Source organism: Melitaea cinxia, chromosome 11, assembly GCF_905220565.1.
Source record: "Melitaea cinxia chromosome 11, ilMelCinx1.1, whole genome shotgun sequence".
Classification (NCBI taxonomy): Eukaryota; Metazoa; Arthropoda; class Insecta; order Lepidoptera; family Nymphalidae; genus Melitaea; species Melitaea cinxia.
In genome coordinates this window covers 17,578,117-17,722,295 of record NC_059404.1, presented here as the reverse complement: position 1 = coordinate 17,722,295, position 144,179 = coordinate 17,578,117, and the positions used below count along the sequence as shown (strand labels likewise).

The window sequence follows — 144,179 nt, the reverse complement described above, 5'->3', positions numbered from 1 at the left end:
CGGTGGTATAGGGCGCCGAGTACTTCGCCTATACCCTTGGCGGACTCATTCAGAGCTTTCTTGCTCGTCCCCTTCAAGTTCTTAGAGATCTTTGTCACGGTGAGAATGGCCTCGACGTATTCCTGGGCCTTCCGATGCAGATCTGTTATCGAGCATTCTTCCGAAATCGTCCCACCTTCCGGATTTATATTAGAGCGCGAAGCTCTCACTCTCCTTGAGATCTCAATGGCCTCGCTTTCGGCCTCAAGCTCGAGCTCCCTCTCGCACTGCTTGAGGTAGTCGGCCTTGGCCTTGGCGAGGCCAACATATTGCCCTGTCGTGGGCGGTCGGCCACGACCCCTGCGCGCCGTGTGACACTTTCCTGCCGTGGACTTATCATCAGTGTCATCTGACGTGTCTTCTTCCCTATCGCGCTTCCGCTTCCAGAGCCGAGCGCGAGACGAGTCGGAGTCGCACGGTGATCGCGACCTCATGCCGACGTCAGACAACTCTCCATCCGAAACAACTGCACCCTTCTCGGGCCTCTCCTCTACTCCGCCCTTCTCGGGCCTCTCGTCAATCTCCACACCATCATCGTTTAAAAGTTTTTTGTTTTCAAGTTCCATAACTGTTCCCACGAGTAAGGGGGAAAAGGTGGTCAGCCCGAGGTAACACCCCCTGTACCTGGGCAAGCCTCGCGTAACCCCACTCTGGCCTCGGCGGGGCTGCAGAGCAGGGGATCGCAGTAGTGACTGAACTACCCATCAGCCATGCATCCCCTCGCGCTGCGTCGCCGCTTGGGATTCGGGGTAATTTTTTATAGAGGTTTTCTTCCTCGCGGTCCGGCCGATTAAGGCAAGACCCTCGGTCCCGTTCGTGGCCGCGAGACATGACCACGACACCACAAACGGGATTACGATAATAGGACGGTGAGCGAACAGGACTCCTGCCCACTCTGTCCGACGGCGGGGTAAGCGCACGCCGAACCCATCCACCCCCCCGTGGTGACACAGTGCGCGAGCGCTGTGCCACCTGATGCGCTCACGGGACAACTCTAATGTAGAGCGCCGGAATGCATCCCCACACGCGTCGGTCGTCAGCCGCGACGGGCAGCAGTGCCGCGATTGTGGTACTGCTGCCCGTCCCGTTGCCCAGGGTGCACCACGAGGAGGTCACCGACAAGCACCCCAACCTAACCTAACCTAACCTAACCTAACCTAACCTAACCTAACCTAACCTAACCTAACCTAACCTAACCTAACCTAACCTAACCTAACCTTTTTTTTTTTTTTTTTTTTTTTTTTTTTTTACGTTGGAAAATGCATTTACGCACTGACCCCGCCACCGAAAGCTCGGCAGCGGGAGTGTGGGGCTCCCGGCGGTAGGTGCAATGCCGGACTACCCACTAAAAACCAACGGTGTCCACCTTCGTCGCCCGTGCCGGGGTCGCAGGAGTCCGAATTCTTCTGCAAACCCCGGCGGCGTGCCTCGTCAGGCCCTGTCCCGTCCTCGTGGAGGAGGTGGCGCGCGGGGGACACCGCGCGCGCCTACCCGGCAGATTTTGGTCTGCCTAGCGTCTAGGGAGGGAGGCGGTTATCGTGCGCCAGCCTCCGACGCCCGGTCCTTTTGCGGCGGAGGGGGAGGTCGGTGGTGTCCTCCCTCACCCGCTCCGCCGCCTCCTTCTGCGCCATCACCCGCTCACAGTACGCGAGGACGGCGTCCCAGCACCTCTCGCTGCCGGTCATGGCAGAAATCACGGCCGGCAGCGAAAGGTCCGGCCCAACTACGCTTCGGAGCTCTTCCCGCTCCTCCGCCCACGCCGGACACTCCTCCAACACGTGTTGCGCCGACTCGTCGTCACAATCCTGGCAGTGGTGGCAGCGAGGAGAGGGCTCCCTCCCGGCGACCCGACACAGGTACCCCCCGAAGCAACCGTGCCCCGAGAGGACCTGCGTGGCGCGGAAGGTTAGGACGCCATGTCGTCTGTCCAACCACTGCCGAAGAACCGGCCGAACCGCATCGATCGTCCGGTGCCCCGCACTCGGACGCTCGAGCCTCACAACCCACTCCGCGATCGCGGCATCCCGCTCTCGCCTCAGATGTTCTGCCAGCCGTGGTGCCGGACTGAGGGTCCCGGACGCCAGACTCCGACGCCGCCGGTATGACGACGCCAGAGAGGCCGCGTCCAGGTCCCAGGGCTGGACTCCAGCCAGCACGCACGCTGCCTCGCCCGAGATCGTACGGTACCCGCGTACGACCCTGATCGCCATCACCCTCTGCGCGCGCCGCAGCAGGGCGATGTTTTCGCGGTCCAGGGCGTCGGCCCAGACGGGGGCACCGTACATCGCCATCGCTCTCACGACGCCGGTGTAGAGCCGGCGGCAGCTCACACCGGGACCGCCGATGTTCGGCAAAAGCCACGAGAGCGAGGCTCCCACCTTCAGCAAGCGCGGGACGAGCCGCGCGAAGTGCGCCCGGAACTTCCACCGGCCGTCGAGCACGAGACCCAGGTACGTCATCGTGCCCGACAGGCCGATGCGAGTGCCTCCCACGATAATATGGGCGTCGTGGGGAGGCGCCCTCCTCGGGCCATGAAAAACGATGCCTTGCGCCTTATCCAGCGCGACGACGAGGCCGAGACGCCGGATTCGCGCCACGACCTGCGCGACGCCAGCGGTCGCCAGCACTGTCGCCTCCCGATACGTCGGTCGGCGGGCCAGCACCAGCGTGTCGTCGGCGTAGCAGACGACGCTGACGCCGCGCAGCAACGAGCCACGCAACACCCAATCGTACCCGATGTTCCACAGGAGTGGCCCAAGCACCGACCCCTGCGGAACACCGCACACGACTTCCCTTCTCACAACCCGACCATCCCTTCCGGGGAAGACCACCCACCTGTCGGAGAGGTAGGCACCGACCACGCGACGCAAGTAGGTCGGCACCCCGTGGTAGCGGAGCGCCTCCCTGATGCAGCCCCAGGGCAACGTATTGAAGGCGTTGGCGATGTCGATAGACACCGCCACGACGACGTCGCCCCGGGCCACCGCTTCCTGCACCTGGGCACGGACGCACAGCACGGCATCCACGGTAGAACGGCCACTGCGAAAGCCGAACTGTACGTCCGAGAGGTCGGGTCCTCGACGCCCGAGGTGCGCCACCAGACGCGCGGCCACGACGCGCTCGAACAGCTTGGCGAGCTCGTCGAGGAGGACGATGGGGCGGTACGCCGACGGTGACTCCGCCGGCCGGCCTTCCTTCCTGAGGAGGACTAACCTGCCTGTCTTCCACCGCTGTGGAATTGTGGCTTGAGCCAGACAGGCAGAGAATAGCCCTCGAACTTGCGGCGCCAGGTGGTTCAGCGCCACCGCCCACGCCCTCCCCGGAATCCCATCCGGGCCTGGAGCGACGTTCTTCCGTCGCAGCCGCGCGACTGCTTCCTCAAATTCGGACTCTCCGACCTCCGGTGCCTCCTCTCCGACGTCTCGATCCTCTCCACGCGGTGCCATCGACGGCGGCTCGTGCTCGGCCGGCGCCGTCGGAAACAGGGCCGCGACCACCTCACGGACCACTTCGGCGTCCAGGGTCTCCGTGAGTGGAGGAGCCCAGGGACGGACCTTGTTGCGTACCCGCTTGTAGGGCATCCCCCACGGGTCGCTGTTCAGTCCGTCCAGCATTTCCTCCCTGGCCGCGGCCTGCGACTCGCCGATGGCACGACGGAGGCTGGCTTTGGCTGCCGTGTAAAGGGCGTACAGCCGCTCGCCCTCCTCCTCGTGCCGTGTCCTGTCCTGCGAAGCGGGGGGCGTCCTGAAGATGCGCCTCCTGCAGCGCGTGTACTGGCGTCGGACGGCCACGCACTCCCTGCGCAGTTGCGCTATCGCCTCCGACCACCAGTACACCTGAGCCCGCCCGGGGCGACCCCTCGACCGCGGCATGGCCGCGTCGCACGCGTCGGTCATTCTGGCCACCAGCCAGTCTGCCACCCTGTCCGGTGAACCGTCGACGCGCGGCTGACACGACGCCACTATCGCCGCTTCGTCGAGTCGCTCCCGGTCGAGACGCTTCAGCTGCCACCGAGGACCCTCCTCCGCCGGGGCGCGGCTGGAGCTTGGCGGCACCGCCGGACGAGCGGAGATCTCGAAGCGGATGTAACGATGATCCGAGAGAGTCTCCACGTCGTCCAGCACTCGCCAGTCCCGAACGCGGCGCGCGAGGCCGGGGCTCGCAAACGACACGTCCACGATCGAGCCGCCTGACCTGCGCACGCACGTGTTGGCCGTCCCGCGATTGAGGACGGTCAGGCCGGTGGCAACGAGCCACTCCTCCAGAATCGCCCCCCGCGCATCTGTGGCAGGACACCCCCACAGACGTGACTTCGCATTGAAGTCGCCCAGCACGAGCACTTCCGCCGGATAAAACCTACGCATGATCGACTCGGTCCCGTCGAGGAACGCCTCGAACTCGGCGACCGACTTGTTCGGGGAAAAATACGCCCCGACGATGGCCACCTCCCCCAGCAGTGCCGCGACGCAACCCGAGCCCCTCACAATATTCGTAAAGGGCGGGGCGCCCGCGGCGACCTGGGTCACGATGGCCACCACGCCGTCGTTATCGCCGATCCAATTATCCCTCGGCGGGACCGAGTACGGCTCGGCCACCACCGCCGCCCGCACGGACCACTGTACCAGGCTCTGGACGAGGAGGTCCTGGGCCCTGGCACAGTGGTTCAGGTTGGCTTGGAGCACCTTAAGCGCCATAACGCAGTTAGGTGTCCATTGCTACCTCCCCGGCTCGGTTGGCGGGCGGTGCGCGGGTTTTATCCCTGGGCGCCGCCTTTTTCCTCCTATGACTTGCTTTATTGCGAGGGCACGCAACTAGGCTGTGCCCAGCCGGTTTTTTCTCCGCCTGGCATATGGGACAGCAAGCTTCGGCAGTACACTGCCGGCGAATGTGCCCCTCCTTGCCGCAGCGGTAGCACTGGCCGCTGCGGTCCACCCCCTTGTCGCACTTCGCTGCCACGTGCCCAACCTCGTGGCAGCGATAACATTGCTGAGGTCTCGCCTTCAGCAGGGACACACTCGCCGACACGAATCCAACGAGTAGGCGGCGCCCGTCGACCACTTTCTTCGCCGCCTCTACCGGCAGGCGAACCCACGCTGTCCCGATGCCGGCGAAGTTTTGCCGTACTTCGCCCACTTTTATCGATTCTTCGGCGCATCCTCCCGCCTTGGCGATCACGCCGGCCAGCTCCTGGGGAGTGACCGAGTCGTCTAACCCGGCCACCCGCAGGTCGGCGCACTTCTCCGGGCGGGTGACCGCCACGTCCTCGCCGACGACCGCCTTGATGCGCCGGGCTAGCTCCTCGGCCTTCTCCTTATTGCCGGTGCCGGGCAGCTCGAACCTTCGCGCGCCGGTCTGAGAGACCCTATAGCGAGTCTCGACGCCCATGCTCGCTATAAGGCCGTCAGCCTTTATGGCACCGAGGACCTCCGCGTAGGTCCTCGTGCTGCCCGGCAGCAGCGTCAGCTGCACCGCCGCCGATCGCGGCAGTCGCAGCTTCGGCGTCTTTGGCTTTTTAGCCGGCACACCTTTGTTCTGGGGCTGGGGCTGGTTTTTGGGCGGCCCCACCTTCCTGCCTTTCCTCGCCACCACATTCCACCCCTCCGTCAGAGCGGCCGGAGCAGGTGGTAGGGGGCGAGGCTCGTTGGGCGCAGCGACTTGGGTAGCCGCACCCGCCTTCTTCTTCTTTTTCTTCTTCTTGGCAGACTGACTTGCAGACTTTGGGGCCGGGTTCGCTGGCGGAGTCAGCGTTGTGACCCCTGTCTGCGGCGGCGACGTTGCGATCTTCTTCGAAGCCGCCGGTGGTCCTTTTCGCGCTTCAGGCGCTTCAGGCAGGAGTCTGCCAGACTCCTCCAGCTTCGCCAGGCGGGAGTCGAGCATGGCGCCCACCCCTGCCATTATGCGGTCGATCAGTCCGTTTTCATTCGCGGGAGGGGCTGGAGTGGACGTCGAGCCCAGCTCACGCCTAATGTCGGCTACACTCTGTCGCAGCTCGGAGATCTCCGAGCGGAGCTGTACGTTCTCCGCTTCTAGGCGCTCGTTGGCCTCCCGCAGCTGCCTGACCTCATCATTCGTCGTTCGGTGGTATAGGGCGCCGAGTACTTCGCCTATACCCTCGGCGGACTCATTCAGAGCTTTCTTGCTCGTCCCCTTCAAGTTCTTAGAGATCTTTGTCACGGTGAGAATGGCCTCGACGTATTCCTGGGCCTTCCGATGCAGATCTGTTATCGAGCATTCTTCCGAAATCGTCCCACCTTCCGGATTTATATTAGAGCGCGAAGCTCTCACTCTCCTTGAGATCTCAATGGCCTCGCTTTCGGCCTCAAGCTCGAGCTCCCTCTCGCACTGCTTGAGGTAGTCGGCCTTGGCCTTGGCGAGGCCAACATATTGCCCTGTCGTGGGCGGTCGGCCACGACCCCTGCGCGCCGTGTGACACTTTCCTGCCGTGGACTTATCATCAGTGTCATCTGACGTGTCTTCTTCCCTATCGCGCTTCCGCTTCCAGAGCCGAGCGCGAGACGAGTCGGAGTCGCACGGTGATCGCGACCTCATGCCGACGTCAGACAACTCTCCATCCGAAACAACTGCACCCTTCTCGGGCCTCTCCTCTACTCCGCCCTTCTCGGGCCTCTCGTCAATCTCCACACCATCATCGTTTAAAAGTTTTTTGTTTTCAAGTTCCATAACTGTTCCCACGAGTAAGGGGGAAAAGGTGGTCAGCCCGAGGTAACACCCCCTGTACCTGGGCAAGCCTCGCGTAACCCCACTCTGGCCTCGGCGGGGCTGCAGAGCAGGGGATCGCAGTAGTGACTGAACTACCCATCAGCCATGCATCCCCTCGCGCTGCGTCGCCGCTTGGGATTCGGGGTAATTTTTTATAGAGGTTTTCTTCCTCGCGGTCCGGCCGATTAAGGCAAGACCCTCGGTCCCGTTCGTGGCCGCGAGACATGACCACGACACCACAAACGGGATTACGATAATAGGACGGTGAGCGAACAGGACTCCTGCCCACTCTGTCCGACGGCGGGGTAAGCGCACGCCGAACCCATCCACCCCCCCGTGGTGACACAGTGCGCGAGCGCTGTGCCACCTGATGCGCTCACGGGACAACTCTAATGTAGAGCGCCGGAATGCATCCCCACACGCGTCGGTCGTCAGCCGCGACGGGCAGCAGTGCCGCGATTGTGGTACTGCTGCCCGTCCCGTTGCCCAGGGTGCACCACGAGGAGGTCACCGACAAGCACCCCAACCTAACCTAACCTAACCTTTTTTTTTTTTTTTTTTTTTTTTTTTTTTTAACGTGGGGAAAATCCGTCATGGACACCCTCCGGTAGGGGGGGCTCGGAGGGGATTCAGACTCTTACTGAATAAAAACCGCCACGTGTGTTCTGCCGTGCGCCTATGTGGCGGGGTCACAAGGACGCTGTCAGCTCTTTCGCAACCCCGCCGGCGCTTGCCCTTTCGGGCCCACCACGGTGCAAGCACCTCGGAGGACGCACTCGAACACGAAGCGCGCCCTCCCCTCCTTGGGGGACCGTGCAAGTCGGACGACGAATCCCCCGACCCATCGCCCGCGTGGCCTCCCCCGCGGGCAGGGGGACACCCCCCGCCCGCATCGCGCCTGTGGGTACAATCCCGCGCCACCCCGGCGCCCCAGGCCTAGCCCGGCGACTCGGCTCGCCAGGCACCTAGCCCGGGGCGGACAATGTCAGCCCGACGAAGCCGACAAAGGCCAGGGTGGCCGCAGTCAAGGCCTCTAGCCGACCGCAGCCTCGGCGCGAGAGAGCGCCCCCGCACGCCTTAGGGCGGGCGAGCGAACCCGCCCACCCCACTCCCCGCACCGCGTCGCAGTGCCATACCCTCACCGACGGCAACCTACGTGCCACCCCGCACCGCGCACGACCTCCGAACTGAAAGACGGGCTTTCCGGGCCCCCTTCTCAGAGCGAGGAACGAGTCGGCAAGACCGTCAGTCCGCAAGACCCGCCCCCGGTGATCCAAGTCCGAGACCCGTCCCGTCCCGGGCCGAAAGACGAGCCGCAGACCCCCATAAGTCCGCAAACCCACCCCCGGTGATCCGGGACCGAGACCCGACCCCGGCCCCGGAGTTAATCCAGGACCGAGACCCGCCCCTGGAGCGGAAGACAACGTTTCCGGTGATCCAGGACCAGCACAGAGGACCTTCCCTTCCTTAGGGGCGCGCCCAACGGCCTCGACACCCCTATGCGCTTTCGCGCCTCCCGGAGCGCGACCCAAAGGCCCCGGCACTCCAAACGCGCCTACGCACGTCCTCCTCGCGCCGCGTCGCAGCGCCAAACCCTCACCGACGGCAACCTACGTGCCACCCCGCACCGCGCACGACCTCTGAACCGAAAGACGGGCTTACCGAGTCCCATTCTCGGAGCGAGGAACGAGTCGGCAAGACCGTCAGTCCGCAAGACCCGCCCCCGGTGATCCGAGTCCGAGACCCGTCCCGTCCCGGGCCGAAAGACGAGTCGCGGACCCCCATAAGTCCGCAAACCCGCCCCCGGTGATCCGGGACCGAGACCCGACCCCGGCCCCGGAGTAAATCCAGGACCGAAACCCGCCCCTGGAGCGAAAGACAACGCTTCCGGTGATCCAGGACCAGCCCAGAGGACCTTCCCTTCCCTAGGAGCGCGCCACACGGCCTCGACACCCCTATGCGCTTTCGCGCCTCCCGAAGCGCGACCCAAAGGCCCCGGCACTTCAATGCGCTTTCGCGCCCTCCTCCCTGGTTTTGGTCCGCGGGGGTCCGAGGACCCCTACCGCCCGCGTCTCGCTAGTAACGCAGGCGGCACTCCCCTATCCGCCACCCGGGGGACGCGCCCAGGTAGAAGACCAGGAACTCCTCCCAGACCTAGGTCTGGGGCCTGGGAACCTAACCTAACCTAACCTAACCTAACCTTTTTTTTTTTTTTTTTTTTTTTACGTTGGAAAATGCATTTACGCACTGACCCCGCCACCGAAAGCTCGGCAGCGGGAGTGTGGGGCTCCCGGCGGTAGGTGCAATGCCAGACTACCCACTAAAAACCAACGGTGTCCACCTTCGTCGCCCGTGCCGGGGTCGCAGGAAACCGAATTCTTCTGCAAACCCCGGCGGCGTGCCTCGTCAGGCCCTTTCCCGTCCTCGTGGAGGAGGTGGCGCGCGGGGGACACCGCGCGCGCCTACCCGGCAGATTTTGGTCTGCCTAGCGTCTAGGGAGGGAGGCGGTTATCGTGCGCCAGCCTCCGACGCCCGGTCCTTTTGCGGCGGAGGGGGAGGTCGGTGGTGTCCTCCCTCACCCGCTCCGCCGCCTCCTTCTGCGCCATCACCCGCTCACAGTACGCGAGGACGGCGTCCCAGCACCTCTCGCTGCCGGTCATGGCAGAAATCACGGCCGGCAGCGAAAGGTCCGGCCCAACTACGCTTCGGAGCTCTTCCCGCTCCTCCGCCCACGCCGGACACTCCGCCAACATGTGTTGCGCCGACTCGTCGTCACAATCCTGGCAGTGGTGGCAGCGAGGAGAGGGCTCCCTCCCGGCGACCCGACACAGGTACCCCCCGAAGCAACCGTGCCCCGAGAGGACCTGCGTGGCGCGGAAGGTTAGGACGCCATGTCGTCTGTCCAACCACTGCCGAAGAACCGGCCGAACCGCATCGATCGTCCGGTGCCCCGCACTCGGACGCTCGAGCCTCACAACCCACTCCGCGATCGCGGCATCCCGCTCTCGCCTCAGGTGTTCTGCAAGCCGTGGTGCCGGACTGAGGGTCCCGGACGCCAGACTCCGACGCCGCCGGTATGACGACGCCAGAAAGACCGCGTCCAGGTCCCAGGGCAGGACTCCAGCCAGCACGCACGCTGCCTCGCCCGAGATCGTACGGTACCCGCGTACGACCCTGATCGCCATCACCCTCTGCGCGCGCCGCAGCAGGGCGATGTTCTCGCGGTCCAGGGCGTCGGACCAGACGGGGGCACCGTACATCGCCATCGCTCTCACGACGCCGGTGTAGAGCCGGCGGCAGCTCACACCGGGACCGCCGATGTTCGGCAAAAGCCACGAGAGCGAGGCTCCCACCTTCAGCAAGCGCGGGACGAGCCGCGCGAAGTGCGCCCGGAACTTCCACCGGCCGTCGAGCACGAGACCCAGGTACGTCATCGTGCCCGACAGGCCGATGCGAGTGCCTCCCACGATAAGATGGGCGTCGTGGGGAGGCACCCTCCTCGGGCCGTGGAAGACTATTCCTTGCGCCTTGTCCAGCGCGACGACGAGGCCGAGACGCCGGATTCGCGCCACGACCTGCGCGACGCCAGCGGTCGCCAGCACTGCCGCCTCCCGATACGTCGGTCGGCGGGCCAGCACCAGAGTGCTGACGCCGCGCAGCAGCGAGCCACGCAACACCCAGTCGTACCCGATGTTCCACAGGAGTGGGCCGAGCACCGACCCCTGCGGAACACCGCACACGACTTCCTTTCTCACAAGCCGACCATCCCTTCCGGGGAAGACCACCCACCTGTCGGAGAGGTAGGCACCGACCACGCGACGCAAGTAGGTCGGCACCCCGTGATAGCGGAGCGCCTCCCTGATGCAACCCCAGGGCAACGTGTTAAAGGCGTTGGCGATGTCGATAGACACCGCCACGACGACGTCGCCCCGGGCCACCGCTTCCTGCACCTGGGCACGGACGCACAGCACGGCATCCACGGTAGAACGGCCACTGCGGAAGCCGAACTGCACGTCCGAGAGGTCGGGTCCTCGACGCTCGAGGTGCGCCACCAGACGCGCGGCCACGACGCGCTCGAATAGCTTAGCGAGCTCGTCGAGGAGGACGATGGGGCGGTACGCCGACGGTGACTCCGCCGGCCGGCCTTCCTTCCTGAGGAGGACTAACCTGCCTGTCTTCCACCGCTGTGGAATTATGGCTTGAGCCAGACAGGCAGAGAATAGCCCTCGAACTCGCGGTGCCAGGTGGTTCAGCGCCACCGCCCACGCCCTCCCCGGAATCCCATCCGGGCCTGGAGCGACGTTCTTCCGTCGCAGCCGCGCGACTGCTTCCTCGAATTCCAACTCTCCGACCTCCGGTGCCTCCTCTCCGACGTCTCGATCTTCTCCCCGCGGTGCCATCGACGGCGGCTCGTGCTCGGCCGGCGCCGTCGGGAACAGGGCCGCGACCACCTCACGGACCACTTCGGCGTCCAGGGTCTCCGTGAGTGGAGGAGCCCAGGGACGGACCTTGTTGCGTACCCGCTTGTAGGGCATCCCCCACGGGTCGCTGTTCAGTCCGTCCAGCATTTCCTCCCTGGCCGCGGCCTGTGACTCGCCGATGGCACGACGGAGGCTGGCTTTGGCTGCCGTGTAAAGGGCGTACAGCCGCTCGCCCTCCTCCTCGTGCCGTGTCCTGTCCTGCGAAGCGGGGGGCGTCCTGAAGATGCGCCTCCTGCAGCGCGTGTACTGGCGTCGGACGGCCACGCACTCCCTGCGCAGCTGCGCTATCGCCTCCGACCACCAGTACACCTGAGCCCGCCCGGGGCGACCCCTCGACCGCGGCATGGCCGCGTCGCACACGTCGGTCATTCTGGCCACCAGCCAGTCTGCCACCCTTTCCGGTGGACCGTCGACGCGCGGCTGACACGACGCCACTATCGCCGCTTCGTCGAGTCGCTCCCGGTCGAGACGCTTCAGCTGCCACCGAGGACCCTCCTCCGCCGAGGCGCGGCTGGAGCTTGGCGGCACCGCTGGACGAGCGGAGATCTCGAAGCGGATATAGCAATGATCCGAGAGAGTCTCCACGTCGTCCAGCACTCGCCAGTCCCGAACGCGGCGCGCGAGGCCGGGGCTCGCAAACGACACATCCACGATCGAGCCGCCCGACCTGCGCACGCACGTGTTGGCCGTCCCGCGATTGAGGACGGTCAGGCCGGTGGCAACTAGCCACTCCTCCAGAATCGCCCCCCGCGCATCTGTGGCAGGACACCCCCACAGACGTGACTTTGCGTTGAAGTCACCGAGCACGAGCACCTCCGCCGGATAAAATCTACGCAGAATCGACTCGGTCCCGTCGAGAAACGCTTCGAACTCAGCGACCGACTTGTTCGGGGAAAAATACGCCCCGACGATGGCCACCTCCCCCAGCAGTGCCGCAACGCAACCCGAGCCCCTCACAATGTTCGTAAGGGGCGGGGCGCCCGCGGCGACCTGGGTCACGATGGCCACCACCCCGTCGCGATCGCCGATCCAACTATCCCTCGGCGGGACCGAGTACGGCTCGGCCACCACCGCCGCCCGCACGGACCACTGTACCAGGCTCTGGACGAGGAGGTCCTGGGCCCTGGCACAGTGGTTCAGGTTGGCTTGGAGCACCTTAAGCGCCATTACTATGATTGGGTGTCCATTGTCACCTCCCCAGCTCTGTTGGCAGGCGACGCGCGGGTTTTATTTTTGGTCGCCGCCTTCTTCCTCCTTCCCGCTTTATTGCGAGGGCACGCAACTAGGCTGTGCCCAGCCGGTTTTTTCTCCGCCTGGCATATGGGACAGCAAGCTTCGGCAGTACATTGCCGGCGAATGTGCCCCTCCTTGCCGCAGCGGTAGCACTGGCCGCTGCGGTCCACTCCCTTGTCACACTTCGCTGCCACGTGCCCAACCTCGTGGCAGCGATAGCATTGTTGCGGTCTCGTCTTCAACAGGGTCACACTCGCCGACACGAACCCGACGAGTAGGCGGCGCCCGTCGACCACTTTCTTCGCCGCCTCTACTGGCAGGCGAACCCACGCTGTCCCGATGCCGGCGAAGTTTTGCCGTACTTCGCCCACTTTTATCGATTCCTCGGCGCATCCTCCCGCCTTGGCGATCACGCCGGCCAGCTCCTGGGGAGTGACCGAGTCGTCTAACCCGGCCACCCGCAGGTCGGCGCACTTCTCCGGGCGGGTGACCGCCACGTCCTCGCCGACGACCGCCTTGATGCGCCGGGCTAGCTCCTCGGCCTTCTCCTTATTGCCGGTGCCGGGCAGCTCGAACCTTCGCGCGCCGGTCTGAGAGACCCTATAGCGAGTCTCGACGCCCATGCTCGCTATAAGGCCGTCAGCCTTTATGGCACCGAGGACCTCCGCGTAGGTCCTCGTGCTGCCCGGCAACAGCGTCAGCTGCACCGCCGCCGATCGCGGCAATCGCAGCTTCGGCGTTTTTGGCTTTTTAGCCGGCCCACCTTTGTTCTGGGGCTGGGGCTGGTTTTTGGGCGGCCCCGCCTTTCTTCCTTTCCTCGCCACCACATTCCACCCCTCCGTCAGAGCGGCCGGAGCAGGTGGTAGGGGGCGAGGCTCGTTGGGCGCGGCGACTTGGGTAGCCGCACCCGCCTTCTTCTTCTTTTTCTTCTTCTTGGCAGACTGACTTGCAGACTTTGGGGCCGGGTTCGCTGGCGGAGTCAGCGTTGTGACCCCTGTCTGCGGCGGCGACGTTGCGATCTTCTTCGAAGCCGCCGGTGGTCCTTTTCGCACTTCAGACGCTTCAGGCAGGAGTCTGCCAGACTCCTCCAGCTTCGCCAGGCGGGAGTCGAGCATGGCGCCCACCCCCGCCATTATGCGGTCGATCAGTCCGTTTTCATTCGCGGGAGGGGCTGGAGTGGACGTCGAGCCCAGCTCACGCCTGATGTCGGCTACACTCTGTCGCAGCTCGGAGATCTCCGAGCGGAGCTGTACGTTCTCCGCTTCTAGGCGCTCGTTGGCCTCCCGCAGCTGCCTGACCTCGTCATTCGTCGTTCGGTGGTATAGGGCGCCGAGTACTTCACCTATACCCTCGGCGGACTCATTCAGAGCTTTCTTGCTCGTCCCTTTGAGGTTCTTTGATATCTTAGTGACAGTAAGAATGGCCTCGACGTATTCTTGGGCCTTCCTGTGTAGATCAATGATCGAGCATTCCCCCGACACCGTCCCACCTTCCGAAATTATGTTGGATCGCGAAGCTCTCACTCTCTTTGAGATCTCAATGGCCTCGCTTTCGGCCTCAAGCTCGAGCTCCCTCTCGCACTGCTTGAGGTAGTCGGCCTTGGCCTTGGCGAGGCCAACATATTGCCCTGTCGTGGGCGGTCGACCACGACCCCTGCGCGCCGTGTGACACTTTCCTGCCGTGGACTTATCATCAGTGTCATCTGACGTGTCTTCTTCCCTATCGCGCTTCCGCTTCCAGAGCCGAGCGCGAGACGAGTCGGAGTCGCACGGTGATCGCGACCTCATGCCGACGTCAGTCAACTCTCCATCCGAAACAACTGCACCCTTCTCGGGCCTCTCCTCTACTCCGCCCTTCTCGGGCCTCTCGTCAATCTCCACACCATCATCATTTAAAATTGTTGATTTTTGAAATTCCATAACTGTTCCCACGAGTATGGGGGAAAGGGTGGTCAGCCCGAGGTAACACCCCCTGTACCTGGGCAAGCCTCGCGTAACCCCACTCTGGCCTCGGCGGGGCTACAGAGCAGGGGATCGCAGTAGTGACTGAACTACCCATCAGCCATGCATCCCCTCACGCTGCGTCGCCGCTTGGGATTCGGGGTAATTTTTTATAGAGGTTTTCTTCCTCGCGGTCCGGCCGGTTAAGGCAAGACCCTCGGTCCCGTTCGTGGCCGCGAGACATGACCACGACACCACAAACGGGATTACGATAATAGGACGGTGAGCGAACAGGACTCCTGCCCACTCTGTCCGACGGCGGGGTAAGCGCACGCCGAACCCATTCACCCTCCCGTGGTGACACAGTGCGCGAGCGCTGTGCCACCTGATGCGCTCACGGGACAACTCTAATGTAGAGCGCCGGAATGCATCCCCACACGCGTCGGTCGTCAGCCGCGACGGGCAGCAGTGCCGCGATTGTGATACTGCTGCCCGTCCCGTTGCCCAGGGTGCACCACGAGGAGGTCACCGACAAGCACCCCAACCTAACCTAACCTAACCTAACCTTTTTTTTTTTTTTTTTTTTTTTTTTTTTTTTTTTTTTTTTTTTTTTTTTTTTTTTTTTTTACGTTGGAAAATGCATTTACGCACTGACCCCGCCACCGAAAGCTCGGCAGCGGGAGTGTGGGGCTCCCGGCGGTAGGTGCAATGCCAGACTACCCACTAAAAACCAACGGTGTCCACCTTCGTCGCCCGTGCCGGGGTCGCAGGAGTCCGAATTCTTCTGCAAACCCCGGCGGCGTGCCTCGTCAGGCCCTTTCCTGTCCTCGTGGAGGAGGTGGCGCGCGGGGGACACCGCGCGCGCCTACCCGGCAGATTTTGGTCTGCCTAGCGTCTAGGGAGGGAGGCGGTTATCGTGCGCCAGCCTCCGACGCCCGGTCCTTTTGCGGCGGAGGGGGAGGTCGGTGGTGTCCTCCCTCACCCGCTCCGCCGCCTCCTTCTGCGCCATCACCCGCTCACAGTACGCGAGGACGGCGTCCCAGCACCTCTCGCTGCCGGTCATGGCAGAAATCACGGCCGGCAGCGAAAGGTCCGGCCCAACTACGCTTCGGAGCTCTTCACGCTCCTCCGTCCACGCCGAACACTCTTCCAAGACGTGTTGCGCCGACTCGTCGTCACAATCCTGGCAGTGGTGGCAACGAGGAGAGGGCTCCCTCCCGGCGACCCGACACAGGTACCCCCCGAAGCAACCGTGCCCCGAGAGGACCTGCGTGGCGCGGAAGGTTAGGACGCCATGCCGTCTGTCCAACCACTGCCGAAGAACCGGCCGAACCGCATCGATCGTCCGGTGCCCCGCACTCGGACGCTCGAGCCTCACAACCCACTCCGCGATCGCGGCATCCCGCTCTCGCCTCAGGTGTTCTGCAAGCCGTGGTGCCGGACTGAGGGTCCCGGACGCCAGACTCCGACGCCGCCGGTATGACGACGCCAGAGAGACCGCGTCCAGGTCCCAGGGCAGGACTCCAGCCAGCACGCACGCTGCGTCGCCCGAGATCGTACGGTACCCGCGTACGACCCTGATCGCCATCACCCTCTGCGCGCGCCGCAGCAGGGCGATGTTCTCGCGGTCCAGGGTGTCGGACCAGACGGGGGCACCGTACATCGCCATCGCTCTCACGACGCCGGTGTAGAGCCGGCGGCAGCTCACACCGGGACCGCCGATGTTCGGCAAAAGCCACGAGAGCGAGGCTCCCACCTTCAGCAAGCGCGGGACGAGCCGCGCGAAGTGCGCCCGGAACTTCCACCGGCCGTCGAGCACGAGACCCAGGTACGTCATCGTGCCCGACAGGCCGATGCGAGTGCCTCCCACGATAAGATGGGCGTCGTGGGGAGGCGCCCTCCTCGGGCCGTGGAAGACTATTCCTTGTGCCTTGTCCAGCGCGACGACGAGGCCGAGGCGCCGGATTCGCGCCACGACTTGCGCGACGCCAGCGGTCGCCAGCACTGCCGCCTCCCGATACGTCGGTCGGCGGGCCAGCACCAGCGTGTCGTCGGCGTAGCAGACGACGCTGACGCCGCGCAGCAGCGAGCCACGCAACACCCAGTCGTATCCGATGTTCCACAGGAGTGGCCCGAGCACCGACCCCTGCGGGACACCGCACACGACTTCCTTTCTCACAAGCCGACCATCCCTTCCGGGGAAGACCACCCACCTGTCGGAGAGGTAGGCACCGACCACGCGACGCAAGTAGGTCGGCACCCCGTGGTAGCGGAGCGCCTCCCTGATGCAACCCCAGGGCAGCGTATTGAAGGCGTTGGCGATGTCGATAGACACCGCCACGACGACGTCGCCCTGGGCCACCGCTTCCTGCACCTGGGCACGGACGCACAGCACGGCATCCACGGTAGAACGGCCACTGCGGAAGCCGAACTGCACGTCCGAGAGGTCGGGTCCTCGACGCCCGAGGTGCGCCACCAGACGCGCGGCCACGACGCGCTCGAACAGTTTAGCGAGCTCGTCGAGGAGGACGATGGGGCGGTACGCCGACGGTGACTCCGCCGGCCGGCCTTCCTTCCTGAGGAGGACTAACCTGCCTGTCTTCCACCGCTGTGGAATTGTGGCTTGAGCCAGACAGGCAGAGAATAGCCCTCGAACTCGCGGCGCCAGGTGATTCAGCGCCACCGCCCACGCCCTCCCCGGAATCCCATCCGGGCCTGGAGCGACGTTCTTCCGTCGCAGCCGCGCGACTGCTTCCTCGAATTCGGACTCGCCGACCTCCGGTGCCTCCTCTCCGACGTCTGGATCCTCTTCCCGCGGTGCCATCGACGGCGGCTCGTGCTCGGCCGGCGCCGTCGGGAACAGGGCCGCGACCACCTCACGGACCACTTCGGCGTCCAGGGTCTCCGTGAGTGGAGGAGCCCAGGGACGGACCTTGTTGCGTACCCGCTTGTAGGGCATCCCCCACGGGTCGCTGTTCAGTCCGTCCAGCATTTCCTCCCTGGCCGCGGCCTGCGACTCGCCGATGGCACGACGGAGGCTGGCTTTGGCTGCCGTGTAAAGGGCGTACAGCCGCTCGCCCTCCTCCTCGTGCCGTGTCCTGTCCTGCGAAGCGGGGGGCGTCCTAAAGATGCGCCTCCTGCAGCGCGTGTACTGGCGTCGGACGGCCACGCACTCCCTGCGCAGCTGCGCTATCGCCTCCGACCACCAGTACACCTGAGCCCGCCCGGGGCGACCCCTCGACCGCGGCATGGCCGCGTCGCACGCGTCGGTCATTCTGGCCACCAGCCAGTCTGCCACCCTGTCCGGTGGACCGTCGACGCGCGGCTGACACGACGCCACTATCGCCGCTTCGTCGAGTCGCTCCCGGGCGAGACGCTTCAGCTGCCACCGAGGACCCTCCTCCGCCGAGGTGCGGCTGGAGCTTGGCGGCACCGCCGGACGAGCGGAGATCTCGAAGCGGATATAGCGATGATCCGAGAGAGTCTCCACGTCGTCCAGCACTCGCCAGTCCCGAACGCGGCGCGCGAGGCCGGGGCTCGCAAACGACACGTCCACGATCGAGCCGCCCGACCTGCGCACGCACGTGTTGGCCGTCCCGCGATTGAGGACGGTCAGGCCGGTGGCAACGAGCCACTCCTCCAGAATCGCCCCCCGCGCATCCGTGGCAGGACACCCCCACAGACGTGACTTCGCATTGAAGTCGCCAAGCACGAGCACTTCCGCCGGATAAAACCTACGCATGATCGACTCGGTCCCGTCGAGGAACGCCTCGAACTCGGCGACCGACTTGTTCGGGGAAAAATACGCCCCGACGATGGCCACCTCCCCCAGCAGTGCCGCGACGCAACCCGAGCCCCTCACAATGTTCGTAAGGGGCGGGGCGCCCGCGGCGACCTGGGTCACGATGGCCACCACGCCGTCGCGATCGCCGATCCAACTATCCCTCGGCGGGACCGAGTACGGCTCGGCCACCACCGCCGCCCGCACGGACCACTGTACCAGGCTCTGGACGAGGAGGTCCTGGGCCCTGGCACAGTGGTTCAAGTTGGCTTGGAGCACCTTAAATGCCATATTACAATTGGGTGTCCATTGTCACCTCCCCAGCTCTGTTGGCAGGCGGCGCGCGGGTTTTATTTTTGGGCGCCGCCTTCTTCCTCCTTCCCGCTTTATTGCGAGGGCACGCAACTAGGCTGTGCCCAGCCGGTTTTTTCTCCGCCTGGCATATGGGACAGCAAGCTTCGGCAGTACACTGCCGGCGAATGTGCCCCTCCTTGCCGCAGCGGTAGCACTGTCCGCTGCGGTCCACTCCCTTGTCACACTTCGCTGCCACGTGCCCAACCTCGTGGCAGCGATAGCATTGTTGCGGTCTCGTCTTGAGTAGGGTCACACTCGCCGACACGAACCCGACGAGTAGGCGGCGGCCGTCGACCACTTTCTTCGCCGCCTCTACTGGCAGGCGAACCCACGCTGTCCCGATGCCGGCGAAGTTTTGCCGTACTTCGCCCACTTTTATCGATTCTTCGGCGCATCCTCCCGCCTTGGCGATCACGCCGGCCAGCTCCTGGGGAGTGACCGAGTCGTCTAACCCGGCCACCCGCAGGTCGGCGCACTTCTCCGGGCGGGTGACCGCCACGTCCTCGCCGACGACCGCCTTGATGCGCCGGGCTAGCTCCTCGGCCTTCTCCTTATTGCCGGTGCCGGGCAGCTCGAACCTTCGCGCGCCGGTCTGAGAGACCCTATAGCGAGTCTCGACGCCCATGCTCGCTATAAGGCCGTCAGCCTTTATGGCACCGAGGACCTCCGCGTAGGTCCTCGTGCTGCCCGGCAGCAGCGTCAGCTGCACCGCCGCCGATCGCGGCAGTCGCAGCTTCGGCGTCTTTGGCTTTTTAGCCGGCACACCTTTGTTCTGGGGCTGGGGCTGGTTTTTGGGCGGCCCCACCTTCCTGCCTTTCCTCGCCACCACATTCCACCCCTCCGTCAGAGCAGCCGGAGCAGGTGGTAGGGGGCGAGGCTCGTTGGGCGCAGCGACTTGGGTAGCCGCACCCGCCTTCTTCTTCTTTTTCTTCTTCTTGGCAGACTGACTTGCAGACTTTGGGGCCGGGTTCGCTGGCGGAGTCAGCGTTGTGACCCCTGTCTGCGGCGGCGACGTTGCGATCTTCTTCGAAGCCGCCGGTGGTCCTTTTCGCACTTCAGACGCTTCAGGCAGGAGTCTGCCAGACTCCTCCAGCTTCGCCAGGCGGGAGTCGAGCATGGCGCCCACCCCCGCCATTATGCGGTCGATCAGTCCGTTTTCATTCGCGGGAGGGGCTGGAGTGGACGTCGAGCCCAGCTCACGCCTGATGTCGGCTACACTCTGTCGCAGCTCGGAGATCTCCGAGCGGAGCTGTACGTTCTCCGCTTCTAGGCGCTCGTTGGCCTCCCGCAGCTGCCTGACCTCGTCATTCGTCGTTCGGTGGTATAGGGCGCCGAGTACTTCGCCTATACCCTCGGCGGACTCATTCAGAGCTTTCTTGCTCGTCCCTTTGAGGTTCTTTGATATCTTAGTGACAGTAAGAATGGCCTCGACGTATTCTTGGGCCTTCCTGTGTAGATCAATGATCGAGCATTCCCCCGACACCGTCCCACCTTCCGAAATTATGTTGGATCGCGAAGCTCTCACTCTCTTTGAGATCTCAATGGCCTCGCTTTCTGCCTCAAGCTCGAGCTCCCTCTCGCACTGCTTGAGGTAGTCGGCCTTGGCCTTGGCGAGGCCAACATATTGCCCTGTCGTGGGCGGTCGACCACGACCCCTGCGCGCCGTGTGACACTTTCCTGCTGTGGACTTATCATCAGTGTCATCTGACGTGTCTTCTTCCCTATCGCGCTTCCGCTTCCAGAGCCGAGCGCGAGACGAGTCAGAGTCGCACGGTGACCGCGACCTCATGCCGTCAGATAGCTCCCCTCCCGAACTAACTCCACCCTTCTCGGGCCTCTCCTCTACTCCGCCCTTCTCGGGCCTCTCGTCATCTCCTCCACTAACGTCAAAAGAAGTTTTAGTTTTATTTAGTTCCATTACTGTTCCCACGAGTAAGGGGGAAAAGGTGGTCAGCCCGAGGTAACACCCCCTGTACCTGGGCAAGCCTCGCGTAACCCCACTCTGGCCTCGGCGGGGCTGCAGAGCAGGGGATCGCAGTAGTGACTGAACTACCCATCAGCCATGCATCCCCTCGCGCTGCGTCGCCGCTTGGGATTCGGGGTAATTTTTTATAGAGGTTTTCTTCCTCGCGGTCCGGCCGGTTAAGGCAAGACCCTCGGTCCCGTTCGTGGCCGCGAGACATGACCACGACACCACAAACGGGATTACGATAATAGGACGGTGAGCGAACAGGACTCCTGCCCACTCTGTCCGACGGCGGGGTAAGCGCACGCCGAACCCATCCACCCCCCCGTGGTGACACAGTGCGCGAGCGCTGTGCCACCCGATGCGCTCACGGGACAACTCTAATGTAGAGCGCCGGAATGCATCCCCACACGCGTCGGTCGTCAGCCGCGACGGGCAGCAGTGCCGCGATTGTGGTACTGCTGCCCGTCCCGTTGCCCAGGGTGCACCACGAGGAGGTCACCGACAAGCACCCCAACCTAACCTAACCTTTTTTTTTTTTTTTTTTTTTTTACGCTGGAAAATGCATTTACGCACCCCCGTCGCCCGAAGGCGACGGAAGTCTGAGACTCCCGGCGGGGAGTGCAATGCCGGACTACTCAGTAAAAACCAGCGGTGCCCTCGTCGTCCTGGTGGGGCGCCACGGGACCACTTAAAGTATTCGCCATGACGCCCCGGACGGTGGGCCTGCCTGCGGGTGCAGGGCAGGCCGCCTCCGATTGTAGAGCGCTCCCGGGCACCGAGAGCGCTCCCTCATCGCCGCAGGGAGAAGAGGGGCACGCGGAGCGCCCCCGCGCCGAGCCCGATGCAGAGGACGGAGGATCGCGCCGCCACGCCTCCCCCCCCCGCACCACACCCGCCGCGGAAGCACCCCGCGCGCCCCCCTCCCACCCGCGACTTGCGGGAAGGAGAGGGGCGCGCGGAGCGCCCCCGCGCCAAGCACGATGCGGAGGGAGGGGGAGCGACCCAGCGACGCCTCCCCCCCCGCACCGCGCCCGCCACGAGGGCGCCCCGCGCGCCCCCCTCCCCCCCGCGACTTGCGAGGAGGAGAGGGGCGCCGGCTGCGCCCCCGCGTCAAGCACGATGCGGAGGGTGGAGGAGCGCGTAGCGACGCCTCCTCCGTCCCGCCGGTCGCCTCCTTCGTAGCGCGTCGGCGTGAGCGTCGGTTTCGCGCTCACGCTCCGCAGCCTCCTTCAGCGAAATAACTTCTTCGCAGAAGGAGGCCACGGCCGACCAGGACCTCGCGCTGCCGAGCATGGAGCGGACCACGCTCGACAGCGCGAGGTCCCCGCCGATGACCGCCACGAGGGCCCTCCGCTGAGGGTCCCAAGCGGCGCACTCTTCTAGCGTGTGGCGCGCCGTGTCAATCGGAGCACCACACTCGTGACAGGCAGGGGTGGCTTCCCTCCTCGCGATCTGGTGCAGGTACTTACCAAAGCAACCATGCCCGGTAAGCACCTGCGTCAGGCGGAAGGTCAGCACCCCGTGCCGCCTTTGGACCCAGCGACTTAAATGTGGACGTATCGCGTCCACCGTCACCGTGCCCGCCGCCGGAGACCCCAGGCTCTCCTCCCACTTGATCATCAGGGCCCTCTTAGCTTGAGCCCTGATGTCCATCGCTCGGTCCATACTACGGACCTGCCCTTCTCCAGCTCTGAGGCTCGACTTTGCCGCGTACACTCTCGCGAGCATCTCCGCCTGGAGTTCCCAGGGCGGATCGCCCGCGAGGAGCGTGGCCGCCGTCCACGACACCGTACGGTATCCCCGTATCGCTCTCACCGCTATGGCCCTCTGGGGTCTCCGCAGGAGGGCCTTGTTGTCGCGAGACGCGAGAGCGTCGGCGAACATGGGGGCACCGTACAGTGCCATGCTGCGAACTATGCCGACGTATAGACGTCGGCATGGCGAGTCCGGGCCGCCTACGTTGGGCAGAAGTCTGCCCAGCGCGGCGGCGGCTTTCTCGAGCCTCGGAGCGAGCTCTCTAAAGTGCGGACCGAAGCTCCACCGGCCGTCCAGGATTAGGCCGAGATATTTCATCTGGGCCTTGACGGCGATCTCCACCCCCTGGACGACCACACGCGCACCTCGGGGGGGGCCTCTTCGTGGGCCGTGGAAGAGGAGGGCCTCCGTCTTCGACAAGGAGACCCTCAGGCCCAGTGCCTCGATGCGGCCGACCGCTATCGACGCGCCGGTTCGCGCCAGACCGGCCGCCTCTTCGAAGCTGCCGCCCCGGGCCGTCAGCAGAGTGTCGTCCGCGTAGCAGATGACGCTGAGCCCGGGCGGCAGTGGCGTCCGCAGCAACCAGTCGAAGCCGACGTTCCACAGGGTCGGTCCGAGGACGGAGCCCTGCGGAACGCCGCACTCGACGCGACGGCGGTACAGTCGGCCGTCGCCCCCCTCCCATAAGACCTCTCTCTCGCGGAGGTACGCCTCCAGCAGACTCTGGAGATATGGAGGCACGTCCTGATACTTCAGTGCCTCCACAATCGTCTCAACAGGAATGCTGTTGAAGGCGTTCGACACGTCCAGCGAGATGGCCAGGAGAACGTCTCCGCTGGCCACCACCTCCGCGGAGAGGGACCTAAGGGCGTTCAGAGCGTCCAGGGTGGAGCGGCCCGCCCTGAACCCGTACTGAGCGTTCGACAGACCCGGCCCCGACTCGTCGAGGTGCCGGACGAGACGGTCCGCGAGAATCTTCTCGAAGAGCTTGGCCGTCTCGTCCAGCAGCACGATCGGCCTGTACGCGGAGGGAGAGTCGACAGGTCGGCCCTCCTTACGTATCAGGCACAACCGGCCCGTCTTCCACGGCTTCGGGAACTGCCCGGAAGCTAGACACTTGTCGAACAGTCCCCGAAGTTCTCCTCTCAGGTGTTCCAGGGCGATATACAATACTCGCCCCGGAACACCATCCGGCCCCGGCGCCGTCTTCTTGGCCCTGAGACGCTCGAGGGCCGTATCCATCTCCCCCTCCGAGATGCCGGGTGGGGAGGGCGGGTCGAACTCGGTCCGAGAAGACGGCGACGGCGTCGCCATCGTCGGGGGAACATGTACGGGACGGTGCGGAAACAGTTCCGACACCGTCCGCCAGAGGAGATCCGGCGGCATCGTTTCCGTCACGGGGGCGCCCTGCGCGCGAAGCTTGCTTCGCGCAGCGCGATAGGGGCGGCCCCATGGATCTCGGTTTAGACCCGCCAGCAGCTCCTTCCAGGCGGCGTCCTTCCCTCGGCTGATGGCGTGCTGCAGGGCCTGCTTTGCCGTGCGGTATGCATCCCGCAGCTCCACCTCCAGAGCCGGATCCCTGGCGCTGCGCCTCCGACAGCGTTGATACGCCCGGCGGGCGGTCATGCTGGCCGCACGAAGCTCCGCTATTTCGGGCGACCACCAGTACACCGCCCGCCGTCCTAGCGGGCGGCGGCCGACCTTCGGCATGGCCGCATCGCAGACGTTGGCCAACGACCTGCGAAAGCGGCCAGCCAGCTCATCCACGCTGGCACCATCGGCGTCGCGGTGGCTCGCCCACCGCTGGACGATTGCGGCCTCGCGCGCCGCCTCGACGTCGAGCCTGCTTAGGGCCCAGCGGGGTAGCCTGCTCGGGCCCCTAGACCGATCTGCTGACGAGGACGGGGTGGAGACCCCGAACCTGATATAGTTGTGGTCCGAGAGAGTCTCCACCCCCTCCTCCACTCTCCAGTCTGTCACTCTCCGCGCGATTGCGGGGCTGGCGAACGAGAGGTCCACCACGGAACCCCCGCGCAATCGCACGCACGTCTGAACGTTTCCAACGTTCAGGAGTGACAGACCAGAGAGGAGGGCCCAATCCTCGACGGCCCGCCCCCTCGCATCCGTGTTCGGGTTGCCCCAGGCTCGGGACTTGGCGTTGAAGTCGCCGAGAACTATCACGGCTCTCGGCGACTGTCGGCATACCGCAGCTCTGACGGTGTCGAGGAAGACCTCGAAGTCCGCCAGGCTGCGGTTGGGGGAAAAGTAGAGGCCGATGACCGCATACTCTCCCCACGTCACCACGACGTATCCCGAGCCACGCTCCACGAGTGCGAGGGGGCGGGTGGCGGAACTGCCTAGTGCGACCGCCACCGTGCCGTCGAGATCCCCCAACCAGTTCGGTTGGGGGGGAACCCAGTACGGTTCGCAGACGACGGCCACATCGATCATCCACTGCGCCATGGACTGGGTCAACAAGTCCTGAGCCCTGGCGCAGTGGTTGAGATTGGCTTGGAGGAAGCTGTGATGTCTGATGTGATCCATGGATTACTCAGACATCACAACCTCCACCTCCCCCGCCGCGGCCGGGGGGGCAACGCCGTCTGCGGCTGTCTGGCTTGCGGTCTCTCGGGGGGCCCGGGTTCCGAGGGCCCCCTTTCCTTTCGAGGTCGCAGGCCTGCACCTGCGGCCGCACATGATGTGCCCCGAGGGTTTACCTCCCTCGGCGCACACCACGCAGCGCGGTGTCTTCTCCGGGCAGGAGGCGACCTTGTGCCCCGCGTTCCCGCATTTAAAGCAGAGGTTGCCCCTGTCGACAGACGCCGGACACTTCGGGTGCGTGTGGCCCAACCCCATGCACTTAAAGCAGCGCATGGGGAGCGCCTCCAGGGCCGACACTCGCACCGAGCTCCAGCCGATCAGTAGCCTGCCCCCCTCGGTCAGCGCTTTCGCAACCGAGACGGGGCAGGCTACGACGGTGGAGCCCATGCCGCCGAAGCCGGAGCGGATCGCCCCGACCCTCACCGTGCCGACGTCGGACGATGTCGCCTTCGCGACCGCCGCCGCCACCCTCTCGGGAGTGGCCGTGTCATCCAGGCCCGAGATGCGCACCTGCGCGGTCTTAACGGGCCTGACGACGGTGGCCACGTCCGAGAGGGCCTCCCTGAGCCGGCTGGCGAGCCGGTCGGCCTTCTCCTCTTTGTCGGAACCGGGGATCTCGAGCATCCTCGCTCCCGTCGCCGTATGACGGAAGAGGATGCGCTCGATCCCCAGTTCCTCCAATTTCACGGTGTCTTCAGCCGACCGGAAGATGGAGTCGTAAGTTTGACCCTTCTCTACAGCCGCCGGCTGCAGCTGGACGACGACTGCCGCAGTCTTCGGGGCCATGAATTTGGCCTTAACCGTCGCCTTTGTTGCCGGCCTTCCGGACTGCTTGGTCGGCTTGGCGGTCGGCTTGGCGGCCGGTCGCGCGGACGACGCCGCGGCTGGCTTGCCAGTCGGCTTCACCGCAGGGGCGGCAGTCCGGCCTTCGACTGCAGGTGTAGATGGAGGGGCGGAGGACTTCCCTTTCCCCTTCCTCTTGCCCTTCCCTCTTTTGACCACTGTTGCCCAGGTTTCCTCCCGGGCAACCGTGGAGGGGGCCGCTGACGTAGTGGCCGCCGTCTCAGGGCGTCGAGGTCCACCAGCTCCCAGTTGGGGGCGGACCGACGGAGCCGGCGGCAGCCTCTCCTCGATCTGCGCCAGCCGGACGTTCATCATATCGCCCAGCGAGCAGGTCAAGGAGTGCTTGAACTCCTCTAGCATGGCCGCCACCGGAAGTGTCGCAGGTGGACCGGCGACTGAGGCGTTGGCAGCGGCGGCGGCGGCGGCGGCGGCGTTAGCGGCCGCTTCCGTCTTCGCCTCGGCGAAGCCGCGCCGCATCGCCTTCAGCTCCGTTTTCATTGCCTCTATTTCGATCCTGAAGCGGCGGTTCTCCGCTCGGAGCCGCCTCACTTCATCGGCCTCGGTCCTAGAGGCAAAGGCGTCGACCACCTCGCTCAGGTCCGTCGCGGACCTCTTCAGCTTTGCGACGAACTCGCCTTTGAGGTTCCCGGATTTCCGGGCAACCTCTAGTATTACGGCGAGTCCCTCGCCCGCGCGTGCCCTGAGTTCCTGCGCGTTGAGCGCAACAACGTCGTCTACGATCGACGAGCCGACGTCGGACTCGTTGTCGATGAGTATGTTTACGGGTTCCGGCCGGACAGGTGCTGGCTTGAGGAACTTTTCGCGGGAAGGACCCGCCGTGGTTCCTCTCGCCTTTCCCCTTCTCGCCGTGTTAATTTTAGCGAGGCCCGCGCCCTCGGCCTCCGTGTCCGAACCGTCACGCCCAGACGCGAAGGTCGAGGATGAGGGTCGCTTCCGCCGTCCCGTCAAGGCAATATGCCTGTCAGGGGATCCCGAAACCATGTCTGTATCGGTGTCCGTTTTGTCGTCCGCAGCCAGAACCGCAAAACGGTTTCCACCTTTGTCCTGGCCCTTAGAAGGGCCTTTTTGGCGTGAGAGGAATCTCCCCTTGCGATCTCGCGAGGGGAGACCAGTCCTCGAGAGTGACGGCTCGTTTGAGCCGCCACTCCGAAGGCTGTTATCGGAGTCCGTATTTCTTGCAGAGGTCGCACCGCCCTTCCCGGGCACAACATCAACGCCCATATGGGGCGAATCACAGTAACAAAGGGTGCCCTCCCCAGAATCGAACGGGCAGCGTGCATCCGAAGATGCACGGAGGGATTCTCCTTTGCCGGAGGCGCAGGTACCCTCCTGGGGTAGTTTCGTTTTAGTCTTTGTTTCCATGATTAATAGGGCTATTTCACAGCTTAGATTTTTAATCGGGGTTTACTCCCCTAGGCCGCGCGGCTGACAAGCCGCTAAAGGTGCGCCCACACCTACTGGTTTTGGTCCGCGGGGGTCCGAAAACCCCTACCACCCGCTCAGTGCGAGTGGCGTTCCCCTATCCGCCACCGTGGGGACGCGCCCAGTAGAAGTCCAGCAACTCCTCCCCTTGGAGCCTAGGTCCCAGACCTAAGTCCGAGACCCAGGCCCCAAAGGCCTGGGAACCTAACCTAACCTAACCTAACCTAACCTAACCTAACCTACCCAACCCTAACCTTTTTTTTTTTTTTTTTTTTTTTTTTTTTTTACGCTGGAAAATGCATTTACGCACCCCCGCCACCCGAAGGCGACGGAAGTCTGAGACTCCCGGCGGAAAGTGCAATGCCGGACTACTCAGTAAAAACCAGCGGTGCCCTCGTCGTCCTAGTGGGGCGCCACGGTACCACTAATAAGTATTGTCCGTGACGCCCCGGACGGTGGGCCAGCCTGCGGGTGCAGGACAGGCCGCCTCCGATTGTAGAGCGCTCCCAGGCACCGAGAGCGCTCCCACGTCTCGCGCGTGCGGTCTCAAGCCGGCCGAAGGTCTTACTGTCCCTCCAGCCGGCCACCCCACGCAGGGGACGCTCAACCAGACCAGTCTACCGTCTGCAGAATGGGGACACATGTCCAGGAGCGTCCCCTCTCCAAGCCAGGCAGGCCTGACCTCCAACGCCGGAAAATAGCGTTGGGGGCCAGGACCGCCCGTCCTCCAACGCCGGATCGCACCGAGCAACCTAGTTGTATTCCAGGGTGCGCAGCGCGACCCCGCAACTACCCCACGGGTCCGCCGGACTGCACTGATAACCGAGCTAAAAGCTCCAGGGAGCCAGCACAGCCCGGCCCTCACGCATCCGGTCTGCCGGATTGCACCAGCAACCGAGCAAAGCTCCAGGGAGCCAGCACAACCCGGCCAGCACACCGCGCCCCTGCGCTACAGAACGGGCGAGCCAGGCCCCCCGGACCCACCCGTCCTGCCCCTCCCGGCTAGGCAAAAGCCTCACCTCCAACGCCGGATCGCACCGAGCAACCGAGCAAGCTCCAGGGAGCCCAGCGCGACCCCGCAACTACCCCACGGGTCCGCCGGACTGCACTGATAACCGAGCTAAAAGCTCCAGGGAGCCAGCACAGCCCGGCCCTCACGCAACTGGTCTGCCGGATTGCACCAGCAACCGAGCAAGCTCCAGGGAGCCAGTACAACCCAGCCAGCACACCGCACACCGCGCCTTAGCGCTACAGGGCGGGCGAGCCCACGGCTAATCCGCCCACCCCGTCCACCGTGTGGGGGAAGGAAAAACCCGCCCCCACGTCTCCGCGCCGTCTCAGCGCCACACACACAGCCGCACCTCCGTGCCAACACACCTGCGCTCACAGGTCCACTCTGATAACCAGAGTGGTACCCGGAGCGCAACCTTTTTTTTTTTTTTTTTTTTTTTTTTTTTTTTTTTTTTTTTTTTTTTTTTTTTACGCTGGAAAATGCATTTACGCACCCCCGTCACCCGAAGGCGACGGAAGTCTGAGACTCCCGGCGGGGAGTGCAATGCCGGACTACTCAGTAAAAACCAGCGGTGCCCTCGTCGTCCTGGTGGTGCGCCACGGGACCACTAAAAGTATTCGCCATGACGCCCCGGACGGTGGGCCTGCCTGCGGGTGCAGGGCAGGCCGCCTCCGATTGTAGAGCGCTCCCGGGCACCGAGAGCGCTCCCACTTCGCCGCAGGGGAAGAGGGGCACGTGGAGCGCCCCCGCGCCGAGCCCGATGCAGAGGACGGAGGACCGCGCCGCCACGCCTCCCCCCCCGCACCACACCCGCCGCGAAGGCACCCCGCGCGCCCCCCTCCCACCCGCGACTTGCGGGAAGGAGAGGGGCGCGCGGAGCGCCCCCACGCCAAGCACGATGCGGAGGGAGGGGGAGCGACCCAGCGACGCCTCCCCCCCCACACCGCGCCCGCCACGAGGGCGCCCCACGCGCCCCCCTCCCCCCCGCGACTTGCGAGGAGGAGAGGGGCGCCGGCTGCGCCCCCGCGTCAAGCACGATGCGGAGGGTGGAGGAGCGCGTAGCGACGCCTCCTCCGTCCCGCCGGTCGCCTCCTTCGTAGCGCGTCGGCGTGAGCGTCGGCTTCGCGCTCACGCTCCGCAGCCTCCTTCAGCGAAATAACTTCTTCGCAGAAGGAGGCCACGGCCGACCAGGACCTCGCGCTGCCGAGCATGGAGCGGACCACGCTCGACAGCGCGAGGTCTCCGCCGATGACCGCCACGAGGGCCCTCCGCTGAGGGTCCCAGGCGGCGCACTCTTCTAGCGTGTGGCGCGCCGTGTCAATCGGAGCACCACACTCGTGACAGGCAGGGGTGGCTTCCCTCCTCGCGATCTGGTGCAGGTACTTACCAAAGCAACCATGCCCGGTAAGCACCTGCGTCAGGCGGAAGGTCAGCACCCCGTGCCGCCTTTGGACCCAGCGACTTAAATGTGGACGTATCGCGTCCACCGTCACCGTGCCCGCCGCCGGAGACCCCAGGCTCTCCTCCCACTTGATCATCAGGGCCCTCTGAGCTTGAGCCCTGATGTCCATCGCTCGGTCCGTACTACGGACCTGCCCTTCTCCAGCTCTGAGGCTCGACTTTGCCGCGTACACTCTCGCGAGCATCTCCGCCTGGAGTTCCCAGGGCGGATCGCCCGCGAGAAGCGTGGCCGCCGTCCACGACACCGTACGGTATCCCCGTATCGCTCTCACCGCTATGGCCCTCTGGGGTCTCCGCAGGAGGGCCTTGTTGTCGCGAGACGCGAGAGCGTCGGCGAACACGGGGGCACCGTACAGTGCCATGCTGCGAACTATGCCGACGTATAGACGTCGGCATGGCGAGTCCGGGCCGCCTACGTTGGGCAGAAGTCTGCCCAGCGCGGCGGCGGCTTTCTCGAGCCTCGGAGCGAGCTCTCTAAAGTGCGGACCGAAGCTCCACCGGCCGTCCAGGGTTAGGCCGAGATATTTCATCTGGGCCTTGACGGCGATCTCCACCCCCTGGACGACCACACGCGCACCTCGGGGGGGGCCTCTTCGTGGGACCCGGAGCGCAACCTAACCTAACCTAACCTAACCTAACCTAACCTAACCTTTTTTTTTTTTTTTTTTTTTTTTTTTTTTAACGTGGGGAAAATCCGTCATGGACACCCTCCGGTAGGGGGGGCTCGGAGGGGATTCAGACTCTTACTGAATAAAAACCGCCACGTGTGTTCTGCCGTGCGCCTATGTGGCGGGGTCACAAGGACGCTGTCAGCTCTTTCGCAACCCCGCCGGCGCTTGCCCTTTCGGGCCCACCACGGTGCAAGCACCTCGGAGGACGCACTCGAACACGAAGCGCGCCCTCCCCTCCTTGGGGGGACCGTGCGAGTCGGACGACGAATCCCCCGACCCATCGCCCGCGTGGCCCCCCCCGCGGGCAGGGGGACACCCCCCGCCCGCATCGCGCCTGTGGGTACAATCCCGCGCCGCCCCGGCGCCCCAGGCCTAGCCCGGCGTCTCGGCTACGCCAGGCACCTAGCCCGGGGCGGACAATGTCAGCCCGACGAAGCCGACAAAGGCCAGGGTGGCCGCAGTCAAGGCCCTCCAGCCGACCGCAGCCTCGGCGCGAGAGAGCGCCCCCGCACGCCTTAGGGCGGGCGAGCGAACCCGCCCACCCCACTCCCCGCACCGCGTCGCAGTGCCATACCCTCACCGACGGCAACCTACGTGCCACCCCGCACCGCGCACGACCTCTGAACCGAAAGACGGGCTTTCCGGGCCCCCTTCTCGGAGCGAGGAACGAGTCGGCAAGACCGTCAGTCCGCAAGACCCGCCCCCGGTGATCCAAGTCCGAGACCCGTCCCGTCCCGGGCCGAAAGACGAGCCGCAGACCCCCATAAGTCCGCAAACCCGCCCCCGGTGATCCGGGACCGAGACCCGACCCCGGCCCCGGAGTTAATCCAGGACCGAGACCCGCCCCTGGAGCGGAAGACAACGTTTCCGGTGATCCAGGACCAGCCCAGAGGACCTTCCCTTCCTTAGGAGCGCGCCCAACGGCCTCGACACACCTATGCGCTTCCGCGCCTCCCGGAGCGCGACCCAAAGGCCCCGGCACTCCAAACGCGCCTACGCACGTCCTCCCCGCGCCGCGTCGCAGCGCCAAACCCTCACCGACGGCAACCTACGTGCCATCCCGCACCGCGCACGACCTCTGAACCGAAAGACGGGCTTACGGAGCCCCATTCTCGGAGCGAGGAACGAGTCGGCAAGACCGTCAGTCCGCAAGACCCGCCCCCGGTGATCCGAGTCCGAGACCCGTCCCGTCCCGGGCCGAAAGACGAGTCGCAGACCCCCATAAGTCCGCAAACCCGCCCCCGGTGATCCGGAACCGAGACCCGACCCCGGCCCCGGAGTTAATCCAGGACCGAGACCCGCCCCTGGAGCGAAAGACAACGCTTCCGGTGATCCAGGACCAGCCCAGAGGACCTTCCCTTCCTTAGGAGCGCGCCACACGGCCTCGACACCCCTATGCGCTTTCGCGCCTCCCGAAGCGCGACCCAAAGGCCCCGGCACTTCAATGCGCTTTCGCGCCCTCCTCCCTGGTTTTGGTCCGCGGGGGTCCGAGGACCCCTACCGCCCGCGTCTCGCTAGTAACGCAGGCGGCACTCCCCTATCCGCCACCCGGGGGACGCGCCCAGGTAGAAGACCAGGAACTCCTCCCAGACCTAGGTCTGGGGCCTGGGAACCTAACCTAACCTTTTTTTTTTTTTTTTTTTTACGTGTGGAAAATCCTTCATGGACACCCTCCGGTTGGGGGGGCTCGGAGGGGAGTCAGACTCTTACTGAACAAAAACCACACGTGTGTTCCGCCTATGCGCTTGTGGCGAGATCGCGAGGACACAAAGCTCTTTCGCGATCCCGCCGGCGCCTGCCCAGACTAGGGCCCGTCGTCGTCGCCGCAAAAGCGACAGCGACCCGAGAGAGGATCCCTTGAACACATAAGATCGCCTCTCTCCGTCCTCCTCGGGATCGTGCGATGCGGTCGATAGATCCCCCGACCTATCGCCCGCTGATCCAAACTACGGGGGCGGCGGCTGCAGGTTGGCCAGGTAGGCCCTGCGCCGCCGACCGCGTCTACCGCGACGAGACGGAAGCGAGTTCGGATTCCGTTCCCGCTCCCGCTCCGCCGCCTCCTTCCGCAGCATCACGGCGCTGCAGAAGGAGGAGACGGCGCTCCAGTTCTCCTCGCTGCCGACCATGGCCGAGACCACGGCCGGCAGCGAGAGATCCGCTCCGATGGCCGCCGACAGGGCGGCGCGCTCCTCGCACCACGCCGGGCAGACCGCGCGCGTGTGCTCCGCCGTGTCCTCAGCGCCGGCGTCGCAATGGTGACATTCCGACGTCGGCTCCCGCCCCAGCGCTCGGCACAGATAGCGACCGAAGCAGCCGTGCCCGGTCAGCATCTGCGCCAAGTGGAACGACATCGCACCGTGTCGCCTATCGACCCAGCCGCGCAGAACGGGCCGAATCGCCGCCACCAGCCCCCGACTCGTAATTACGTTCGGGTCCACGAGATTCTCCGACCACTTCCGGAAGAGGCCGTCGCGAGCTTCTCTCCTCCATCGCACGACCTCTTGCGGACGAGGCGGTTCCTCCCTCAGGCGCGCTTCCGTCACGCGCCAGAAGACCGACGCGAGAGCTTCGGCCTCCAGTTCCCACGGGGGGCTGCCGGCGAGGAGACACGATGCGGTGTAGGACACCGTGCGGTACGCCCTCGCAGCCCGCAGCGCGATAGCGCGGTGCGGCCTGCGAATCAGCGACACGTTCCGCGCGCAGAGAGCGCCCGCCCAAATCGGAGCGCCATACAACGCCATCGAACGCACGACGCCCACGAAGAGGCGTCTGCATTTGTCGGCGGGCCCTTCTAGGTTGGGCAGTAGACTCCCGAGCGCTCCGGCGGCGGCCAGAAGCTTCGGGGTCAGCCGCCGGAAGTGTTCGTCGAACTTCCAGCGACCGTCGAGAACGATGCCCAGGTACTTCATCGTCGACCCGACGGCGATCGAAGTACCCCCGACGACTATCGACGTCCCGGGCGGAGGAGCGGCCCTCGGCCCGTGAAAGGCCAGGACCTCCGTCTTCTGCAAGGCGACCTCCAGCCCGAGAGCCCGAATCCTGGCCACCACTTGCGCGACGCCGGCCGTGGCGAGGCGGCCCGCCTCGCGGTGCCCGCCGGCGCGAACGGTGACGAGAGTGTCGTCTGCGTAGCAGATGACCGACACTCCCGGCAACGTGGCGCCGCGGAGCACCCAGTCGTAGCCGATGTTCCACAGGAGCGGTCCGAGGACCGAACCCTGCGGAACGCCGCACGACATGGACCGCCTCGACAGACCGCCACCGCCTATCGGGAACTCTACTGCCCTTCCCGCAAAGTAAGCTCCGATGAGCCTACGCAAGTAGCGCGGGATACCGTGGTATCCCAGCGCCACCCTCACCGTCTCCCAGGGCAGAGAGTTGAACGCGTTGGTCACGTCCAGCGAGACCGCCCACAACACTCCACCCCGGGAGACCACCGACTCGGCGAGGTCCCTGAGGTGGGCGATGGCCGCGACGGTCGACCGCCCCCGACGAAATCCATACTGCGCCTCGTGCAATCCCGGGTTCATCGACTCGAGAATTCGAGTCGCCAGGATGCGCTCGAACACCTTACTGATCTCGTCGAGGAGCACGATCGGTCGATAGGCCGAAGGCTGTTCGGCCGACCGTCCGTCCTTCTTCAGCAGGACGAGCCTGCCCGTCTTCCACACCTGGGGAAACCGGCCCTGCTCCAGGCACCTGTCGAACAGGGCCCGAATTCTGCCACCCATGCTACCCGTCGCGAGGCTCAGCACCTTTCCCGGCACGCCGTCCGGGCCCGGGGCGGTGCGCTTCGATTTGAGCCTCGCGACGGCCGCACCGAACCTAACCTAACCTAACCTTTTTTTTTTTTTTTTTTTTTTTTTTTTTTACGTTGGAAAATGCATTTACGCACTGACCCCGCCACCGAAAGCTCGGCAGCGGGAGTGTGGGGCTCCCGGCGGTAGGTGCAATGCCAGACTACCCACTAAAAACCAACGGTGTCCACCTTCGTCGCCCGTGCCGGGGTCGCAGGTGTCCGAATTCTTCTGCAAACCCCGGCGGCGTGCCTCGTCAGGCCCTTTCCTGTCCTCGTGGAGGAGGTGGCGCGCGGGGGACACCGCGCGCGCCTACCCGGCAGATTTTGGTCTGCCTAGCGTCTAGGGAGGGAGGCGGTTATCGTGCGCCAGCCTCCGACGCCCGGTCCTTTTGCGGCGGAGGGGGAGGTCGGTGGTGTCCTCCCTCACCCGCTCCGCCGCCTCCTTCTGCACCATCACCCGCTCACAGTACGCGAGGACGGCGTCCCAGCACCTCTCGCTGCCGGTCATGGCAGAAATCACGGCCGGCAGCGAAAGGTCCGGCCCAACTACGCTTCGGAGCTCTTCCCGCTCCTCCGCCCACGCCGGACACTCCTCCAACACGTGTTGCGCCGACTCGTCGTCACAATCCTGGCAGTGGTGGCAGCGAGGAGAGGGCTCCCTCCCGGCGACCCGACACAGGTACCCCCCGAAGCAACCGTGCCCCGAGAGGACCTGCGTGGCGCGGAAGGTTAGGACGCCATGTCGTCTGTCCAACCACTGCCGAAGAACCGGCCGAACCGCATCGATCGTCCGGTGCCCCGCACTCGGACGCTCGAGCCTTACAACCCACTCCGCGATCGCGGCATCCCGCTCTCGCCTCAGGTGATCTTCCAGCCGTGGTGCCGGACTGAGGGTCCCGGACGCCAGACTCCGACGCCGCCGGTATGACGACGCCAGAGAGATCGCGTCCAGGTCCCAGGGCAGGACTCCAGCCAGCACGCACGCTGCCTCGCCCGAGATCGTACGGTACCCGCGTACGACCCTGATCGCCATCACCCTCTGCGCGCGCCGCAGCAGGGCGATGTTCTCGCGGTCCAGGGCGTCGGACCAGACGGGGGCACCGTACATCGCCATCGCTCTCACGACGCCGGTGTAGAGCCGGCGGCAGCTCACACCGGGACCGCCGATGTTCGGCAAAAGCCACGAGAGCGAGGCTCCCACCTTCAGCAAGCGCGGGACGAGCCGCGCGAAGTGCGCCCGGAACTTCCACCGGCCGTCGAGCACGAGACCCAGGTACGTCATCGTGCCCGACAGGCCGATGCGAGTGCCTCCCACGATAAGATGGGCGTCGTGGGGAGGCGCCCTCCTCGGGCCGTGAAAAACGATGCCTTGCGCCTTGTCCAGCGCGACGACGAGGCCGAGGCGCCGGATTCGCGCCACGACCTGCGCGACGCCAGCGGTCGCCAGCACTGCCGCCTCCCGATACGTCGGTCGGCGGGCCAGCACCAGCGTGTCGTCGGCGTAGCAGACGACGCTGACGCCGCGCAGCAACGAGCCACGCAACACCCAATCGTATCCGATGTTCCACAGGAGTGGGCCGAGCACCGACCCCTGCGGAACACCGCACACGACTTCCCTTCTCACAACCCGACCATCCCTTCCGGGGAAGACCACCCACCTGTCGGAGAGGTAGGCACCGACCACGCGACGCAAGTAGGTCGGCACCCCGTGGTAGCGGAGCGCCTCCCTGATGCAGCCCCAGGGCAACGTATTGAAGGCGTTGGCGATGTCGATAGACACCGCCACGACGACGTCGCCCCGGGCCACCGCTTCCTGCACCTGGGCACGGACGCACAGCACGGCATCCACGGTAGAACGGCCACTGCGGAAGCCGAACTGAACGTCCGAGAGGTCGGGTCCTCGACGCCCGAGGTGCGCCACCAGACGCGCGGCCACGATGCGCTCGAATAGCTTGGCGAGCTCGTCGAGGAGGACGATGGGGCGGTACGCCGACGGTGACTCCGCCGGCCGGCCTTCCTTCCTGAGGAGGACTAACCTGCCTGTCTTCCACCGCTGTGGAATTAAGGCTTGAGCCAGACAGGCAGAGAATAGCCCTCGAACTTGCGGCGCCAGGTGGTTCAGCGCCACCGCCCACGCCCTCCCCGGAATCCCATCCGGGCCTGGAGCGACGTTCTTCCGTCGCAGCCGCGCGACTGCTTCCTCGAATTCGGACTCGCCGACCTCCGGTGCCTCCTCTCCGACGTCTGGATCCTCTCCTCGCGGTGCCATCGACGGCGGCTCGTGCTCGGCCGGCGCCGTCGGGAACAGGGCCGCGACCACCTCACGGACCACTTCGGCGTCCAGGGTCTCCGTGAGTGGAGGAGCCCAGGGACGGACCTTGTTGCGTACCCGCTTGTAGGGCATCCCCCACGGGTCGCTGTTCAGTCCGTCCAGCATTTCCTCCCTGGCCGCGGCCTGCGACTCGCCGATGGCACGACGGAGGCTGGCTTTGGCTGCCGTGTAAAGGGCGTACAGCCGCTCGCCCTCCTCCTCGTGCCGTGTCCTGTCCTGCGAAGCGGGGGGCGTCCTAAAGATGCGCCTCCTGCAGCGCGTGTACTGGCGTCGGACGGCCACGCACTCCCTGCGCAGCTGCGCTATCGCCTCCGACCACCAGTACACCTGAGCCCGCCCGGGGCGACCCCTCGACCGCGGCATGGCCGCGTCGCACGCGTCGGTCATTCTGGCCACCAGCCAGTCTGCCACCCTGTCCGGTGAACCGTCGACGCGCGGCTGACACGACGCCACTATCGCCGCTTCGTCGAGTCGCTCCCGGTCGAGACGCTTCAGCTGCCACCGAGGACCCTCCTCCGCCGGGGCGCGGCTGGAGCTTGGCGGCACCGCCGGACGAGCAGAGATCTCGAAGCGGATGTACCGGTGATCCGAGAGAGTCTCCACGTCGTCCAGCACTCGCCAGTCCCGAACGCGGCGCGCGAGGCCGGGGCTCGCAAACGACACGTCCACGATCGAGCCGCCCGACCTGCGCACGCACGTGTTGGCCGTCCCGCGATTGAGGACGGTCAGGCCGGTGGCAACGAGCCACTCCTCCAGAATCGCCCCCCGCGCATCCGTGGCAGGACACCCCCACAGACGTGACTTCGCATTGAAGTCACCCAGCACGAGCACTTCCGCCGGATAAAACCTACGCATGATCGACTCGGTCCCGTCGAGGAACGCCTCGAACTCGGCGACCGACTTGTTCGGGGAAAAATACGCCCCGACGATGGCCACCTCCCCCAGCAGTGCCGCGACGCAACCCGAGCCCCTCACAATGTTCGTAAGGGGCGGGGCGCCCGCGGCGACCTGGGTCACGATGGCCACCACGCCGTCGTTATCGCCGATCCAATTATCCCTCGGCGGGACCGAGTACGGCTCGGCCACCACCGCCGCCCGCACGGACCACTGTACCAGGCTCTGGACGAGGAGGTCCTGGGCCCTGGCACAGTGGTTCAAGTTGGCTTGGAGCACCTTAAATGCCATATTACAATTGGGTGTCCATTGTCACCTCCCCAGCTCTGTTGGCAGGCGGCGCGCGGGTTTTATTTTTGGGCGCCGCCTTCTTCCTCCTTCCCGCTTTATTGCGAGGGCACGCGACTAGGCTGTGCCCAGCCGGTTTTTTCTCCGCCTGGCATATGGGACAGCAAGCTTCGGCAGTACACTGCCGGCGAATGTGCCCCTCCTTGCCGCAGCGGTAGCACTGGCCGCTGCGGTCCACTCCCTTGTCACACTTCGCTGCCACGTGCCCAACCTCGTGGCAGCGATAGCATTGTTGCGGTCTCGTCTTCAGGAGGGTCACACTCGCCGACACGAACCCGACGAGTAGGCGGCGCCCGTCGACCACTTTCTTCGCCGCCTCTACTGGCAGGCGAACCCACGCTGTCCCGATGCCGGCGAAGTTTTGCCGCACTTCGCCCACTTTTATGGATTCCTCGGCGCATCCTCCCGCCTTGGCGATCACGCCGGCCAACTCCTGGGGAGTGACCGAGTCGTCTAACCCGGTCACCCGCAGGTCGGCGCACTTCTCCGGCCGGGTGACCGCCACGTCCTCGCCGACGACCGCCTTGATGCGCCGGGCAAGCTCCTCGGCCTTCTCCTTGTTGCCGGTGCCGGGCAGCTCGAACCTGCGCGCGCCGGTCTGAGAGACCCTATAGCGAGTCTCGACGCCCATGCTCGCTATAAGGCCGTCAGCCTTTATGGCACCGAGGACCTCCGCGTAGGTCCTCGTGCTGCCCGGCAGCAGCGTCAGCTGCACCGCCGCCGATCGCGGCAATCGCAGCTTCGGCGTTTTTGGCTTTTTAGCCGGCACACCTTTGTTCTGGGGCTGGGGTTGGTTTTTGGGCGGCCCCGCCTTTCTTCCCTTCCTCGCCACCACATTCCACCCCTCCGTCAGAGCGGCCGGAGCAGGTGGTAGGGGGCGAGGCTCGTTGGGCGCAGCAACTTGGGTAGCCGCACCCGCCTTCTTCTTCTTTTTCTTCGTCTTGACAGACTGACTTGCAGACTTTGGGGCCGGGTTCGCTGGCGGAGTCAGCGTTGTGACCCCTGTCTGCGGCGGCGACGTTGCGATCTTCTTTGAAGCCGCCGGTGGTCCTTTTCGCGCTTCAGGCGCTTCAGGCAGGAGTCTGCCAGACTCCTCCAGCTTCGCCAGGCGGGAGTCGAGCATGGCGCCCACCCCTGCCATTATGCGGTCGATCAGTCCGTTTTCATTCGCGGGAGGGGCTGGAGTGGACGTCGAGCCCAGCTCACGCCTGATGTCGGCTACACTCTGTCGCAGCTCGGAGATCTCCGAGCGGAGCTGTACGTTCTCCGCTTCTAGGCGCTCGTTGGCCTCCCGCAGCCGCCTGACCTCGTCATTCGTCGTTTGGTGGTATAGGGCGCCGAGTACTTCGCCTATACCCTCGGCGGACTCATTTAAGGCTTTCTTGCTTGTCCCCTTGAGATTCTTGGAAATCTTCGTCACGGTGAGAATGGCCTCGACGTATTCCTGAGCCTTCCGATGCAGATCTGTTATCGAGCATTCTCCCGAAATCGACCCACCTTCCGTATTGATATTGGAGCGCGAAGCTCTCACTCTCTTTGAGATCTCAATGGCCTCGCTTTCGGCCTCAAGCTCGAGCTCCCTCTCGCACTGCTTGAGGTAGTCGGCCTTGGCCTTGGCGAGGCCAACATATTGCCCTGTCGTGGGCGGTCGACCACGACCCCTGCGCGCCGTGTGACACTTTCCTGCCGTGGACTTATCATCAGTGTCATCTGACGTATCTTCTTCCCTATCGCGCTTCCGCTTCCAGAGCCGAGCGCGAGACGAGTCGGAGTCGCACGGTGACCGCGACCTCATGCCGACGTCAGACAACTCTCCGTCCGAGACAACTGCACCCTTCTCGGGCCTCTCCTCTACTCCGCCCTTCTCGGGCCTCTCGTCAATCTCCACACCATCATCATTTAAAATTGTTGATTTTTGAAATTCCATAACTGTTCCCACGAGTATGGGGGAAAGGGTGGTCAGCCCGAGGTAACACCCCCTGTACCTGGGCAAGCCTCGCGTAACCCCACTCTGGCCTCGGCGGGGCTGCAGAGCAGGGGATCGCAGTAGAGACTGAACTACCCATCAGCCATGCATCCCCTCGCGCTGCGTCGCCGCTTGGGATTCGGGGTAATTTTTTATAGAGGTTTTCTTCCTCGCGGTCCGGCCGGTTAAGGCAAGACCCTCGGTCCCGTTCGTGGCCGCGAGACATGACCACGACACCACAAACGGGATTACGATATAGGACGGTGAGCGAACAGGACTCCTGCCCACTCTGTCCGACGGCGGGGTAAGCGCACGCCGAACCCATCCACCCCCCGTGGTGACACAGTGCGCGAGCGCTGTGCCACCTGATGCGCTCACGGGACAACTCTAATGTAGAGCGCCGGAATGCATCCCCACACGCGTCGGTCGTCAGCCGCGACGGGCAGCAGTGCCGCGATTGTGATACTGCTGCCCGCCCCGTTGCCCAGGGTACACCACGAGGAGGTCACCGACAAGCACCCCAACCTAACCTAACCTAACCTAACCTAACCTAACCTAACCTAACCTAACCTAACCTAACCTAACCTAACCTAACCTAACCTAACCTAACCTAACCTTTTTTTTTTTTTTTTTTAACGTGGGGAAAATCCATCATGGACACCCTCCGGTAGGGGGGGCTCGGAGGGGATTCAGACTCTTACTGAATAAAAACCGCCACGTGTGTTCTGCCGTACGCCAATGTGGCGGGGTCACAAGGACGCTATTAGCTCTTTCGCAACCCCGCCGGCGCTTGCCCTTTCGGGCCCACCGCGGTGCAAAGCACCTCGGAGGACGCACTCGAACACGAAGCGCACCCTCCCCTCCTTGGGGGGACCGTGCAAGTCGGACGACGAATCCCCCGACCCATCGCCCGCGTGGCCCCCCCCGCGGGCAGGGGGACACCCCCCGCCCGCATTGCGCCGGTGGGTACAATCCCGCGCCGCCCCGGCACCCCAGGCCTAGCCCGGCGTTGCGGGACACCAGGCACCTAGCCCGGGGCGGACAATGTCAGCCCGACGAAGCCGACAAAGGCCAGGGTGGCTGCAGTCTAGGCCCTCCAGCCGACCGCAGCCTCGGCGCGAGAGAGCGCCCTCGCACGCCTTAGGGCGGGCGAGCGAACCCGCCCACCCCGTCCACCGCGTGGGGGAAGGAAAGACCGACCCCCACGTCACCGCGCCGTCTCAGCGCCACACACACCGCCGCGCCTCCGCGCCAACACACCCGCGCTCGCAGGACCAGAACGGCACCTGAGTGCCGCTCCGGTCCCGGTAGCGCCTCGTCTGGTTTTGGTCCGCGGGGGTCCGAAGACCCCTACCGCCCGCAGTCGTGAAACCGCAGGCGGCTTCCCCTATCCGCCACCCGGGGGACGCGCCCAGTAGAAGTCCAGCAACTCCTCCCCTTGGAGCCCAGGTCCCGGACCTAAGTCCGGGGCCTGGGCTCCAAAGGCCTGGGAACCTAACCTAACCTAACCTAACCTAACCTAACCTAACCTAACCTAACCTAACCTAACCTAACCTAACCTAACCTAACCTAACCTAACCTAACCTAACCTAACCTAACCTAACCTAACCTAACCTAACCTAACCTAACCTAACCTAACCTAACCTAACCTAACCTAACCTAACCTAACCTAACCTAACCTAACCTAACCTAACCTAACCTAACCTAACCTAACCTAACCTAACCTAACCTAACCTAACCTAACCTAACCTAACCTAACCTAACCGAAACCTAACCGAAACCTAACCGAAACCTAACCGAAACCTAACCGAAACCTAACCGAAACCTAACCGAAACCTAACCGAAACCTAACCGAAACCTAACCGAAACCTAACCGAAACCTAACCGAAACCTAACCGAAACCTAACCGAAACCTAACCGAAACCTAACCGAAACCTAACCGAAACCTAACCGAAACCTAACCGAAACCTAACCGAAACCTAACCGAAACCTAACCGAAACCTAACCGAAACCTAACCGAAACCTAACCGAAACCTAACCGAAACCTAACCGAAACCTAACCGAAACCTAACCGAAACCTAACCGAAACCTAACCGAAACCTAACCGAAACCTAACCGAAACCTAACCGAAACCTAACCGAAACCTAACCGAAACCTAACCGAAACCTAACCGAAACCTAACCGAAACCTAACCGAAACACCGAAAAACTGAACCATCGCTTATCATATGTTTTAAGATTATCACAACGTTAGCGTGATTCAAAAGACAACCACTGCCATCTATTGTTAAGACGACAAACATTTTTATGTTTAATTAGTTCTTTCTTTAAATATCGATCACAATACAAATTAGTGTATACATGTGAATGGTGAAGATTGTTTGTTTGTTTTTTTTTTTTTTTTTTTTTTTTTTTAGAACACCAACAAAGTACACACCGTATTTCAAGTACAATAAGCGTAGTCGGAGTGTCACTTTCATTATAGGTGATAATTACATTTAACTAGCATACACATGTAACCTAATATAAATAACATACAAATGGCAAGAACTTTAGATAATGTTTTACAATTAAATTAAATTAACTACAATTAAACTACTGTACTGTGTGGCTACGGTACTAAAGAATTTAGCCACCCCCTCTCTTCCCGTGGGTGTCGTAAGAGGCGACTAAGGGATATCACAGTTTCACTACCACCTTGGAACTTAAAAAGCCGACCGGTGGCGGGATAACCATCTAACTGCTGGCTTTGAAATACACAGGCCGAAGACGGGCAGCAGCGTCTTCGGTACGACAAAGCCAGTACTGCGGTCACCAACCCGCCTGCCCAGCGTGGTGACTATGGGCAAAACACATGAGTTCACGTTATTTTTGGCGTAAACTTGTGGAGGCCTATGTCCAGCAGTGGACTGTATAGGCTGCAATGATGAACTACAATTAAAGATGAAAACAACAGGAATCTAAGAATTAAAGAGAAATAAAAGAGAAATAATTTGTTGTCGTTAAAAATATCTATGTCCAGGTATTTTTAAATAATGCATTGGGATATATATATATATATATATATATATATATATATATATATATATATATATATATATATATATATATATAAAGGAATATATTCCTTTGAGTTTGTATATTTGTATAGTACTTTTTTTTTATAGCAGTAGTAATATGTATTGTTTTATAAAGAGATTTTTGACACTTCATAATAGTCATATATAAAAGAAATATTTAATTTTAATTTTATGTATAGGAATTGGTAAATAGCTTTAAATGTCTTTTCTTTATTTTTTCAGGTAGGGTAAGGGTTTTTATAATTAATTTTGTATCATAATGTATAAAGAAAAATTGTATAATAAAATCTTTGTTTTTTCAGAGCAACACATTGTATAATTTTCCGATTCCAATTTTAAGTAATCAACAGTAATTAATTAATTAAGTAATTTAAGTTATAACAATTAATATTGTTTTTAATTTTGTTAGACTATTATTTAATTCAAGCATAGCACATTGAGCATGACTATATTCAAATAAAGTTTACCAATTAAAAACATACAATGGTAATTACCATATATATTTATTTATTTACATATATGTATCATTATTTTTTAAATGTAAGATATTTACGCATATTGAGGACGGTAGATGGCACTGATAACATATAAATCTTTAAGCCTAGCGCTTTAAAAATAATTTCTTACTGTACTGGTTAAGCGGTCGATCGTGAATACATTAAATGACGTTAAAAATTATAGACAAAAAATTAATAAATAAATAAAAAAATTATTTGAACTAAACTATAAAATATTCATACTTAAGCATGTAATTTTATTTAAGTTTTTTTTCCGTATTATATACTTTGAATAATAGCTAAATAAAAGAATATTTATTTTAAATGTTGGGCGAATGAAGGTTCATAACCACCTTGGACAGGAAGAACGTGAAGAGAGAACGACAACGGCAAAACAGAATTTTTCTAGCAACTTTTTGTAATTAACTAGCAACCAGCTCGGGCTTCGCACGGGTGCAATGCTGATACTTAATATACTACAGAATGTCTCTATATACAACGTTCACAGCTTTTTTTTCCGACTTCCAAAAAAAAAAAAAAAAAAAAAAAAGGAGGAGGTTCTCAATTCGACTGTATTTTTTTTATGTATGTTACATCAGAACTTTTGACCGGGTAGACCGATTTAGACAATTTTTTTTTAATCGAAAGGTGGTGTGTGTCAATTGGTCCCATTTAAATTTATTTGAGATCTAACTACTAATTTTCGAGTTATATCTAATAATGCGTTTTTACTAGATGCTTTTTTCGTCGACCTACGTTGTATTATACCAAAAAAAACTTTTTACTGGATGTACCGATTTTGATAATTCTTTTTTTTATTGGAAAGGAGATATCCCTAGTTTTGTACCATGATAAATATAGATCAAATAATCGAGGATAAATCGAGGGAAACTCTCAAAAATCTCCAATAACTTTTTACTGGGTGTACCGATTGTGATAATTTTTAATTTAATCGAAAGCGGATGTTTATCATGTGGTGACATAGAAATTTTATCGAGATCTGATAATTACTCTTTGAGTAATCTTTGATAACGCGTGATACTTGACCATTTTTTCGTCGATCTACGTTGTATTACTCGTCGATGTAATTGAAGTCGGTTTTTTTTTTCGTTTGCGAGCAAACACAATAACTTGTAATTAGACAATACAAACATGTTTTATTTAAAAGTTAAGCGTCCATACCACGTTGAATACACCGGTTTTCGTCCGATCACCAAAGTTAAGCAACATCGGGCGCTGTGAGTAATTGGATGGGTGACCGCCTGGGAACACCTCGTGACGTTGGCTTTTTGTTTTTTTTTCAATTTGTTTTTTTTTTCAATTAGTTTTTGTAATTTAGCTTAACATAAAAAAATTAAAGATTGAATTATGAAACTGAAATATTATTAGAATATATAGATATTCTTCTTCGAAATTCGAGATACGAAATGTCTATAATTTAACAAAATACATCATGTTCTTGCGGATAATTTATTTATTTCATGGCATACACAATACACAAGAATGAAACATTACAGGACTTTTTTACAACTTACAGAAAACGTCGTGTGAAATTATATTTATAAATAATTATGTACTACGTTTACAGCTCGACAAAACAGAGCCACCTAGCGTGTGCTATAAAAACTACAAAGATTGTTAAATTAATATCAATAGTACATTGCAAACTAATTACTAGATAGCACTGGAACGGAAATCTAAAATTAATCTAATTATTTTTTTTTTTTCAATTAGTTTGCCAAAGAAGTTTCACTTCTGACATGCCTATGTATGATGGCTCACAGCCTATTACTTTTCTACTGCTTACTGATTTGCTATTTAAAAGAGCTAAAAGTTATTATCTAATTCTAAGGACCGGTCTCTTCAATCGGATAGTAATCTTGAATTGATTTTCAGGCAGTTTTAACAATCAGACAGGATTATTAAATTAATGATTATAAAAGCATTGGTAATAAACAATCGGGGTCTAATTATATTTTCGTTACAAAAAAAAATGAACCTATCACCTTTCAGGGTAGAATAACGCTTGGCTTCGGCGCTGCGGAAAGTGCAGCCCTTACGCCCTTGCGTGCGAAAGCGCGCTCACTCATGCTCCGTTCCGCAGCGCCGAAGGCGACCAGCCTCAGCTGCTCCTCTACGCATTCGTTAACGCGTTTTCGCACGGCAGGCGAAAGCTCTAAAAAACACTCTAGGGGTAGGGCAGAACAAGACCACCTGGACAGTAGGGTGCTCCCCTTCGGTTTTGAGTATTTCGCGAATTTCTATACCTATATTCCAGCACCCCCCCCCCCCCCCCCCCCCAACCTCATAAATTAGATCCCGATTGTGATAGGATAGCCAAAGCATTAGTGTATAACGACAACTGACCTGATGGCATCGCATTATTTTGCTGCGTCGTTGAGACCAACGCTGCAAGCAGCGGGCGTATTTAATCTCAATTACGTAGTTTCAACCAGAGTTCAAACACTTCGACTTACGCATAGTCATTTTCACGAAACATTTCACTTCACTTTATACAAAAATTATTAAGACGTAAAAAAATTGTCTAAATGAAATTCTATTAAGTCACATATCGTTAATAACTACGATTATTTTTACGATATTTACTAGCAAACACATAAACAAAAGGCATCCGGAAGAATAACGTCTAATTACAAACGGTCATTATGGGGGATGGGGCACAGGATTGCATAACGCGCTGAAACTGAAACCGTTACTCGTACACCTCTTTCAAATCGGTTCTTTCCCTCGCCACACGAGCATAACAATGCGAATGAAATATCGAATGCAGTGATGCCAACTTGGGGAATTTTCCCCTAAATATAGGGATATTTTGCAAACAGCGGGAATGTTTTTGGGGAAACATTTTTTTTAGGGTATTTTCTTGGGAATTTTTAATTTGTCAGAACAATTTAATTCAATCAAAAAAATAAATCCACAATTATCAATTTACGAAAATATTTTAGCAATTTATAATATACTAGCGACCCGCCCCGGCTTCGCACGGGTGCAATGCTGATACTAACTATACTACAGAATGTCATTATTTATAGTGTGAAGCTAGCTTATAGCATAGTTATTCACATAATAACAACAACATTCAAATATGCGTCGTTAGATTACACGTTGTTACAGAGTGCATTGAAGAAATAAAGGTTCACTGCTCGTTCCCTGTAGGCGATAGCGTGATAATATGTAGCCTATATGTTGACCCGACTTCTTAATAATATTCGTGCCAAATTTAAAGTGAATCCATACAGTACTTTTTGAGTTTATCCCAGACATACATACAGACAAACAGACAAAAATTCTAAAAACTATATTTTTGGCTTTCGGTATCGATTGTAGATCACACCCCAAGTATTCTTAAAAAAAAAAATATTCAATGTACAGTTTTGACTTTCCTACCATTTTATTATATGTAATAGATTATTTGACCGTGTTTATTCAAAAAGGCAAGCAAGTGACGTTAACTTCGTGAACGTTCAGTATTTTGATATTTTCCGGCGAAGGGGTGTGTCGCCCCGCGCCGCCGCCGCGCAATCACAAGAATTGTATGAAATTATTGTAATATTACACACACATTAGGAATTCTAAACATTTTTGAATATCATATCAAAAATTGACCGCTCCAGCGGGGATCGAACCCGCGTCTCCGACTGACCGTGTCGGGCCTAGCTAATTAAGCTATGGAACGATGTACCCGCTAGATCGAAATTTTTGATATAATGATTGATGTTTTGAAATTGTTGTGATTAAATTAGTTTAATCTCTACTTAAATTTTAATTTTGTTTCGTGCAACTCGGCGTTAGAGAACTATTTTAGTCCATTGAAGTATAATGTACTACGTAATAATAGCTCAATGGTTTAGTCCAGCCGATTCGGAGGAGTATTTTAACTAACGTTGTGATACGAGAATTTTATATACAAGACTAGCTGTGCCCGCGGCTTCGCCCGCGTTGAAATTAGTGTGTCACAAAGTTTTTCCGGCAAACTTCCAGTGAAACTCTCATCAAAACGGCTTAGCCGTTCCATAAACTTTCCTCTTGCCAATGGTGGAGCCCTCTACAATGGTGAAACCGCATGAAAATCCGTTCAGTAAATTTTGAGCGAATCGATCACATACACTTTTGGGGACTTTGTTTATAATACACTAACTGTTGCCCGCGATTACGTCCTCGTGGTTATGAAGATATGTATTACTATTAAGATGTTTAACGCAAATTATTTTTTTATTTCAGTCACTTGAAATGCTTATCAAACTGAGTAACTTTTTAAAAGGCACAATTTAGTATAATTTAATAGTTATTTTTATAAAACCTCTCTATACACCACATTTTTAGTTTTATTTTCAGGCTGCAGGATAAATAATCTATCAGGCGAACTTATAGCTGCTGTATATGTTTCATACAAACTATCAACCCCAATTAAACCCCCTTAGCGATGGAATATCGTAAAATCCGTTCTTAGCGGACGTCTGCTAACTATAATCTACATCCCTGCCAAACTTTATCTTTGTCCAACCTGGATGGATAGACCATCCAGCGGTTTTTGAGTTCTCGTGATGAGTGAGTCAGTGACTTTTCTCTTATATATATATATAGATTACGATGCATTATTTGGTCATCTTTCTACCATCTATAGAGCATACATTTTAAATTTCAAGTCTCTTACTTCAAAAACATAGGACTTTCATACAAACTTCCAACCCCCGTTTTATCCTTTTAAGGGTCGAGTTTCATAAAATCAGCTCTTAGCGGATGTTTACGCCCTATAAGGAAGCTACCTGCCAAATTTCAAGTTTTTAGCTGTTATAGTTTCGGAGATTTCGTAATGATCGAGTCAACCTACCATTCCCTGTTTTAACCCCAAAAAGGAGTTGACTTCTAAAGATACATTATTTGGACACCTTCTCACTATCTAAAGAGCGTACATTTTAAATTTCAAGTCTCTTACTTCAAAAACATAGGACTTTCATACAAACTTCCAACCCCCTTTTTACCCCCTTAGGGGTCGAATTTCGTAAAACCCATTCTTAGCGAATGTTTACTCTCTAAAAGGAGCCTATTTGCCAAATTTCAAGTTTGTAGGTGATATAGTTTCGGAGATTTCCTGATGAGTGAGTAAACCTACCATCCCCCGTTTGAACCCCAAAAAGGAGTTGATTTCTAAAGACACATTATTTGAACACCTTCTCATCATCTATTTGGCATACATTTTAAATTTCAAGTCTCTTACTTCAAAAACATGGGACTTTCACACAAACTTTCAACCCCCTTTTTACCCCCTTAGGGGTTGAATTTCGTAAAACCCATTCTTAGCGAATGTTTACTCTCTAAAAGGAGCCTATTTTCCAAATTTCAAGTTTGTAGGTGATATAGTTTCGGAGATTTCCTGATGAGTGAGTCAGCCTACCATCCCCCGTTTTAACCCCAAAAGGGAGTTAATTTCTAAAGATACATTATTTGGACACTTTTTCACCATCTATAGAGCTTACATTTTAAATTTCAAGTCTCTTACTTCAAAAACATAGGACTTTCATACAAACTTCCAACCCCCTTTTTACCCCCTTAGGGGTCGAGTTTCGTAAAACCCATTCTTAGCGAATGTTTACTCTCTAAAAGGAGCCTATTTGCCAAATTTCAAGTTTGTAGGTGATATAGTTTCGGAGATTTCGTGATGAGTGAGTAAACCTACCATCCCCCGTTTGAACCCCAAAAAGGAGTTGATTTCTAAAGACACATTATTTGAACACCTTCTCATCATCTATTTGGCATACATTTTAAATTTCAAGTCTCTTACTTCAAAAACATGGGACTTTCACACAAACTTTCAACCCCCTTTTTACCCCCTTAGGGGTTGAATTTCGTAAAACCCATTCTTAGCGAATGTTTACTCTCTAAAAGGAGCCTATTTGCCAAATTTCAAGTTTGTAGGTGATATAGTTTCGGAGATTTCCTGATGAGTGAGTCAGCCTACCATCCCCCGTTTTAACCCCAAAAGGGAGTTAATTTCTAAAGATACATTATTTGGACACTTTTTCACCATCTATAGAGCTTACATTTTAAATTTCAAGTCTCTTACTTCAAAAACATAGGACTTTCATACAAACTTCCAACCCCCGTTTTACCCTCTTAGGGGTCGAATTTCATAAAACCCATTCTTAGCGAATGTTTACTCCCTAAAAGGAGACTATTTGCCAAATTTCAAGTTTGTAGGTGATATAGTTTCGGAGATTTCGTGATGAGTGAGTAAACCTACCATCCCCCGTTTGAACCCCAAAAGGGAGTTGATTTCTAAAGACACATTATTTGGACACCTTCTCATCATCTATATGGCATACATTTTAAATTTCAAGTCTCTTACTTCAAAAACATGGGACTTTCACACAAACTTTCAACCCCCGTTTAACCCCTTTAAGGGTCGAATTTTGTAAAATCCGTTCTTAGCGGATGTCTACGCCCTATATCCTTATAGGAGGAAGGCTCCTGCCTTCCTGCCAAGTTTCAAGTTTGTAGCTATTATAGTTTCGGAGATTTCGCGATGAGTGAGTCAGCCTACCATCCCCCGTTTTAACCCCAAAAGGGAGTTAATTTCTAAAGATACATTATTTGGACACCTTTTCACCATCTATAGAGCTTACATTTTAAATTTCAAGTCTCTTACTTCAAAAACATAGGACTTTCATACAAACTTCCAACCCCCGTTTTACCCCCTTAGGGGTCGAGTTTCGTAAAATCCGTTCTTAGCGGATGCCTACGTTTTATAAGGAACCTACCTGCCAAATTTCAAGTTTGTAGGTGTTATAGTTTCGGAGATTTCGTGATGAGTGAGTGACCTTTCGCTTTTATATATATTATAGATTATAGATATTATAGATTAGCGGCTAATCTACTGCCTCAAGATGAATTTTTTTTGGTAGATGACTTAAAAAACAGCGTAATAGCCGCTAATATATGCGGTTTCATATCATGTTAGAAGGCCGCAGATAAATTATTAAAAAAAAAAAAAAACAATATAAAATCTGTTTTATTTTTTTATTAACAAAACGTATAATGTTTAGTTAATGGTATAACAAATAACTTACACACTAAGTCCTACTTATATTTAATTAATATTAATATTAAAGGCACTTGTTTCCTTAATTATACATGAATTTAATAGTTTATTTGTCACTTTGGTCGTTTTATATTTTATTATTACAGTGATTTTATACACTGATGGCAAAATATTTACTTTATCTACTGTTATGAACCAGCAGATAAACTTTTGACTGATAAAAATGCAACACACAATATATCATAATATAATTTGTACATGTATAAATCGAGTATATAAAATAATTTTATACAGCATAACGCTTTAAGTTAATTATCATAAAGCGAGTACAATCTCATGAGATTCGACCTATTCGAGTTCACATTATATTAACAATTGTATCACTCATTACGGATCGGAGATTCTCCGCACACTCGACATAGTTCGTGGGGCAAGTCCCACCTCCAACCCATGGCCCTATCAACCGGTCGTGGTTATAGGGGCCCAAACATGGGAGTGCGCACCCTACTGTCTCGGGTTCTCTCCCTTCAGGTGCGCACGCTTCCATTCCCGACAAGTTATTTTACTCTCGACTTCTTGTCCCTTAGCCCTTCTCCCCTTTCTGGGGCGGACGACACAGATACGCCTTCGGTGTTCGCCGACAGTGCGCACTGCTATCTGCGATGGGCTTCGTTACCTATCGTGGTTTCCGCTGACGTTGCCTCATCGTGGTGATAGTTCGTGGGGCAGTTTGATGTACTTATAAAAATATCGCAGTCCGAGGAGCGCCTCAGGCACAGGGCGGCGGCGCGGGCGCGGCGAGGGGCGGGAGGGGCGGCAGGGGCGGCAACGGCAGGGGCGCGGGAGTCCCGGCCGTCCCCGGGGCGCGCGGCTCGGGCATCGCCAGCAGCAGCTTGTCCCAGAAGAGCGGGTCGTCCCAGCGCAGGTAGGTGACGGCGGCGAGGTAGGCGCGCAGCTGCGGGTCGGCGGCGGCGGCGCGCGCGGCGCTGAGCCCCGGCAGCAGCACCAGCAGCAGGCGCGGGCGCGCCTCGCGCAGCGCCGCGCCCAGCGCCTCGCGCAGCTCGGCGCGCGCCCACGCCGAGCGCAGGAAGCGCTCCGACAGCAGCACCAGCGTGCGGCGCGAGCGGCGCACGGAGCGCGCGATCTGCGCCGGGATCCAGTCGCCGGGCCGCCAGTCGCGCGAGTGCAGGCACAGGCGCCGCGCCGCGCCCGCCTCCAGGCGCCGCGCCAGCTCCGCCGCGAACCGCTCGTCGTGGTGCGAGAACGACACGAAGGCGTCGTACGGCCGCCGCTCGTCGTCGTCCTCGCGCAGCGGCCGCAGCACCCAGCGCAGGCACAGCCCGCGCTCCAGCAGGAATTTCTGCAGCCATATTTATTTCAGTTACTTTACGGAATTTCAAAAAGACTTATTAACAAAAAAAAGTGTGCCACTCGTGCTTCGAAGCTGACACACGACTGGAGTTTACCCATTTTTTTTTCGAATTGTAGAGTACTGTTGTTATCGGCCTTTACAGCGTCACCGGTGAGAGGTGCCGGGTACCACAGACACCGGCCGCGAAGGAAGAAGGGGAGCTCTCTGGGAGGGCTCGGGGAAAAACGATCGCCCTAAGAGTGTCTCCTAGCGAGATGGTACCTCGGCTTAGAGCGTCGTCGGAGTGGAAGAGGCGCTATACGGAGCGTTGAGACGGCTTATAGACGGTCCGCTACGCGCCTAGGCGCGTAGTCAGAACGCCTATTTGTGGTGGTGTATATGACGTTAAGCGCCGTGACGAGTTTACCTAATTAGATCGACTGTTTAAATAGGCACAAAAAGGCTTAGTGGTCTAAGAAAAAGATTAATACTATATTAAATGGTAAATAAACGAATCAAATAACGCCATTGATATTTTACGACGAGATGGCGTTATTAGAAAACATCGTTACGCCTTTAGCCTTTACGCGATAGATGGCGTTACGAGAAACGTAGCGAGGTCATTTGTTCAGTATATTTTATTGGTCATATTTTTTTTCATAACAGGGGCCTTACAGGTGATGAAAATGGATTCTTAAGGAGTAAACTCCAGTAAACTCCAACAAAAATAAAATTACAGTATTATGTATTCGGAACTATACTGAATATCACAAGGACATAGAGACCCAAGTCGAGCTCGATTCAATCCCACGCCTTTTCATTATTAAGGTACCAAGGTTGCCTGGAAGAGATCGCTTTTCAGCGATAAGGCCGACCTTTGTACCTTATGATACTTTGTTAAAATCAATCAGGTATGTATTATTTCTGTTTAGGTGTACAATAGTGTATCGTTATGCTGGTACTCGCGGCCGTCCGTCACCTTGAGCCACTGGCGCGCCGCGGGCCGCACCAGGCAGCCGGCCGCCACCGCGGACGCGGCGGCCAGCGCCAGCGCCGCCAGCGCGTAGGGCCACAGCGCGGGCGCACAGTCGCGCTCCAGGTCCGCGCCCCGGCACGCGGCGCGCCCCGGCCACACCGCGCGCCCCGGCCGCCCCTCGCGCCCCGGCCGCCCCTCGCGCCCCGGCCGCCCCGCCGCGCCCCCGTCCAGCGCGCGCAGCAGCGGCAGCGCGTCGCAGTCGCAGCGCAGCGGGTTGCCGTCGAGCCGCACGCTGCGCCCCGCCTCGAACAGCGCCGCCGCGGTCGCGGCGTCCACGCTCGAGATGAGGTTGTCGGAGAGGTCGAGTATCTGCGATAACGCGAGTGAACGTCACTGACAGTGTTTCAATTGCTTTTATAGTATGTCGAACGCCATCTGCGTTAGGAGTGAATTATATCGCGCTAGTAAAGATCCATTCGATATTCTTTTATACTTCTTACTAATTTACGATCTTTCTTTTTTTAATTTTATCGGCAAGGAAACATACGGACAAGGTACAGTATAATCAAGCTGTGATCTTCCGTAAAGGCTAGTCGGGTCACTGATTTTGAGCAGGATATTTTATGCCACGGCCTACCTCAGTCACCCGTTAGAGTGCGATGAGAAGGTATTTAACGAGTTTAATTTACTCGGCAACGTCACAGTACTACGAGTGTACATTCATCGTCGACGTGTCGTATCCGACTGTGCGTTCGAAGCGCTCGACACGCACCTCCAAGTCGGGCGTGAAGTCGTCGAGCGTGACGTCGGCGATGTAGTTGTGCGCCAGCAGCAGCTCGCGCGCGGGCAGGCCGGGCGGCGCGCGCGGCACGCGGCGCAGGCCGGCGCGCTCGCACGCCAGGCGCGCGTGCTCGCCGGTGACGCGGCACGCGCAGCCGGCCGGGCAGCCGGCGCGCGGCGGCAGCGCGCACGTGAGGCGGCGCGGCTCCACGGCCTCCAGCGCCGCGCCCAGCGCCGTGCAGTGCGCGCCGCGCAGCGCCGCGCGCGCGTGCCGCGGCCGCTCCCGCACCGCGCGCGCGAACCAGTACGAGCCGCACTCGCACTGCAGCGCGTCCAGCACCAGCGTCGTCAACTGCGGGCCGAGCGCCGGTATTTCATTCCATTAGACCGTTCCGGTGTAGCGGGACGTGTGCCACGTGTGCACTTAAAACCGGCGGTTAGCGAATTCGATTCCCATTAAGGATAAATATTTGTATTTGTAAAAATACTTGCTTGCGGGCGACGAGGCGAACTCGGCCACTTACACGCGCAAGCGCACGCACACGCATATAGACACAGCGCGAACACGTACCGGCGACGAGGCGAACTCGGAGGACAGGTTCCCGGCGAGCACGGCCTGGAACTGCTCGCGCGAGTAGTGCACGTCTTGCAGCGGATTGCCGCGCAGGTCCACGCGCGTCGCCACGTCGCGCCGCCACTGCAGGTCGTCGAACTGCAAGCACGGCGGAGTGAGTGTCGGGGTGTGTGCGGGGCGGGGGCGGGCGGGGGGAGGGGGGGAGGGGGGCGGCTCACCTGCAGCAGCGGCACGCGGTTGTGGCGCAGGTCGAGCGCGGCCAGCCGCGGCAGGTCGGCGCGCCAGTCGCGGCACACGCGCGACACGTTGGTGCGCGCCAGGCTCAGCGAGCGCAGGCCGCGCGCGCGCCACAGCGGGGACAGCGCTGCGGGACGAGGTACAGTGGAGTAATTAGCGAGTCAATTGACAGATATTATTAGATACGATCGATGTCGTCAACAAATTGAAGTATCACCAAACAATTCTTTAATATATAAAAAGTAATAAAATATTCTTATATATTGATGTACTTATTTAAATTTTACTAAAAACTTTCGTACGGTTCGTAAAACGATCAGAAAACAGTCGAATCCCAAATCGATTTCAAACACTGTATTCGACTGCATTTAACGTAACTCTTAATAGCACGAATTCAAAGTCAATCATCGCCATCTGACGGTAGACAGATAATTTATGTTCAACTTTGTGTACATTAAAAGAAATACTAATCCCGAACCATTAGCGACGACATCGCCGGAGCCGCAGAGGTCTCCCAGCGGGTTCCGCTCCAGCTCCAGGTCCTGCAGCGCCGGCAGCGCCGCCAGCACCCGCAGCGCCTCGGCCTCCAGCCGGTTGCCCGCCAGCCGCACGCGCCGCAGCGCCGTCGCGCCCGCCAGCTCGCTGCGGACACACAGCCGTCAGAGCGACGCGGGAGGAGCGGGGGGCGGCGCCGGCCGGCGACGGCGACTCACCTCGGCAGCAGGCGCAGCTCGTTGTCGGAGAGGTCGAGCGCCTCCAGCGCCGGCGCCTCGGCGAGCCACTGCGGCGGCAGCTCGCGCAGCCCGCAGCGGCTCACGGCGAGCTCCCGCAGCGCACGCGCGCCGGCCAGCGCGCCCGCGCCCAGCGCGCCGGCGCGCCCGCAGCGCACGCTCAGCTCGCGCAGCGCCGGGCACGCCGCCAGCCAGCGCGCCGGCGGCGGCTCCTCGAAGCCCTCCACGACGACCCTCCGCAGCGACGAGCAGTCGCCGAGCAGAGCGACGCCGCGCACCCCGCGCAATGTCACGTTGACGACGGAGGGACCCAGCGTCACCCCGGCGAGGGGCGCACTCAGCGAGGCGAATCGGAGCGCCGTCGCCTCGCGCAGGTCGAGCTCGCGAACGAGGGGATCGCTCAGGACGAGGTGCGTCAGCGCGGGGAGGCGCCCGAACGCCTCGGCGGGGAGCGCCGCGACGCCGACGTCGACCAGGCTCAGCGAGCGCAGCGCGGGCGGCAGCAGCAGCGCCGCCTCGCGCGGCAGCGACACGTTGGCCAGGCGCAGCACGCTCAGGCCGGCGAGCGGCGCGAGGAAGGCGGGCTCGGCGCGCAGCGGCGCGCGCGCGGCCACGCCCAGCTCGCGCAGCGCCAGGCCGCGCAGCGCGGCGGCGGCGAGCGCGCCGGCCGGCGGCCGCGCCAGCTCCAGCGCGCGCGGCGCCACGCCCAGCGCGCGCAGGCCGGCCGCGTAGCCGCGCGGCGGGGGCGCGCACGCCGTCAGCCACGCCTTCGACACGTTCACCGCTCTCTCGAACCGCGGGAGCCATTCGTATTCCAGGGTGACGTTGTCCAGGCAAGTGAAGTGGTAATACGTCTGTCCGTAGATTAATCGTAGTTTAGCACCTAAAATAATATTAAGTTATTGGTAAAAGAAAAAAAAAAACGATCATTATCAGTTAACCAGGTGTAATAACTTGAAAAATAATGTGGTTAAAAATTGAAATTTTCGTACTACAAATTTAAACAGCGTGCCGTTTCTTAAAAAAAGTTTAAGTTTTTTTCTTTCAGTTTCGTCCTGCAATAGCGTTTATAATGATTAAAAATACATTTTGTTTTTTTATTTCACACCCATAGAAGAACTCAACCATCGCATGCCTCCCAGGTTTTTTTATTTTTTATTTAGATATAAAAAAAAATTAAAAACTCATGTAATTCTGAGCTTGTAGTCCATCGGGCCCCCTTAAGGGTAAACTTAAGCATGTGTATGTAATAAGATACTATAAGATAGCATAGTTTTGAGACATCCATTTGGTCTTGACTGCCATTCACTAGTTGCTAGACAATCTTCATTCCTTCAAGTTTGAATCAGATACTGTCCAGATTGGTTGTGCAGTCAGTTCCAGTGGATCAGAATCAATGCTCTAAGCTTTATAATCTTTTCCAGTAAACATATTGATGTAGAATGAATCTCATACAAACATCTATAGCTTTATAATGTGAATACATGAATGTTTACAAGTTGCGTAATTGGAAAATGACTCAGGCTTTGTAGAAAGTATTGGTTTAGTTTTGTTGAGATTCAAGTTACACGTCTTAGTTTAGTTGCAAATTATTACTCATAAGTGTCATTGTATGTTTGTTATGAATGTTGGTGATGTATATCATGCCATAATTTATTTTTATTGCATACTACTACTTTACATTGCCTACATCAAGTCAACTTTCTTTAAAATTCTTTTCTTTAAATAGCTATGTAACAGCATGCTGTTAGAATACATCATTAAATAGGCATATAATAATGTAACATATTGGAATTTTTGAAGTGAAACGTCCTTGTGATTTGAAATTAGATGAAACGAAAATGTGTCACAATAAAGAAACAAACACACAAATGTATAAGACAGAATGAGATAGAATACATTACACAGTATTTTATATTCTCGGTGAAAAAAAAATTACCGCTGGCTGCTTTTCAGAAGAGTCACTTCTGCTATGTGTTAATTGCAAACACACTTTATTTTTTTGCTCTTTTGTTGACAAAGATTATTAAATAAAATAATTGTTTTGCAATCAGAATTAAATTTTAGGTATATATTTGTTACTTATATAGCCAAACTAATTAACGCGTATAATAAATATAAATTGTTTTACATTTTTCTTGCTTAAGTAGAACACAAACCATTGACGTAGAAGAAGTATTCATCTGCAGCGGAGCCGTCTTCCCGACACTGGTCGTCGGCGGCTCCCGGCGGACACCGCGGTCCCTCGGCCGTCGTCGACACCAGATACATCCAAACTAACACCCATATTTCATTCCGAGCCATTTTCAAACTATCACTTTAGTCTTCTCATGTTGATGTTTTTGCAATGTTTCAACGATAAAAAATATATTTATTCGTTTAAAACTTATCTTGTACATATGACTGCCACGTATAAACTGTATACTTAATACAATTTTTTTATTAATTTAACCACTGAGTGGTTAAAGAGCTATGAGGAAAAACTTTTGAATAATAAAACCACAACTCGTTTTCGTATGTAAACTTGAATTGACAGATAATAATAAACACAAAACAGACAACCACTCTGCTCGAGTAATATAACAGACTAAAAATAACACATGTGTATTCGTGGTTTGTACCAGGGCTGCCAAGTGCAAAAAAAGTGTGATCGTACGCCAACTACAAATAAAATCGTATACTAAGTGAAATAAAAAGATCGTACAGCCTTTTAAGACTAAGTACTAATTTTTTAATATAAATTATCAAAATTCACTTAGTTTTAGAAAATAAATGCAATAAAACTATTTTTTACACACATACAAAATTTTCTGTGGTCATATTTTTTAACAAAAACATTTGTTGATTTAAACTTCGTATAATTTACGTTTCTTCTTATCATAATTGCTTGCCTAATAATGTGCCCTTATGTATCATTGAATAAACTGTTTCTAAGTTTTGTTCTAATTAAATTAACTTCGTTGAATGCTCGTTCACAATCTGTACTGTAATGGAGAAAACATAACAAATTTAAAACAAATTGAGCCATTGTTTTATAATTTTCAAATTGTTTTTTTTTTTTTATATATTTCAAAATGTGTTTTTTTTTTCAAATCACAATTATTTCCGAAAGAGAAATTTCGTTAGAAAGCAAACAAATGCAGGCTTTATATGATATTTCAAAGAGTCATCATTCAAGTAAAAGATTTAGGCACGCGTTAGGTAGTTAAGGCAAATCATGCTTGCCGATGGATAACGTTTCTTTAATTATGAAATGTTTCCAGGTAATAAGAATATAATAAACGTACATTTTGCGTATGATCTTGGTCTAGCGATCGTACATGAGTAAAAATACAAAAAAATCATATGAGTACGATTAAAATCGTACATCTGGCAGCCCTGGTTTGTACATACTTCGTAAGTTTGTTGTTTCTTACGCACGAGGACGGAGGGAACCGTTCAAAGTGTGAGGGGCGGGGGGAAGCCCAAGTTATATACATAATTATAATACACAGGTATTTATATATTACACACTCATTACTAACGGAATATTTAGCTTAAATTAATTTATAGTATAGTTTATGATATCGCTATAAAATAAGTGTGAGAAAATATGTTTAGTTTTTTTCTCAATTCAACTGTATTTTTATGTGTTACATCATAATTTTTATTGGGTGTATCGATTTTGATAATTCTTTTTTTAAACGATCTTAGATATTCGCAGGTCGCCCATAAGGCGACTTCTCCGAGTTTTATTAATCATTTTACAAAATAATATGCTGTGTTAATTTTTTATTTTATCAATATTCAATATTTTTAAGTAGCATGTGTTATTTAAGACTTATCATTCTTGATTGATATATAAGCGTTTTATAGCATTTAGTTGGTAGGTTATTTTATCGTTAACTAGCGGACCTGGCAAACGTTGCCCTGCCCGGAAAACAGCTACCAAATTTGATAGCTTACATACCGATAGCAGCGCCACCTACCGGGTCCAATTGAGATAAAAACTACTATATCTTCCAAGTCAGACAAAATTACAGATGCTTACAAAATTTTACAAAAATTGGTTCAGTAGTTTCGGAGTTACATACTCATAGCAAAGCCACCTACCAGGTATTCCGATTGAAATAGAAACTACCCTATTTCCCAAGTTGCACAAAATTATAGATGCGTACAAAACTTGATAAAAATTGGTTCAGTAATTTAGGAGTTACATACCAATAGCAGCGCCACCTATCGGGTCCAATTGAGATAAAAACTACCTTATCTCGCAAGTTGGATCAAATTACAGATGCTTAAAAAAATTGATAAAAATCGGTTCAGTAGTTTCGGAGTTACATACATTTAAAATTGTCATTGTTCCCCCCGTAATCCTTATTGGGCATGAGTTATCCTAAAATCCGCTCATCGGTCATTTCTACATCACATATAGGAGATTCGTACCGAATTTGGAGTCGATAGTTTAAAAACGGGAATTTTCCATTGTTAACGCCCCAGCAATAAAGTTCAAATTGACTCTACATTTTATTTAGAAAACGTTTATATAGGAAAAAGAAAAGGGGTGTTTTTAGGGTTTTCCCGGCAATTATTCGAATTTTCCTCACCTTTTAAAGCTTCTCTAGACCTCCACGAACATTTCAAGACCAAGATAAGATAAATCCGTTCAGCCGCTCTCGAGTTTTAGCGAGACTAACGAACAGCAATTGATTTTTATATTTATAGACTATTGTCAAACTTGTTTAGCATCATCCCTTCATCTCCTGTCCCGGAGCATGTACGGTGAATGACCGTACATTTGCGCCAACTCGGCATTTTATATTATAATTAAATTTTAATATTGTAATAACTTCAGTTCACATATAACCTCGCGGGCGTGTGCACTCAGTAGCAACTTTTATCATTTTTAAATTATCATTTATTTTATTAATAAACATTTTTATATATCATTTCTTGTATCATTTAAAGTTTACCGTACAATCCTAGCTAGCGGACTTCCCTAACCCTTCGCTTCAGCCTGTAATATCTCACTGCTGGGCATAGGCCTCTTTGTCAATGTAGGAGAAGGATTGGAGCTTCATCAACCACGCTGCACACACGTGGCGGATATATTCTCTACTATGAGTAATGATCGCTATCAGGTGTACACGATAACAACCGAGAAGAACAACCAGACCGGAAATAAATGTTTGTATAAACACAAATAATCATTCCGAGCGGGAATCCGCGACCCGTCGGTGTTTAGGCACCGCTGACAAGGCACACGCACCATTACCAGACCAGAGCGGTCGTCGTAAGATATAACCCTGTAGACTTATTTATTTTGTTACCACTCCCTTATTCACAATATTTACCCGAATTTTACCAGGTTACTTAGGTTCAAAATGATACAGAGGAAAGAAGGAAAAATGTACTTAATGAAATAAACAAAACAAGAAAAAAAATTAAATAATTCCAGTGATTCATTACTGAGAAAAGGGACAACTTGACAAATAATAAATAATATATTCTTGATTTTTTTTTTACATTATTGGTTATATCACTGTGTAAAAAGAATTATTTCCATAACAAGCAGATAGAAGAACGTGAATTCAATTTAAAAAAAAATCGTTATCTTACAAATATTTCCATGTTAAAATCATAAAATGGGTAGGTATAACTTGACTTTATCACTCATCTCAGGAGGCACAGAAGTTATATTGGCTTTTTCCGACATTGGAGTTACTAGTATCTACACTTTGAAAAATTCCAACAGAAATAAAATTTAAATTAAATTTTGTTAATCACAAATTAGTTACGAATTTTCTTAATTATAATGAAACAATTTTTCGGATTTTATTTTAATATCTGTTGCGGGGCTCGTAAGTATGGATGCATTTCAGTTCCATGATTGGTGTTAATTAAATTGACTTCAAACGATTTAATCGGGAAATTATGTTTACTCCACTCGTAGCACTTAATTTGAAGTCATTATCACATCAAAAATAATAGGTCTTTGTTAAAATAATATTTGATACAATTTTTACAAAGAATCAACATTGTCTGTTCGTTATCAATAAAATTTGAATCAACTGAACTAGTTTTAATATTTATTTTATTATTTTATAACGGCATCTATTAGTAGATATTTTAAGTGTCTTTAGACAACTCCACAAGAGCGTATGACTATACGCTGTTGCGGAGTTGAAATCATAATAATTATAATTTTTGTTTTATTAATGCATTTGACCATTATTAACTTGAAGGTGGTATTTAGTATTTATTTATTTTATACTTTATTGTACACGACAATTACGAGTAGTACCTCGACCTTACAGAAGATCTCAGCTAAATAATACTGCATTCAAGCAGCCTTGCGTTCCTGTGGTGAGTGAGGTGACCGGAGCTCCCTGGGGGGAATTGGGGATAGGGTCGGCAACGCGTTTGCGATGCTTCTGGTGTTACAGACGTCTATAAGCTACGGTAATCGCTTGCCATCAAGTGGTCCGTTCGCTTGTTTGCCGACAAAGTTATATATATTCGTCATCGATGACACATTAGTTACTCTACACATTAAATGGAGATTAAACCTGTCCCCACAAACAACCACGTTACCTACATCGCTTCAGCCAGTAATATCCCACCTCTGGGCATAGGCCTCTTTCCCCATGTAGGAGAAGGCACACTGCTCCAGTGCGGGTTGGTGGATATGTTCCCTACTACATCAACGAACTCTAATAGTAGTATATTGTCACGGATGAGGCTCAAAGAAACATTTATGTAGATGGTCGCTGCAACCTTCACATCGCCTGTGTTGTTATGTGTATGATGTTTTCTTCCGATTGTTAGTGTAATGCGGTGTGTGCGCTAGATTTATGAAATAGTTGTTTATTAGTTCATCTTCATAGAATTATTTTTGTTTAGGTCTGTTGAATGCAGACGACTCAATATTATCTAAAGCGCATGCTGTAACTACATGTTGTATATTTAATACCTTGGCATATAACTGACTGTATTTTTCCAAAAAAGGAGGAGGTTCTCAATTCGACAGTATTTTTTTAAATGTATTTTACTTCAGAAATTTTGACCGGGTGACCGATTTCAACAATTTTTTTTTTAATCGAATCATGGTGGGTGTCATTTGGTCCCATTTAAATTTATTTGAGATCTAACAACTACTTTTCGAGTTATATCTATATAATGCGTTTTTACCGCATGTTGTATTATACCGCATAACTTTTTACTAGATGTACCAATTTTGATAATTCTTTTTTTTTTTTGTTGGAAAGGAGATATTTCTAGTTTGGTACCACGATAAGGAAACCAAGATCTGATGATGAGGTCCCAGAAAAATCGAGGGAAACTGTCGAAAATCCGCATAACTTTTTACTGGGTGTACCGATTTTGATAATTTTTAATTTAATCGAAAGCTGATGTTTATCATGTAGTCACATATAAATTTTATCGAGATTTGTTAACTACTTTTTGAGTAATCTTTGATAACGCGTAGATACTTGACTATTTTTTCATCGATCTACGTTGTATTACTCGTCGATGTAATTGAAGTCGGTTTTTTTTCGTTTGCGTGCAAACACAATTATTAAATATATAATTCTGTTGGTGGTTCTTACTAAATAAATAAATAAATGCATAATAAGAGCCGATACTTTGTTTGTATTGCCGGTCTTGTAATACGTCTAACAATATTTTATTTTAAGCTTTAATACGGAATAAATACAAACGTAAGTATTTTAAAATTCTATTTAGCATTTTATTTTGTTATTAATACCTAGTAGAAGTTTAATCATTATGTTTTTGACTATATTAAAATTTAGGCACAAAAATTGATGTTAAACTTTTTTCTCTGTGCTATGTAATCAACTACTATCTTATTGAAATGAATAGCGCCGTTGATTAGAGCCGTCACTCCAGTGAGGTGCGCTTAAAACTCTCTTACGTTCCAAGGACGTAACGCTACCTTATCATAGAAGCATAAAAAAGTCAACTAATTTGGTAATTAGTTAAATCTGATCGTGCGCGCAGTCGCGGCCATGCTTAGTATCTTAATAATAATTAGCACTGTAATCGGAGTAAATTAAGATTTGTCGGTGGATATCCCAGTTTTTTGTTTTGTACTACGGAATACTTAAAATATAAAATGACCTCACTGTGTTCGTGTTTACCAGATGTTTTGATACGTATAATGCCGTAACATACCTAATAGGTACTGATGAAGAAGAGGATCATTTGCAAAGAATAACCCGTGAGGACCAAATAAAAATAAAAACAGTATAATTGTGTTTGCTCGCAAACGAAAAAAAAAACCGACTTCAATTAGATCGACGAGTAATACAACGTAGATCGACGAAAAAATAGTCAAGTAACTACGCGTTATTAAAGATTACTCAAAAAGTAGTGATCAGATCTCAATAAAATTTATATATGACCACATGACAAACATCACCTTTCGATTAAATTAAAAATTATTAAAATCGGTACACCCAGTAAAAAGTTATTGCGGATTTTCAAGAAGTTCCCTCGATTTCTCTGGGATCCCATCATCAGATCCTGGTTTCCTTATCATGGTACTAAACTAAAGATATCTTCTTTCCAACAAAAAAAAAATAATAAAAATCGGTACACCCAGTAAAAAGTTATTGCAGATTTTTGAGAGTTTCCCTCGATTTCTCTGGGATCCCATCATCAGATCCTGGTTTTCTTATCACCGTACTAAACTAGGGATATCCCCTTTCCAACAAAAAAAGAATTATCAAAATCGGTACCTCCAGTAGAAAGTTATGCGGTATAATACAACGTAGGTCGACGAAAAAAGCGTCAAGTAAAAACGCATTATTAGATATAACTCGAAAAGTAGTTGTTAGATCTCAAATAAATTTAAATGGGACCAATTGACACACACCACCTTTCGATTAAAAAAAAATTGTCGAAATCGGTCCACACGGTCAAAAGTTCTGATGTAACATATATATATATATAAAAAAAAAAATACAGTCGAATTGAGAACCTCCTCCTTTTTTGGAAGTCGGTTTAAAATAGCAGCCATCTGTCAAGACCAATTGTGACTTAAGAAAATTCCTCCTCCCGTGACCAAGGGTTGCTGTAAATTATCCGAAACGTTGAAAATCTAAAAAAAAACTTAATAAACCGCGATGAAATCCAAAAAAGTTGTTGGTTTTATTATCGACTTTGCGTGTGTGAGTTTTCGTGTAGATGCGGAGGTCCTGTACCAGTACCATCAGTGATGAGACGATGCGGCGAATGCTTGGGAGCGACGCCACGACCAGTCTAATGCTTCGAACAACAAATGCGTCGGTTCTAGTCGTTAACGAGCCAGATTTTTATGTTTGTTAATGTAGCAAAGCTCTTCTTAGCTCTGTAAGCAGTAAATAGGAATGATTCCACATTGCAATATATATGAAAATATCCAAAGGAGTTTGTAATAATCGAACCCAGCATATACGAGTGCTAGCTAACTACCATATATGCTCCAAATTCGTATACGAGAATCGCTACTTAGTACAGTCTTATGAGAAAAGATTGTTTTAAAAAAGCATCAGATTCCACACTGTTGAGGGAGGGCACAGCAGGATCCTGCCCAAAAACTGGAGCACCCCATTTGGAGTACAAAGAATCATCAGAAGATCAGCTAAATAATACTACTTTCAGGCAGTGTGGTGTTCCTGTGGTGAGAAGGTGGTCAAAGCTGTTAAGGGTCACATAATGCGTTCCACACTGTCGAGAGAGGGCACAGCAAGATCCGGCTCAAAAACTGGAGCAGCCCATTTGGAGTACTAGCTAAACCTTACAGAAGATCAGCTAAATAATACTATATTTTCAGGCAGTGTTGTGTTCCTGTGGTGAGAAGGTGGTCAGAGCTCTCAAGGGTCAGATAATGCGTATTTACTTGACTATGTTTTCGTCGACCTACGTTGTATTTTATCGCATAAGTTATCGCCGAGTAAAGCTGATGCTAGTCTTGTTCTCCTATTTGACTATTTTTTCGTCTACCTGCATTGTATTATTTGTCGATGTGATTGAAGTCGTTTTTTTTTTTTCGTTTGCAATCAAAAAAAGTTAAGTGAACCGATTTCTGGATGTACAGTATTAATGGGTATGGAACGGGGACATGTTCTAAAAGAAAATCCACTTTAAAAATGTAAATCTTATATTTATTTTGAAATATAATATAATTTCGTAGAATTTATTACAATATTTAATAAAATTTAATATTTACAAATATAAAATTGTATGTGTTCTCATGTTATACTTATATAATTATGATGATCGTTCATAATAATTCTAATTAGTCTAGTCAACAAGTTCAAAGACCTATTCAATAGAGATATACCTCCTAAATAATTGCTCTGTATATATATATTTATATCACATTGCTAATAGCTTAATAAGATCACATTGCTAAAGCTTTTAAAATTGTGTATTTTGTTTGTTTCGAATTTGTTTTTTTAATTAACAAAATTTTTGTTTTACTTTTTTAATGGAAATTTCTTCCTCTATAAGGACCTTTTTTTAAACTAATAGTTTCGAAGTTATTTACAAATACGCCGTTCTTTTTTGTTGCAACTTTCTTTTTTTTAATAAGTTGCAATTTTTAGCGTGTGAGAATACTTCCGAGCCATTTTTCTAAACGTCATTCCGGGTTGAATGAGCTGTGGCTCATACTCTTACGACCTTTATTTCTATTTAAAATGTCTTCAAACTTATTGACTAGACTAAAATAATAATCTACAAACACATTTGTCTAAATATAAACATGACACGCCATGGTTATGGTGCAGCTAAAACATATAACAAGCGCGCAGAACGAGCTGAAGACTGCGCAGTCGCTTGTAGGTTTGTTTGTAATTAATTTATATTAATTAACGCAATACTTACTTCATCAATTTTTTCATTGGTTTTTACACATCAGTGCTTTATATAGCTTATGATAATAATTAGGAAAATAGTTTTTCCTCCACGCACAGAAGGCGCGTGGATCTTAGCAATTATTTAAATAAATTTAAGAATTACGGCATTTTGTGATAAACCATTTTAATAATACATTTAAATTGTTTATTATTATTATGTACTTATATTGTTTAAGACAAATATTTGTTTACGTGACCACATCCACATCGCCGCTGTGGTTTTGTTTGTGTGTACGCGTGACTGCTGCGTCTTCTGGTGGTTTTATGTTTGCTATACGTAACAGATCTAACGGGATTCTCTTTACGATGTTATTGGCTTTAAGCATATCTTCTATCATCTAAGGTAACAAAGACGAAGCAACATTTACTTACACCTAATAAACGTGTCGACGTAAAACGATAGAGACGAGAAAACATATGTACAGTTATCAGCTACTTAGTATACTTACAACTTTATCAATTAGTTTAATACTATCATTATACAAATGTACGGCTATCATTATTTACAAAAATGATATTCAATTAAAGACATCTTAGTTTAATTAGAGAAAATATTCACAACAATTTCATACATCTCCACTTCGTTTGTGCGTGAAGTCGCATGAAATAGGCGATACTCAGGTAACACAAGCTACATCCGAGGTTCATAGCGTTGAATAGTAAGTGGGGCTGGCAAATATAATAAGTTTAGCAAAGTATTAAAACGCGTTTAACCCCTCGTTTAAGTCGTTATAGTTTCATACATGTATATGTACGTGTTCTAAAGGCGGTTGGAACGAAGTGAGATGTACATAGTAATAGCATACAACACGCCGTTCAAACGGCTCGGCGGCCGCTGCTCGAGGTCATCAGTAGTCTTCGCGCAGTTTTCCTGTACCTACTCCGGCGGCAAATGTAGCTTGTACTCTATACTTCAATTTATTTACGCATAATAATTTATATTTGACGTTACAGTTATGTGACAATCCTTCATTCTTTGTACATTGTAATGTAAGAAACTAGGAAAATATGTTAGCAATATTGTTCATATTGTGAATCATAACAATTACGAAAACGTTTTAGGAAAATACAAACATCGAGATACGACATACGAGCAAATAGAAAAATTAGAACGTTTTTTAATACTGTATAAATGAACAATATCATTGAGGGATCCTTATCATTGATATTTATTTAAAGGTTCCTAAGTCGTACTATAGTTCCCCTCGAGGCTAGACTGACCAGAATCTAATTGTGCCTAAAAATGAACGTTATCCCTGACTAACATCTGTCGATATTTCAGTAATTATCAGTCATTACAATTAATTTTATTACTCATGTGACAAATGTTAAACATTAAATAATTCGAATATGAAGAAGCTAGACAGCCGAGGGGACGTCCGGTCGGCGGGCCGGCGTCAGGCGCTCGGGCCGCAGCTCGTTGTCCGCGGCGTCCAGCTCCAGGCGCCGCCGCAGCCACGCCAGCATCGCCTCCTGTGCGGCACACGCGACTATTGAGAGCCAGTTAACCGATTATGGATAAAGTTTATCCTGTAAATAACTTATGAATAGACCTTTACCAGCGGGAGGCAAAATAGGCCTTAAGGACCTGTTTCTCCACAATTAAAAGCTACATCTTTTAGATTTGTATTTGCGAATAAAAATATCTTATAAATATGGTGGGATTCGATGTTACAAAAGAGTAATATATCAAAAACTTTTATCTGTTTGATACCGTTAACCGTCAAATAGCATTTGCCACGACCGGCTTACCAGGCTACTATTTTAACAGGCCCTTAGGGTATGAAATACGCCAGTAACTACTGCTTGACTAGCGACGGAACGTAGAGGAAACTATTGAAACTGTATAGCTTACATCTTCTGGAAAGTCTTACTGTATTGTAAATTTCATTACACTATATGTACCGCCCGCCCGTATACGCTAGTTCTTTACCTTTTGTTCTTTTCGTTAAGTATTCGTATTTTTTAAATGTTTCAATCCATATCAATGTAATAAACTTTTTTAGCTTGCATTAATTATCTGATCCGCTTCGTTGCATCGAATCAAGTGGAAATTGAATATCGAAAATCTCAAAAACAGCGTAAGAAACAAACAAAACAAAAAAAAAACAGAATTGTATTGGTACATACCTAGTAGGATTAGCATGTCAAATATATTTTGCTACATTATAAATGTACATTAAACGCTTAAGCCTGTAATATCCCACTGCTGGGCATGCCTATGCCTCTCCGTAGGAGAAGGATTGGAGCTTAACCAACCACGCTGCACGCTGCTCCAGTGCGGGCTGGCGGGTACATTAAACATGTTTAGGTTTTTAATATGAAGTTGTTAATTAGCTGCGGCACCGTCGTCGTTAGTTTGCGTTACTTGTTAACAAGCTAATACATATCTAATTCGTGTTAGTGTAAGGTGAGGTCACTTCCGCTCCAGTTAGTGATAAGCTCCGTCTATAACTCTACGTGAATGTGCGACACAAACAAGTGACACTCGCTACTACATATATTTCTACTTACGACAGAACGATATCTAATGGGAGACATTCCTAGAACGAGATAAAATAATGAATTATCGACGTTACCTTTGCAATGAGGAAAACTGTAATCAGTGCAGTACTGGCGGGCGCGTTGAGATGGCGTCGATATGTATATTTCTTTGAAGGGAGGTATATATGTGTGTGTATGTGTGTGCGTGTGTGTGTGTGTGTGTGTGTGTGTATTACATTTTGTTATGAAGTAGAATGTAGTGTTAACGTAGCTAATTAGCAACAGGAAGTAGGAATAATAAATATTTGCGGTTCAGATCTTACATAAAGGACAAAAAAAGAACGATTTCGTTATCGAAACAAATTCCCAGTAGTACTCCATGTATACGAGCAAACGAGTGCATATTACCAAATTAAAATATATTTATTAACATATTCTTTACAGTGTTCACAAAATATAAATTATAAGTTCCTTCCTATTTTTCTAGTACTGGCCGAGTTACGTACATTAAATATATTTTGAAAATTTTTCTTCAAGGCAAAGGATACTTGAAGGAATTTTAATGATATTTTTAGAGCTTTGCTTCGACAATTTATAAATGACAAAAAAAAAAAACTTAAAAATGAAACCTTGAAATGGATATACTGTTATGTGGCTTAAATCCTCTCAACCACAAAATTCTCGGGACATTTCAGCCAAGGAGAGTGACGAGCTTGATGTGTGTGTGCGTGTGCGTGTGTGTGCGTGTGTGGCGGCGCACCTGCGCGTCAGTCGCGGTGCGGCTCGTGGTGCGCGTTGTCGGTGTAGTCGTCGTAGTCGCGCGGCGCGTCCAGCTCGTCGTCGCGCGCGTCGTACTCGCCCTCGCCGTCGCCCTCCCCCTCGCCCTCGCCCTCGCCCTCCTCCACCTCGCCCTCCTCCTCGGAGCGCGCGCCGCCGGGCCGCTCCTCGCGCGCCGCCTCCTGCCACACCGACAACTACTTCCCGCTACTCCCTCTGCGCGCCCCTCGCGCGTCTCGCACCCGTTCGAGTGAACTCAGAGCATCCTCGAATGTGTGTCATTACGGTATGTGAATACTATGTTTACATTGTCCGCGGCAGCCCACATCGAACAGACCCGGACTGAAACAGTCAAACAGTCCGGTCCGCGGAGTAGTTTCTGCGCGCTAATCGATATTTTGCAGTGAGTTCACTCGGCGAAGGTCCACTCGAGCGGCGGAGTCGTTAGGTTAGGTTGAATATTAGTGACAATGTTACACCTACTAAATGTTTGATCTACATGTTACTCCCCCATGAACTATTTTAAGCTTTTAAAGTATTATAAATGCGTGAGCATGCAGGAACGCCTAATTAGATAGAGGTCGGTGCGGGAAGCCGCGCTACCTTAGACGGTCGCCAACCACAGCCAGGCAGCGGCAGGCCGTCGGGCCCCAGCGGGCAGGGCGCATCGAGGCCGGGCACGCCCTGCTCGCCGCGGTCGCCCTTGTCGCCCTTGCGCCCGCGCTTGCCGGCCGGGCCCTGTGTGGAGACTGAGCGTTAGTCTTGCACTCTCGGTGCCGCGCTCTTGAGTTTTACGACCATGTTCTCATGTCTTTAAAAACAATTTGTTTTGTATAATAGTGGCGGTGTTGTAAAAATTTAGGATATTCATTTCTTACGTTACATAATATTCCAATCATTTGTGTACTTTAAAAAAACTAATTTTGAAAACACTTAGCATATATAAAGTATAAAAGAAGATACACACAATGATTGCATACACCACTCTCGGGTCTCTCACTGAGGTCATAACTGGTGTGCTCGTGTCACTCTACTGTTAGCTCTACCGCATGCATGTGTTATGAAAAGAAAGTTAGTGGTGGATGAGTCATGAGTGATGAAAGACTTGGTAAACGTCAAAATTCACTTACGGGTTCTCCCTTATATCCTTTGTCGCCCTTAGGTCCCTACAGAGCGAAAGCGTTCATTAATGTATCAGAATCACACATTGCAGTTTTCAAACCCACTGATTCGACTTACCTCCTGACCGGGAATTCCATCAGTTCCCTGAAATGTCGCAAAACACAATTATTGAAACAAATCGCACGTGTCGAGTGCAAATCAGTTTGTGATATTTCATTTAATGCTGTAATAATTGGAATGCATCCGTAAAATTAAAGCAAGGATTATCAAGGGCTAATATATTGGCTAGGTGTAACAATAAGCAGGCTAGCTCACGCACGGGCAGGCCGGGGTCCCCGCGCTCGCCCTTGCTGCCCGGCTCGCCCTGCGCGCCCTGCACACACACGCCGCGACCGCTCGCTTATTATCATTCGCTTTCATCTAATTTACTCTACTAAATGTAAAATAATATATTTTGTATTTATAAACAAACTCTATTTAAATTTATTGAATCTTTCTTCGTGAGTTACTACAAATCTGACACTGATTAGTGTAATATGAAAACGTATGAAAGACCAGGAGGACTCACCTTCATGCCGTCGAGCCCGGGCGGTCCCTGCGGAACAACACACACGTCAGATCTCGTCGTGCTCTCGGAGACATGCAGACGGCCAGGCACACGTCTTATAAATAATATTGAAGATTTCACTTGCCTTAATTATAATTAGGTGATGCATATAGATTCATCCATGCATCAGAGTATGAGATGCAAATATCGAAATAGTCTGACTGCTCAAAACGTGAACAACGAATGTTCATACACTTTGGCACATGTCAAAAGTCAAGTTTGAAGTCGGCAATTATCATGCACACATGTCTTTTCAGTCGTCTGTCTGCTAGTTGCAAAAATATTCGAAAAGGAAATGAAGGGAAGAAGTAAAGGTAAGCGAAAGTCAAGTAAAAGAAAGACCAGAATATGCACGGCATGCAAATATTTATTTATTTTCCTTGAAAATAATCTGTGAACAACAATATTTTACGCTCTCGTGAGTATGGTACAAATGACAACTTTCACTTTTATAAAAAAACTAAATCCTTAATTATATAGTTCTATAGTACGTACACTCGGCGCAACATACGACGACACGATGGCCCGCCGCGACGACCGGCGGCACTAGACTCTATCGATTTCGTATTTCGTAGACACTTAGCCTACAATCGTTACAATTTTGTACATTCGATTTAGAACAATTATAAAAGACGACATTTAAAATACCTACATTAGCGAAATAGAACGCGGGACAATACATAGACGAGGATAAAAGCGAATACGCACGAATCGACGTTAAAGTATGCAGGTTATCAGTGCGGACGGAGCACTCGGGACTGTGCGGCGGCGCGGGGGCGGGGGCGCCGGCGGGCGGCTCGGTATTGCGTATTTAGAGTGTTCCACCTGTTTCTGCCGATTGGAGTCACGTGATGATGGTGGCACTATGATACATCATACTTATGCCAATATATTCTATTTGAACACACTTCATTCTCTGGCAGACCAGTGAAACACGACCGAGGCCAGCCTCGCCCGGACAGCTCGCGCCCGCCGCGTGTCGGCGCACGAGCGCGGCGCGGCGCCGGTCGTGTCGGTGTCGTGTCATTTAAAGCATGTTGTAGCGTCTGTGGCTTCGAGCCCTCTGTGACACTCGATGACTTGATTGCAGTCGAGACACGCGACGCGTGCGCTCCGTGCGCCGCCGCCGACTTTCTCTTAACTATAGGTTACACACATTAGAAATGACGATAATAATCATAGGACGATACTATAGGACTTACTCTAAGAATTGGGCAATAATGAAACGTTCATCGTTATCCACGAAGCGAGAGACCGACGCGTCGGCCGGCGCGTTCGCGCGATATCGAACTCCAATATACAAATATATACTTATTTGATACAAAATAGTCACTCTGATCGTCGAACATTTTACAACTTACGTGTACTTACATTTAGTGATATATTTATACACACAATATGAGAAGTTTACAATACGAACGAAATATAAAATGGAATGAAAAATGTTACAAATGTCGACAGCGTCGTCGACGACGTCAACATACAAGTGAGCGGTACGCGCACGTCGCACATCGCACGCGCACGTCGCGGTGTAAAGTAAGTGTAAAATCTAAGGATCGTCCGTCGTCGACGTCGCTTCGTTCACAATTACCGCCTAAAATTATGAAAAATATCATCTTTATACAGATTTCAACACTTAAATCTAAATTTGGTAACGTCTTAAATAATACGTCTTAGCCTAGTTACGTACAAATTTTACAATTTACAGAAGTGGCGGCGCGGCGGCGGCGGCGGCGGCGCTCCTACGTGAAGGCGAAGTCCGGCGGCCAGCGGTTCTCCTGCGTTCACCCACACCGTTGTTAGTACACTCGCGCGCCGCCTCGAGCCGGCCGGGCCCCGGACCGGGCCGGGTCACTTGTGGGGCCACGTTGTATCATACATTAGCCACAACGACAGTCTGTGTCCCCATGCCACGCGGGGCCGCGGAGCCCCGACAAGACTTAACCCGGCCCCGTCCCGCCTCGAGAGCGGCGCGCGGAACGTCATACAACATGCGTAACAACTAAGTAATCTGTCCACTCTACGGACGCTACGGTCTGTTAGTCGGTTAGAAGTGTGGCCGAGTGTAGGGGAGTGATCGAGGGCGGACCAGAGCCGCGACGTGTAAATTTAATGATTTCTACGTAAGAATTACTATTTATAGTGTTTTAAGAGGTTGAATTCCGAGTTTTAAATGCAGTTCAACCAGACTATAATTACACATGTTAGTTAGGTCGAGGTGTCGGTCTGAGCACTCACCCGCGGTCCGACGTCGCCCGCGCGGCCCGGCTCGCCCGCCTCGCCCGGCAGCCCTACTGGGCCCTGAGAAACGATCGACACGTTACTACTTGTAGGGCCACGTACAAAAGCTTATGTCACGACATAAGCATGAGAAAGTGGAGGTACGATGTAGTTATACTCACTGGTAATCCCATAGGACCGGGATCTCCTTTTTCCCCTCTTTCACCCTATAATTTGAATTATATTTTCATTAAAAGGTAGATTTATCTTCGCAACATAAGTCATGGGTGATAACGTCTGTTTAGTAGCATAATAAGTGAAACCAAAAATTGTGCTCGAGTAAAAAATGGCTCACAGATACATTGTATGGGGTGTGTAATTGTGTATGCTGTGGTTTGATATGACGTACCGCCTTGCCGCGCGTGCCCGGCTCGCCCTTGTCGCCCTTGATGCCGGGCGGCCCCGCCACGCCGGGCGGCCCCGCGGGCCCCGGGGCTCCCGGCGGACCCATCATCTGTTCACACGCAACACATGTTTTACATTTTGCCTGAAATACTGTATCGTGCAAGATCAGCGGTTACAACTTTCTCTGTACAAAAGACAGAGTAATATGACCTTTCAGATGGTAAGAGGATTTAGGTTGAAATAAATTATCTTGATAAAGCCAGAGATATTAAGACTTATGAAATATGTGATAAATTGATATAAAATATGTTGATAGATTGAAGATATGAAGATAAACTTTTTGTATTGTACATGTGTCATTAGCGGAGATGTGTCCGGAAAAGGCTCAACAGATATTCCACAGAACTCGGCACAAGTCATTACGTCAAGCCTAACTGTCATGACTTCGTGATATATCTTCATAATAACTTATAATTTAAAACTAAAAGTTGATCAAACATAGAAAATCGGTTTCTGTTCATCGATGATCCGAAAGCAACACGTTTAGTTTTGTAATTACATTTGAGTTCTCTAAGGTTTTCTTGACAACTTCGATAGTCCCATAGAAAAATGTTGGTAATATGGTCGTGAACTCTGGAGATGATGATGTGATAGAACTATGGTAAATTAAAGGAAAATCTGTGTTCTTGTAGCTGGTGATTTAACCTAGATTATGTGACACAAAAATACTATAGTTACAATAAAATTGTTAAATGTAGAAGATCGTAAAATGTTAAATAAATAACAGTTTCGAGTTTTAGAGCTTATGAAAATATCGTTTTTATAGGGGTGGATAACGTGGTGACGGTTGCGACAAATATATCTTGTACCTAAAATTAATATATTGATTATATAAAAACTAAATTATTAGATTGGAATACGGTTATAATTTTTTATGATTGACAAATTTTTTAAACAAAAAATAAAAAAAAATACAAAAATATGTAAAAAACGTAAAAAATAATGTAAATACGTAATATACAATTAAATAGTTTCCGATTAATAGTCGAAATAAACATATTATTAGCCAAGTCATCAAATTGTTTAACTAAATAACTCTAATAGAAATAAAAAAAAAGAAGTTATTTTCAACGCTTAGAAATATAAACGGAACTTACCATTTCATGTCCATATAGCTCGTAGCCGGTCCCGTCTCCCTGCAAGTTCAACAGTGGGCATAAAGATTAACAGTTCCACAAGAGTTAACGAATAATCTGTCGTGTTCGTAGGATGCGTGTGTGTGTGTGTGTGTGTGTGTGTGTGTGTGTGTATGTGTGTGTGTGACACGTGTGAGTGCATGTAAGCGCGTGTGAGTGTATGTGAGCGCGTGTGAGTGCAAGTGAGGAAGTGTGAATGCGAGTGAGTGCGTGTGAGTGCGTGTGAGTGCGTGTAAGTGCGTGTGAGTGTGTGTGAGTGCGCGTGAGTGCGCGTGAGTGCGCGTGAGTGCGCGTGAGTGCGTGTGAGTACGCGTGAGTGCATGTGAGTGCATGTGAGTGTGAGTCGGAGAGGATAGTTACCTGCCTGCGTCTCAGCTTTCGGTACTTCTGCTGGAGCCGCCGCGCCGCACCGGGAACAGAGCGAGCACACGTTAGATACATATGTGTAAATTGACTGCAATTTTTCGCACTCAATCTAATAAATAAACGTGAGGGGTTTATAGACCTTGGTAAGAACGAAGTACTACGCTTTTTGAAAAGGTTTGCTGTACAGTCCTATATATAGTGTATATTTCAATATATTACCTTAACAGAATGAAATTGAAAAATTTCTAACAAAATATATTTATTTCTATAATGATTTAATGTAAAGACTAAAAGGTGTAAAAAGCTCAAAGATGTACCAAAATTAATAAGATAAAAAAATAAAAAAAGTGCGTGCGTACAAAGTCCACATGTCAGAAGTCAAATTTCTTTGGCAACCTAATTTTTAAGTCTCGTTTATATTTATACAAATCTAAAGCCTTAGATTTCCGTTCCAGCGCCATTTAGTTAGTTTGCAATGTAATACTATCGATATTAATGTAACAACCTTTGTAGTTTCTATAGTACACGCTAGGTGGCTCTGTTGTCTGTATGCTGTTGGATACTGTTCCCCTCTCGCCGCGAGTGCGACTTTCAAAGGGTAAAACTAATAATTAACAGGTAGAGTTCGCAACTAGTAATTTCTGCGTTTTTCTAATATTAACGCTATTAATAGTTAGGTTTGTGGTGATCATAAAATATTTGGGAGGTACAATAACATTACTGACTTTACTGAAATATCCGTGGATAAAAAAAAGCCTTTCAATGAAATTGAAAAGTTTTGTAAATAAATAATTAGGACCTTAGCAGTAATTTTATCAACAAAAAATTCTAAGGCCTGTGCCTTAGTATAAACTTAATCAGCGGCTAAAAAGTGTAGCTTCAGTGAGGGCAGATGGAACCTACATGTAACAATAACACAGCATATTGTAAATTATCTAATAGAGAATTAAGTATCGGTATTCTTTTTGATTCATCTTTTCTCTTTATAGGGTAAAGTAATTAGTAAAAGTTTCATAATTAGGTAAACATGTATTGCACGAAATGGTTTTAAATTAAATACAAGGAATAAATAAATAGTAAGTGCCACTCACCGAGTCGCCCTTGTCTCCCTTGTCGCCCTTCAGGCCAGGGTAGCCGGGCGGGCCGGGCAGGCCGGGCGCGCCCAGCATGCCGGGCGAGCCCATGTCGCCGTAGTCGCCCTTCTCGCCTTTCGGGCCCATCTCACCCTGGAACGTACGGGTAATATCGAGGTAGAGCTATTTTTTCTCAATAATATCATATTCTTCATTTTTATCAATGCGGGTGTAGTGGTGTACCCGTCGTGGCTCGAATTGCATCAAATATCCTGATATTATCACAAACATTTCAAAACGATAGCTTCTCGTGTTGGGGGAGTAATTTTGGTCTGAACAGTAAAGGTTTCCCTTATTAGCTGTGTAACTGAAGGTAATCTCCAAGTGAGAGGCAATAGGGATACAAGGCGGGTCGTACCGGCTTCCCGGGCGGGCCGGGCACGCCGGGCTCCCCGGGCCGGCCGTCCGCGCCCGCCGGGCCGCGCGGGCCCGCCGCGCCCTCCTTGCCCGCCGCACCTGCAACGTGTTAGAGTTTCGTGTATCATCTGTGTCTAAGGCGAGCAACTTACTGCTTGTGTTTTAGGTAACAGCCGAATATTTTAGTATGTATAGTGTATGTAAACATACATATAAATAATACATAATAGATATTACACCCAGACCCGAGGAGGGCATCAAACATAAAATCCATCGGAGCAGTACGCAGGGTCACTGCAAATTGCGTCAACGGGCTAATCGGACTAATTTTATTACCCGTATCAGCTTCTCGACGGCTTACTGATCACTTTCAATTTTATCCACATTGATAGATCTTGATTTTAATTTGTATATAAAAATCCAGACGAATGTTCGATCTCGTAGGCGTAATTACATATTATATCCCTGTTGCAAAACGCAGTACCATCAACCAAGCTTTTTAAGCAACTTATATGACCACCTAATACTACTACTATCTACTATCATACTAATACTGTTACCCAAATATTAATAGTAAATTAAAAGCCTACCTTGAAGTCGTCGCCGGCGCGGCGCGTCCACGCTCGGCGCAGGCGCGAGCTCACGAGCGCGCGTTAAAAGCCACTCTAAGAAGCTATCGTTAGTTGTCACTCGTACCATCACAATCTACGCGTAACACAATCGTTAGCGGCTAGGTTTGTCTCATACGGGCTCATGCGGTCTCAATCGGCATGCGAGCGTGCGACAGACTACATGCGAATTCGACTACGAATGGAAGAATCGAACCATCGACGAAGATAGAACAGCGATCGTTGCGATGGTCACATGAGAAAATCAGACATGTACAAATATCCGACGAGCGCGTTCGATAGACACACTCTTGAACGTACAGAGAAATATATAGGAAAGACACTTCGATGCAGGAAACGTATAGGTAGAGTGGAAGACGACACAGGTGCGCCAGTTGCGACGTTACCCGCTTGCCGCGCTTGCCGCGCGCGCCGCGCTCGCCGGGCGGCCCCGCCGCGCCCGCCGCGCCGCGCTCCCCGCGCGCGCCCTCCGCGCCTTCAACACACGCCTGCTCACACTCGCGCCCGCTCGCTATCGCTCGGCCCGATAGCTACAGCCGAACCTCGGCGCACGCACCGTCCGTTACCGAGTTCACTCTTTATTGAATTTGTATTTTTGGATATAAGGTGTGTCTATCAAATGTGATAGTTTAAAAAAATGACTATAAAAAATAAAGGAACAAGATTCTGGTACACTTTTGACAAATAAAAAGTGAACACGTCACGGATACTTTTTTTTTGTTTACGTCGACGTCTTGCTACTGCAATCGATCTCAGCTTAGAAATTAGTTTTTTATTTTCAGTTCTAAACATTAATCGATGTTAAAATAACTGTAAGCAACAATGTTAAGGTTTTAAAACTCTAGCTGAGCAAGCTTATGCGGAATTAAAACCAACCAATTAAACAACTAGACAACTCTACTGAATTAGTTTGCTTAGCGTAATGTACTTATTGATACTGCACCATAATTTTGAAGCGAACATCAAACATGCCACATTTTTACTGACTGTGCGTCGACTACGAGACGCTACGACGCCTCGACGGTTAGAAGAGAATTAACAGGGCATCGCTATAGAGAATGCGACTGCGGCGTCATGATCGCAAAGCGTCACGTAAGCGACGTACAGTCTGCGACGAGACGTCACGAGGCATTACCGGGAGGTCCGGGCGGACCGGGCGGGCCCTCGATTATGCCGGTCGGGAATGAGTCGCCCTTTAACGTCGTCGTGAAACCTCTCTCGCCCTTATCGCCTTTGTCGCCCTGGAAACGATAAAAGAGAGTTGTTATTGAGGATGCATAGAAATGTTTGGCGCCCTTACATATATTCCGCTTAAGTTAGCAAATACTAGAATTAAAAATCTTTTAATTCTTGTTTCTCATGTATATATATCACATGGTTACATGTCATGTTAAAAAAATAGTGAAAAAAAGAGGTCTAATTGCTTTGAGACATTATTTCATCATCATCATTTCAGTCTACTCCAATCCACTGCTGGAAATAGGCCTCCACAAGTTCGCGCCAAAAATGGCGGGAACACACTCATGTGTGTTGCTCATATTCACCACGCTGGGCAGGTGGGTTGATGACCGCAGGGCTGGCCGTGTCGCGCCGAAGACGCTGCTGCCCATCTTCGGCCTGTGTATTTCAAATCCAGCAGTTGGATGGTTATCCCGCCATCGGTCGGCTTTATAAGTTCCAAGGTGGCAATGGAAACGTGTGATTCCTTAGTCGCCTCTTACGACACTGACGGAAAGAGATGGGGTGGCTATATTCTTTAATGCCGTAGCCATACAGCCATTTTAATACATAATTGTAAAAAAAATAAAATATGACATTACATAATACTGGTTTCAACTCTACAAAAACTAATTTTCAGTAATCGCAGAGACTATTCAATAATAAATAGCTTAAAACTTCTTTGACCTTATGTCCAGCAGGTCCCGGTGGTCCGACAGGTCCTATAGGTCCCACAGGGCCGGGCGGCCCCGCTGGGCCGGCCGAACCAGGGGCACCGGCGGGTCCCACTCGGCCCTCTGCTCCTGCTATTCCCTCCGCCCCTGGAGGCCCCGGCGACCCCGGCGGGCCTGGCTCTCCTGGCTCTCCCTACAAATGTTAAAAAGCCACTATATTCACTTGTCTCGCCGTAAAGATTCTCTGCAAATAGGATATAATCCAAAAAGAGGGATTACTGACAGTTTACATTTACTAGTACAAAACAAAAATGTTTTAAAGTAGTATTTTATTTTCGTGCAGAAATATCAAGAACACACAAAACACAAGTCACAGATAGCGCATGCAAGTACTGAATGAAATGTTTAAGTTATGTAATTGAAGATGAATACGAATATGAATATGAATGATGATGATAAGGGAATCAATCTATCAAATAAAGAATATTACACCAAAGGGTTATTTGGAAGAAATTGCTTTTTAGCGATAAGGTCGTCTTTGTACATCTTGTTGTGTATCTTTTCTATATGTGTCTGTATTTCGGTGTACAATAAGAATAAATAAATAAATACACCAAGACGCAAAGAATTCTTAAGATACAAAACAAAATCAATATTTATTTTTATATTGATAGACAGAGTTATTTATATGACACGAGTCGTTATTTAGATATAAGTTTATTTCTGATGAAGAAATCATTGTTACAGTGAAAAGAATATCTGTTAATGAGTCTTATTAGTTGTTCTGTTATAAGTCATTCGCCGTTAGTGCCAGCAGACTTACGGGTATGAAGAAGAGACAGAGGATAACTATAAGAAAAGTAAAGGAGAGGACATGGTAGTCGATAGAGAGCCGGTCGAGTGTGAGCAGTCCGGACTCACCTTGAGTTGGATGATGGATTGCGCGGAGATGTTGTGACCGGCCGCCTGCAGGCCCTACGGATACACCGCGTCAGTACATGCGCACACAAACACAAAACCTGACGACACTCGAACGAGACTTTGAAGTGTCCCAGAGACGGACTCAAAAATATTTCACAGTTTTTAAATAGAATCTTAGATAAGTGCACGTTCAAGTGACGTCAAAAACAAAAAAAATAAAATCTAAACACAAATAAGTAAAAGATCTATCTACAACGAAATGAATCAAAATAAATTCACGTGAACGAAATGATTTGTAAGGTAAGCGCAAAATAACGATAGCATCGAAAGGCGTAAAAGATTCCGCCGCTGAACAGACAACAACGCGAAGCCGCGGTTGCGCTACGCATGCGCACGGTACCTTGACGGCTATGATCTCGGCGGTGGTGTAAGGGTGCATCTTAAAGTTGTCCACCGAACGTTTGACGCCCTGCAATCGCCCGAATATCAAACATTTCGAATTGCTAGCTAGCGCTTCCTTTGAACTTTATCAGTGAGTTTTTTTAAATATAATTAGGTCGGCAAACCAACATACGGCTCACCTGATGGTAATGATGGTAAGCGATTACCGTAGTCTATAGATGCCTGCAACACTAGAAGCATTGCAAGTGGTTTGCCAACCTTACCCAAAATCGCTCCCAGGAGCTCTGGTTACCTTAATCACCACAGGCACACAACACTGCGTGAAAGTAGTATTATTTAGCTGTGACTTTCTGTATGGTCGACTACCCCAGTCGGGCTTCTCCATATTTTGAACACGAAATTTCAGTTAATTTGTGTTGCAATACATTCGCCATGATTAAACTTGAGATCTCTGAGAGATGCGTAAAAGTTATTAAATGATTTTTAGGTTAATGTTACCTTTATCGATTCATTTTTTTTTAAATAACAAAACTCGATGAGATGAAATAAAAATTGAACTAGTTATTACCTTCACTGCAGCGAAGACGTCAAAACCAGGGTTGCCGTGTTCCCCCTTTTGCCCCTTGTCCCCGGGCCGACCCTGTGTTAATACGTACGATATGAGATATTTACCGGGTACGAAAGACATTATGTGATAAAGTGAAAATATCTTTGGATAATGAATGATTTACAAATCACAATTTCAAGGAAACTTGCATGATTTAACGTGATTTCAAAATTTTAATCATTTACATTTAATGTGACCAAATTTATATATCGGGTACTCACAGGATCTCCTTTGGGACCATCCAAACCAATAGGACCCTGAAAATGATGGATAAAGTATTAAAAATTACGAAAATTATAATTCAATGCATATTAGTTGTTAAAAAAAACAAACCAGTACGGTAGTGAGTATGAGCCAGGAGGTAAGGAGTTCAGGAAGTAAGTAGAGTTCAAGTGATAGGCGGAAGTATTAGGGGAAGCTACGAGTTAACGAACTGGCTACAAACGATTACCAACTCACATTAGAGGCTCGATCACGATAACTAAATTAGTATACCCACTCAACCTACTACTAGACAGAGGAAGGACATCTACGGAGAGACATACGAATTCATACCTTAGATTTTGGACCATAAAACTAAAAATTAGTACTAATAAGGAGTTTTTGAATAATTTCTTTAAATGAATATGTAAGGTGTAATTTCGTATGAATTACAAAACACCTCAGTTAGGGAACGTCACTTCAGAGGGTCTACAGGGCTCCTCAGCCCGCCCGCGGGCGCTACAGTGCAGGACAGGCCTGCCCTCACCGCTGCCTCTCCGCTACTCTGAATGTCCACGTCGACGTGCCTCGCGGTCGTTTATATTTAAGTAATTACTAAACGACTTCAAATTGTAAAGACCATCTAATTTTCTGTTTCTCAAACATTTTGTTTTGTTTACTGGATAACGGCATAGTAAATAGATTTTACCGATTACTAATTATATTAATTTATCCACGTTATCAGATGCGGCTTCAAGGCAGCGGTAATGAGCCGACGCGGCGGTTAGTAAGGGCTAGTTTGCGCACTACGGGGTTCGGGGCCGGCGCTTACCATGAAGCCGCGCTCGCCCTTCTCGCCCTTGCTTCCCTGAAACGTCAATCGGTATCGTTGAGCTGTCCTAACGGAGCTAACAATAGACACAACCATATCATATGACACACATATTCTTTTTGGGAAGCTATTTAATAAGAGCTGGGGCTTTGAACATAAAGATAAGCGCTTATGTAGAACGTTTTATACTCGTACAGTTGAGGATACATAGAAATGTGTGATTGTTTGGGTGGCCATTACTGTAATTTTGTAGGGAAGATATACAAACATTATGAAATATTGACAAAATAAGAAATTAGCCACTATTGGTTATTCTACATTGTAACCTTAACTGAAAGTTATAATAGAAAAAATAGAAGATAGAAAATAAATTTAAACAATGTATTATATAATTATTAGGCCCGTAGAAGTATAAAAAATATAAAAAAAGTAAAATAAAAAGTACCGGGAATCCATTCTTCCCTGGAGCACCCATCAACCCCTGCAAATAAATATAACAAAAATAATAATAAAACGAAAATAAAAAATAAAAAAAACTAAAGAGCTACGTAAATTAAACTTAGAAGGTACGAAAATTATAAATGGGATGGCTATAAATAATAATAAGCATTTTTATTCTGTTGTAACAACAATTCTTTACGTACCGGAGGTCCCGGCTCGCCAGAATCTCCTTTCTTGCCCTTCTTGCCGCGCTTGCCGGGCGGACCCGGTGGACCTGGAAGCAAAAAACATGTGTGAGATTGAAATGGAACATGTGCGATGAATACTAATCATCTAGGGTTTTAGAAATATCGATCAGCGCCAGCGTGTCTACGAGGCTGGGAAGTCAGTGAGCGACCGCCGCCTCGCCAGCCGCAAGTGGAGGGGCTCTCGATGACGTGACGCGTGACGTCAGCTCGAGAGGCGCTTCAGGCGCCCGAGCACCTCTCACCGGCTCGAACGAATTGCCGAATTGTCACCGCACTTCAACAAACCCCAACACTCGCCGCCGCCGACCTGGCCTTTTAAGCGGTCATTATTCGTGTCTGCTGCATACTATCTAAAACTGCTGATAATATTTTTTAAGAGGCGATATTGGAAGGGGCACGCACACATGATTATTTCAATAGCCTGGTTGAATACAATTTAGATAAAGTACATGTTTCATTGTAACAAATTGATATTAATAAAATACTTGTCAATAAGTAAACGCGTATAAAACCATGAAATGTAAAACTCTTTAGATCTACCAACTATCAACAATTATTACAGTACGCGCTGCGAGTAATTACCATTAACTACCCTTAATGGCCCTTCTCGCGGACCACACACCTCGCATCTACACTGAACGCACTAGACCGTGAGAAGTCACGACGCTTTGACTTCGCTGCGTCGACCCAGCGTAACATATACGTAACAGGAACTACCGACTACAGACAGTAGAATACTTTTAACAAACACAAAAGTGTATTTTTTTTTTAAATACGGATTCCGTATACGTGCGATATGTTTTTACCGCGGTTAGGAAGGTATCTTGAAACATTTCTGTTTTATCAGTGTACTATCAATATATTATGCTACTGTCAAGACTTTTTGCCGACTACCGGCCTCCCTTTAGTTGTGTTTTATGATAACTGCGGACAGTTAATGAATGTCCTAAATGCGAGCTGGTCGTAATTTGTGCGTCTAGACGGTGGCCACCGCGCGTCGTCATCGGCGACCATCGGGACCTGACTTATGCAAAGTTCGCACGACACGAGGACGCACGCAGAGTACACGCGATGAGCCCCTCGACTGAATTATATCGGGCGGTTATCTACGGAGAGGACATCGTCATAATCTAATGACTTGCCGCTAATAGCGTCCGTCGCGCCGAATGACAGGTGCCGGCATGACGCGGGTCGCCCTCCAGTCCTCGGTGCTCTTATCGAGCTGATGTTGTGTTGATGGACTGCGAGTGAGTGATAACTATTTTAAATCATCCCGTATGATGATAATCGAGAAAGACATTTTAAATGTCATGGTACTAATGAGAAAAACTATTTTGTGAATAATAATTAATAAAATATTCAAAATATTAAACAGATTAATTGATAAGATTAAATATACCATAATATAAATTGAAATAAATACAAATTCTTCTTAGTTAGGTTATACTACAGCAGAGTTATGTACTGGTCGAATGAGATGACATCGTCGTCTACTTCGGAGGGCGGCCGCTAGGTATGATTTGATTTGCGGACGAAATTAACTGTCATGAGTTGAAGGGCCTCAGCCCAATCAGCCCATTTCCAATTTCTCTCCATGTAAAAACACGTACTATCGAGGATAGGGTGGTATAATTGAATCTTAATTTACCAAATGGCGATTTTCCTCTTTGTTTAGCACAAACGTGCGGGTAAATGTTCAAAATCACTTCATAGAAACGAAAAATAAACAAAATAAGAGTGTTTCTATAGCGTGTATTAATGTCTTAAAAAGAAAACAGTAAAATATCAAATAGGTACGTATTGCGTACAGATCTCGCTCGTAGGTGGCACATTACTATGTAAAGGCGCTTTCAGACGACGCGTGCAAAAACGCGACAGCGGCGGAGCGCGGATTATCCGGATTATCTGCGGAAGTACCCGCGCTGTGCCGTAGGCCGACACGGCGCCTTTGTGAAAAGTAACAAAAACGCGATGTTAAGCACAGAAAAGTGCCACGTGTAGCCAAGTGTAGCATTTCGACTAGTATTCGTTTATATACTAACAAATATGTGCAATTACTCATAACTCTATTTGTTTTGTAAATTGTTTTAAAATAAAATCCTCGTCTCCTTACGGAAGTTGTAAAGATTGCGGGGGTCGTATCTCTTTGAAATGAATTAGGACACTATACAAAGCGCACCCGGCGGCTCCGCTTTGATCTCCGGCCCCCAACCTCATCGAATTCATTTCACATTCAATTACGTCCGCAAACAGTTTTTATCATTCGAATTGTAGCTCGTGTTGCATCTTCTTTGTTATAAAATAATAAAAAAGACAAGAAATAGATAGAAACATTGTAGTTTAACAAAAGAGGCACATTTAAGTTAACCTTTCGCTGAAACGGGATTTGTCGTGATCATTATTTTGCAATTCCTGATATTTCGGTGACGTAGCGGATGACGTGGCCGTGGACTAGGAGTCGCTAAACGGAAATGTTATCTGATTTTCATTATACTTTATTTTGTCCATTGTGGGACATGACTAAAATATAAAAATTAAAACAAAAAAAAAAATACTAATATTAGTAGTAGAGAGAACTGTACGTGCCCGGGGAGGGTTGTGTCATGCAATTTAGAAAGCAAACACGCGGGAGCGGCGAGTTTCGGCGCCTCTGGGCGGCGCGCGGCGCGCGGCGGAGCGCCGAATTAATTGCAAATAAATAATGTTCCGATCGTATCGGCTCTGTTTACGCAGCGTCGCACGAGGAACGTGTGTTCGCTGTCCTTAATATTCTCTGTGTCGTAACATTAATGTAGATATGATTTGTATTGTTCTTATTCTCATATATTGTATATTTATTAAAGTTTTAAATAATTTTAAATTTCAAGAGGTATTAAGTCTGTGAATGAAACATCTATTTTTATATTTTACGGTGACATCTCATTGCTCACTTTGTTATGTATCAACAATAATTGCAAACGTATACAAATGCAAGTAATAGTTACTCATATACTTTATTTAGTTACGCAGTAAATAGACAGTTCGCAGAAGAAAGAATTACATTTCCTATCACGTTAGGAATTGGGATAAAGTAAACGCGAAGTTCGTTTAGTTTCGAGGAGGATGAGGGTCGGCCGTACGAGGCGTACGGGCGAGAATGTGAACGCGGCGATCAGTTCGATTGCCCCGGAGAGGTTTAATTACGAGTCCGCGGACACGGCGGAGCTTTTTCTTAATTAAATATCACACACGTTAGCACGATACAAGATACATTTCCCGGGATATCGTTAGGGATGATTTTAATATGTGTAGTAAAGCTACTGTGATATCAAGAATAAAAAAATATCAGATTACAGTACCAAAGGTCAAACGTTACCTATTCAGCTAAAACCATTTGCATCACTACTTATATCTTGAGTACTGAGTTATAAAGGAGAAATTCATTGATATGAAATTTTAGGCGATACCATGATATACGTCCATTACTTAATACCATTTGTGTGATAAATAAGCACCTCTAGACCAATATTTTAATCTTGTATATAAAATTCTCGTGTCACAATGTTAGTTACCATATCTCATACTCCTCCGAAACGGCTGGACCGAGAATTGGCCAACATCTATTTTTCATACCTCTAAGTTATAAGGGGGGGGGGATTAACAGGGATAATAACATTTATGGCAAAACAACGTTCACGGGGTCAGCTAGTATATATGTACTCGTATAATTGTATATGCATTTAAAGTCAAAAAAAATCGTTAAACTTCAACATAATAATACAACAACAATACAATATACAATACAATTTGTCTTTAATATACCAGATCAGCGTTTCCCATTCGCCAGGTTGCGACCCGGTACCGGGACTTTAATATAAAATACCGGGCTGCAATATTCCCGCCTTATCTAAAAAAATCGATTTTTTAATATTAATAAGTGCGTATTATTTTAGCTAATGGAACCAGCTTGGGCTTAAAAGTATTAAGTGGGTCACGAAGGGGCAGTGTGAAAATTACCGGGACAAACACTGTACCAGATTATATAAATGACAAATTATGTTGATTTTGTGACGCTTGCTGCCACGCTATATTAGATAATGCTAGGTTTTTTTTTAAATTCTTCTGGCTCCTTCTCTGCAGAATATACTTTCCAAATCAGTGATAGCTGATCAGATCAACTATTATTAAATAATTAAGAAATTTAGTGCAAAATGAAGATTTAGAAGTGCTCTCGACACCTACTTACAATTAAATGAAGAACTTTTTGATATTAACTTGATTTACCAACAAGTATGGTCGATTTATTCATTGGACACTGTCACGTTGTCGTCCCGCCAGCACCACCCTCCGAACATTTTGGTAATCGGAGAGAGAATAATTGTGTTTGCTCGCAAACGAAAAAAAACCGACTTCAATAACATCGACGAGTAATACAACGTAGATCGACCAAAAAAATAGTCAAGTAACTACGTGTTATCAAAGATTACCCAAAAAGTAGTTATCAGATCTCAATAAAATTTATATGTGACCACATGACAAACATCAGCTTTCGATTAAATTAAAAATTATTAAAATCGGTAGACCCAGTAAAAAGTTATTGCGGATTTTCAAGAGTTTCCCTCGATTTCTCTGGGATCCCATCATCAGATCCTGGTTTCCTTATGATGAAACTAAACTAGGGATATCTCTTTTCCAACAACAAAAATAATTATCAAAATCGGTACATCCAGTAGAAAGTTATGCGGTATAATACAAGGTAGGTCGACGAAAAAAGCGTCAAGTAAAAACGCATTATTAGATATAACTCGAAAAGTAGTTGTTAGATCTCAAATAAATTTAAATGGGACCAATTGACACACACCACCTTTCGATTAAAAAAAAATTGTCGAAATCGGTCCACACGGTCAAAAGTTCTGATGTAACATACATAAAAAAAATACAGTCGAATTGAGAACCTCCTCCTTTTTTGGAAGTCGGTTAAAAAAGAAAAAAAATACAGTCGAATTGAGAACCTCCTCCTTTTTTGGAAGTCAGTTAAAAAGAAAGAGAGAGAGAGAGAGAGAGAGAGAGAGAGAGAGAGAGAGATGACCCGCTGCGGCCGGCGGTGCCGCGCGGCAGCGGCTCCTCTAATTGAGTTAGTCCCGCTTAAGCGTCATCTCGGTTCATACTTCAGAAAGTAATCTTGTTTTTCTCGAAGGACCCTCGAAGTGCGTAATGAAAATATTGTATTCGAAATCGTCAGAGTACAAGAGTTTTGTATACGGAATGAGAATATCCGCCGGTACAGTTACAATTTGCATGCAGTAAGTTAGCGTTACCGGCGTCCGAAGTACTCGGGAATTTGTTTATAGACGTTTTATTCACAAAAATTATGACATACTAGCTGTGCCCGCGGCTTCGCCCGCGTTGAAATTAGTGTGTCACAAAGTTTTCCCGGCGAATTTCCAGTGAAACTCTCATCAAAATCGGCTTAGCCGTTCCGTAAACCTTCCTCTTTCCAATGGTGGAGCCCTCTCTCCAATGGTGAAACCGCATGAAAATTCGTTCAGTAGATTTTGAGCGAATCGATCACATACACTTTTGGGGACTTTGTTTTATAATACACTAACTGTTGCCTGCGACTACGTCCGCGTGGTTATGAAGATATGCATTCCTATTAAGATGTTTAACGCAAATTATTTTTTTACTTCAGTCACTTGAATGCTTATCAAACTGAGTAACTTTTTAAAGGGCACAATTTAGTATAATTTTAATAGTTATTTTTATAAAACCTCTATACACCACATTTTTAGTTTTATTTTCAGGTTGTATATATTTCATACAAACTATCAACCCCAATTAAACCCCCTTAGCGGTGGAATATCGTAAAATCCGTTCTTAGCGGACGTCTGCTAACTACAATCTACCTCCCTGCCAAATTTTGTCTTTGTCCAACCTGGATGGATGGACCATCCGGCGGTTTTTGAGTTCTCGTGATGAGTTAGTGACCTTTCTCTTTTACATATATAGATTACGATGCATTATTTGGACACCTCCTCACCATCTATAGAGCATATATTTTAAATTTCAAGTCTCTTACTTTAAAAACATAAGACTTTCATACAAACTTCCGACCCCCGTTTTAGCCCCCTTAGGGGTCGATTTTTGTAAAATCAGTTCTTAGCAGATGTCTACGCCCTATAAGGAACCTACCTGCCAAATTTCAAGTTTGTAGGTGTTATAGTTTCGGAGATTTCGTGATGAGTGAGTAAACCTACTATCCCCCGTTTTAACCCCAAAGGGGAGTTGATTTCTAAAGATACATTATTTGGGCACATTTTCATCATTTATAGAGCATACATTTTAAATTTCCTGAGTGAGTGACCTTTCGCTTTTATATCACTCACTCACTTCAGCCTATCGCAGTCCACTGCTGGACATAGGCCTCCCCAAGTTCGCGCCACACATCCCGGTCTTCCGCAATCCTCATCCAGCCTACACCGGCAATCTTACGTAGATCGTCGGTCCAACGGGCCGGAGGACGTCCCACACTGCGTTTGCCAAGACGCGGTCTCCACTCTAGGACCCGTCTACTCCAACGGCCATCGGTCCTGCGACACAGATGACCAGCCCACTGCCACTTCAACTTGCTAATTCTGTGGGCTATGTCGGTTACTTTCGTTCTCTCGCGGATAGTCTCATTTCTAATCCTGTCTTTGAGAGAGACCCCAAGCATAGCCCGTTCCATTGCACGTTGAGCGACTTTAAACTTGTGGACCAGTCCCTTGGTCAGTGTCCACGTCTCGGCTCCGTATGTTAACACAGGCAGGACGCATTGCTCGAAAACTTTTGTCTTCAAGCATTGCGGAATCTTCGAAGTGAAGACTCGACGGAGTCTGCCAAACGCCGCCCAGCCCAACCGAATCCTCCTATCGGCCTCCTTCTCGAAGTTGTTGCGGCCTAGTTGGATAGTATGGCCTAGGTAAATATAATCCTGAACAACTTCGAGAAGGGTACCATCGACCGATACCGGTATCGGTATGACTTGGTTGTTAAACATAACTTTCGTCTTATCCAAGTTCATACAGAGACCGACACGTCGGGAGGACTCGTTTAGGCCGGCCAGCATTTGGCCTAACTCATCCAGCGTCTCCGCAAAGATGACAATATCGTCGGCGAAACGAAGCTGAGAGATGAATTCACCGTTGACGTTGATGCCCCGTTCCCCCAATCCAAGGTCTTAAAAACATCCTCTAGCGCAGTGGTAAACAGTTTCGGTGATATTACATCCCCCTGTCTTACCCCGCGCCGGAGGGAAATAGGTCTTGTTCTTTGGTCATTGACATGAACGGTCATCGTCGCCGCGTCGTACATAGATTTTAGTACCTCGATGTATCGCCAGTCGATATGACATCTCTGCAGAGAGTCCAGGACAGCCCAGGTCTCGACGGAGTCGAAGGCTTTCTCGTAGTCCACAAATGCCATACACAGCGGTTGATTATATTCTTCCGTCTTTTGGATAATCTGCCGAACAGTATGGATGTGGTCCACGGTGCTGTAGCCATTTCGAAACCCAGCCTGCTCTGGTGGTTGGAATTCGTCGAGTCTTCTGGCGAGACGATTCGTAACAACCCTCGAAAACAGCTTATAGACGTGGCTCAGAAGTGAGATCGGTCTGTAATTCTTTAACAGAGACTTATCGCCTCTCTTAAAGAACAGCACCACCACACTCCTGGACCACGCCTCCGGCGTGGTACCTCGGTGGATGACGGCGTTAAATAGTCTTGCCAAGGCTTTCAGGACAGGTCGCCCTGCGGCTTTAAGGAGTTCAGTGGTAACTCCGTCATCCCCCGGGGCCCTCCCGTTTTTAAGCTGCCCGAGCGCTGCACCAATCTCATCCTCTTCGAAGTCCGGGATACACTCCGAATAATGGCGCAACAATGGTGCCCGTGGATCTTCGGTGTCCCAAGTCGCAGGCTTGCGTGCGCTCGACGAGTACAGCTGTCCATAAAAATTCTCAACCTCTTCTCGGACCTGAGGGCGAGAGCAGACGGTTCTGCCATCTGCTGTTTTAAGCTTCGCAAGAAGGCTTCTCCCCAATGGTCTTTGGAAAACTTTGGACCCCCTATTCTGCTCAATCAGAGTAGCAACCTCTCTCGTATTTGAGCAGCGGAGGTCTCGGCGAATAATTTTCCGTACCCTCTTGGAAAGAGCCCTCTGTTCTGGCGAAGCAGCCGGCAACTCGCGCCTCTGCCGCATCAGATCCAAGGCTTCGGGAGAAAGTTTGGACTGCTTCGTTGGCTTTGTTGGTGGAAAGTGCCTGCGACCCAGTGTACACACCGTCTTCACCACGTTGTCGGTTATCTCGTCCACGTCGCTAGTAGTTTCCAGCGAATCGAATCGGTTTTGGAGTTCCAACTGAAACTGCTCGGAGCCACATAGTATTTGGGGCAGCGTAGGTCGGAGAGTAGATTTCATCAAGCGGGTCTGCTCCTTTCGGAGACATATATTCAGAGTGCCCCGTACTAGCCGGTGGTCGCTGCCGGTGTTAAACCTGTTAACCACTGAGACATCTCTGAATATATGCCTTTTATCCGCTATGATGAAATCTATCTCGTTCCTCGTCACAGTATCGGGGCTTTGCCATGTCCACCTCCTTTGGGGCTTCTTCTCAAAAAATGAGTTCATCAAGAAGAGCCCCTCCGATTCGAGGAAGTTGACAAGCGTCTGCCCCCTGTGATTCCTGTGCCCCAATCCGTGTGGTCCGATGCTCGATCCGTCGCGGCCTTGTACTCCCACTTTAGCGTTGAAGTCTCCCATAACAACGCTGTAGAAGGTCGAAGTAGTGCCATGTATGGCCCTTGTAATATCTTCATACAAGGCTTCGACTTCATCGTCAGAGTGTGCCGAGGTCGGCGCATATACCTGTATCACTTTCAGGGAGTACCTGTCGGTGAGCTTAAGTACAAGGTACGCTACCCGGGTCGACACACTACTGACTTCCACAACGTTGTTAGTGAGAGTCTTGTGAACCAGAAAACCGACGCCACCTTGGGAAAGCCCATCACCTTCACGGAAGTATAACAAGTGCCCGGAGTCCAGGATCATCGTGTCCTCTCCCTCTCTTCGGACTTCAGACAACCCCAGTATGCTCCACTTAATGTGACTAAGTTCTACCTCAAGTTCGGTGAGGTGATGGTCCAACCGTAGCGTGCGTCCATTATACGTAGCCAGGAATATTTTTCTATGGCAGCCTCCCGTACCCCGGTGATTCTTAGCACCCTCTACCCCACCGTTACCACGGCCGCTGCCGTAGCCGGGAATAGTGGGGCTGCCGGGAACTGAGGGCCTTATTTTTAGGTTCGAACTCATGGGGGTTTTTGCCCATAGTCACCACGCTGGGCAGGCGGGTTGGTGACCGCAGGGCTGACTTTGTCGCACCGAAGACGCTGCTGCCCGTCCTCGGTCTGTGCATTTAAAAAGCCAGCAGTTGGATGGCTATCCCGCCATCGGTCGGCCTTTTAAGTTCCAAGGTGGTAGTGGAACTGTGCTATCCCTTAGTCGCCTCTTACGACACCCACGGGAAGAGATGGGGTGGCTAAATTCTTTAGTGCCGTAACCACACGGCACTAAAGAATTAAATTAATTAATCGCTTTTATATATATTATAGATTATAGATTATAGATATAGATTTACACACATTTGTTTCTAATTTAAAATAAGAATTACTCTTTAACATTTATATTTTTAGATTTCATTTTAGATTCAGGCTACGACATCACTACACAATAGGTATGATTTTGAGTAATAGTACAAGTAGTTCATGTAGTTCACATCTATATCGATGGAATCCCTCCCTCGACATCGAATATTTGAAAGTCAAAAGTATTTTTATTATAAAATTAACACAAGTTCATATTTCGCTTCTATCGCGCGGTCAATAAAGACCTCTATTTGATAATGACGCAATAAAAATAAATCTAAAGTCGGTCGAATACGAATTACGTGCTCGTATTAAAAAGCTATTAAGGAAGCTGTAATTAAGGCCAAAATATAACATAATTTAGTAAAATATTAAATTATTGAGTAATTTGAGAGGGTAAGATGTTGAGCAATTTAGTTTTTTCACCCCCGAGGTGCTTAATAACAGATTACCCGCGTTCCGACGACCGACACACTGCGACGCGTAATGATGGGGTAGCGATGGGGTAACGATGGGGTAACGCCTTCTCGCCGCACTTTAATACGAAATTAATATAACCCAACACCGAACAACATTATCTCCGGAATTATAGATAAAAAGCCAACATTAGAGTTTTAAACGTATTAGACTGTGTTATGCCCACGGGTCTTGCGTATTCGATTCGTCTGTGTGTCATTACGACTGCAATACGATGACGGTGGCTTCGAACAACGATTATGTCGCAAGACAAAATGTTTACCAGTTTATGACTCTAAATATAACACATATTTGTATACGTACATTGATCTCGATCTGTTCGACGAAGTCGCGAACAAAACTATCGTGACCGTACACATTGAGAAACATTTTGAGGGGAATAAGCAATAGTCATTAAGATACAAACATTTGTCTCCACTCCGATAGTATCGGAAACATTTAGAGCACAATACCATTAAACAATTTCCTTAATAGCAATTAAAACTGGCGCGCGGTGTTATTGAACAAACTTGTCTTTAGTCAGTACATTACGAGGCAGTAAAGCCGGAGCGCGAGGAAGGCTCAATTTAGTCGCAGACAGTAAAAGTTGCTCCGGAGCCACGGCGATGCGCTGCATCATAATGTGCAGCGCTGTAACATCGCTGCATTGTGCTGTTCTCAAAGTAGATGATTAAAATTGCAAATAAGAATATACTTACGGAGTTCGTTCAGATATTCAAACGGTAACGTTATTTGTATATGACAATAATTGAGAGAGAAAATTTTATTAATTTCAGTATCCTTTCCTCGGGTTATTATTGTTAATAATGTTTCAGCTGCGGACATTACGTCTGTTTAATAACCGTTGACATCGGGGAACAAATTTGTTCCTGTCCTTACAATGGTTAATTTGCATATTTTGAATGATATCGGCAAATAACAAAAATAAAATATACTGGATAATGAAGCAAATAGCAGAATTTTCATCCAATAAACGTGTTTGATGTTCGATCTTTACAAATAACATTAATTGTAAAACATAATATGATTCCATGAATAAGACTTTTAATAAGAAATTTCAACTGCTTTTCTGCTCCAGCCTGTAATATCCCACTACTGGGCATAGGCCTCTTTCCCCATATAGGAGAAGGATCAGAGCTTAATCCACCACGCTGCTCCCATGCGGGTTGGCGGATATATTTCCTACTATGAGTAACGATCGCAATCAGGTGTACATGATAACAACCGGGACCGACGGCTTAACGTGCTCTCCGAGGCACGGTGGGGAGACCCACAAGGACTGCACAAACACCCAGATCACGACAAACTCCTGTATGGCCAATACAAATGTTTGTCATGTGCGGGGATCAAACCCGCAGCCATCAGCGCAACGCAGCGTCTTCTTTTGACTGCTCTGCGAACCATTAATGCTTAAAATTTGATATTAGCAAGGCTACTGAATAAAAGTAAATTTTATATATATTGTAGCATCGAGAGAAAGAATGAAGACCCTGCTTCGTTTTTAATGTCAGTTTAAACTTTATAAGCACCAGTTTTGTTTGTGTTGCATGTGTTTGAAATGAATCAAGCACAAGAATATCCTTGTCCGGCGTACTTTACGGCGCGGGTTAATTTGAGCGCTGCGCGAGTGTCGGCCGGTCGCGAGTGCGGAGTGTCGCGCGGAGTGTTGCGAGTGTCTGTGAGTGTCTGCGCGTGTCTCGAGCGCTCTCAATCCACGGTTTTATTTCCGCTTTGTTTTCGCAAACGACGTCGTGCATTTCTTGAAGATCTCTCAAGTCAATTGACACACTTTGTTGCCGTTCCGTCTGCTTTTATTAAGTTCCAATCCTTCCCCTACGTGGAGAAAGTGGCCCATAGCCCACTCAGGCCTAAACTAGCAGTGGGATGACGCATGCATGCGAATGCAGGTGGTTTTCACTCGTTCGATGCGATGCATTGAACGTTATTAGATTTTCAACATGTCCAGTTAATGAAATTTAACCGAGTTACAAGCACTCGTATGTGAAATATGAAATAGCTCCACAACAGAAGAGCCGTGTGAATGGGATGATAGCAGCGCAGTCTCGCTGACAGGCGTCGAGTGGGCAATTAATAGTGTTGTTTAATGTCAGATTGCTATCAGCCGGAAGAATATTCGTAAACGTTGTGATTATGTACGAGCTGTGACTCCAACTGTTTGAATGTATCGCTCCAGCTTATATGAAATTAAATTAAAAAATGGCGTGAGGGGTCGATGGACCCCGGTTAGAACGAAGTTCACGTTTGCCATACAATCATAATTTATATTGTAAAATATCAAGTTAACAGAGTTCAGTTGAAAAAATTATAATAAAATATTTTTTAAAATAATGATTATATTTCTAAATAATGATTTAAAAAGTTTTACTCTTCATTTAATTTAAATTGCCCGCGCATTATCTTCGACTTAATACGGTATAGGAATTGTATAAGTTTTATTTTATTAATTACAATTTGTTAATTTTAGAAATAAACATTAATTATTATTTATTATAAAAATAAACAATAGTTAAGATATATTATGTAATTATCATTTTCAATCAGTGATAATTGGTTTGAGGCAGTACTAGTTACGGCAGTCAGTACTTCCCTAGTCGGACTGCTTCAGATTTTGAACAGGATATATGCTCTGTGCCCGACCTCGGTTGATTTATCATTATAAGAGATATGGAAAATTTCAAAATATTTTATGTTTTAATTCTGTAACGAGCGCTGGCCGTATATCGCGACAGTAAATGCTTCTATTATGAAACGTGTAAAACATTAAGTCGGTGTCCGAGCGCGATAAAGTCATCGCTTATTTATTGCCACTTACAAGAAGACACCCTCTCGTGTATCACGAGCTTCTACCAGCTTTCACTGTGACAGTGATAACGAGAAATGAAATACTCGCAGGTGGCAGAGCGCTGGCGCCGGGAGACGTCCGCCTTAGCGTTTTTAATTCTGTTTGAAATATTATAGTATATGTGCAAATAAGTTTCATAATACGCAGTAATATTGTATGTCCGGTTGAAATTACATCACACAGACGCGTCTAACGTTACAACTGACATTCCTGTTTCTGACTCCAACACATTGTACAAAACGGATGAGAATAACATATCATCGAATATATATATATCGAAATATTTGAATGGCACATGAGGAATTGAAACTGTATTTAACAATATTTCGATAATAATTTTCATTTGTATAAAAATAAAGTAGAAAAAAAAGAAATAATAAAACGTTAACATCTCGATCGGACACATGATTTACGAGGATGATATGATAAATTAGATCAGCGCGACGAAGTGGGGTCCGACCCTAAGAGATCCTCTCGCTCGATGCCTCACGACGCGCTTACTTGGACCGCGAATTATGAATCGCAAGGATGATCCGGAGCGAAAGACCGACGCAGGCGGGTATTTAAACTATTGTAGGACCACGATAAGCACACCTCGCAACCTTAGAATGTATTTTGAATTAGAACAAAATGTTGACAATTTTTCATTTAATTGCATTTTTGACTGTCTGTTAGATATCTAGTACACTCGTTACTATACGAATTTATTCATTTGGATGCGCTGGGCGTTACTCACATATACGAGTACAGTTGCTTTGATCAATCAACTACGGAGAGCATCGGAACAAGGACGAGTCCCGCGGTCGTTCATTAAGGAGTGTACTTTCAGACAGCGCGGCTCCACTGTTACGCGTGATATCTTTAGCGACTTGTAATTGGAGCGTAGGCTATTATCAAGGCACTACTGAATGCTTTATCACAAAAAATCACAACTTAATAACTAAAGACACAAGTTTGTGAATATTTTTATATTGGAAATCTTTTTATATTGTTATACACACAAAAAAAAAAAACGTTTGAATCCAATAAAGTAATGATTATTAGCCTTAACCATCGTCAACCTATGTTGTTGCACTAATTTCTATATAATTTAGTACAACAATAGACACATCATATTCGTGGGTAAGCGGAAAAACTCACTGCGTATGACATGAGCCCATTACACTCGCGATAAAAGCGTTACAGTAATGGATCGGAAATGAAAACAAAAGTTCCAATACTTTTCCACCGGGGCGTCCCGTTGCGGGCTCTGTTGACAAATGCAAGTCATTCCGCGCGAGCCGAGTAATTGAGCTTCCTTGTAGCTTCCTAGCAGCTTGCACTCCAAGCGCACTCGTTACGTTTGCGACGCCACTTTGCCTCTGAATGGGGCTTATAATTGAACCGCTTCGAGAATTGTTGTTCAACAGAATTTTTTCAAGTACATGCTATAATTGAATGTTTGCTTTTTAATTATTATTTTTTAACCGACTTCCAAAAAAGGAGGAGGTTCTCAATTCGACTGTATTTTTTTTTTTTTTTTTTTTTTTTTTTTTTTTTTTTAATGTATGTTACATCAGAACTTTTGAGCAGGTAGACCGATTTCGACAAATTTTGTTTTATTCGAAAGGTGGTGTGTGCCAATTGGTCCCATTTAAATTTATTTGAGATCTAACAACTACTTTTCGAGTTATATCTAATAATGCGTTTTTACTTGACGCTGTTTTCGTCGACCTACGTTGTATTATACCGCATAACTTTCTACTGGATGTACCGATTTTGATAATTCTTTTTTTGTTGGAAAGGGGATATCCCTAGTTTGATACCATGATAAGGAAACCAGGATCTGATGATGGGATCCCAGAGAAATCGAGGGAAACTCTCGTAAATCCGCAATAACTTTTTACTGGGTGTACCGATTTTGATAATTTTTAATTTAATCGAAAGCTGATATTTATCATGTGGTCACATATAAATTTTATCGAGATCTGATAACTACTTTTTGAGTAATCTTTGATAACGCGTAGTTTCTTGACTATTTTTTCGTCGATCTACGTTGTATTACTTGTCGATGTAATTGAAGTCGGTTTTTTTTTCGTTTGCGAGCAAACACAATTATTTTAAATATTGAACGTGTGTGTGTGTGATGTGTTCCTTAAAACGAGGGCCTAATATTTATTTGTAATGCGTTTTACGATTTCGTATCGACGACCCGTGCTTGAGCAACATTAATCTCTTGGGAATAAATTTACTCAGGTGACCTACGACCCGATGTAAGATTCTACTGCCTGGAGATGTAAAGTTCCATACATACGTGAGGACGGAGCCTGAGGTCAGAGCAGGCGAGGGTTCATTAGCAGAATCACTAGATCTGCACGACGTGACTGATGTATTTATTTATTTATTTATTGGATAATCCAACAGTTGATACATAGCTTATTTTAGTTAAAGTATAATATAACAATTACTAGAACCAAAATAGGATTACACAGTTTTGTAAATATATTATTTAACAAATTAGAAGACATCTCGTATTATGATCGTTTATAAAAATTAAATTATGAATCTAATTGAGTATTTGTGTGTGTTTGTATGTGTGTGTGTGTGTGTGTGTGTGTGCGTGCGTGTGTGTGTGTGTGTGTGTGTGTGTGTGTATGTGTGTGCGTGCGTGTGTTTTAATTAATTACATCTTTACTTTTGAGTGCTTTCTTAAAATTGTTTTTGTCATGTTGAACAAATCTATTTCCGAATAAAACTCATTATATGTGATGACTATACGGCTGAGGATAGAATTACGTGCATAGTTTGTATGTACTTTAGGTGCATAAAATAGTTCTGTGTGACGGGTACGACGATTGGGCACTTTAAAATATAAAGCACTGACTAAGTCGTTACAATCAATATGTCCAGCCAGTATATCGTATAACATAAACACATCACATTGCCGACGCCTGATTTCTAAAGCTTCCATTTTATAATATTTACAGGTTTCTGTATAATTTTTATATTCTCTAAAATCTACAAAACACAGAAACTTTAGAAAATGTTTTTGTATCGCTTCTAGTTTATCTTTATACTTTGCATAATTTGGTGACCATATGCTACAGCAGTACTCCAAAACACTTCGAACGTATGAAAAATATAACATTTTTATGGAATCAACATCAGTAAATGTTTTGCATACACGTTTAATATAGCCTAATTGTTTATAAGCTTTGTCAGTTATAATTTCTATATGTTCTGACATCAGTAATTTATGATCTAACTGAATTCCAAGATCTCTCACAGAATTTATCTTTTCAATAGGATTATTATCAATGTAGTAGACAAATTCAATATTTTTTGCTTTCCTTGAAAATGTTATATTTACTGTTTTTTTAATGTTAACGAATATTTTATTTTCTTTATAGAAATTGGAAAGATTATTTAGGTCATGCTGCAATTCCACACAGTCCGAAATTTTACTTATAGCCTTATAGATTTTCTTATCGTCTGCAAATAGTAAGAAGCGAGAATATTTGAAACATCTATATATGTCGTATAAATAGGCGTTGTATAGTAATGGGCCCAGAAGAGAACCCTGCGGGACACCTGAGGTTGCGTGTACAAAATCACTACGAGCGCTGCCCATGACAACAGCTTGCTGTCTTTTTGATATATACGAACAAAACCATCTATGTAAATCACCCTTGATTCCGAGGGCTTGAAGCTTTTGTAATAGAATTACATGATCTACCCGGTCAAACGCCTTCTGAAAATCAGTGTATATCACATCTACTTGTTGTTTTTTATCCATAGCCATATGAACAAAATTGGTAAAAACAGCTAGATTTGTTTGTGTTGATCGCTTAAGCATGAAGCCATGCTGCTCTAATGGGATGGATTTATGGATAGTAGGCGCAATCGCATTGTAAATCAGTCGTTCAAAAATCTTGCTTATAGTATTCAATATTGAAATAGGCCTGTAATTTTCTATTTTATGTCTTGCTCCTGCTTTATGGATTGGTATTATTAGTGCTTCTTTCCATTGGGTTGGAAAGGCACGAAATTCATTGACAGATTTGTCAAAAATGATTGATAGTGGGGCTGCTAGGTTATTTGCACATTTTACAAAGAATATAGCTGGTATTCTGTCAGTTCCTGCTCCCTTATTTATGTCTAGAGATTTAAGTATTTTGAGAACTAGTCCCTCATTTACATTAAGATTACTTTAAGAGATGTATTTTAATAAACAATTGTATGGTAATTATAACCGTAGGAACAATAAGATTTACCGTTATTTTAAAAGCTTTATCAAAGAATAATGATATTTTTTTGCTGGTTTAATTAAGTATCAATAATGTAGTTCGTAGGTAACTGCCATGATGCCTGTAACATAGTTAATTAAAATATGACTGGATACAGGAACACGCGTGTTTTTAGACTTATTGAACATCGTGGTCGGTGTCGCTGATATTCGCGAAGTGTTCCAGTGAGACATACACCTAATGGGTCGCGCTAACAGATTGTCTACGTGTCGCTCCGTTATTCTCTGCCAAGACTTATGACGCTCGATGCTCGTTTGCTTGCTTGTCCGTGACCGGCTGCCACTACCCGCAGTTATTGAACAGTGTTGTTCCGGAATGTTCACTCATATATATTTCAGACAATGGTTTATTAAAAACAATTCGTGACACTTGTTGATATTGTCTCCAATAATCTCGCAGCAGAAGTCTAACAATGTGTGTTGTGAAATACGAAAATTGAACGCGGGTTTCTGGTTTTCATCGTTATTATTAATTTCTTGCTCTAGCTACAAGTCAGGGAAACGTGAGTGAGTATTACGCCACGCCGCCACATGGCCGCCGCGTAACTGGATTAGAAACGATCTCCGCGGCGAGATATGACAATAGTCTTACATTTATGTACTCAGTTATTTTGCTGCCTCTTGCAATAATAATTTTAGTTAGATTGTATTTTTGTCACTACATTTTCCTAGTAGCAAACGTAAATTATAATTTACAACTAAAACAGATAATTATAAGTCTCAAAACCAACCGCCATATTTTAGTGTTTATTTCCTGCTTTGCATCTATTATAATAATTATTGTCTTGGTTGTTGGAATTTGATTGAATTAGCATGAAATTATCTTTGCTGGTTAGCGTTTGATCACACTCAGTCGTACTATACATACAATGAGGTATTATAAACCTATCGTAATATCGCAGGCTCCTTGCATTACTTCCTCAAGGCACCGCCCGCGGCTCCCTGCGAGCTCGTCACTGTACGGCAGCGGGCGAGCGGAGCCGCGGGTCACGGCTGTGCGCCTTCACCGGCCACCCTCGTGTCTTCGTATTGATTAAAAACTAACTAAGCGAGAGGACAGCAACTCGATTAACAACATTTGAGACTATACGCTGACGTACTTAAACCGATTTCCAGAGACGTGGTTCTCGGTTCGGCTGGATGTATTTTGTTTGTGGTGTCTCCACAGATTGTGAATGGAATTTAATGATTTTTCTTCGTTAGTGTTGTACCAGTTATAACTTAAATTTTAAACCTGAGTTCATATCGAGCCCAAAAAAGCCATAACATCACTGGCAATTAATGTAATTATGTGATATGAGGTCAACTATTATGTAATAATCATTTTACAAATAATCATCGTCTAACGGCCGTTTTCAATAATCGACCTATCTCTGGTTTTGTTTACTAGAGCGATAGGTTTTTCTCACAATTTTTCTCGAGATTACGACAAAATTCTATCTCTAGTTACCAAATTCAGAGACAGAAAGAGTATTGAAACTGGCCACTCCTCAGTTGCTCGTCTGATGCCAAGAGACGGGGACTGGGAAAAATAGACAATCTTGCAAGAAACGTTCCATCTCTTATTGTTAGTCCAAAATACATTACAGGCTGCAAGTTCTTATGGGCGGCGGATTACATTTGTGCACTTGAGCGCCAGTTGTTTACTAAATGAAAAGAATAACAACAAAAGAGTTAGGTCACTGACGTGGTTCAAAAACCGTTGTTTAATTCTGGTTCAGTTACACGCAGTGAGAGGTAATCTAGGAACGTTACACTCCGGCGACGCCGTGTAGCTCAGCGTGACGTCAAGCGGCGCGCTCGTCACCTGCCGTACTGCAACGCGTCACGTCACGCGAGGGGCAAGTACACTATTCGCTGAAACGGTCGTTTTACTATTATACATTTATATTCACAAATTTGAAATAACTTATTATCGTCAACGTGACAATATCTACATCATTACAATCATAAATATTCCCGCTGTAATTGTTAAATCCAGCAAAGTTTAGGTAAAGATTTATTTACGTAATTGAAACAAAAAGAATCAGTTAAAATGGAATCAGTGAAGGTATTTACTAAGATAATGAGAATGATGCGCTAGCGAAGACAAACTCCGAGTTAGAAGCGTTAGATAATGGCCCGCATCTCATCTGCGAGCGAAACATCAATAGCAAGCGGCCGCGTCTACTCGGGCGCTGGAACTTCTGCTGACAGCATAATTATGACTGTTCTTTGATGTAGATGAGTGACAGAGGTGACGAGATTAAGGGAAATTCAAAAAAATGTTTGTGATTTTCTAATAATTCGCAAAAGAGCTGTGTAATCTGAAAGAGGACAAAAAATTTGTCCAGCCTATGTACTTATTTTATTTATTAGAAGAAACTAATTTAATCACCACCACAAGTACTGTAAATGTTCAGAAATCTAAAACATTTTTTAAAACTAATCAAATAATTTGAATATAGTACTCGTTACGAGGATCAAGGGTGACGGTAAAATACTATTCAATACAACGCAGACGCTATTATATTATCGAATTATAATGATAAATATCTCAACGAAACGGTTAGCCGAGCTAATCTCACGATTAAGCCGCTTTCATTCAATTACGTCGATCCAAATAATCAATTACAGCGGTGTATCTCGTGAGATATTCAAATTCATTCAGAGAAAACTTGTAATGTGGAGTTTAGCTTGAATAAATTTGAATGGCATTAATGAAACTCGAACCCGGGGCGAGGTCGCCGCGTAGATCAGCGCTGGACACGTTGAGCGACGTTAACACAGTGTTTTGCTGTTAGTGGGTGACACTCCATTACACCGGCGACGCTGTAATGACCACAGCTGACGTGTCCGCGCACGACAACGTCTGGTATGACAACGGGCTCGGCAGGCATTTCTTCTAAATGCCGTTATGTTTTACGAAAACGCAAATTTCATTGCATTTATTTTACTGTATGAGAAGTATGAGAAATGGTATCTAGGTGACTTACAATTATTACATATTGTAACAATTTGTTAACAAAATTTTCTTGATATGTAATCAGTATATTTTTGGACTTAATGATGTCTTTAGTCTTTGTTTTCAGTACGTATCTACGATTGGTCTCGTCGCTTAGTCTATTCCGAGTCTAAGTTCCGTGATACGTCACGCGATGCACAAGTCTCGTGTGTCGCGTAGCCGTAAATGATTGAGTGTCCGATCTCTCCACCGACCATACACACACACACACACACACACACACACACACACACACACAGCCTAGTAACCAGACTTGATTTGTTGATACACCTCATCCTGATCAGTCAGTCTATGCTAAGCGAGATCTTGGTCTGCGCCGTTCGTTTTGCCTATTTCGTAAATCAGAACGTCGACCAGCTAAATGGGCACAAGACAGACATACCTGATGTCTTCAGTGCCGAATAGCCGGCTGTAGCGACAAATTCAATCGTAAGTTGAACATGTCTCGTAGGACGAATTTATTGCTTGGCTTAGTAATTTATTGTCCGTTTCATTGTTATTACTGTTCCATTAAAACAAATATCAAACAAATCAAATGCAGACAGAACACGCTTGCCTTTATATAAATAAACGTATGCGTGGAATAATGTTTTGAACTATTATTTTAGGAATAAATAACAAAATCATAAAATTACCAAACGTAAATACCGACATTACTATCTATCTGCTTAAAAGGATAACAAACAAAAGTAATTTTTTAACTTGACATTGTCTAATAAATCGATGAACGCCGGCTGCATGGACGAAAAAGGATGACTCCTTGTCCCATCACACTATTTGTCCCGTTACGCTCATTGTACGCTTGCGCCGCATCTATCTCTCTCCCACTCGATTAGCCTAGGCGTCCGAGGAGATGTTTTGTTATTACGTTGTCACGTTAAACTATCGTCCGTAAACCAACTTTGCAGACAACCATTTTTTTTTAACCGACTTCCAAAAAAGGAGGAGGTTCTCAATTCGACTGTATTTTTTTTTTTTTTTTTTTATGTATGTTACATCAGAACTTTTGACCGGGTAAACCGATTTCGACAAATTTTGTTTTAATCGAAAGGTGGTGTGTGCCAATTGGTCCCATTTAAATTTATTTGAAATCTAACAACTACTTTTCGAGTTATATCTAATAATGCGTTTTTACTTGACGCTTTTTTCGTCGACCTACGTTGTATTATACCGCATAACTTTCTACTGGATGTACCGATTTTGATAATTCTTTTTTTGTTGGAAAGGAGATAATGCTAGTTTGGTACCGTGATAAGGAAATCAGGATCTGATGATGAAATCTCGGAGAAATCGAGGGAAACTCTTGAAAATCCGTAATAACTTTTTACTGGGTGTACCGATTTTGATAATTTTTAATTTAATCAAAAGCTGATGTTTATCATGTGGTCACATATAAATTTTATCGAGATTTGATAACTACTTTTTGAGTAATCTTTGATAACGCGTAGTTGCTTGACTATTTTTTCGTCGATCTACGTTGTATTACTTGTCGATGTAATTGAAGTCGGTTTTTTTTTTCGTTTGCGAGCAAACACAATTATTGTTATTTCTACTACACACACTACGTACACATACTACGTACTCTTTTCAACGCTACGGATTTCGTCTCCGTTATAACATTGGGTAAGATTTTTATAGACTCTGTTAGACACTTCAGCCTACCGTAGTCCACTACTGGACATAGGCCTCCACAAGTTCGCGCCAAATATGGCGTGAACTCATGTGTGTTGCCCATAGTCACCACGCTGGGCAGGCGAGTTGGTGATCGCAGGGCTGGATTTGTCGGATCGAAGACGCTGCTGCCCCTCTACAGCCTGTATATTTCAAGGCCAGCAGTTGGATGGTTATCCCGCCATTGGTCGGCTTTTTAAGTTCTAAGGTGGTAGTGGAACTGTGTTATCCCTCGGTTGCTTCTTACAATACCCACGCGTTACGACACCTACGGGAAGAGAGGAGGTGGCTATATTCTTTACTGCCGTGACCACACAGCACAGACTCTGTTAATAATGTTTTTATTAGGAAAATATTAATAAACTAGAAACGTGATTCATGATTGCTTGAATATTCAAAACATTTAAATTGTAACGATGATTTATTGTTGCATTTCTTACTTATATACCTATACACATAAATAAAATTGAAGTGTCTGCTTTTGATTTCAACATCTTCAGTTTTTTAAAGTTTTTATATAACTTGTAATGTATGTAAGTATGTGTGTTTGTTAGGGCGGAATCTTGCAACTTAATTTTAAAGCAGCTAGTACGATAGTAAATTCTCATATTAATAGCAACGAATTGGATTAACCTCAATGCGTCAAACAATTGTAACAAAATGCCTCGTCAGTTCTGTGACAGGCGAAGATGCAAATATGTAATCGAGAAAAGAATCTGTAACAACAATGAGCTAAGCAATTACTATGAGTATTGCAACTGTTCAAATACGTGTCGCTGTGTTGTCGCTGCGTGGGCGGTGGTCCGCCCCGCGCATCAGACTCGCGCCGGTGACGGTGACGAGGCGGTTTGTGACACGATGTAAATGATCTGCACCTGACGAGATGTTCCTGATGAGGTCTCGAGAGTTAGAGGCCCCCACGGTCGTGTGTGCCGCGTATATCGCGCGGGTGTCGCACATTATCATGACAATGCGTTCGGCTTGAGTCGATGCGAGCGCAAATAAACGTCTGCGTTTGACATTTGCACCCGCTCCACTTCGCCGTAATTTTATGTATGGAACGAATTTTAGATTTATTAATTCATGACGTTCGCGGAACGTTATTAACATATTTAAATAAAGTTCTCGTTTTTCTGGAATAGTTTTAGACGCGTAATGCTCATATGGGTGATGAATATTCACTGCCCGAGTGAGAACGAGTTGCTATATTCGTTTCCTATATAATTATACTAGCGGAAATTGATGGCATTTAAAAAGAGGGGTTAAAATAGTGTTTAATCCTTATATTACAACCTCTATGTATAATTACACCCATTGTTCACCTTGTGTACGCTAGACCAACCAGACGCTCTCAGAGTTCCTTCTCGACCACGCTTCATGCGTAGGTATTTATATGCGTATAATACGACCGAATCGAGAACCTCCACCTTTTTTGAAGTCGGTTCTAAATGAAGATATTTTAATCAAACTTGCGAGTGCCCTTAGCCACCTCAATCCGATCCTTTCACAAAATCTGTTTTAGCGGAACTTGACTAATTATAAACTACGTCTGTGTCAATTTTCAAGTTATTAGTATAAAATATCTAATAACATATAGATATATAATCTTCATAAAATCTTTCAATAGCCCTCAGACCTCCTTAATGTGGCTCTTTTGCAAAATTCGATCTTAGTAGACGTGTTATAACTATTAACTACCTCGCTGTCAAATTTCAAGCTACACAAAAATTACTAATTATAAACTACCTTCATGCCACATTTCATATTTATGCGTCCAGTGATTTTTGAGATTTCGTGATGAGTCAATAATGATTTTATATACGAGTATATACATAGATTTCCAAGGAATACTTCAGTTATGAGTAACGTAATTGAGATGAACTAATTAATGTATTTTCCCGCGAACCACTGATATGATCTCCAATTTCAATGAACACGTCTCGAGGCCCCGGTGCGCCTGTGTTCGACACATCCATCACATCGTATAACGAGCGGCGCGCTGCGAGCGACTTGAATCCTATTACGTTGACATAGGAGCGACTCTGCGGCGGGCGGGAGGCGGCTGTGTCTCGGGAGGCAGGTGTCAGTGACGCTCGTCGACGTTCGCGACGATTGTCATGCTAATGGACTGATCTTAAGATGCAAGGGATGGTCGCTGCATTTTGATTAAAAAACTTAAGACGTTTCCGAACCTGTCAGTAAAAAGATGAAAGCGAAACAACCTCAGATATGTGGTGAACCATCCATTGAATGAACACCTTAACATTTTTAAATGAAACATGAAATTTTATTTGAAATAAGATAACAAAAGATTTTTTACGGTTTCTTTTCGAAAGATCACTTGTACTTCTGTTATCTATAAAATTTATTATAAAAAAAATATACAATATGAAAAATATAATATAGTTTATAAAAGAAAATAAATTAATTATATTGTTAAAAAAGTGATTCAAAACTTTTTGTTTTGTATTTAATTTCTTATATCGGGCTGATAAGTGTTAATATCATGGGACGGTTACGCTACGTACATTCATTAATTATTTTAAATCAAATTAAAAGTACAAAAGAAGATTATCATTAACAACAAGGCGCTCGTTATCGGAACAGGCATATCTTATCTATCTTGTTTAGGACACGATTGAATGAACGCGAGGTTAATCAATAACAATGCGTGTAATGAGCAACAATGAGTTTGAACTACACGGTGCGTTGTGGCCGTCGCAGCGGGGCTACCAGCGGGGCCGCCATCAGGGTCGCCAGCGGGGCGCCTCATTGTAATAACTTTCATTAGAAAAGGGTTATTAGCACTCCCTTGTATATATAACTTCTTAATTAAACCTCACACGCTTTTTATCATAACTCCGCCGGTTTTCATAGTTGAGCTGTTGTTGTTACTAATGACAAGAGTTATACTGGAACAAGGTAAGTCATTGTTGTTAATAAGTCATGACGAGAATTCCACTGGAAGACTTTTGTATTTTATGAAAGAAAATACAGCACTGTGGATTTAAAATGCGCTAACAATAGCTCTATAATATTTTATTGTTGGCAAGTTGTTATTTATTGTGACAGAGTCCTGAAGAACTCGAATTTTAGATGAATTTTGAGTGCAGCGACGAGTGCGGAAACGAGCAAAGCAGCGTCTGCAGTCTACAACGGAATGTAACCGACAATTTTAGGAGAGCGTTACAGGTTTCGTTACGGTACAAAAGACAGCAAAAAAAAAAAGAAAATTAGGGTAGGACTTTGTAGCAAAAAGCTTTACAGATACAAAAGGAAATATTTTGAAAACTACATTTCATCAGATGATTAACTTAAGTTTTAAGAAATCTGCTTTTCTCTATGAAAAGCGAAATAGCTATTTCAATTAAAGATCCTCAGCGCCTAAGTGTCTCCCAGTGAGAAGGAATTAGCTTCGTTTGTGTCGGAGTGCGCGGCGGCGGCGGCGGCGGCTCGTTACACAAGCGAGGAGAAATAAAACTAATTATTTATTTAAATAAAAGTATTCTGCAAGTTGTGTTTGCAACGCGCTCCCGTGATCCCCTGCGGCCGGCGGCCAGCGCGGAGCTGACAGCTTTGCAGCAATAACAGCTGCGTCGTTTTCTAATTAGCGAGATCAAATGTTTTCAAAAGCTAATTTCCATATCAAAATAAATGGACAAGACCATCGCCTTATCTGTCTCTAGAATTCTGCAAGATTTAACAGCGTTGTGGTAGTATAGTATCACGTTTATTCGGGACATCACATAAATCACAGATAGATTTACACAAAAAGATGAAAACAATTATTTAGTTAATATATAGAAATAATAATAAATAATAATTAAATACAATTAATGAGAGAAAAATAATAATTCAGAAAACATTCATATGTACAGTAAATAGTTAGTCCCTAGATGTCTAAATGATTCTCTAGAGCATAGCTCGGTATTTTTAGTAAATCGTGTTTTTTTGAAAACAAATTGAAATACGAATTACATATTTATAAAATATGAATAACATTTGTTAACCGACAGCTATAAAAAATATAATTAAATATAAAAAATAAAAAAATAATAAAGATAAAATATGAATTAATAATAAAAAATAAGAACTGGCTATTTAAAAAAAAAGTAACGAGTGCAATTAGAAAAAAATAGAAAAAGTTACAATCGATGTGAATATTGGAGGATTTGAACTGTGGTCATTCTCGACGGGCCGCTTTCCCACCGAGTTATAACAACTCTATTGACAATTGCGAAATTTACCTTCGTATTCTAACGATAACGAATAGCCATTTTTTCATTGTAAAAAACTGGGATATAACGACATTTTCTAAAAATGAATCCTAGCTAGATTATTTAACTCCCCCGAAATTCCTTGCATACTAAATTCCATGAAAATCGTTGGAGCCGTTTCCGAGATTTTATATATGTATATACAAGAATTGCTCGTTTAATAGTATAAGATAAATTAAATTAAAATTATCATATAAATTATAATTTAATTCATTAATCCGTCTTAACTACTACTGAACATTATTTGTGTATGTTTCGCAGAAATAATTTTTATTCAATGAAAATATAATGTTCAAGCTCCACTGATAATAGCAGAGGAAGACCACCCCGAGCACGTGAGGCGCGTCCTATCTCCGCACTCGAGGTTACGGAGCAGATCGCGAGCGTGTTACAGATATCGGAATCGAATTATCTTATTTTAATTCCCCGAGCACCGCCTCGGCGTCGACCGGCTCGAGAGGCCTTCCCGGAGCTGCGACGTGAATACGAAATATTTATATTATTTTTTACCATATTTTGTAACTATTTATTTCAAAGTAAAAGTAAAATCAACTTTTACAGTTGATACATTGGTATAAATGCTTGCATTCAGTCTGCTACATCCCACAGCTGGGCATAGGCCGTGTAGGAAAAGGATTAGAGCTTAATCCACCACGCTTCTCTTCTGCATGTTGGTGAGAATGTTCCCTACAATGAGTAAAGATCGCTATCAGATATTTATAATAACAACCGGGACCGACGGCTTACCGTGCTTCCCCGAGTCACGGTGGGGAGACCCACAAGGACAGACATCCAACCGGAAAGAAATATATCTACAATTACAAATATCCATCCCGAGCGGGAATCGAACCCGCGAGCCGTCAGTGTGTTAGGCGACTGACAACTCTACACCAGACCGGTTATTTTGCACATAGGTATAAAATAATTGAAATTAAAATTAAAGCAAAATTAGGTACAAAAAATTAATAACAATAATTGCTTTATTCTGTTAGTCTTCGTATTATACTTAAGTAAAATATATTAAAGCGATTAATCAAGTTATTATAAAAACACAATTTTTTGTGCGGTTTCGTTCGAGTGTAATAACGCCGGTAATTTCCCAGCAGATTAAGATCACGGATGTATTTGTTTTACGTTTGTTACACAATCGTAACAACATTCTGACGTTAAAGTGTTTGTTTGTTTATATGATCACACACGAACACTGCCTTGAGTTCTAGTAGATTATTATTTTTTGTACAATTGTGCAGTATTTTTTAGCTTAGATGAACATTTAAAGAAAATATGTACGATTTTATTTTTGTGTTACCCACACATTAGATATTCAAAAATATTTAAAGAGAATTTAAAGTTAGTACTAAATGCAGTAACTATAAAAGCAAGCGAAACCTAGCGAGAAAGAAAATAGCCGTTTTCTTTCAACTACCTCGCACTAAACTTCCAATCCAATTTTTTTGTTATAAGGCCGGTTAGGATCACTAACGCCCGGTTTCCGAAAGGCTGATCAAAACAAAAATTAAAAAATCATTTGTCAAATCTCTTGTTAAGCATGAAATGAGTTGCTAAAAGCATAGTTAAACTACTTAATTTGATCATACATAGCTGTCAAATCTGACAAACAGAAAATGTTGACAGATTTAGATGTAGCTTCAAGCGCCATCTTGAAAATCGTTTTTTGCTGATATCTCTGAAACTGTGCACTTTAAGGCAAATGTTATGGAGATCATTATTATAGAGAATAAAATTTTACATCTTTTGTTTTTTGTAAAACTTGCCTTTTACGATTAATGGCTATTTAATAAACTGGTTTAATTATTATTAACTCAATATTTTAAGAGTTTTTGGTCGCGATAGAAATTTGGATTAAAATATGATAAAAAATTGAATCGGAAGTTTAGAACGAGGTTAAATTCTATTTTTACTGACCTAAACACATCTATTATATACGTCAACCCGCAGTGGAGCAGCGTGGTGGATTAAGCTCCAATTCTTCTCCTAAACGGAGAATGAGGCCTATGCCCAATAGTGGGATGCTACAGGCTGAATGCGAAACACATTTGGCAAAATTACCACTTGTTACTCATAAAGTGTAACATGATGATAATATGATGTAATGTGAATTAAACAATACTTAACCTACTTGTCTTGCCGCATGTATTTCTAACGAGCTACCGCGACGGCGGCGGCGTGGGCGGCCTGAATGTTAAACGTTAATGAATTTATAAGAAAAAAGAAACATTCATTAGATCGTGAAATTGTTCTTTCTAACAATAAAAACTATTTTAAGAAATTGTATTTTTTAAGGTCCTAAAAGGTTTTCCAAGTTTTATTCTCGCTGGTAATTTTCATCTACGTGCTTTGATATTTTAATAACAAGCGGTAATATTATAATAACTGAGAAATTACAGAAGTAGTACTGCCGTACACATACCGACAGAATTATTAACCATATTAACAGGATATTAGAATAATAAACTAAATATAAGATTTGTAAAAATTCTCAATTTGCTTTGGGCTGTGTGATGTTTGCATTATTTTGAAGCCACGCATCAAAATCACTAAAGGAAACCCTCAAAATTGCCTGAGATATTCGTAAATAGTCTATTGGTGTACTGTGTTGTGTGGCGTCGTATTACCCGCAGCAATAATTCCGGCAGCGAGTTGTGTTAGAGTCACGATGAATGCGTGTCTCGGGAGGATCAGAACAAAAAGCGTATTTATTTGGCCATTTCGGAGCAGACATAAATCCTGTGAAGCTCGCATCTGGCCCTAATTACACGCCACAGTCGCGCGGACGGGCTCTTTGTTAGCGACACAAGCAGTAGACAACCAGACACACTGCTTACATTGCCGCTCGGAACGCTTCGCGACTTTAATTATCATTGCTGAGATTTATAGCTTCGAGTACGATATGAACATACTTAATTATTACGCAATGTGGAAAATATTATTGTTTTTGTAACTGACTTAATATGATAAGAAACGTACGTGATTTATTTATTGTATCTTTGGTTTAAATTTTCATATAATGCATGTATTGTTACTAAAAAAAATATGATATTGTATGCCGCTCGGCAGAATATAGCTTATAACTGTTTAAAATGTAACATCTTTGTGTATATTCTTGCGAAAAATGATGAAAATGAATTTGAATTTGCACTTTTACATATGGGACACTCGTCTGTGAGCCGTGGCCGCGCGAGTTTGTTAGGAATGTTACAAGGTGTGGTCTTGTTGTAAAACGATAAAAGTGGAGACGTTTAATATTCTTATTACTTAAGATCCTCCCACGCAAATTGTATCTCCGAAGTAGTGTTCACTACTGAACGTTCCAAAAAAAGTTTTAACGGAACGATACCGTTCGTTGCAAACTGTGAGTCAAATTTAGGTTGGGTTAACATTCTAAAAATTATTAATTTCGTAAGATATTTACCATAAATGTTACCGTATTGTGGTCGTTATATCATATCTTATTAGTTACTAGATGTGCACGCGACTTCGTCCACGTGGAATTAAACAAAAAAGTCATTGTTAGTTTGCAGAGTAATAAAATAAATAAATTTCTAAAATAAAAGTGGCCTAAGTTACTCCTCAGTGAAAATTCCCGTCAAAATCGGTCCAGCCGTTTCAGAGATTAGCCGGAACAAACAGACAGATAGACAGACAAAAATTGTAAAAAATGTCATTTTGATATATGTACCGTGTATCCATAATTATGCATTTAGTAAAAAGCCGTTATTTTTATAGTACAAAGAGACACTCCAATTTTATTTATTTGTATAGATGAAGTTCGCTATCACATATATTAAACACTAGCTGTACTCGCGACTTCGTCCGCATGGAGTAATGACTACATGTTCAACGTGATTTTTAAATTGGCATAACTTTTTTATTTATGAACCGATTGACATGAAAAAAACACTAAATGTTAAGTGAAGCTTACTACAATATATCAGTGAAATCACATCTAAATCGGATAAGTCGTTTCTGAGATTAGCGTGCACAAACGCACAGACAAACAGACAAAGATTCTAATAATAATTTTTTGGGTGCTATTTGCGTCGATAAAAGTCCCAATAATATTTTTCTTATATATATTCCATGAACAGACAGCGATTCGTTACATTTTTATTATATGTACGATGTTACGATGTTTTAAATTGGAAAAAAATAGCAATTAAAAATATTTTATATTATTCAAAATAGTATTTGATCACAATTCAAATTTCGTGAATAACCATAATTTGTTCGCTTAATATTGAACTTAATGATATTTATATTTCGCTTGGCGATCCTATCATAACCTGTGCTCGTACCTTTAATGATAAATATCATATTATATTAGTAACAGATAAGCATAGTATATTGACAGTAGCGGCCCTAAATAAATCCCCTAAGAAACGCCTTCATCCACCAGTATCGTTTCGAGCTGCTCGCTACCGCGCGCCGCGACCGCAGCAACTTGCCTCTCCACTCCTCTATAATTAAAGTCTTTAACACACGGACTAGTTAGTAGTGAGAGATGGTCGTATGTTATAATTATATTTACAACGCTGTAGACGTTTAAATAATACGACATGCGTGTCAATCAAGACATACTAAGATGTTAGATGTCGAAGAGGTAAGTATGTTGGTAGGTACACTTGTACCACGTGGATGATGAGTAGATGTTACGAAAACGAAACCACTGTCAATAGAAAATATACAAGTGAGAAAAATATTCTGTTATGTTTGCTACACTGAGAAATGGCATTGTATGTCTAATCGAACCGTAACCAGTTACGCCTAGTTTTGTTTATTGATTAATGTCATTTGTCCATTAATAAAAGAGACTTTGTAATGTTTAGGAAGTAATAAAAATTTAGCATCCAATAAATACAGTTAAAGGGAGCGAGGCTTCCGGTCGTACTTCGTTCAAATTTGAAATTATAATCAAAACCAATACCGATAGGATCTCGCACGCGGCGCAACCGGCGGCCGGGAGATGACAGAGGCGTTGGAATAGCGATTATGACGTTAAATCAGCCTCGTCCGGCGATAAGTCAGCGATAGGGTGAGAGCTGGAGCACTGTGGCATTTGTTTGTGGATCACTTTTAGCACGTAACAAGAAAATATGGGATACATATATTCCATATTTACTGCAGTTTCTTGATTTAACAGTGTTGGAAGTGACGGCATCAGCATGGTACCAAAATTACAGAGTTTTAATTATTATTTATTTATTTACTGTAAGGTTCTTATTGTCTAACGGTCACAGCACTGGTATGGGGCTGTTGCGCTGGCGGTTACGGGTTCAATCGCCGCACATGAAAAACATTTGTATTGGTCATACAGATGTTTGCCGTGGTCTAGGTGTTTGTGCAGTCCTTGTGGGTCTCCCCACCGTGCCTCGGAGAGCACGTTAAGCCGTCGGTCCCGGTTGTTATCATGTACACCTGATGGCGATCGTTACTCATAGTAGGGAATATATCCGCTAACCCGCATTTGAACAGCGTAATAAAGTAAGCGTTAATAAATATGCAGTAGAATAGTAGTAATATGCGAGAAAACAAAGATGGAATCGCAAAGTGCGCGCTGTCACCATTGTTCATACATAACCTTCACAGAAGTTGGTTCGACAGGATTATTATACTTACAAAAGGAGGTTATTACATTAGCCCGCAAAAAAGCATTAATATTGTAATTTACTTTTTCTTCTTTACTTAACTGTTAGTTTAAATAAATAATAATAATTATTATTTACAGTGGAAAGTCGTTCGGAACTCCCCAGTACAGCGCGCCAGGATACAGGTGCGCATGTCGGAGCCGCACACGGCGCATAAATTTCTCGAATCCCTAATTATTATAATTGTTTTAATGATTCCCACGATTCTTAGAACTAATGTTTATAAATTGTGGCTTCCGACTTCTTAACACAAAAAAAGGGTTCGCTATCAAATACTGTATTTATTTTATGTGTAAGGATGCTCGTCGTTCGTCTTTAGTTGTTTTGTCTAATTAATTAATTATTTATATATTTAAAAATCGGTCATTAAATATGGTTTGCTATTTGTATAAAGCTGTGTTTTTATTAAAGCACTTATGTGCTTTAATAAAAATCAACCATCAAAATACTATTGATTTAGATTAAAAGGTTTTCCTCTCCAATGTTTAATCTCAGTATGGGAGTCTAAAAGACCGAAGTCCCGGGATTGATATCTCGGAACGGATATTTCCTAGTTATGCTGTTTATAGAAACGTCTACTCAAAAAACATTATCCAATAAATATCAAAAGGTGCCACATTACGACAGCGTTAGTACTTGTAATACGATGCTAATAGAACCTGTACGATGAATGCTGTATGCGTGTCGTTATTGAAGTTTTATTATAATTCGGTGAAGCCCGACACGACAGCTTGTCTCCACCACAATGCGCTCAGCGGACGTTAATTTCGAAATAAAACATCATTACGAGAGGCTTAGCCGAAGCATAATCGGGCACAATAAATAATTTCGTTGCGTACAATTTATGTGACACGCATTGTGGTGTTTGATAAATGTGGCCGAGAGTCGGCGGACGTGTCGCGGCTTTGAGGATATTTCCACGTGATATCGACATGTTTATTTGACGGATTCGTACTAATGCGTCAGCGTGGGCAGACTGCGGACTGAAGGGGTTTCGATCATCGCATCAGCTGTTAACAGCTGTGAACATGCCTTGTTTGGAATATTGTGGAAAATCGAAAGACGTAAGTTAATATGTGCACTTAAATGTATAGTAATTCGTCATTATTATGTGAGTTTATGATTGATTTGTTCAGAATCGAGAACTCTTGTGGTTAACAAGTTGTCCATATAATTACATCAGGTTGGTCTGCGCCGTAACGTTGTGTCATCTGCTCCTTCGACTCACTCACAAGAGAGACAGTAGGTATTCATGCACTCAATACGACGACATATTGCATGTAAATGAGAGTACACGACATGCCGCAAACGAAGCGTGTCGGTGGAGTTAGCGGCACGCAGGGAGGTGCTGTCCGTTATAGTTCTAAATTAATCTGTTAGCGAGCTGCTGACGTGACAGCGTTCTTGAAAGTCACGATCCACCAGCTCGCACGCAAGCGGGTCACTTTTATTAGTCGATCCTTCACACCGAATCTGTTTCTATCGGTGACGGTCATATTTTCGCGAAGATAAGACAAAGCGACGTCCGCAGCCGCGGGGCAGAGCGCCAGTAGGCAATAATTTGAAGCACGTCAACCGGGACGGCTCACGACGATTACACTTCGAGACCTGCCCATAAATACACGTCCCAGGCGAGCCGAGTCGAGATAGATACGGGCGGGGAGTTATAAATCTGCGCGTCACTGCAATCGCGAGCTAATTCGTTTAGTTCCTGCAGAACGGCAGAAGGAGAGACGGGCAAATAAAAGCGGCGCTAATCGCAGCCGAGCACTGACGGATGAAGGTCCGCGCGTGAGCGATGAGGTCGCCGCGTTGCTCCGCGCCGCCCCGGGCGGTGCGCTATCGCCAGCCGTCGGAGACTGACGACGAAAGCAGGCCACCGCTCCACCCGGTGATGACTCACATCGAGATAGCCTGGTGTCGCTTTCGACTCGTTCTTGACATATCTTTCAGTTAATATTTTTATTAAATTAACGATGTGTTGCAAGTAATTACTAAAAATGATTCAATTGAACATGATGTAAGTACGTTTTAAATCATCGTCATCTAAAGTACGGCAATACCGACCATAACTCATTGATTCTATTTTCGGTAGGGAAACGTTCTATTGCACTGGTAATTCTATAAATATATTACCTACTTCCGAACAGAGACCGGCGCCACCGGTATATTTACATCTATCTTAATTGGACTAACTCGCAGCAACTGATATGGATGCAGAGAAAGTGTGAATTACACCCGTGACCCGCGCTCCGCTGTCGCCGCGGACAGATCGAAGTCGACAGCTCGCGCTAGCTATGTTTAGCGCGATATTTCTCTAAGAAGTAGGAGAATGAGATTACGATATACGTGTCCAACTTTTTCATAATATATGCTGCATTGTTCAGAATTTATGCTATCGCGAGGCTGTAATTTCTCGGTCCGCGCGCCAAGAGCGAGTCCCGAGAGAGATATAAAAACACAGCGCGACAGCCGCCCGCCGCCCGCCGTGCCCGTGTAGGGTGTAGATGAGATACGTTGACGCACGTAATCGACAAAATAAATAATGGCGTGCTGCGGTGGAGTAAGAAGTTGTCGACGCATCGATGTTATTCGCGAACTGATTTATTATTTCCATTCGCCATATTAATGTGGTTCTCGTCCGCGGCGCGTGTGAGCGGCGCGTGAGACGGGCGATGATTGAGAAACTTTTCTCCGAATCGGATAATCGATTATTGTTATTAACATTAAAATGTCGATCGGTGAATGGACCCGTATCTCACCGATATAAAATTCGACTTAAACATTATTCACCGATGACATATGTCAGATTTTAATTATAAAGAATATAATACAGTGCACTTTTAAAATTGAACTTCTAATTAAAAATATGTGTTTTGTACAATGGACCAGGTATTTAATATTTGAAAAAAAAATAGTGCAGGCTTTTTTGACGTACTAAGTTTCCGATAACTTTGTACTTAAGTGATCCAGGTGAATATTTCAAGTGATACAAATGAACAATAACTTTTTTTAAATATATAACTAGGTCGGCAAACAAGCGTACGGCTCACCTAAAGGTAAGCGATTACCGTAGCCTATAGACACCTGAAACACCAGAAGCATCGCAAGCGCGTTGCCGACCAAATCCCCAATCCCCCCAGGAGCTCTGGTCACCTCACTCACCAACAGGAACACAATACTGCTTGAAAACAGTATTATTTAGCTGCGGTCTTCAGTGAGGTCGAGGTACTATCCCAGTCGGGCTGCTCCATATTTTGAGCAGGAAATTCCTGCTGTGCCCTACCTCAGTTGAACTAACTATCAAGTACGTGTGTACGTGCATTTGTACATGTCTGAATCTTGATAACTCCGCACGCGGGTCGACAGCGAAGCTCACTCAGATGTCTGTTCCATAGTTCAGGTATCGAACTCTCTGTCGAAGTGCTGTAAACATAACAGCGTCCATCGCTACGAGTTCACCGACTTCGCCGACTTGTGAGCGATATCTTTATCAGCTACACGACGATTAATTGGTAAAGGGTTCGTAACGGAGTTTTTCATTGCCCGGACGCATGAAAACTTCCCAACTAAAGGCTCCTTCACACGCCAAACGAATATTTGACATATATCATAACGTAGATTTACTCACTCAGATTAGAGGAAACTTCAGACGATTTATTTACCTGCAACAAAACGATAGGAATTAATTAATGAATCATATTGAGTAATACATTCCGTGGAGCATAGATAAGGAGTTTAGATGTATCAGCCACACGAGATGTTTTAAAAATACCAGCGCGTTATCAGCGAGATGTGATCTTATCAGACGCGGAGAGGGCGCGGAGGAGTGGTCTTTTGTCAGTTGCTCGACGTTGCTACGAGCGCTTATAGTGAACGTAATTACGAATAATGCCGGGACCGCATATTAGCTATATCGGATCAATGTAATCTTACGACGCAGCTAATGTTCGACCGATGACTGTTATTAATTTAAAATGCGGAAAACATTAAATACATAATCACCGAATTCGACAAAGCGGTCATTTATTTTTTATTAACTTAAGTATAACATACGTTACTTTGGCATTATAGTATGATCTTTAAGTAATTTGCCTTTTTAAAACTAACATTAAAAAAGTTTATACTGGTACATTGTTGCTGTGTTATTTAAAAACGAACGTATATTCATATATCATGACAGTAATATACGATATAGTAACGATATAGGAAGTAATCGTTGAACTACTACACTAGTGAGGGGATTACAATGGATGGGGACGAAGATAGGCATAAATACAGTCAAAAACGTCGAGTAACTGGTCTATGTTTTCCAAGCTAAGAAATGTAATTTTTAATCAATAGGCCCACGTGTTCGGGAGGTTCGTCAAGCAGTCGTTTTGTCGCAGGCGGTCTATCTGTTGTGAAGGCGATCGTATCGCTCGTCAATCGCGCGTCCGTCGCGGGTGGTCCGCCGCGCCATCGATTACGATTATTTATTGTATGAATATAATCATCTAATAAAAGATAATGTATGCTCGGTTTAAGTCATTTTTAGTATCGTGTAATACGAGTTTTTTATAGTAGTTCTTTAAAAGTTTAGTCGTTTTTAAAGTCGAGACGCACGGTAACATGTATAGCAAGTTTCCGGTATGTAAAGATTCCGGTTCTAGTTTGGACTAAAAGCGCAGAATTATAGACGCGGTAACGGTTAACACCAAAAGAGATGACTTCAATACTGTGGACCGCAACACAAGTTAAGCGTGGTAGATTTGTATATGATCTTATATTATTATTTTTGTCATGCTGTAGTGTTTCACAGACTGTTCTGTAGAAGCATTCTAAATGATCTTTTCTCTTGTTGAAAATAACAAAACTATAAATCATTGAATTTCAAGGACACACAGGATCCTAAAAATATATATGTATGTATGTTTATTATAGCTATTGATGATTACAACTGTCATATAATGAATGCTAATGATGATAATTTAAAATGAAAAGTAAACAGAGTCACTTCATTAATACGTTAATTTTTTTTTCAAAATAAAATTAAGTATGCAAAAAAAGAAAAAATATACAAACATAATTTAGAAACAAATGTCATAATTTTAAATATTATTTAAACAATGTAACGTAATTAAGGAAACAATTTAAATTTTCCTTCTCGTAAAAACCCTCAAATTATCGTGTTCTTATAAAAGTACACAATATTTGTATTTCAATTGTTTAACTGGAACACTTCAAACGGCCGGGAATACCGGACGGCGGTCACGTGATCGCTGCGTTAAAATAAAAAGCTAGCAATAAAAAAGGAAACGTGTTAATTTTCTTGTATTCATATCGCTCATCGCGCTTCGACCGCCTTATTTATTTTGTCACTCAACAGTTTAGTTCGCTTTAATTGCGGAGGCTCACGACAACTTTGTCAGAAAATCTCTTTACACAATGTATTAAAATTACAAAGTATAAAACTTTTGTGCCGAATATAATCAGCCTACCAACTTACCGCTATCGGAAAAAGGCCTCCTCTCCATACAAAAGGATTGGAGTTTACCTGTAACACTTTGTAATAAATGTGCAGAGCCAACTATCAAGCCATTTATCAAGAGTACAGTGATCGATTTAGGTGTTGAAGAACAGCCGACAAGCCAAGGGACCAAGGAGTTTACGTGCCCTCTGAGGCTATTTGAGTAGAACCACAAAAAAACCAGACCAGAAATAGGTGATTGTATAAGCACAAATCTACTTCAAGCTAGGGTCGTATCCATAACTGTCGGCGTTGATTGAAACATTTAAAAAAGTAATAAAAATTAAAAATTAATTTTGATGAGTGCGTAGAAGTGAATAGCATCTATAATAAAAAATAATAATACGAGGAATTCTTTGTTTATAAAGAATATTGTCAAAGTTATAAGAGAATCAGACAAGGTTGCAAGTATGAGTTACTATTTTATAAGTGACACGTTATGCGTCAACACAGCCTCGGAGTCGCCAGCAGCGTCCGCGATTTACTTCGACTGGAGGAAAACTGACCGCGGCTCTTTCAGCACGTCTCTATTGTGTGACTCTGTTTTAATGTAGGCAGTGTAGTTTTACGCATATTTTTGTATGAGAATAACGAGTATTTAATAGTCTTGAAAACTCTTGTGGTTTTTCTTATTAATAAAATGATTTGTTGGGTAATGCAATACTATAATAACAATTGTAATTAATTATTAATTACTATTTCGTTATAATAATAACGTTTTTATGTTATAATAATCACTCATCATCATCACTTCAGCCTAATATAGTCCAATGCTGGACATAGGCCTCCACAAGTTCGCGCCAAAATGGAGTGAATTCATGCGTTACTCCTGCAGTCACCAACCCCCCTGCCCAGCGTGGTGACTATGGGCAAAACACATGTTATAATAATAATATATTATTATTATTACAATAAGTATTATTTTTATTGTCATATCATTTGAGTCTATGTCTGGTAACAGAAACACAGCTTCATAGTTGATAATATTTATACATTATCAATGAGACACCTTTATTGTGTTTCACACGACACTACTTCTCTCGACAATGGTGCTAAAACACAAGACTATGAATAATCTTTAAAACCAGAATTCCATTCGTTATTTATGACGAGATCTAAAGGATGGGTTTAGATAAGCCATCGACGGCAGCTGACGGCTCGCGAGGCGCGGCGCGCATACTGATAAATAAAATGCGGTCCTACCGCGAGCTCGTGTTCCTTCTGAACCGTGTAAGGATCGTTCTATATGCGAATGACCTTTTCATATCGACTTCGATTCCTACTTTTGATTTTTGTATTATACGAATACGCGCGAAATCTCATACACATTGTACAGTATGATGGGTGGGTTTTTGTAGCAGGTCGTAGAAATAAAAAATGAATTCGTACATTGAGTTTATAATATGTGATATTGCTTTATTTTAGTTCTTGTAGTGATTGTCGTTAATTAGTATTGGTCTTGTTCGTATATAACAAGTAAGATGTGTGTTTTAAAATTTAAATTATGCACTTACAACAAAAAGAGATAAAGAATTTCATATTAAAACAATGTAACAATTTGTCAAGAGAGTACTAGTAGTACAGCTCACTGACGAGACGAGGTAGGTACATCGGTTACTAAAATAATTTCCAAAGAATAATCAATATTAATAGTTACAAGTTTATACAGATATTGCAGTATTCAGCTGTGTCCACTTGTTACCGCAAAATAAAGAAACGGCTAAGTGTTAATTGAAGCTAAGAATGAATTCTACGAATTTTGATAAATACTTATTATATGTTCAAAGCTACGACGTAGCGGCAGTGCTCGGCGACGGCTCGGTGCTACGTCGTTCGTAGGGCCGCGGAGGACGACCGGCGCGCCGTCCTCTGAATACAAGCCGCCTCATTAGCCGCCCGCGCTGATGACTCGCTCTAAATACGACATTTCCTATTTTATGCGTTCTTAGCCCAATATGAGTCTCTTTCTGTTTCGGGATTCCATAAGTTTGTGAATAGAATTCAAACAACGTTTTAGCCAAATAATACGGTTTCCTTAATTGATTTGACTAGTTAAGTCAATACAAATGTAAAAGTGAAAAAAATACGTATAGAAATAAACTTTCTAAAAAGACTAGTTATAACAGCACATTCACCAGTGTTGTAACTATAACGTACATAGTGAAGAACAATGAGCCAACTATTCAGAGGATAATCCACGAGATATGGTTACATAATGACGCAGTTACAACAAGTCTGGAGAGCCTCAAGATTGCCGATCACGTGCGCGCAAACAATAAGTTACTTGTTAACTGGAGGGCGCTCATCCATCAAACTATTCGTTCTGCCGGGAGACGCACTCGTCTCGTGGTCGTTGAGAGAGATCTCCACGGAGCGTGAATTTCACGGGTCGTTAGTGGGTCAGCGGTCACGAGCGGGACGCCGACACGCCGACACGCGGCCGCGACCTCGCCGCCGTCACAACACTCTCACTGATAATTATAACTATCTATGTATTTAGGTATCTTCGTGGGGAATGTTATAATCAAATTGCACAACAATTTAGACTAAACCATAATATCATATAATATTGAGTTATTAAAATTATGACACGTTCACGTGTTATAGACAATTACAACGTTACATAAATTGGTGACATACTCGTCACTACTTAACGACGATTACTCTCGAGGACAATTTCAAATGAAAACATTACGATATTTTTATGAAAATCACGTTTCGAGCGCTCGTAAAAACCGTCTTATACCGAGTGTGATATATCGTATGAGTTTAAAGTTGTTCCTAACGTATTATTAAGATTACAGAATGTAGTAAATCATTTTAACGTTCGCGTAAAATGGATATAACAATCTCGAGCCGCTCGTACGATACAGACGCGTCGCAGTTGTGAGCTTGCTGCGGATGGCTCGAGCACTGGCACCGGATTAATCAAATCAAATCAAAACTTTCGTTACTCGAGTAGCGAAGCGACTTTGAATCGTCATTTTATCATTCATAATTAAGTTAGTTTTCAATAAATTAATTATGCGTAATGGCTATAATCACCAATTCCGATCGTCGATTATATTAAAAATAACCTGCAAATCCAGCAGTAACTTTTATAAAACCCTGTAAACAATTATAGGGTAAAACCGGGATAGATGCCTCACTTTTTGAAATAGCCACCTAATTTTAAAAATATGATTTTTATACGAAAAATTTTTATTAATGTAGCTAGCTCAATGCTTAATGTTGAATTATAACTATTTTTTTTCAACCTAGCCAATGCAGATTAAGCAGAAATTAGCTTTTCGTGAACCCTTTTTTTTAGGATAGATGCCTACCTATATGGATAGTTGCCTCACCATGAAAATAGTGAGTAGGATAGATGCCCTTTAAGCCGTGTAAACGAAAAACCAAAAACCAAGTGTTAGGTTAGGCTACTCCTAAAACATCGATTGTCTCCAAGAAACATGGGCCATAGCAATGAAAAAATTTTTGTGTTTTTTTATATCTTTTAATTGTTATAATTAGAATATAATTTTTATATTACACAGATTATACTATATATATATATAAATTTAATTAAATTTTACAAGCATTTATTCAACAAAATTATAAATTCTTAATTGTTGGTCTAAAATATTTATATCAAGTGTCAACATGCACATTGCACAATCATACTTTCTCATCGAAAGCTGACTGTAGGTTTTCTATAGTCCAAGAACATACTCGAGCTCGCATTTCTTCCTTTCTTTTATATTTTCGTGGCATAGTTCTGCTAGAATCAGTAAAACATCCAAACATAAATATACCTAAATACATAAAAAATATAACAGACACAGAAAAAAATATAACAGACACAGAAAAAAATATACATATAAACTTACTCTGTATATGGTGAATGAAGGGGTAGATAGTAACGATCGCTACCAGATGTATATGAAAACAGCCGGGACAGACAGCTTAACGTAATCTACGAGGCACAGTGGGGAGACCCTAAAGAATAGACTTACAAACTGGAAAGAAATATTTGTACAAATGCAAGCACCCCTTCCGGGCGGGAATCGAACTAGCAAACTCTCGATGTTTAGGAGCATACATGGCTGCATGAGCCACTGAGAGATTGTAATAGAATATACAACCCCCCCCCCCAAAAAAAAACGAATTTAGGAACATAAAATAAAAAATACTTGTACAAACATATAATGAATTTTTTATTTATAAAAAGTTAATTTCACAGCCCTTTCTGTACCTTTCATCACTCTGCGTCAAGTCTAAGGGCACCTATACCTCAAAAAATCAAGGCAACTATCCTTTGTGATTGGGATAGATGCCCACGTATTTTTTTAAATAAATTATAAACAAAATAGCATCTATTTACAACTATATGCAGACTCAATGACCCAGTACATAGACGTGATAAAAAATATAACGGAATTTATTACTATTTATAAAATTATACAACCTTAAATACCAACCTTTAAAACTTTGACGTGTTTTTAAATTTCGCCACGGAGAAAATTACACACACGAGCCAAACGCGTCCTTGCCACACGAATATCTGTGGATATCCGAGTTACGGGATGTCTTCGACTCCTACTTATGCGATTAATTTTTATTTGTGAGTTCGGGATGTTAGGTTTTTAGAACATGAGGCATCTATCCCACTGCGGCATCTCTCCCGGTTTTACCATATATTAAGTAAATTTTTGTATGAACTATATGAACAGCGCCAGTTTAATCCTTGCTCCTTGAAATAAAACTTGACTATAGAACCCTGCTTGTTCCTGATTCATCACCAGGAAGCGAGCCGCAACAGCTCCGCTTAATACCTGACTCCAATCATGTGTTTATTCACTTTCATATCGCGGATTTCTACTTGGTCTGATTTTAAATATTCCCGTTATAACACTTACAGGGCTAGCGTCAGAGTAATAGTAACATTACTTTTTATAAACAAATGTTGATATTTAACATCTCTTGGTTACTGAAGTGCGCATAAGTATCTTGTTGATGATTTTTATTATATACAATAAGAATTTATCATATTTATAATTTATAGCTAAATTGAAATCATTCACAGTTTCTTGTACCGGCAACTATTAAAATAAGGATGTTCACCAGTTTAAGATGAGCCGATATTGATTAAGGATTAAGTGATTTGGATATTGAATTGAAGGACATCTGTAGTTGCTGAATTAACAATCGAACGATCTAGAAATATTGCCGGAACTGTATATTATCTAAAATGTTTTGTTCGTAACTTGATGTTTGACTTCCATCTTCTCTGCCAAGACATCCACGCCAAATGTCAAAATAAAAGATTTACCTGCACAGTACTTTGAGCGTAGTACGCAGTCAACACAGTAATATTTTTTGGGTTTCAGTATTAATTGTAGAGCACAGAATTGAATCCATTACGGTTTTGTTATGAATATAGATTGGTAGTTCGCGTTGTAACAAAATAAAACAAAAGTATAAATTGTAAGTGCATCGAATAAATCGCAAGCCCCCAGCTGGCAGCCCTGAGCGCTCGGCTCGCGCGGCTTAAATTGAGTGATGGTAATTGTTGAGGAGCCGCACTCCGAGCGCACAACATATGAAGATATTGCTGCAGCAGCACTAACACTACACTAAGAGAATTTCATTCGATTCCAATATCGATTTCATTGCGGTCGCTCGTAAATCCACTTCTATTAAAGCGGAGTTACTTTAAGATAAAATTACGTGTTCATTTACAGATACAATACATATGTACTTCAACGCAATACAGAATCCATTTTAAGCTTTTATTATGTGATATTTCTTGCCGGTTTGTGTCTCCGATATTGTCTGTAGTAATCGTAATATAAGATAGATCGTAAAAACGCCTCAGTGTCGAGCGGAGCCAGACGAGTTTTTGTGCAAGAAATCACGAGCGGGCGATAACTGCAACTGACTCCTCACACTTAACTTATCAGAACGCCACAAAACCCAGCTCGCAGCCGTCGTCAGCTTCTTATTGGGCTCGCGAGTTCCGAGCACTAAAGTGTTCTTTGTTTTATGAAACGTCCATAATGTCACATTAAGAAGATATTTTACACCTGCGCTTCAAAAGTGCTAAGTAACTTTATTTGTATTTTCATGCCGAATTTTAAGGAATTCTGAAACCGACGATGGAGCTTTTGCAAATATAACATTACACATTCGTGTGATTTCAGGGAGCACCACGGGGTACCGTCGGGAATCGAATCCACCTGTCGATAGCGAGGGACGAGTAAATACCGAGGCTGCCTTATACTCAGTGCGGTAAGGGTGAAAGTCGCCTACGCTGTTCCCGCCACTTGAAGGTGTTTACTGGTTGTCTGCATACATTTGCATTCGTGGATGATATGGTGGGGAGGATTCCAACTTAATTTAGACGATTTACTGCAAACTTTGCCACTGTTAGGCTCTTTGTTCTGAAGCCGGTGTAAAGGGAGGATAATATACTGCCTGAGGATTATTATTGTAGACGGCTTCCGCGAGGGAACGACGTCCCAAACAAACAGTGAGTTACGTTTAAGTCATTGTGGAGATTATTTAGATTACTCTCCACTAATCTGTATCGTTAGTACAGATTCCGTGAATTAATATCGGTGTTATAAGCCTTAAGCTCAGCCTTGAGGCTTTAAGGATTCTACCCTTTGAACGCCACATTACATCATCATCAACATTATCCATATAAGTTGAACTTACTCAAGCGCACGGGTCAGAGTCATTTGACAAGCATCACAATCACACGCGACGCTCGTGCTCCCGGCTGCTTTTTAACGACATTTATTAAAGCTCTACTTATACGGCGTTCCCTTTGTGGCGCGAGAAAAACGCAAAAACTCAGGCGAGTGTACCAGAGTTATCTGCGACGCGCGGCGGAGGGGGCGGTAGTTGAGGAAGAGGGTCGGTATTTACTTGCAATCAAGCGGGAGGACAGCGGGGGAGCTTGTGGCGGGGGCGGCGGTAAACGCTTTTTGCAATTTTATATATTAAACGTAATCATGCCGCGCGCGGAATGTGTTACGTCGTGCAAGCCGCGTGGGTAATGTCGAGCAAATTGTGGTTCTACGAGATCGTCCTTTTAACGATTTTTAAGATTTTGCACAGCCGTAGGCTTGATATGATTTCGATACATGTGACTTGACGAAGGATTTTTTGAAATGAACCATAAAGCCCATTAAAACTAAAATTTACTAATAAATAGGCTAGCGAGTTATTTATTGCCGCAGCTGAATCCTATGGACGCTATAGCCGTGTCGGTATATCGGGAAGTTTGCTCGGATGGTTCTCAATGAGGTGTCGAAGTGTCGGTCTATTTCAGCGACACTATTATGTCGACACCGCCCGCAGGTGTCGCGTCCGCACGTGTTCCTGCTGTTTATGGGTTTTCATAGAAAGGATCGGCAGTAAACATTCTGTTAGCATGCGTTGAAAATAACTTTGAGCCTGTGAGAATGACATAAAACATATTAGCTGTTTAACTTTTGCATACGAATAGGACTTTTTATAGGAATAAAAAAATATATTATAGTTTACGCGTTAATTTATTAGTCGCCTGAAGCGTTGTTGATTAAAATGTCTTCAGTATAAGTAAACTTTTTTACTTAGGATGTATTTTATTACATTTATTGTATATGTTTTGTTAAATTGCTACCTAAAATTTAAAACAGTTATTAATAGAACAATGACAATTAAGAGGCACGATGGTATCCAGGCGGCTACGGCCGTGCCATTACGTGTCCTCCACTGAGCCCTCTCGCGCGGCGCACTTCCGCTGCATGGTGCCGCCAGCCTCACGCGTGCTCCCGACAATAGTACTTTGCATTTCTAACGACGGCTGCTAACTAATTGTTAATGAGCAACCATAAGTATTTCCTTAAAACGTTATTTTAATTAACAGTAACTTATCTGTCGATTATTTCCCAAAATTTTTACACCGTTACGTTTGATAGTTACATTGTCAGAACTACAGTACTGGGCTACCCACTGGTCAGTAAAGCGACTCGCAACTCGATTGTTTTATTATCTCAGCCTTCGTTCTCTCAGTTCGTGGCCAACTTGGTCATTTGCGATCAGTTTAGACAGTAGAAATGAGCAGAGTGCACGAAATTGCGAAAACTACTCAGAAAGGCAAACAGTGGAATGGAATTAATTCGTGAAACTCCGCGCGGCCGCTGCGGGACCGGAGAATAGACTTATTCTTGTTGACTCAGCAAAGCTGACGCTGTGGCCTTGTTGTATTACAATAACATTTTAAAACGACGCTGAAATGCTATTTTTGCTACACTTTAATATTTTTTTCTTGAATATTAATTTATCTCAATTTTTTATTAATAAACTCCATGTTTATTACTTATGTACAAAAATTAGAATACTCATTTCAATATGACGCAGTAATTTTATTAACTCGCGGGTTGTCACAACTACCCGCAAGTTGGTATAATTATGTTTTTTTTTTTTAATTTACGTTCAACGCATTGTATTAATAAGTTATTTTAAAACTCTGTACAGGAATCGATTACTCAATCTTTTACAGTATTCCATTCTTTACAAACTGAAAAATGCATAGCCTTAAATCGCGAGCAGAGTATTTATAATCCAGGACTATTATTACATCCTTCTATCTAGTCACATATTATCTCCTGTCCTCACTTTGAATCTTATCATAATAATTCATTTAATTTATATACGTCTATGTATGCCTATTACAACTTTCCATTTATATATGCCATGTACATACATATACTTTATTTTAATTTTTTATTATTTTTTTTACATTATTTATTTGTTTAATATTGTATATGTTTAGGTAAAACTGTACACCTAAACCGTCTACATATATACCATTTCCTCTACCCAAAGGTTGCCTGGAAGAGATCGCTCATTAGCGATAAGGCCGCCTTTTGTACTTAACTCCTGTTTTTATTTTTGTAATTTTGCTCACTCTTGGTGTACAATAAAGAGTTATTATTATTATTATTATTATTATTACATTCCGCGATTTCAAACTACGCGACACTGATCCCGGGACCCTGGGTATACGCGGCATTAGTTTCGGGATTGGTGTAATGTTAAGATTTATTTATTATACGGCAAGCAAACTTTTAGAACCTGGAAAGTAACAATTAAGGAGACACCAAAATCTATTATTTTGAAGTACATTGTTCACACAAGTTTTTAACTGTTATAATAAGAGTAAGATTTCTTCGTAAAGCTAAATTTTTTTGAAGACACAAGAATATTGTAGCAATAAATAAAATACGACGCAAGACCGCACTGTGAGAGTCCTCAAGGAATGATTGGAGTACATTTAAGGGGAGTGCGAATGAACATAAAACAAAGCATCTGCGCCAAACATGCTTAAGACTTTATTATAATGTGAAAGAACAAGTCGTCCGGGAACAGCGGCGCCGCGGACGAAATCGAATCTCTCGCTGATGGAACTGTGCTGAGGAAAACGCGCTTTTCTCATGAAATTATCTACTTCCTTTGATTACGGAACGAAATTGTCTTCAATTTAAGCCATTTGTTCCGACATCGTCTTCCTTTGTTTGAACATATGCAATGAATGTGGTTACGGCAGTAAATAATATAGCCAACCCCTCTCTCCCGTGGGTGTCGTAAGAGGCGACAAAGGGATAACACAATTTCACTACCACCTTGGAACTGAAAAAGCCGACCGATGGCGGGATAACCATCCAACTGCTGGCTTTGAAATACACAGGCTGAAGACTGGCAGCAGCGTCTTGGGTGTGACAAAGCCAGCCCTACGGTGACTAACCCGCCAGCGCAGCGTGGTGACTATGGGGAACACACATAAGTTCACGCCATTTTTGGCGCGAACTTGTGGATGCCTATGTCCAGCAGTGGACTGCGATAGACTGAAGTGATGAGTCATTAATAAATTCACATACTGAAAAAAGTGTGTGTATGCAGTTAACACAAGGTAGAAGCGAAACTTATGAAAAGTAGCCTATGAGTGATTTTTTCACCGAGAATAAAAAAAAAGTGTGATGTTTTCTATCTCATTCTCTGCTGACTTAATCCTAAACATTTATTTCTCGATTCTAAAAAAGTTTCAGTTCAAAAAAATAGCCTCACAGAAAAAAACTTAACAAAAAAATTTAGTAAAACGACAATACTTCAACAAGCGAGAAAATATTGAAGTCACTAGAACGCAAACGACATAAAACCAGAATATAAAATGAAATTGAAGAGCGTCTCACTAAAATATGTATACTCTCATAAACATCCGCGTTAATTCCTGCCTCAGTCGTAAAGGCAGAGCTACGGCGACGCGGGACCGCGCCGAACTTGGAACAAACTCATTGTCAATTAGTGACGACGATACTTGCGTTTTGTTAGTGAACGTTTAACTTTACGAATCACATTTATTCTCCTGTTGCCTCCTCAGGAGTTCTGAAACTCTCGTTGTGAATGCTCAGTCCCGCGCTGAAATATTACGAAATAATGTAACGTTAATAAGATACTACGGAAGAAAACTGAATGTATAGTTCGCGCAGACACAGTGAGACACCGCGCAGTGATTTCAAAAAGTGCGAACTCATACCTGAGGGTATTGCTTTATTGGAGTTCCAATTGTTGCGACGTTCTTGTCCCGTTTAATGGTTGCGAGAAAATGTTCTTCAAAGTATCGTTAAATCTTATAGCAGTTGTATATTACGAACGTATTCATGTTGTAAATATTTTTATGAAATTTTTTATGGTATAATATTGTTTAAGAGTTGTGTCTTCAGATTTAAAAAGGATTGTTTTATTCGACTGTGTGATGTTTCCGAATAATATTTTTCAAATAAAGTTTTCAATGCTATAAAACTATGACAAAATTACAAGTCACATACGACATCTTTGTCTCGAAACTAAGACCTACATTGTTCGAGAACTTATCCGAGATTTAGGTTTACAATTTTAGTATTTTTATAGTCAGAGCACAAGGCGTGAACAAGGATTTCGTCATACCATTTTTATTTAATGCACGATATAAACTACCCTTAAAATGTTATTATACGCGAGTATAAGGCGGCGGATAAAGCGCCACCGCAATAAAAAGAATATTTACAGAACGAAATAATACTGACGGCAGTTTTATTTCGCAGCCGCACACACTCGCGGAGGGCATAAATCCGGCTCTTCATTATGTTGATTGTTGTGTCCGCCGACCGCTCTGTTTTCATTTCCGACGACGACTCGAGAAAAATGTATAGCGACTAATTTTATGTACTTTACTAAATGTATTGTGCTCACTTTCTGTAATTCCCAGTCGTTTATTCGTTCGCTTTTGGGCTCCAGCGAACATTATTGTGGTGCGTCTGTTTTTCTTTGAAGCAATTTATGGCTCGACGTTAGAAGTAATAATAAGCGTGTAGCTACGAGTGATCGAGGTGAACTTCGCTCGGGATATGTTTGCTGAGACAATGTTATTGGAGCCGTTTTTGCCGGAGCGCACACCGCGCCGCGGAGCGAGCGCTCGCGTATTATTTTATGCAAATCAGCGCGCCCTCCAACTTCTCGATTTGTCCAAACAGATTGTTTTCAGAGTAAATTCAATTGGAATATATCGGAGCGGCGGAACTTAATGAAAGAGTCTAATGTCGTATCGCTTAACGTTGACGAGGAGTACGAAAAATTGCGTTTTATGCGGGGAGCGAGTCTTAATACGTTTCCGGTCGTCGGCGGATCGGGAAGGCCGCGATTATGTGCAATTTCGTCGACGAGTCTCAGCGGAACGTGACATTCATCACGGTCTCACCCTTCTGAAGAGTTCGGCAGTAATGATGGCGTTGCGTCGCCGTATTTATATTTATGTGACAAAGTAGACTCGTGTTTACGTAATTTTCCTTCACGTAGGTGTTTCTTACCTCTTCAAACATACTTACTATTACTTCCTGTGAGTAATTATATTCCTGTTTAAATTAGTATACAGCAAACAGTTGTCTAACAATTCGAAACGTGTTATCGTTCCCAGCAGGGAAATCTCTAATTCAGCGGCAACTCGGAGCGCAAGTTAGAGATAACACGGCCGGGCCTCCCGGGCGAGATGCGACCAAACCCTTGTCGCGATTAGCATTCATTTGCATTTTCTTAAACTGCGAGACAAGCGGGGATCATCGCGCGTGTGCCGCCACCCTTATTTACGACTTTGAGACTTTACGCAGAATCACAAACAAGCAGTTAGAATATTAAGCGGAGGGCTGCGGCGCTCGCCACGCGGAGGCCGTTAGGATGAAACGTCACGCCGGCGGAGTATATCTCGCGCAAAACTGCCGAGCTACGTAAAATTCAAATAAAGATAAAGATAAGTAGCTCTTCTAAAATTTTGTGAATAACCGGCTAAATAAGAAATTTAAGAAGCCATAAAATTAATTTATGACTTTAACCGCTAATGTCCTCTTAAAGAGGAAGCCATTTAGACCCCATGTCTCCCCCGTCATCCACGTGCCGGACACGGAAGTTCGAAGTACTCGAAATATTTAAATGACAGTTCATATACTTGTTATGATAATCTTGATGACGCGTTGACGCAGCGGTCACAGCAGTGTCTGGTGCGGTGGCGGTCGCGGGTTTGATCCCCGCTCATCATCATCACGATTGTCGTAGTTTAGGCGTTTGTGCTAATTGTTTGTTTTCGTACCCCCGATACAGGAGAAAATTATACTGGGGACCGTTGAGTGTGATCGCTTATTGTTATTATTATTTTGAATGAACTTGTTATTGTTTGTCGTTTTGTGGATATCAGCGAGAACAAAGGTTAAGCAAGTTGGAATTTCGCGCGCTCAGGTAAGGAACACGCGCTACGTGACTCGCTCCACAACGACTGTTTCATTTTCTTACAATCGAAGGTTGACCTCCAGTTGAAGCTGTTATCTCGATGCCTTCATAGAACGAATACATTTTTCTTTAACATGATTCTTTGTGTCCGAAGTTTATCGGTGAACGATTCTCCGAGATAGCCGTTTAGGCTTAATTAAAAGATGAGCTTAATTAGCGTATTGGAGGTTGAACTTTTAACGAGATTTGAAGGTGAGCGCGTGCACTAAACGTCAAAACAATTTACGATCTATCCTTGTAGGAGATTATCGGTGAGTGATCATGGCGTAAGATTTATGGGCCGGACTGTCCGGATGAGATCTGACCAGCGGCCCTTTGACGGCCGCGTCGCGTCCACGGGCCCGTCTGATTGACGTACATAGCTTGAAGGGAATTCCTCGACGATTAGAATGAACAAGTAAACAGAATTTGCTATTCGTATAGTCGTTATTTTTATTTCCATAAATCTTAATATATATAAATCTCGTGTCACAATGTTTGTCCTCAATGGACTCCTAAACTACTTAACCGATTTTAGTCAAATTTGCACACCGTGTGCAGTTTGATCCAACTTAAAAGATAGGCTATATTTTATTTTGATATATTATGTTATTATTATATTTCAGAAAAAAATAAGGTGATACGAATACGATACGTCAGCTAGTTGCTATATAATTACTAGCTGAATCCGCAAATGTTGTTTTGCCATATACGTTATAAAGCCCCTTAACCTCCCCCCCCCCACCCCCCTTATAACTTAGGGGTATGAAAAATAGATGTTGTTCGATTCTCAGACCTACCCAATATGCAGACAAAATTTCATGAGAATCGGTCAAGCCGTTTCGGAGGAGTTTAACTACAAACACCGCGAGAATTTTGTATATTAGATTCATTTATAAGGTGTCGCTAAAATTTTTATCATAATATTTACATTGTATACGCGTTTTTCTGGTTTAATGTCTAAACTATATGGTAATCTACTATTTAAAACATTTCTATTAAAATTCGCTCCAATGATATTAAGAATGTTATGAATATTAATATTGTTCCTATTATACCAAGAATTCTTTTATATTTAGCGATAACTACTTTTTAAAAATATTAGTCAACAATTGCCGTTTAACCACTAGATTACAAAATGTCACTAAACCACAGAATAAAATATAGCGAGTGTATAAAATAAAAAACCGTGTTAGATGGTTTTTGTTCGAAGGCAGTAGCAATTTGGCAAAGTGGCTGTAAGACAATACCGCGGGCAGACAGCCACGGATAATAAGCTTCGTAATTAGTTACTGCTGAAGCGTGATCTATGGGAAGAGCGCAATTATTAACATTATTACCTTTAAGAACTTGGTTTTTAATGGATTCAAATGTAAAATATACGTACTTTTATATATTGAAATTAACGTATTGAATCTAATAAGACGGATAATTGATTACCTGGGGAGCTCTCGCGTTCGACATTGTCAATTAGGTAGGTGTATTAGCTTAGATACGTTGCGGGTAGCGTTCCTTTGTGTGTGATTTGCAGCTGTAATTGTATTAGCCAACAACACCATGCAAATAACCATCTACCTACCAACAATAATCAAATCAATGTACCGAAGCAAATAGCTAAAATTCTTATTGAGAAGATATACATCGATCAAGAGACTTTGTCAAGTTTCATAATGTATAAAAGACTAGACAAGTATAAAAAATTAAAACTAATTCCCATGAAACGCTGTACATTTACTTAATTAATTTAGATCACATCCGAATCATAGAGTTACATCTGGAAACCCATTAGTTGTATAATTTATAGCTTGACACAATCTCATACAAGTGTCGCGTTCAACGAGAGCTATTAAAAGAAACATTCCTAGCTCACGCGTATCTAGCAGTCGGGACATACCGTTAGTAATAGATCAGCCGATCCTTCCTTGAAATATTTTAATGCTAGCGTCGTTATTACTAATCATATCTTCCGTAATGCACATTAATTAATTAAATTAAATTTATTAAACGCCAGACACTCAAAGGCTTCCAGTAGAAATTTCTCTCTTCTCACAATACATAAGCACAAATTCCCAGACCTCGTCAAATATCTGTAATGGCCAATACAAACGGTTGCCACGTGCGGGGATCGAACCCGCGCCCGCCAGCGCAACAGCCAGTGATATGTTAATAGTCGCTGCACCAACCCGTCGTCAAATTAAATTTTGTAAGTATGACGGGAATACTTAAAACATATTTGTAACATTTATTTCTAAACGGCAAGAAGTCGGCTTGAATCTTATAACGACAAGATCCGAACGCAGACAGTTCCAAAGCATTTCATTCTAGACATCTCGCGATGGAAAGTGCATTCTCGAGAAGCATAAACAAGGCACAAGTTGGTGGTACTAATGTTAATAGCTTCTTTAGCGGTTATTCAACTGATGTGTAACCTAAACTCAACTCTGTTGTAATTAAAATAGGAGTTATATTTGCGCGGCGACGTTTTTATAATGCCGTTTATTCTCCTCTGCGGCTAGGTTGGCAGCGCTCCAGCCGGTCGAGTTATCCCGACTGTTTGGATTGCAGCAAAAATTTTGCTGATACGATAAAAGTATTATTAGCAACAGAAAACTTGAATAAACAATGTTACTAAAGATTCTCGTTTTGTTGTTGTGACAATACTGGAACTCGAACCATATTTGGCCCTTAATTAAAAGCAGTTCTCTTTTAAGCAAAAAATATAGAAATAAATTACTTCCAAATGACATGTGCCTTAAAACTATTAAATATTAAGTGGTTCGTTTGAAATAATATGTGTATTCATCATGTGGAAGTTATGTCAATGACATCCTGGTCATATTGTAGACACGTTTTAAGATTAAATAGGAGAACGGGTGGTGGTTGATTAATACGTATTGATTCTTAGGAATAGTCTGGGGATAACTATATGTATAGATGACTGTTTAAATAACTAGACTTGTAGGTACCTACTACTAAAACACGTTGTGTGTATTGTAAGTATTCTTGATACAAAATGTTATAACACAGGGTGTACTAAAGTATTTTATAAATGCTAATTTTGCCAAAGTGCTTGGCCCAGAATAAAGAACTTATTTATAAGTATATTAACTGTAACAGGATATTAAGTAATAACTCTTATAATAGATAAAAATGATTCATACATGTACGTGTGCTTCGAATGAAGGTCATAAATAAAAAATAGTGGAATAAGCGGAACAGCGTCTGATAATAACGTTAAGTCGAGTCACGGAAGGATTCCAATACACCCTTTGGCGACGAAGCACCGGAATAAATATTGCGGCTTATACTCTACTGTATCCACAAACGTTGGTAGAAAAAGCCGGAGTCATCGGCGACACGCAATAACTCTGAGATATGGAGCAATAATCCCGATATTAAACAAGGACGAGCGCGGATTTTCGATACTGCGGTTTCAATGAACTGATTATGATGGCATATTATCGTCTCTTGGGGAAGACGAATTACGAGCTTAAGAGTAATCTCCTTGTGGATTTTAAATGAAATGTTCTTGCAATCAACAGTTGCAGTGATTATTATAACAGTAAATATCTACACAATACACACACGGTCGTCTGTTCCTAAAGTAAGCAACTTAATGCTTGTGTTATAGGTAACAGCCAACTGGTATAACTACATTTTTTTTTCGATAAACGTACTTATAAATCTAATATATAAAATTCTCATGTAGCGGTTTTTGTAGTAAAACTCCTCCGAAACGGCTTGACCGATTGTCATGAAATTTGTGTGCATATTGGGTAGGTCTGAGAATCGAACATCTATTTTTGATACCTCTAAGTTATAGGGGGGGGGGGGGTAAGAGGGTTAATAAAATACAGGGCAACACAAGGTTTGCGGGGTCAGCTAGTAATACATATATAAATATAAAAATAAATATATATATTACACCCACACTCGGGGTGGGAATCGAACCCACAAGTCCCGGAGCAGAAAGCGAGGTCGCTACAAACTACGCCAACGGGCTAGTCATATTGCTCGCTATTGCACGGAAATGTTTCGATCATATCAAAAGTCCCAACAACAAAACGAACAATTGTACTTTTAAACCTTCTTTGTTTGTTTGCTTACTAAATCCATAGATATGGTAGTTTTTTGCTGAGCGCTTAATATAACCACAGTATTTTTTTATAAATGATAATACGAAGATTAGCCCAATCGCTGCCTTCTCGCAATGTTTTCTTGAATGATAAGCACGATATAGGTTGAAACACAAGTGCATAAAGGGCATTGACCTATTTTTAGTTTTACACAAACATTATAAAAACTCCAACATCTCTAGCGAGGTATTAACATTTTTTGTAAAAGAGAGGAATTTTCATTTGTGAAAAAGTAATCACGAAAAAACTTCTAAGCGTAATGGAATTTTGTTACTTGATAATTGAACGCGGACAGCCCCCGGCGGTCGCGGGCTGTAACACTTTTATACTTAAATTGATTTTAAGAAATACTACAAAATATTCTGCCAGTAGGATGTCCACATGTCCACTAAAATATATAATCAAAATTGGATCAAGTTGAGATTCTGAGATAGTTTTATACTAGAAGTCGGTTAATAATACACTAGGTACACTGTCCACGTGAGAGAAACCAACACCGAGATTTCGGTTTCGTTTCGGCTGAACACCCAGTTTCAGTCGGACACTAAATGAATCCCACGCGAAGCCGCACGCGTGAGCCGGTAGCCATACTTTAATGAGAGTCGCCGGGAGCGCCGCGCCGGCCGGAGGTCGGCAGTCGCTGGCAATAAAGAGCTAAATATTTATTAGTGTTGCCCGAAACGAATTTCCGTGTCGCCCCCGTATTAGTTCTTTTGATGTTATCTCGAGTCGGACGCCGGTTGCGTAAATGTATCGAATTTATATTCTCTTTGACATTTCAAATCATCAAAGTGAAATATAAAAAAACCAAATTACTTTAGGAGACATTCACCTGAAATATCAATGAATAGACTCATCTTATTGATACAACGTGATTTGTCGTGACGCTGTCTAGTTGTATATCTAATATATAAAATTCTCGTGTCACAGTGTTAGGGGCCAAACTCCTCCGAAACGCGCTTTAGATCAAACGACTGAAGTAAAATTTCTTTAGCCCCATGTAACTTATATCTCCCTATCAACTTCCATTCGCCTCACCCGATCACACTTTTCGTAACGTTCTCGTCACGCATTCACCAGCTTCTCCCCAAGTAAAGCGTGCGTAAAGAAGTTAGGCTGTGTGGCTACGGTACTAAAGAATATAGCCACCCCTTCTCTTCCCGTGGGTGTCGTAAGAGGCGACTAAGGGATAACACAGGTCCACTACTACCTTGGAACTTAAAAACACAATTATTTCAAAATTTAAACCATCATATATATAATTTTAAAAATTAATTAATTTACAAAAACAAAAGCAATAATATTTTTTTTAGTTGTTGTCGCCGGTAGAGCAAGCAATTATCTATAAAATGATATATAATTTATGTGGAGTAATTGTGAGGTAATAATTGTGTTTGCTCGCAAACAAAAAAAACCGACTTCAATTACATCGACGCGTTATCAAAGATTACTCAAAAAGTAGTTATCAGATCTCAATAAAATTTATATGTGACCACATGACAAACATCAGCTTTCGATTAAATTAAAAATTATTGAAATCGGTAGACCCAGTAAAAAGTTATTGCGGATTTTCAAGAGTTTCCCTCGATTTTTCTGGGATCCCATCTTCAGATCCTGATTTCCTTATCATGGTACTAAGCTAGGGATATCTCCTTACCAACAAAAAAAGAATTATCAAAATCGGTACACCCAGTAAAAAGTTATTGCGGATTTTCAAGAGTTTCCCTCGATTTCTCTGGGATCCCATCATCAGATCCTGGTTTTCGACTGGTACTAGGGATATTTTCTTTCCAACAAAAAAAGAATTATCAAAATTGGTACATCCAGTAGAAAGTTATGCGGTATAATACAACGTAGGTCGACGAAAAAAGCCTCAAGTAAAAACACATTATTAGATATAACTCGAAAAGTAGTTGTTAGATCTCAAATAAATTTCAATGGGACCAATTGGCACACACCACCTTTCGATTAAAAAAAAATTGTCGAAATCGGTCCACACGGTCAAAAGTTCTGATGTAACATACATAAAAAAAAGTATAGTCGAATTGAGAACCTCCTCCTTTTTTGGAAGTCGGTTAAAAAAAAGGGAGGCAAACATCTTAACATTAGCGTATTAATATATATATCATGATGACCAAACTAGGTTTGCCGGGTCAGCTAATTATACATAATATTTTAATTACGTCTTACTTCGTATTTTGTGAAATCACTCCTAGTTTTTGGTTATTTATATTATTATTTAAATAAAGTTTCCATATCCATCCTTTTATTCGATAAATTGTAAATATATAAGTTTGTTAGAAGGGGACCCAACTCTGCGTAAGACTGAGATATGTCTATGTGCAAGAAAGATAACGTATGAGGAATGAAAGTGCGAGAGGCAGGAAAGCGTGGTAAAGTATTTAAAGTCTTCGGCATGTTGTCACGTTTGTTTACAGCTTAATCCATCAATCAGATTTTAAACTAAATTAGCGCGGCTACAGTAATGAAGCTGTTATATAATTTTCTCGACGGAGACTCTCGCGAGCGTTTAACAACAACATCGGAGTTATTATTGCGGCGCGACTCGTATTGTAGTCCTAAGTAACGCGAGCGAATGTATCATAAAAAGAAGAGAAACATAACAGTCGAATCCAGCTCTTGTGATACACAACTTAAGGGTGATAATTGAGTGGAGTTTTAAGAAGATAAGCGCAGTGAGAACGGTGACCGGAGGCTGCAGTTTTATGGAGACAAATGCTGCGGACGGGCGCGCCTGCACGCTCATCTCGCGCTGCTTGCTTCACTTGTAGACTTACTTGCACATGGCTCGTGGAAACTAGATTATGGAATGCAATTTTTTATAACAATATAAGATGTTCTTTTTATATTTTGCATTTTTGCGTAAACATTTAATGAAAATTATGCAATAAAATTATGACACATTTAAACGAATTTAGAAAAGGCAATATATATGTTCCTGTGTTAAAAAAGTATTTGTGTACTTATGTACGCTCATAAAAAGTTATACTTCGTTGACTAGCTAACTTGACGGTACTAACTTCTTCGTTGACTAACTAACTGTAACTTCAAAAATAAAACAACAGGCAGCTTTAATTTATTATGTACGTTTATAAATACAAATACACTTTGTACCTAATTCTTGTTTGTACAATTTCTATAAACGATCAAATTAGGCTATACTTAGCTATAACATACTATCGCATTGTTAATTTTATTTTTTTAAATCACCAAGTTAACATGTTTTACATTGTAACTCAGTACGACAGACGCTGTCCCGTCGACTTGTTGCAAGCTGACACGCGCTCGCGGACCGAAGATAAATACGGATAAATGATATTGTAACATCAACATGATAACTTGCCGGAGATAGTAATATCGTACAGAAACACGACACGACACACGACACGCGACCCGCTCCCGGGCGCCGGTGTGTCTTTATTATAAACAATGTTAGAACGTTATTAGCGAGCGCGCTCATTTTCTAATGTACTCGTATTTTCTTTAGGTAATATAATTGTAAGGGGAATGAGTATATTTAATCAGAATTTAAAGAAAAAGCATAAAACCTGATTACTAATTGTAATGAAAATACGTTTATTAATATACATATTTAATACTAGCGACGTTCCCCGGCTTCGCACGATGTCAATTGTCTATTTACAAATAAAAACTTTAATTATGTTTATTTCGAGCCAGTTAGCGTCGAAAGCTTTTGTGGGTTTACTCTATGCGTGTTATTCAGTTCATATTATTATTGTATTTAGTGTTATAATAACAAAACAATTGAAAAATAGATTTCATTAAAATATTCGATTCAAATGTCCGAACTTTCTGGTTGATATTTCATAAAAAATAAGGTCTATTTAATACGAATATCGCACAAATCAAGTACCTTTAGAACTAACTGCTACTCATAACCTGGAGCATGTAAATTTAGATTACACAAAATAAGTAAGTAATTAAAACGGTTAGTTAACGTTATAATAATATTTATTTTGTTGTTTTATCTTTTTCACTTTTGAGATTTTACTTAAAATAAGAAAAAAAATATCATACTTAATATATACATGTCATCGCAGTGGAGCAGCCTGGTGGGTTATGATCCGACCCTTCCCCTCCATGGAGAAAAAAGCCCATGCCCAACCATGGAATGTTACAGACTCCTTACATGTAAAATTAGTTAAAATGGATTTTTGCTTTGAGAGATTAAAAAGTGACCGCTTCTACGTGGTGGAAGGCGAATCCAAAACGCAAAATGTAAATTACAGTAATATGAACAATTCCCTTCCGTCCGAAAAAGAATGTAAAGTATTAGAGAAATAAACAAAGAAGCAAATTTTCTCAGAGCGGTCCGAGGAGTATATTACATTCCTGGCGGACAACATCTCCGCGCCCTCCGGATCCGCCTCCAGAGGACCATAATACTGTATTTTCGATACGAAAACAAAAAGGCAACTCTACGATGATGAATGAACTTGATAATTAATGAGAAAACAAAACCACTACTTGTTATCAAGCTTATTAATATTCCGCTGATTTATTATAAGTTTGTTTTGAGTCATTTCCTGATTCTAAGTCATCTTGTTTGATGTTTAACTAATTTACATATTCTTTTTCGCGGCTTTACTAGCGATGACACGTTTTCGAAGATTATTAAAGTCTTTTAAACGTTATTAGTAGTGTCACATCGTTTGCTACTTTTGGGCAATGTTATTAAAATAATGATAACATGTGGTCAGCCAGAGTGAAAGCAATCAGCGTTGTATTGATTAAAATTGGTTCATTTGTGTTGCCGTAATAAATTATCTATTTACTGACAGACTAATAAATTTGCTTAGTAATCATTTTATCACCAACCAATCTAATATATAAAATTCTTGTGTCGCGGTGTTTGTAGTTAAACTCCTCCGAAACGGCTTGACCGATTCTCATGAAATTTTGTGTGCATATTGGGTAGGTCTGAGAATCGAACAACATCTATTTTTCATACCCCTAAGTTATACGGGAGGGGGGGGGGGATTAAGGGAGCTTATAGCATATATGGCAAAACAACGTTTGCGGGGTCAGCTAGTTATGTATAATAATTAACCATAGACATGGTATTTTTATCTTTTGTATAAGACGTCAAGCCTTATTTTATTTGTAAGTGGTCTATTTATAAAATTACACTTGTTGACTATCGTTTACTGACTTCAGCGCGCAGTTACTAAATATAGTGGCTACTTCAACGGAGTTTCACACTCTGCCGCCAAAGTTAGTGTAAGTTCAAGTTAATGCAGGTAATTGTGGAGCCACTGAGCCATTGATAGCTCACTTAAGGGTTAAGAAATTGGTCTTGTGCGAACTATTGTAGAAAAAGTATTAGTGTGGAACAGAGTAAATAGGTGTAGTCACGACTACCACGCCTTGAGGAAGCTGTCACGTGAGGCTGTCGGTCTTGGTTGTTAATGCAAACACTTGATAATGATCAGTGTTCCAGACAGGTAAATTATTCTAGTCCAACGGACTTATTTTCTAGAGCCGCGGTCGACAGGTGCTCATCACTCATCACCGTGTCTCAATTAGATCTCGAGTGGAGTGATGAGGAGAATGACGTCGGGTTGGGGAGTCACGCGAAATGAGGACAAGTACAGTTTGGATTCGTATAAATTTTGTTTAGAAATCGATATAACCATATTAGACTGTGTCACAAAATGAGTAATTAAGACTGGCTTAACGTAACATTGATAGCGATAATTCCATTAACGTCGACGGTCGCGGGTTTGGTTCCTTCGGTATTGAATTTTTTATCATTATGTAACAATAATATTACATATGTTCATTTATCTAAGTTCCCTGGAGAGCACATACCGACACCTGCCAGTTTCGGTTCGTATCACACACACTTGATTACAGTCTTTACTGGTAAAGTTACACACTATACCGCAATGAATAGTGGAGCAACAAGGTGAATTAAGTTTGAACGATCAGAACAAATACAAAAAGTTTTATACATACATAAACATAAAGCATTGGAATAATAATCATATAGCGTAGTCATAAAAGGCCGATACAATTATAGGAACATTATTATCAGAAAAGTGTGCGGTTATGACGTAGTTATGTCACAACTTTTACATATTTATGACAACGACTCGACACAGACAGCTCAACACAACCACGCTCGATGCTAGTGGCCGAGTCGGGTCAGAACGTTCTTGTGTGAGATATTATATCCAGTATGAGCTCAAAAGCACGGCCAACACTGACTAATCCTGCTGCGAGGCGCTCGCTCTAAAAACTGGCAACTTTCGAGTGAGTGCCTATTATCAGGAACGTTTGAAACAGGCTTCTTTGTAAAGCGACCCTCAGAGCGCCGGCTTTAAACTAACTCTCGCCAGCGGGTTTGTCTTTGTGAGTTTAAAATTATTTAGAAATATATTTTTATTGTTCTAATTAAGTGAACTATATTGCTGTTATTTTAGATTTATTTTTAAAGAATAGGAATAACAAAGATCAAAATAAGATATACGTCTATCATAAAAATAGTCGCGTTTGCAACAAAATGAAAAAGTTCAGAGACATAATTGTCACAATAAAACATATGTTTGTAGCCTTAAGCGCAATTCGCTGTGTTGCCTTCACAAATGTATACAACATTACATTTGCAATTGTTTGTATAATTAGATACAATCTAAGAGGAGTAGGAAGCTTCTCAAACGACAACGTGTGCGGCAGAACGCGCTCACAAATTTACAATTGATTGCATTATCAGCGCTCGATTAGAGGCCGGCGAGTTTGATCGCTCGCTGCCGGCTTGAGGACTGCGCGACTGGCTTGTGACGAAACGTTATTCCGAATGAATTCACAAAGGCTGCTTTATTTGTTAATGTTATGGTTAGTGGCTTTGTGAAAATATTTTAGTGTACTATCGCATATATGTATATGGTAATGATATGTAATGTAATGGTATCTTAATGGAAATAAATAATGATACTGACTAGTACCGGTACACGCTTGGTTGGACAACGATTTCATACTATCTGCTATAAGCTGATGCAGGATAACTAAAGAAACGTATAGAAGTAAACAGGACAGCCCCTCATAATACAAGGTGTAAAACTGTTTGATAACAAATAATTGTGTTTGCA

General features: G+C 46.7%; 7 protein-coding genes, 1 long non-coding RNA gene and 1 pseudogene across 8 annotated transcripts in view; 1 reads left to right on the top strand and 8 right to left on the bottom strand.

Annotated features, from left to right (window-relative positions):
- LOC123657671 overlaps positions 1-473 on the bottom strand; it is a 1,848-nt gene extending 1,375 nt beyond the window's left edge. The window contains exon 1 of the mRNA XM_045593193.1: positions 1-473. This exon is cut by the window's left edge and continues 1,375 nt beyond it. Coding sequence (XP_045449149.1) covers positions 1-473 — 473 coding nt within the window.
- Positions 474-4,740: 4,267 nt separating this feature from the next.
- On the bottom strand, positions 4,741-6,588 carry LOC123657670. Its single transcript, XM_045593192.1, has one exon. It carries the CDS (start codon positions 6,586-6,588, stop codon positions 4,741-4,743), a length of 1,848 nt encoding a protein of 615 aa, XP_045449148.1.
- Positions 6,589-12,409: 5,821 nt separating this feature from the next.
- Positions 12,410-14,260, bottom strand: LOC123657669. Its single transcript, XM_045593191.1, has one exon. The coding sequence runs from the start codon at positions 14,258-14,260 to the stop codon at positions 12,410-12,412; it is 1,851 nt and encodes a 616-aa protein (XP_045449147.1).
- Positions 14,261-18,486: 4,226 nt separating this feature from the next.
- LOC123657668 lies at positions 18,487-20,337 on the bottom strand. The gene has a single exon (XM_045593190.1). It carries the CDS (start codon positions 20,335-20,337, stop codon positions 18,487-18,489), a length of 1,851 nt encoding a protein of 616 aa, XP_045449146.1.
- Positions 20,338-37,620: 17,283 nt separating this feature from the next.
- Positions 37,621-39,471, bottom strand: LOC123657667. The gene has a single exon (XM_045593188.1). The coding sequence runs from the start codon at positions 39,469-39,471 to the stop codon at positions 37,621-37,623; it is 1,851 nt and encodes a 616-aa protein (XP_045449144.1).
- Positions 39,472-44,386: 4,915 nt separating this feature from the next.
- LOC123658123 lies at positions 44,387-44,505 on the top strand (annotated as a pseudogene).
- Positions 44,506-51,047: 6,542 nt separating this feature from the next.
- LOC123657666 (protein toll-like) lies at positions 51,048-57,231 on the bottom strand. Its single transcript, XM_045593187.1, has 8 exons — positions 57,087-57,231; positions 54,910-55,810; positions 54,675-54,838; positions 54,178-54,323; positions 53,957-54,097; positions 53,324-53,737; positions 52,609-52,974; positions 51,048-51,638 (listed from the first exon to the last, which is right to left on the bottom strand). The coding sequence occupies exons 1-8, from the start codon at positions 57,229-57,231 to the stop codon at positions 51,048-51,050; spliced, it is 2,868 nt and encodes a 955-aa protein (XP_045449143.1).
- Positions 57,232-69,082: 11,851 nt separating this feature from the next.
- Positions 69,083-105,593, bottom strand: LOC123657664 (collagen alpha chain CG42342). The gene is made up of 24 exons (XM_045593185.1): positions 105,404-105,593; positions 82,627-82,697; positions 81,983-82,129; positions 81,171-81,206; positions 80,911-80,982; positions 80,341-80,409; positions 79,941-79,994; positions 79,033-79,212; positions 78,263-78,368; positions 77,514-77,638; positions 77,089-77,203; positions 76,500-76,597; positions 76,100-76,234; positions 75,003-75,032; positions 74,604-74,642; positions 73,451-73,555; positions 73,224-73,268; positions 73,060-73,122; positions 70,783-70,809; positions 70,534-70,587; positions 70,332-70,358; positions 70,223-70,258; positions 69,696-69,830; positions 69,083-69,274 (listed from the first exon to the last, which is right to left on the bottom strand). Exons 1-24 carry the CDS (start codon positions 105,591-105,593, stop codon positions 69,083-69,085), a joined length of 2,151 nt encoding a protein of 716 aa, XP_045449141.1.
- Positions 71,169-72,043, bottom strand: LOC123657729. Its single transcript, XR_006743753.1, has 2 exons — positions 71,730-72,043; positions 71,169-71,652 (listed from the first exon to the last, which is right to left on the bottom strand). It is a non-coding gene; the product is annotated as an uncharacterized LOC123657729 (long non-coding RNA).
- Positions 105,594-144,179: the final 38,586 nt, after the last annotated feature.

Bases quoted from the DNA above. Each gene is read 5' to 3' on its own strand.
- LOC123657670 (XM_045593192.1), bottom strand. From the start codon at position 6,588: ATGAGGTCGCGATCACCGTGCGACTCCGACTCGTCTCGCGCTCGGCTC.
- LOC123657669 (XM_045593191.1), bottom strand. From the start codon at position 14,260: ATGAGGTCGCGATCACCGTGCGACTCCGACTCGTCTCGCGCTCGGCTC.
- LOC123657668 (XM_045593190.1), bottom strand. From the start codon at position 20,337: ATGAGGTCGCGGTCACCGTGCGACTCTGACTCGTCTCGCGCTCGGCTC.
- LOC123657667 (XM_045593188.1), bottom strand. From the start codon at position 39,471: ATGAGGTCGCGGTCACCGTGCGACTCCGACTCGTCTCGCGCTCGGCTC.
- LOC123657666 (XM_045593187.1), bottom strand. From the start codon at position 57,231: ATGGCTCGGAATGAAATATGGGTGTTAGTTTGGATGTATCTGGTGTCG. The intron at 54,839-54,909 runs GTGAGTCGCCGT...GTGTGTCCGCAG, and splicing joins GAGCTGCGCCTGCTGCCGAG to CGAGCTGGCGGGCGCGACGG. The intron at 51,639-52,608 runs GTGACGGACGGC...ATATGGCTGCAG, and splicing joins CGGCGCGCCAGTGGCTCAAG to AAATTCCTGCTGGAGCGCGG.
- LOC123657664 (XM_045593185.1), bottom strand. From the start codon at position 105,593: ATGTGCGACACCCGCGCGATATACGCGGCACACACGACCGTGGGGGCC. The intron at 78,369-79,032 runs GTCAAAGAAGTT...TATCGTTTCCAG, and splicing joins CGGGACCTGCTGGACATAAG to GGCGACAAAGGCGATAAGGG. The intron at 70,810-73,059 runs GTGAGTGCTCAG...GTTGTTCCGCAG, and splicing joins CGGGCGACGTCGGACCGCGG to GGACCGCCCGGGCTCGACGG.